General features: G+C 41.0%; 2 protein-coding genes across 2 annotated transcripts; one reads left to right on the top strand and one right to left on the bottom strand.

The window, feature by feature from the left end:
• Positions 1 to 49,159: 49,159 nt before the first annotated feature.
• On the top strand, positions 49,160 to 51,112 carry TMEM215 (transmembrane protein 215). The gene has a single exon (XM_058171620.1). The coding sequence runs from the start codon at positions 49,887 to 49,889 to the stop codon at positions 50,628 to 50,630; it is 744 nt and encodes a 247-aa protein (XP_058027603.1). The 5' UTR covers positions 49,160 to 49,886; the 3' UTR covers positions 50,631 to 51,112.
• A 6,982-nt stretch (positions 51,113 to 58,094) lies between these two features.
• Positions 58,095 to 143,132, bottom strand: LOC131190683 (atrial natriuretic peptide receptor 2-like). Its single transcript, XM_058168042.1, has 23 exons — positions 143,079 to 143,132; positions 141,066 to 141,162; positions 136,378 to 136,510; positions 134,042 to 134,165; positions 127,200 to 127,304; positions 125,858 to 125,960; positions 124,724 to 124,869; positions 121,367 to 121,439; positions 114,107 to 114,254; positions 113,279 to 113,365; positions 111,095 to 111,238; positions 107,860 to 107,981; positions 106,302 to 106,431; positions 102,146 to 102,194; positions 100,813 to 100,914; positions 98,269 to 98,388; positions 95,477 to 95,570; positions 94,196 to 94,283; positions 88,938 to 89,077; positions 80,776 to 80,928; positions 78,708 to 78,806; positions 62,001 to 62,092; positions 58,095 to 58,229 (listed from the first exon to the last, which is right to left on the bottom strand). Exons 1-23 carry the CDS (start codon positions 143,130 to 143,132, stop codon positions 58,095 to 58,097), a joined length of 2,538 nt encoding a protein of 845 aa, XP_058024025.1.
• Positions 143,133 to 144,179: the final 1,047 nt, after the last annotated feature.

The following is a 144,179-nucleotide window of genomic DNA, read 5'->3' as shown; positions in this document are numbered from 1 at the left end:
ATGGAGATTTTACAGTATCCTTCCCCAGCCATGCCCACCAAGCCAAGCCATGCCCACCAAGCCACACCCACAGAACCGGTAGTAAAAAAAAAGGAAACCCACCACTGCTCTGTACAGTGAGGTAATTCAACTAGGTTAGCTGTTGGATAAGATAGACCAGATCAGAACTAAACTTTATTGAGATATGGTATATTAATAGAATCTTGCAAATCTGTCTGTATTTTACCTTCCCTTCCTCTTAAACCACCATTTTGGAGCTAGCCAAAGTTTCTTCCTATTACCATCTCCCTTCCCAGGGCTTATGAAATGTTTCTATCCTTAACACAAGGTAGAAGTTGGAATGCAAAAGAATCAGGTTAGATGGACATGGAAAGAGATATTATTTTTAATATTGATATAGGAATGTAAGTATTAGAATGATAGATAAGTTGACATACTAGAATACGATGGTCAGAACCTATTGTACAACACTCGCACTGTTTAAAATAGTATATATGTTATTCTGTTTTTTACTTTTGTTTTATATTAAGTGGAATGCCAGGAAAATTACACTGTTTTCAATATATTCGTATGTAAACAATAAATATATATCTTTATTGTTATTTAAAGAAAAAGAAATGTTTCTATCTTTGTTTCAGTAATGTTTTTGGAATATTCCTTTCAAAACTATCTCCATGATTCTCTACAATGAGCAACCAATTATCACACTACACAGGGGAAGTAGAAAATGATTATGAAACTCACAAATATAGGGAAAGTGGCAAATAAGCAAGAAATGACCAACATTTCCTTATTCTCTGAGTAACACAATGAGAAAAAGCAGAGATATGGTATTTTAACAGTAAAGATCCATTTTAGGAGACTGCTTAAACCAGGGGTCTCCAACCTTGTCAACTTTAAGACTTGTGGACTTCAACTCCCAGAGTACCTCAGCCAGCTGAGGAATTCTGGGAGTTGAAGTCCACAAGTCTTAAAGTTGACAAGGTTGACAAGGTTGGAGACCCCTGGCTTAAACACGTAAGTGCAAACATTCCTCCCCTTCTTCTCTAGATAAAATAGACTTGACTCTGGAAACATAGAGAAAAATCTGTATCAAAAAAATAAGAGGGAAGGTGAAGATTTAAATGGAACTTAGGAAATAAAATACTAATGGAAGGAGCAAACATTGGGAGAGAAATGGCTTCAGTGGAGGCTGGCTATTGACTAAAAGAAGGTATGCTTGTTTCCAACTCTCAAAATACACGTGTGATCATACTCACATTTCCTCCAAAGTCATAGGTGACAAAGCATGCCAGATATTGTACAATGTGAGGTTGCATGGTGTCAGAATAAGGGAAGAATAAAATGCATTAGGTATGAAAGGAAGGTTAGGTTGGTTCTCAGATACTTCATGAGATGGCCATTCTAAACAAGGAGTAAATTGAAATTTATATATCTGTCTTCTGGATACATTTTCTTAACCTCATGCTGTGTGAATATTTTCATGATTGGTCCCAGGTGTATTTTTATGAGTCTGAGGTCACTTTCAAACAGGATTTTTACAGCAGTTTGGAATTAGCCCCAAATTCCTTATTCCAGCACTGGCAGAGTGGAAGAGCCAAATGAAATTACTACTAACCTGAGCATCATATATGGTAATATGTGCTGCAGGTAAGACCACATTTGGAATACTGCGTCCAGTTTTGGTTATCACAATGCAGAGAAAGAGTGCCGAGAAGAGCAACAAAGATGATTAGGGGACTGGAAGCTAAAGTATCTGCTGAACGGTTGGATATGTCTAATCTAATGAAGAGAAGGACTACTAGGACAGGGGTCTGAAACCTTAAGCACTCAAAGAGCCATTTGGACCTGTTTCCAACAGAAAACACCAGGAGCCACAAAACCTGGGTGAGTGTGGCTAAATCAACGTCACTCATTTCCACTAGTCACATGACTTCCTAGCCACACCTACCCAACCGGTCATTAGGGCAGAGAACCGGTTGTTAAAAAACATTGGGAACTACAAAACCCTTTTAACATCTCTCCCCCCTCCCTCCTTCCCATCTCTCTCTCCCCCCACCCCTCCGCTCTCTCTGTGTGTCTATGTCTCTCTCCCCCTCTCTCTGTATCTCTCTGTCTCTGCCCCGGCTGCTTCTCCATCCCACACTGTTGCCCTTACCTTCTCAGGCCAGTGAGGAGTGACTGGGAGGGGAGCGTGAGGGATGGGGCCAACAAGTGGTGGGATCACCTGACAGGAGCCATAGCAGAGGGCCCAAAGAGCCATATGCGGCTCCGGAGCCGCAGGTTGCTGATACCCATATTAGGGTCTTGATGACAGCAGTCTTCCAATATTTGAGGGGTTGTTACAGAGAGGAGGGGGTCAACCTATTTTCAAAAGCAACTGAGGGTAGGACAAGAAGTAACAGAAGGAAGCTTATGAAACAGAGATCCAACCTAGGATTAAGAAGGAATTTCCTGTCAATGAATGCCTCTCTGGCTTTCCTGTCTGGCTTTCCTCCAGAATTTATGGGTGCTTCAGAGATGAGATTGGACAACTATTTGTCTGGAATGGTGTAGATCAGGGCTGTCAAACTCGCAGTCTGCGGGCCGGATGTGTCACGCACTGGCCACGCCCACACCCAATTTAGCGAAGGGGAAAGAAGTCCTGATATGTCATGTGTCAGCACTGTGACGACTTGAGTTTGATACCTCTGGTGCAGATCGTCTGCTCAAGCACGGGGTTGGACTAGAAGACCTCAAAGATCCCTTCCAGCTCTGTTATTCTGTATGTGAAACTACATTACTATAACTAGTCTTTTCCTTTAAAATGCTGCAGCTCTGCCAAGCTTCCGCCCAGTCAGTTCCTCATGGGCATAAATTCTTGCCTCCCCCTGGTTTTCTTTTCCTTTCCAAGCTCAGTTCTGAACAGTTTTAAGATGAGGATTGTGATGGCAATCATTAGTGTTGCAGCTTTTTGGGGGGGAAATTAGGGAGTAAAAACTGTGATGGTGTGCATCTGCCCTAAAATACTTTGTTTGTGAATGTTGATAATTGAAACAGGAGGAACATGCTAGCTCAGAGTATTTGAAATATCATCTTATTTCTTCCAAACTTGTATCTGTAGTCTTCTTTAAAGGAGAATATTTGTAACTCAGGGTTGAAATGAGGGGTCCTTGGTGCTCTCTGAGCTTGCCTGAATTCTTGCAGATATTTCATTTCCCTAACTAGGTAACATTAGACTAACACTAATGATGTTACCTAGTTAGTGTAATGAAACATCTGCAACAAAACAAGCAAGCTCAGAGAGAACAAAGGACCCGCTCATAGTCTTCTTTGGATCACTTTCTCAATGTTAGTATATGTACTTGCCGAAGCAAGCACAACTTTTTCAAAAACACTATGTCCAATTGTGATTTAAAATGAATTGTAGGTAGTGAAAAAGACATTTTCTGTGATGCCCTCCAGTGTGCTAACTCTTTCCTTGGAAAAAGATTTATTCTTTTAGGTTTCAAATAGCATCTGAATCAAGGGTGAAATGCACTTACCTTCACTACTGGATCGCAAATGTGAGCACGCGCCTCCTCCATGCATGCGCAGAGCATGCACAGAGGGTAAAAAATGGGACGTAATGACCCTCGCGCCAGCCCTACCAGGTAGCATGAGCCGGATAGATCCGGCTGGATTTCACCATTGATCTGAATGCATTCCTACTCTCACTTTCAAAATACTATTCTAGCCATTAATAAACTGCCTTGTTTTAAATGTTTTTCTCTTTCTTTGCTTTTTACATGTATTGCATGTTTTAGGCTTTAACAATAAAATGGGAAAAGTCTTGATAGAAAACTGTAAAAAAAAACCACCAGTTTATATTTAGCTTAGAGTTTATATTTAGCTTAGAGTGCAAATGGCAACTTCAATATTGTTTGTAAATATAGGCAGATATGATTCCTTGGCAAGTTGTTAAAAGAGATGATGGAGTCCCAGAATACATATTAAAGATGACAAAAACCTGTCTAATATTATAATCCTTGGAAATCTGTCAGCACAAGGATCTGGGTTAGATGTTCAGCATCCCTTCCAAATCTCCACATTTTAAGCCCTAATCCAAATCACAAAGTGTTTTCTTCTTCTCATGGGAGGTTAAGTCCCTTTCATTCCAGCAGAGCAATTTCAGGATTTTTAATCATCATGAAGATAATGTTAAAAGACCAAAGATAAGTCTCTCCCTAAGCAAAGTGTAATTGACAAAGAGGTGACAGATATCTCAGGAGTTAAAACATGACAACACATAACTCTTGAAAGGACTCTGCTGTTTCCAAATAGGCAATTCAGTGACTCCAGAGGAAAATATGGTAAGCTTTGCATACTAATCACTTATACTGGCCTCTTAAAGTAATGGCAATGAAAAACATCAAGCTGTTCAAACATGGAATGTGTTTGGGTTTTAGATCTCAGTGAAATTTGGGAACAGCAGAAGCTCTAAGAATGGAATCTTCTGAGTCTGTCATCTGCACCTCTATAACTGTCTAGTTCGGTTCTGCAGCCCAACAAGAAAGACACAGACTTCAGAGGATAATTAGAACTGCAGAAAAAACAATGGCTACCATCATGCCTTCCATTGAGGACCTGTATACTGCAAGAGTCAAAAAGATGGCTGTGAAAATATTTAGACCCCTCACATCCTGGATAGAAACTGTTTCAACTCCTACCCTCAAAACGACGCTATAGAGCACTGCACACCAGAACAACTAGACACAGAACAGTTTTTTCCCCGAACGTCATCACTCTGCTAAACAAATGATTCTGTCGTGTCCCACCCCCCACTCCGACGAACGAGTCAAGGAAGTCCGTAACAAACTTGGCAACGAAGCCTCTGCAGCTTGCCAAGTTCCTTCGAGGTTTATCAGGGCAGGCAGGAGTCCAAGTTGTGACTTCAGCGATAGGGTCCGGTATCAGCAAACTCGATAAGACTTTGCTTGACTCAAGGTTGGAATGCCAAAAGCAGGTCCTTTATATAGGCTGTGGGGTGTGGCTCCATGACTCAGCATTTATCCAGGCCTGCCCCACCCCCCCTTCTGCTGGCGTCGCCTCTCAGATCTCCAGAAGTGAGGGTTCACCCACTCTCAATTGTCTTCAGCTGGATCTGCTGTCAGGGAAAGGGAGGGGTCAGAGGGAGTAGGGCCGAGTAATTCCAGCACCTGGCTGGCTTCCTGCTCTGACAGCTGAGCCAAAGGAACACACGCTGTATGAGTGAGGTTTATCGGGCTTGTCCATTCACTCCTGGAATCCTTTCCGGGCATGGGGCCAGGGCCGGGGGCTGGAGGCAGGACAGGCCGTTCATCTTTATTATCAGACTCGGAGTCTGATAAAAGGCCCGGTTGGAGACGGGAGGGGCCTGGCTGAGGAGAGGAGGGAGGATGAGTCACAACAGATTCCCTCAACACTGTCAAACTATTCACTAAGGCTGCATTACTATTACGATTAGTCTTCTCATCGTTCCTAACCGATCTCCTCCCACTTATGACTGCATGACTGTAACTTTGTTGCTTGTATCCTTATGATATTTATTGATATTGATTGTTTTCTAATTGCTTATTTGTACCCTATAACTATCATTAAGTGTTGTACCTTATGATTCTTGACGAATGTATCTTTTCTTTTTATCTACACTGAGAGCATATGTACCAAAGACAAATTCCTTGTGTGTCCAATCACACTTGGGCAATAAAGAATTCTATTCTATTCTATTCTATTCTATTCTATTCTATTCTATTCTATTCTATTCTATTCTATTCTATTCTATTCTATTCTATTCTATTCTGGAATACTGAAGTAGTTCCTGGACACCTTCCTAATGTTCCAACAAGCTTTAATTTGGCATAAAAATTGTTAGTAATGCTTGTGATACCACACAATGGACCATGAGTGAGCCCCTCTATTGGAAGCTGCTGCCACGCACCTTGTTCATCAAGTATTCATCCTGAACAAGCAACTCAATGACAGAACATATGTTTTATATGTGTGAAGGTTCCAGGCTCAATCTCTGATTTCTAAACAAGGCTAAAGAAATAAGAGTTGCTGACAATCAAAAACATAATAAATCTACAAATGTTCTACCTTCTATTAACTATGATTTTTGGCCATGTTAATAGGGACTCATATGAATTGCATGCAACTGCTGGAGGGCTATAGTTTAGCTACCTTTGGAGAAGATTAATACTGAATTAAGCACTTTGATTCAGAATGATACATGCATTCAGAAAGGAGAGCATACGATATGCTTAGAAGTAGTCTTTTCTGTAGTAATTATTTAGATCAGGTGTGTCCAATGCGCATCCCATGGGCTGCACAAGGCCCTCAACAGATAGTAATGTAACCCCACAAGATCATAAACTTTGGACATCATTATGTGATTTATACAGATTAACTATATTTTATATACAGCCCAAGATAATTCTTCTTCATTCAAAATGGCTCAGGCAAACCACAAAATTGGACACCCATGATTTAGGGTATAGTCACTACTTGCTTAACTTACTTGTATGCAAGTAAGTAAGTAAATAAACATCTACATGTATCTTGTGTAGAGAGGAAGCTTTTAGTTTAGTTTAGTTTTTTATTTGCATTTATATCCCGCCCTTCTCCGAAGACTCAGGGCGGCTTACACTATGTTAGCAATAGTCTTTATCCATTTGTATATTATATACAAAGTCAACTTATTGCCCCCAACAATCTGGGTCCTCATTTTACCTACCTTATAAAGGATGGAAGGCTGAGTCAACCTTGGGCCTGGTTGGGCTTGAACTTGCAGTAATTGCAAACAGCTGTGTTAATAACAGACTGTCTTAACAGTCTGAGCCACCAGAGGCCCTTATCCTTATGATTTTTATTGATATAGTGAAGAAATGTTCAATCCCAGCTATATCATAGCAAGTCTACAAGTAGTGACTATACCTGGCTGTTGCTGTGGGGAAAATAGGAAAAGGAAGCTGTGTTGTATATGTTCGTCACTTTAAGTTATTTATAAAGTAAAGTACATATACAACACAGCTTCCTTTTCCTATTTTCCCCACAGCTACAACTCTGTGAGTTGTGTTGGGCTGAGGAGTCACTGGCCCAAGGTCACCAGCCAGGTTTCATGCCTAAGGTAGGATTAGAACTCACGGTCTTCCCCTTTCTAGCCTGATGCCTTAATTACCAGACTGTATTCATTACTTACTGTCTGACTTAATTTATAATCAATCAATCTAGCCAAGCCCCCAACCTATGCAATATACAACAAAGCAATTAATAATATCATGCAAAGAAAAGAGAAATGTTCAATCCCAGCTATATCATAGCAAGTCTACAAGTAGTGACTATACCTGGCTGTTGCTGTGGAGAAAATAGGAAAAGGAAGCTGTGTTGTATATGTTCGTCACTTTAAGTTATTTATAAAGTAAAGTACATATACAACACAGCTTCCTTTTCCTATTTTCCCCACAGCTACAACTCTGTGTTGGGCTGAGGAGTCACTGGCCCAAGGTCACCAGCCAGGTTTCATGCCTAAGGTAGGATTAGAACTCACGGTCTCCCCCTTTCTAGCCTGATGCCTTAATTACCAGACTGTATTCATTACTTACTGTCTGACTTAATTTATAATCAATCAATCAATCTAGCCAAGCCCCCAACCTATGCAATATACAACAAAGCAATTAATAATATCATGCAAAGAAAAGAGAAATGTTCACATAAAATTTTTTCACACCGCAACAACATAACAAAGTGGAAATAAGAATGTGGCAATTTTATTACTGCATAATATTATCCGCCAGAAATTCAAGATATGAAATACTTAGTAATAGGCACATAGTTTAATTCTCCACACACTCAAAAAACTGTAACCCGCTGGTAGAATTTAAAGCACCTTTAGTATTAAGTTGTTAGAAACAGAAGCTGTCTTTCTCCCACACATACATGGTTGTGAGAAGGAGAAAGCAGAGCCATTAGCTCTATCATTGTCACATGTCCACACTGCCAGTGATATTCAATCACATGGGAAGCCAAATTCTGTAGAAAAAAAAATCCTATTACAGAAATTCAGACAGCCAGTTTGTGGGTAAATTCAGACAGCCAGGTAGTGGGTAAGACAGGGTTTCCCAGCAAGGGGTTGCTCGCACCCCCTGGGGGTGTCAGACGATATTCCAGGAGGTGCAAAAACTTGGGTTTAGAAGTTTCAAAATTATAGTGTATATGCATAATAACCCAGGAACCCCTGGGTTAAGGGATCAGGCTAGAAGACTGGGAGAGCGTGAATTCTAGTCCTGCCTTAGGGAGAAAGTAAAGTGAATGATCTTGGGCCAGTCCTCCGTGCTCTCTCAGACCTAGGAAGCAGGCAATGGCAAACCCCTTCTTAAATCTTGCCAAGAAAACTGGTGGTGGTGGGAGGGGGAGAGAATTAAACTACATGTGCCAAACGTGTTGAGTTGCACACCAGAATGACAACAGGGATATAGGAGGGGATAGTGTCAATATGATTCTATCTGAATCATATATAGGGGTTAATTTAGTCTGAAAGAAGGATATTAGCCAAATGTACTAAAATGTATTGGATATCAAGTTCAGGATAACCAGCACCCTATATTCCTGAGGAACAAGAGAAGCTACCTTATACTGCTGAAACTTTTTCTATTTTGACAGAGCTACATCTTCAGTAACTGGTATGTCAGTTTATTTGGATACTATTCATCTCTTTTCATTTTGTGATTGCACAAATATGAAATTAAATATTTGTAACAAAAGATATCCTTACATGCATTTTAGAAGCACTTGTGTTAAACTTGCCTAATTACTACAAACACACAGCTTATTTAACACAAAATGACAAAATCTGCAGTACCCCTTTAATCTAATGACTGGCCTTACACCGAGGCAAGGCTGTGAGAAATCACCAGCACATTAATGTCCAGCCATCATGGAACTTACATACATTTTCAATTCTCAAAGTCACCTTCAGCAGAAATCCAAATTCTTATTGTTCAGCTGCTTTATCCACTATCAATGGCACCATATGGGTCTTGGATGGAAGCAAGTGTTCTCCCTTGATATCCCCCTTCCCACCATACAGCACACTCTCAAACAATACCATTTGTTCTTTAATGACTCACAAATCTGAAATGACTATTCAGGCTCCTTTCTCAGTTTGTGCCACTAATTCTTCTAATTAATCCCCTATGAAACAAACTGTTAGAATAGCCATTGTTAATTTGTTCCAAAGCAAATGATTATCTAAAATTTACACAGTAGGGAAATTCTTAATTAGACTGTCATCAGCTAGGACTCTAAGTGCCTCTGGCAGTAGGAAGCTAATTAATTATTCCTACTGCCAATCTAGAGAATTTTTGGTTTAGCTCTAGCTACTTCATTTTCCAGGCCTAGTGTACCACAAGACAAACTGTTCGCCTCAGAGATTCTCAGAAGACCAGTCTTTCCATCACTATGAAACCTTGATATGTCAGAATCCCAAGATACATTTACTCTTATCAATTGTCTAAGTGATTTATTGCTGAAGCTTGCAGTCAGAAATACCATGGTAAAAAAATGTAAGAGGGATTCATAGGAAGGCTGGCCTGCAAATGGGGCTGGACAAAGTTAATGTAGAATAGGCAAAAATAAAGGATTTCTGGTAAGTTTATGGATAATTCCATATAGGGTTCTTGATAAAAGTGGTTTGCTATTGCCTTGTTCTAAGAGTTTTATTTTTAACTTCCACAGCTAGACTACAATTCTCAAATGGTTCCCAAGCAAATACTAATCAGGGCAAACCCTACAGTCTGACTAATATGTTATTTAATTGCATTAAATATTGCAAAAATATTAATTCTTAATAATATTAATTAATTAATATTAATTTCATGAAATTAAAAAAAATGTTTGTCAGTGATCCCAGTCAATAGACATAATGTGTGGAGGTAGGAATAAGTTGACGTTTTCTTGTAAGAATGTTTGCCTGCAAGTGTTCTTAATGGGCAGAAATATTATGCTTCGTTTAAATGAAGAACTGGGTCTTAAATCCACAAAAAGGTATTGCTATATTATCATTCGTAAGGTAACACAAAGCTCTTCATTGCTTTTATTTTCAGTTACCAACCTAGAATCAGAATATAGTGGATGCAAACAGAGGGCAACACAATTACAGTAACTAGCTACATGTATGCAACCATAGAAAATGCATTCTAAGAATATTTAGCAACTTCCAGTTCCAGATTCCCCCTTAAGAGTTTCTATTTCTTATTTGTACTGAAAGGAGAGAAGCAACCTAGAACTAAGAAGAAATTTCCTAATGGTGAGAATGATCAACCAATGCAATAGCTTACCTTCTGAAGTTGTGTGTGCTCCATCACTGAAGGCTTTCAAAGAGACTGGATAACCATTTGTCTGAAATGATTTAAGGCAGTGGTGGCTAACCTTTTTCTCTTCGGGTGCAAAAAGCGCATGCGTGTGCCAGAATCCATAATTCAATGCGCGCCCTGTGTATGCACGCACACACCCCGTGCATGCGCACGCAAGCCCCCATGCAAACCCCGCTCCCACACGTGTGCGAGGGGTGGGATTCAAACATTTTAGCAACCTGCACCATAGCGGGGGGTGGGCATTTTCACCTTCCCCAGGCTCCGGAGGCTTTTCTTGAGCCTCTGAGAGGGTGAAAACGACTTCCCCCAGGCTCCAGAGGCTCTCCAAAAGCCGAAAACAGCCCCTTTTCCGCACTTCCAGAACTTCCGGGAGGCCTGTTTTTTGCCCTTCCCAGGCTCTGGAGGTTTTTTTTGAGCCTCTGGGAGGGCAAAAATGGCCTCCCCTGGGCTCTGGAGGCTAGAAATGGGCCTGTTTCCATACTTCCAGAACACACACCCCTCCCCGTGCTCCTCCCATGCCCATGCATTTATGCGTGCTCCCCCCCGCACATATCTTCCACATGTTCCCTGCTCCTGCATATCCTGAAAATCAGGTGGCCGGTGGGAGGCATGCATGCATGCGCAGTGGACGTGAGGTGGGCGACGGCTCGCGTGCCCGCAGAGAGGTCTCTGCGTGCCAGCTGTGGCATGCATGCCATAGGTTCGCCATCACAGGTATAAGGCCTCCTGCTTGAAGAGGGGGGTGGATTAGAAGACCCCTGAGGTTCCTTCCAATTCTATTTTATGTTCTAGCCACAACTGGAAAATCAATTTCATCTCCTCACTCAAAAACACTCAGTAGTTAGAGACAGATGGTTATAAAAATTCACATCCAGTGACAATCTGTTTTATATATTTGCAATCACAACTTCATTTTTAACATAACCAAACTAGTGTTTTTAAGTGTAGTTTTATATGAAATCTCAGAATGCTTTATATTTTATCTTTTCAATAACATGTGTCCGGCTGTGCATGTGAATGCAGTTCTTCTTTGTAAATCAAATCAACTAGTGTTCCTTGAAAGAAGCGAAACTCAATATATTCACATCAATTCAATCAGATCTGTTGCACCATAAAAAACCTCACACACTCTATTAAGCCAAGTTTATTTTGAAAATGGTTAAGAGTGGTTATATTTTAACCATCATGCTGCATCAAAATGAAGTAAACACAATGTTTAAAGAAATATGAGGTCCCAGAAAAGATTCTTTCTATAGTATTTGGTGAAAATACAATGGGGAAAAAAGCCCAATACAAAACAGCTGCTATAATCTTTCCCAATAGAGTGGTAAGGCCCAGAAATTATTACACCAGCTGTTTTGTTTTTGGTGTACTGCTTAGAGCAGCTGTTTTGGTCTTTTGTGATTTTTATGGAAGGTAAATACCATAGTCTTCTATAGATTGTACAGAAGAAGACATACATTGATCTGTCTTATACTCATACACTCTCATGCAGTTTCCTCCGAACTTCTGGTAGAAAAGACATTTTTCAAATTAAATGGGAAATGCAAAACCTTTTCTGCTCCTTGGTATTACTTCACTGACTGATATTAACTACCATAGAAATAAAATGTGTTTCTATGTAACAATTTGCAAACATATCAGAATGGATGAAAATTAGGCTTCCAGGTAAAAGATCTATGGTGAAGAACTAGATGACCTTGAAGGAGTAGAGACAGCAGAGTGATGGAGATCAGCAGGCAGATGACAAATTCTGGCCAACACCAACTTTCCAGATAAAGGGGTGATCCCTCCAGACAGCTCCTCTTTATGAGTAGAATGCAGGAACTGCAACTTTTTGCAGTTGATTCATGAGTTGAGCTTTTGGGAATATGGGAATAGAGGTATTTCAACCAAGCTCATATCTGTAATTCAACCTATATGGACACAAGCTTTGTACAAGGCTCACTTTCTTAAACACTTTCAGATGTAATTAATTTGCAGCTAAAGAGATTTTCCGAGCAGCAGGATGAGAAATTCAACTTGGTGAATTGAAACATTAATGGGAATAGTAAAAGAATTTGGAACATCAGCAGGTTTTAAAATCAACAAACTGAAGGCAAAGATGTTAATGAAAATAGAAAATGAATAAAGTGGGCTTTAAAATAGAAAAGGAAGTAAAGTATGTGGGTACCACTATGATAAATATGCATTGTATGCTAGTTCAAAATAACTATCTTAAGACATGGAATGAAGTTTAAAAAGATATGTTAAGACATTAAGATGAGAGAAACTAAGATTGTCATTGATGTGGAGAATTTGTGTAATAAAAATGAATGTCCTTGCCTGGAAGGATGTTTTTGTTTCAGCAATATCTGTTTTGAGAATGGATGCATCATTTAAACAATGGCAAAATGGTATATACCGTATTTTTCAGAGTATAAGACATACCTTAGTTTTTGGGGAGGAAAATAAGAAAAAAGCTGATTGGCAGGTGGATTGGCCTCCCGGAATACCCCCAATCAGCTGTTCCCAGAGGTGAATTTTAGCAACAGGTTCCTTGGTTGTGAGCTCTGTGCCTTGCTTTTTTTGGCTTTTTTTTCTACCTCTGAAAGCTTCCGAAACAGAGCTTCCGAAAAAAAGCCCCGGGAGCTCTGTTTGGGGGCTTCATTTCTGAAGCTTCGTTTCTAATTCTTTTTTCAGTCTGAAACCTCCGTTTGAGAAGCTGGGCGGGGCTACATTCGAAGTATGCATCCAGATTTTCACCCTCTTTTGAGGGGGGGGAAGGTGCATCTTATACTCTGAAAAATACAGTGTATCTAAATCTGAATGGGTGGGGGGAACCCTACAAGTTAAATAGAAGGTGTTACAGGATACAAAGGTAAAGGAATATTTGGTTTACCAAATTTGAAATTGTATTTTGCAGTTTGCTGATTGATTTGGATGGAAGAATAGGTGCTGCTGACCATAGAAAACATGACCCGAGTATCTGTGGTACATCAAAGTGAAGGTTAAAGTGGATTTTAAAAATCATTAGATAATATATGCCACTCTGAGAATGTGGAATATATAAAAATCCAGATTGTGCCCAAAAACACAAGAAGCATTTTATAGATGAGAAACAGTAGGCTAACACAGGGATTCTCAACCTTTTCTTCAACATGGACCCCCTTTAAATACCTTTTGTGGTCACGTACCCACAAGACTTAAGTTTAAAATCATAACATTTCTTCAAGTCCTTGTGAACCCCCAATTATGACAACACAGCTCCCCAGGAGTCTGTGGACCACGCAAATGGGCCTAACACAAATGGCTGACTTATTGTAAGTCTCTAACTTTTGATCAGTGGTAGGAAAGTGCTAAAATGTTGTAAGACACTGCTCTAGAAAAGTAGCATATAAAAGGTTAAAAAAATACTAAGAGCTCTTTATTTACCTTATGAATACGATACATCGAAAACTTCTCTTTTCATTATCTCTCCAATATATTATAGCATAAACTACCATGTTTATCTTCTACAATTATACACCTGAATGGAAGTGACGGTGCCAGCCTCAGAACATGGGAGGTTGGAACAATATAGATTCTGGGGAATGAAGGACTTAGACAACAGAGTGACACACAGATTATTATATTCAATAGCAGAATAACTGAGTTGGAAGACACCTTGGAGGTCTTCTAATCCAACCACCTGCTCAAGCAGGAGACCCTATACCAGTGATGGCTAACCTTTTTGCCGTCGCATGCCAAAAGCGGGGGGGGGGAGGAGCGTGGGAGGATCATGCACACGTGCGCCCAAACCCATGGGGAGGGCAAAAACGGCCTTCTCCACCACCCCCCCAGAGGCCCTCCATTTCTCGACTTCCAGTAGGCCTGGAAGGCCCGAAAATCAGTGGAGCTGAGCTAGGGCAACGCTTGCGTGCCCACAGGTATGGCTCAGTGTGCCACCTGTGGCACACGTACCATAGATTCGCCATAACGGCCCTATACCATTTCAGACATTTCAAACCATTTCAGAATGGTCATCCAGTCTCTTTTTACAAACCTCCAGTTTTGGAGCAATAAAAATGTTTAGGGGCCTCTGCACTCTTTCTAGATAATTTCTCAACACTTTAGAAATATCCTAGTTAATTGTTTCACTAGTGATAATTTTTTAATCTGGAACTCCATTATAATATTATAATATATTATTAGAAGTACCGGTAATTTGAAAAATAAATTTATTATTTATATTATTATTAGAAGTAATAATATAATATTTTAATATTATAATATTAGAAGTAATTTGAAAACGGTGTAAATACTGTTGGGTCTTTGTTAGAAAAGCTTTCCCATTCTTGGATGTCTGAAAATTAGAATAATTCTCTTACTATGGTCACTTGTTACTGACATTTTTTTTTTCATTAGTCACATTATTTTTGTTCAGAAAAATATAGTAGCCATACACAAAGGGATAAATAAAAATGATATCCGTTTTAAAATCTAGACAACTGTATGAGCTGACTCAGTTCAGTTGCTATTTGGTTCTAAGTAGTTACACAGATGCTAAGAATTCATTAAAAGCTCCCCCCTGAATAGACTTTTAAAGAGTCTGCATCAGAAATCTTTTAACATGTATCTCACCCTTGGGACTATAATCGTCTCCATATTCATGCTAGAAAAATATACAGTAGTTTCCTCAAGCTAGTCATTTTTAAAACACCTTTCCTCAATAAATAGCCTTAGGAATTTATTGAGCAAATCACCTTCCTGTGATAATTCAGCCAATGGGGCATTTCTTCTGCTAAAGTCACTGTCACCAGATCTCATAGGACTCCCTAATCGGGTTGCAAATTCACTAGATGGTAGCTGATGATTGCAGATTCTGTACACCAAGTGTCTAGTTGTTACCCAGAGTTTTGCAGTCCCCAATACAGGCAGTCCTTGAGTCATCTGATCACCTTTTCCAACCTTCTGAAAAGCAAAGTCAATGAGGAAACCAGAGTCACTTAACACAGGGGTCTCCAACCTTGGCAACTTTAAGCCTGGTGGACTTCAACTCCCAGAATTCTGGGAATTGAAGTCCACCAGGCTTAAAGTTGCCAAGGTTGGAAACCCCTGACTTAACATACATTACTAACTGAACAACCACTGTGATTCATTTAACAACTGTGGCAAGAAAGATCATAACATGAGGCAAAACTGACTTAAAAATACTGTCTCGCTTATCAACAGAAATTTTGGGCTCAATTATGGTCATAAGTCGAGGACTACCTATACGGTAGTTTTAGATGGGGGAGTCATCTGGTGTGAGAGAAGTCAACTCAAAAGCATTTTGTGCTGAACTTCCCATCAATGAAAAAAAATTATATTTTGAAAAAGGATGTCTTTATTCCATTACTTATTGCACTTCATTCTGTTTGGCGAAGAATCAATGAGGTAAAGATATGAAGAAGCAGGCTCCTTCCAGATTGCTAACCTAAGATTGAAAGGACAAGGATAAAAATAATTACATCTATCGATAGTCATTGCTTTACTAATAAAAAAACAATTATAATATAATCAATATAAAATATTACTATAAAATATCACAAAATCTCTGCCATAGCAATATATATTATTGCCTCATTTGATTAACAGAAAATATTGTCTTTTCCAGAATAGACAGACCCCAACATTTCTAACAACCATTCCTTTACATTTGGAATAATATCACTTTTCCTTTTCTTCAATATGATTCTTTTATATTACTCTCTGCTTAAGCTCAGTGCAACCATAATTCCTGATAAAAAGTCAGATTCCAAAATTTTGATAGTTCAACATCACATCAACATCTTTAACACATATGTCCCATAAATCTATTTAAATATATTAACCCTCTGTTCCAAATAGGTATCAAATGATCACATGATCATATCATATCAAATTTGTTACATCTCTTATACAGAAAATCTGATGTCCATGTCTTCAAATTCATTCTTTAGACAGTCCAGGGGAGAAATGCTCCGGTTCGGACCAGATCTCCCGATTCGGTAGCAATGGCGGCGGGTGGTTCATAGAACCGGTAGCAAAACTCCCTGCCCACCCTCCAGCTGAGCCACGTGATCCTCAGTGTTTTTTTTTTCTTTTAAAAGCATTTTTTCTTCAGCCAAAAAAATGCAAAATGTCCACTTTAAAATATTCTGGAAGCTTTAATTTTGCCATGGAAACATGAAATTTTGCCAGTTTACTCTGGTTAAGACACCAGGCCAGAAGCCATAAATTGCATCATGTAAGAAAGCATCCCAGGTGCTTTGAACTGGTCAAAGCATCTCACTCAGATTAATCCATCAGAACTTCTCTCTTTTTCTGGACCTTCAATGTGGATAGAACCTTTACTCTGCTTCCTCATCAAGGCAGAATAGTGGTCTGAAGTACAGTCAGCATTTGTTTAAGCCAGCATAGATTTTTTGCCAGTTCTTGTACTGAGTAACAGCACTTCAGTGTTGCCCTGTAGAATATACCTGAATTAATTCTTGTCAAACCAATTTTGTGAAAGAGAATTATCAGCATTTTTGAAGAACACATTCAATCAAAAACTAAATCACTGTATTTTATGTTATATAAATCTATATTCCTAGGTCTAAATGGTTACAACAATAAACTTATTTTTTTACTATATCTTACCCTAACAAAGTGTCAGCTACACATGGCCTAGTTTTTCTTTCAAATACTCTCTCCCACCCCAAGAAAAAGTCACCTAGCTATCATATCTGCACTGCAAAATTCTAGTATATAGTTTTCTGTTATCTTGTGATCTTCTGGATTATTTTGGGATCTTCTGGATATTTGCACTCCATGTATCACAAATCTAATTAACTGGATACAGAGCTTCTTACCTTGCAAAACAGTTACATATGCCTATAAATGCCTCAAAGTTGTTAACAACTGAGAAACTCAACTAGTCACCATTTTGTTTTGTTCTCCTAGTGCTAAAATGAACAAGCGAGTAACTCGTATTATGGCATCTGGCTGTAAACATCTGGATGAACATAAGATGGCAGCAGAGAAAAAAGTTAACACATTGCTACTATCAAGTAGTTATCCGGTGCTCTATGTTGCAAATATGACATTAGCATCATGCCTTGCTACCTAGTTAAACTATCTACTGTATTTTTCGGACTATAAAACACACTTTTTTGTCTCCCAAAAGGGGATGACAATGTCTGTGTGTCTTATAGAACAAATATTGCCAAAGCCCCACCAGCCATTTTTTGGCCTCCACACACCCCATTTTTGGGCCTTTCCAGGGCTTTTTTCAGCTAGTTTTTGAGGCTTTTTGGCCCATTTTTGAGGCTTTTTTCAGTCCGTTTTCTAGGCTTTTTTGGCCCATTTTTTCAGAAAAACCAAGCCGAAAAAAGCCTCAAAAATGGCCCCAAAAATGCTGGAAAAGGGTCAGGAAAAGTCCCAAAAATGGGGTGTGCAGAGGCAAAAAAAATATTTTTTTCCTCTTCTAAATTTAGGTGCGTCTCATAGTCCCAAAAATACGGTAATGTCAAAGACTACCCAAAATATTTTGTTGTTGTAGCCAAAAATGTTACATACAGTATATGCATCTCTCTCTGGAAGCAACAGCATAACACAATAAAAAGATTAACTGAGTGCCTTTCTGCGTCATTCAAAATGAACTTCCTGTATCATCTCAAATTGCTGAGTGAGCTATCCTCATATTTGCTCTAATCCAGCAAAAGCACTTTCCCTTCAGACTCCTAAGCTGTATATTTTTGTTAGAATATGGCCACCATTTTTAAATAGGTTGTATTAATAAGTACTTCACTCTGCTTTTTAAAAATTATTTCTAAAGTTACAGTATTCGTTTTTCTAAAGCTCTACTGTTCCATCGCTATATGAATAACACAAGCTTCCACTTTATTTTTTACTGCACTAGCTTTAAGACTATCATAGGAAAAAATTAAATACTTTTATGTGTATTTAAATTTTTGTATTTTCAAAAATACAAAAATTATGTATTTACAAACATATTTTGAGTAAGTGGTCAATTTCAATAAATAAATAAATAATGATTTCGTTCCATTTCTCAAAATAATGTGACAACCAAACCATTCTTTCCTTTCTTTCACTATATTATAGAATAGAATAGAACAGAATAGAATAGAATAGAATAGAATAGAATAGAATTTTTTATTGGCCAAGTGTGATTGGACACACAAGGAATTTGTCTTGGTGCATATGCTCTCAGTGTACATACCTTCATGGTATGAAGATATGAAGATACCTTCATACCTTGACAAATGATGGTCAATATATCAATATAAATCATAAGGATACCAGCAATAAAGTTAGTCATACAGTCGTAAGTGGAAAGAGATGGGTGATGGGAACGATGAGAAGATTAATAGTAGTGCAGATTTAGTAAATAGTTTGACAGTGTTGAGGGAATTATTTGTTTAGCAGAGTGATGGCCTTCGGGAAAAAACTGTTCTTGTGTCTAGTTTTCTGGTGTGCAGTGCTCTATAGCGTCGTTTTGAGGGTAGGAGTTGAAACAGTTTATGTCCAGGATGTGAGGGATCTGTAAATATTTTCACGGCCCTCTTTTTGATTCGTGCAGTATACAGGTCCTCAATGGAAGGCAGGTTGGTAGCAATTATTTTTTCTGCAGTTCTAATTATCCTCTGAAGTCTGTGTTTTTCTTGTTGGGTTGCAGAACCGAACCAGACAGTTATAGAGGTACAAATGACAGACTCAATAATTCCTCTGTAGAACTAAATCAGCAGCTCCTTGGGCAGTTTGAGCTTACTGAGTTGGCGCAGAAAGAACATTCTTTGCTGTCCTTTTTTAATGATGTTTTTGATGTTAGCTATCCATTTTAGATCTTGCGATATGATAGAACCTAGAAATTTGAAGGTTTCTACTATTGATACTGTGTTGTCTAGTATTGTGAGAGGTGGAAGTATGGAAGGGTTTCTCCTAAAGTCTACCACCATTTCTACGGTTTTGAGTGTGTTCAGTTCCAGATTGTTTTGGTTGCACCACAAGGATAGTCGTTCGACCTCTCGTCTATATGCGGATTTGTCATTGTCTCAAATGAGACCAATCACTGTTGTGTCATCTGCGAACTTCAGTAGCTTAACAGATGGATCATTGGAGATGCAGTCATTGGTATACAGAGAGAAGTGGGGAGAGCACACAGCATTGGGGGGGCCCCTGTGCTAATTGTACAGGTATTTGATGTGATCTTGCTTAGCTTCACCTGCTGCTTCTTGTTTGTTAGGAAGCTTGTGATCCACTTACAAGTCTATTCCGGTACCTGTAGCTGGTTTAGCTTAGTTAGAGGAGTGTCTGGAATGATGGTATTGAATGCTGAACTAAAGTCTACAAAGAGGACCCTTGTATAGGTCTTTGGAGACTCAAGATGTTGTAGGATGTAGTGCAGAGCCATATTAACAGCATCATCTGTTGATCTATTTGCTCAGTATGCAAATTGCAAGGGGTCTAACAGCGGATCCATGATGGTTTTCAAGTAGGAAAGCACTAGCCTTTCAAAGGTTTTCATGACCACAGATGTTGGAGCAAATGGTCTGTAGTCATTCAATTCCATGATGGTTCCATGATGGTGGGCTTCTTCGGCACTGGGATGATGGTAGAGCGTTTGAAGCAAGAGGGAACATAGCACATCTCTAGTGATTTATTGAAAATATGGGTGAAGATGGGGGCCAATTGTTCAGCACAGACTTTTAAGCAAGGAGTTATCTTGTCTGGGCCTGGAGCTTTTTCTGGCTTTTGTCTGTGAAATAGGTCTTGCACTTCCTTTTCCGTGATCACTAGGGGTGGTGAACCCAATGGAATGGGCTCAGTTGTAGGAGGCTTGGCTGTTGTTGGTGTGTCTGAGATTGGGGTTGTGGAGATAGGTGGCTGTAGTTTCCTTTCAAACCTGCAGTAAAACTCAATTCAGGTCATCTGCCAGTTGTTGATTGCTTTCAGCCTGGGAAGGAGGTTTGCCATAGCCGGTGATATTTTTAAGGGTTTTCCACATGTTTGCTGGTTCATTTGCTGAAAACTGATTCTTTAGCTTTTCAGAGTAGCTTCTTTTGCTGCTCTGATCTCCCTTGTTAGTGCATTTCTGGCCTGATTGTACAGCATTTTATCACCTTTTCTGTAGGCTTCTGTAGGCTTCCTGTAGGCTTATTGGATGACATAATCACAAAAATGAAATCTAGTCATCAATGGAAGGAACCTATATGTATTTAGCACAGTTTACCACCAGCTGACCACTTCAGCCCTGGCTGTATTTATAGAGTTTATTAAATACCAAAATAACAGAGTTGGAAGGGACCTTGGAGGTCTTCTAGTCACACCCGCTGCTCAGGCTGGAAACCCTATACCATTTCAGACAAATGGTTTTCCAATCTCTTCTTAAAACCTTCCAGTGTCAGAGCATCCACAACTTCTGGAGGCAAGCTGTTCCACTGAATAATTGTCCTACCTGTCAGGAAATTTCTCCTTAATTCCAGGTTGCTTCTCTCCTTGATTAGTTTCCATTGCTTCTTGTCCTGCCTTCAGGTTCTTTGGAGAAAAGGTTGATTCCCACTTCTTTGTGGCAACCCCTCAGCTATTGGAGACTGCTATCATGTCACTCCTAGTCCTTCTTTTTATTAAACTAGACACACCCAATTCAAGCAACTGTTCTTTCTATGTTTTAGTCTCCAGTCCTCTAATCATCTTTGTTAGTCTTCTCTAGACTCTTTCTACAGTCTCAATCTCTTTTTTACATCATGGTGATTCAAACTGGATGCAGTAGTCCAAGTGTGGTCTTACCAAAGCATTATAAAATGGTATTAATACTTCACATGATCTTGATTCTATCCCTCTGTTAAGGCAGCCTAGGACTACGTTGGCTTTTTTTGGCAGCTGTAGCACATAACTTTGTGGATGGGGCAGAGAAGTCTAGCAGGTATGAAGTTTTGGCACAGTGTTTCTATGAGAGGCTGGCAGGGGAATTCTGGAAGTTGAAGTCCACAAGTCTTAAAGTTGCCAAGGTTGGACACCCCTGATCTAGAGTCTGCCACTAATATTCATCACTGTCTACTCCTATTCACACCCGAGCAGTCATTTGTTAAGTGAAAATAATTGGGCAGTATTTTGAGACTGAAACAGAACTCCCAATATAGTGGAGTCATAGGTGGGCAACTTTGATATCCATCATGGATGTTTCTAGAGGGAACTGGCTCATATAAGGGTAAATAAAAATATAATTTTGGGATTTTAAATTGTTTAATTAATAGTAATTTGTGAATATTTGGTAATGATTCTGAAGAAGTGCTTCAGGGATATTATATGAGCACAGCAGATCTGTTAGTCAATAAAGTAACCCAGTTTTTATTTTTAGTTTCTGCACAAGCTTGAAAAAAACCCGATACTGGTGCTTTTTCAGGCTTCTGTGGAAAAAAATGCAAGGGTAATTTCATGACCAGAGTACTTCCTTCCAAATAATTTTCAAAATGTCTAAATCCCTACAATTAATTTTTAAACACATTTCAATAATTTAGAATTGTTTTGAGAAGTCAGAAAAAAGATTTGAACTCCTCAAAAGCCTCCTACTCTTCTAGTTCAATGCTTTTGGTTTCAGTCTTAAGGAAACATTATTCCTAAAGGTTATTTGCTTTTCTGTCTTGATATTTTCAGGCAGTTTTGCATTTCGTCTATTTTGATAGATATGAGAATCTCACTTCAGAATTTAACACTGGCGATTATGAAACAGCTTCGTAAGTACAGTGAGCCAACTGCCAATTGTTAAAAATGAGTGCTATTTAAGGGACTTCAGCTCTTGCAGAGCCTTCTATAACAACTGAAGAATTAATCTATGTAGGCCACGGGTGTCAAACTTGATTGCATCATATGACATATTGCAATGTTTTTTGCCTTTGAGGAGCCAGGGTAGACATGGCTATGTGACACATCCGGCCCGCAAGCCGCCTGTTTGACAGGCCCGATTATGCCTTAGGTATCTAGATGGTAGTAGGGCACACTGAGTAATCAATGAAATGTATGTTGTGATCAGTGGTGGGTTTGAAAATTTTTTACTACTGGTTCTGTGGGTGTGGCTTGGTGGGCATGGCAGGGGAAGGATACTGTAAAATCTCCATTCCCATCCCACTCCTGGGGAAGGTTACTGCAAAAACCCCATTTCCTCCCGATCAGCTGGGATTCAGGAGGCAGAGATTAGATGGGGGCGGGGCCAGTCAGAGATGGTATTTACCGGTTCTCCGAACTACTCAAAATTTCCACTACTGGTTCTCCAGAACTGGTCAGAACCTGCTGAAACCACCTCTGGTTGTGATGCAAGCAGTGTAATCTTTCTAACTGGATCTGACATTGTGGTACAAGTACAAAAGGCTCATATCTGCATCACAATGCATTGCAAATTTTGCTAATTTTTGTTACTGAACTTTGTACCAGCCATCTATGATTGAAGCTATCTTTTAAACTGTTCTTAAATACTGTAGAACAAAAATGTAGTCTTTTCACTTTCTCTCATGTTTTATGTTACAAGAATCCCCAGTTAGCCAAATTGATTCAACAAAGGGAGATGTCTTGGTTGATAATAAGCAACCTGCTCACTTGGGATTTATATGCTTAAAATGGGCATAAAATTAACACATATGTTTATGACACTAAAAAAAACCCACACTTGATAGTTTGTAACTGCAAGCAGTTTGACCATATTATCAAACTGAGAAGATATTATACTGCAATACATCCCGGAATTCTCTGAAACATGCATGTTATGCATATATTGAATGCATACAAACTGATGCAGAAGGAATTTTCTGAAGATGGAAATGTATTTCTCTGGACTTTCCCATATTTTTTTGGCTCTATATAGCATACTCTTCATTTTTAATAATGCAATAGGCGTGTCTTGACAGCTGTTCATTGGGTGTAATTGGGGAGCTGCTTTATGATGAATAAACACACTGAAGGATGTGGGTGATACAGGATGTGAGTTGGTGAACAGAGAGAGCACAATGGAATTTAAGAGGACAATCAGACAAGAAAAAAAGAAGCAAGGTCAGAGAAGTTGTATGTTCTGAAGAATTGTCTTTCTGAAGCACAGAGTAATAGGATCATCTCCAGAACAATTGATCAGAAGTATAGACTTCAATCTTATGACCACAATTAAGCCCAAAATTTCCATTGCTAAGCAAGACAGTTGTTAAGTGAGCTTTATCCCGCTTTACAACCTTTCTGGTAACAGTTGTTAAGTGAATCACTGCCATTGTTAAATTAGTAACATGGTCGTTAAGTGAATCTGGCTTCCCCAGTGACTACACTTGTCAGAGGGTCGCAAAAGGTGATCACATGACCTCAGGATATTGCAACCGCTATAAATACATTCCTGTTGACAAGCGTCTCAATTTTGATCAGGGGGATACTGCAGAGGTCATAAGTGTTCAAAACAGTCATAAATCACTTTTTCCAGCCTTGTTGTAACTTTGAATGGTCACTAAATCAATGGATGTAAATTGAGATTTACCTGTACTAGAGTTACTGATCAGCCTCTAGAGTTACTGATCAGCCTCTACAGGAGGAATATAAAGTAGCCAAATTCCAGCACGTATGACCATTGAGAAAGCAAAAAGAGGCAGTGGAGTATGACTAGCAGAGGAAGTTCCGATAAAGATAAAAGTTCAGATAAAACAGCATTTTATCAAGGTAATCAGAGTACGTTGGGCTGTGTCAGGAGAAAGGAACTTAAAAAAAAATAAAAACCCTGTACTGGTGGCACCTTAAGAAACAGAAATAAAAATAAATGGACGGAACTCAGCAGTCGTGATGCACAGTGCTTACGGCAAAGCACTTTGTTGTTTCTGCCTAAGCAGTCTGACGTATTTTGCAACTCATGCAAACTTCAGCAGTATTGGAGGTGAAAGCCACAGGATGGGAGTGCTCACATCTTATCAAACTGAATGACAGTTTTAACAGATCCAAGAAAGATACAGAGCAGACAGAGAAAGCAACTCTCCATAATGAAGGCAAACAATGGAACAAGCCCAATGGAAAAGAGTGATAAGTGGAAGCAAGAGACTTATAAAATATTCTGCACTGCTGACAGTCAGAAAATGCTTTCAAGGCCATTTGCGGAGAAGAAGCAATTCTAAAACCTCATGGGAAGAAAAAGAAATGGTGTAGAACAGAAAATAGAAGAGGCAAGGGGGATGCAGCTATGCCTTGCAAAAGGACGAAAAGAATCATAGTAGATGATGACTCACTACTATAAGCAATCCAAATAAATGTGTGTCAACTGGGCCTTGCAGATTGTGATGTGTACTATCTGCCAGAAGCACAGATTAGAGATATGGCAGAATTTTTCAGGGTTATTGAATTTACTGACAATTATCCCTTTAACTGGAGACAAATGTTCTTGCAAAAAAACATGCAATGTTATGCATATATTGAATGCATACAAACTGATGCAGAAGGAATTTTCTGAAGATGGAAATGTGTTTCTCTGGACTTTCCCATATTTTTTTGGCTCTATATAGCATACTCTTCATTTTTAATAATGCAATAGGCGTGTCTTGACAGCTGTTCATTGGGTGTAATTGGGGAGCTGCTTTATGATGAATAAACACACTGAAGGATGTGGGTGATACAGGATGTGAGTTGGTGAACAGAGAGAGCACAATGGAATTTAAGAGGACAATCAGACAAGAAAAAAAGAAGCACGGTCAGAGAAGTTTTATGTTCTGAAGAATTGTCTTTCTGAAGCACAGAGTAATAGGATCATCTCCAGAACAATTTATCAGAAGTATAGACTTCAATCTTATGACCACAATTAAGCCCAAAATTTCCATTGCTAAGCAAGACAGTTGTTAAGTGAACCACTGCCATTGTTAAATTAGTAACATGGTCATTAAGTGAATCTGGCTTCCCCAGTGACTACACTTGTCAGAGGGTCGCAAAAGGTGATCACATGACCTCAGGATATTGCAACCGCTATAAATACATTCCTGTTGACAAGCGTCTCAATTTTGATCAGGGGGATACTGCAGAGGTCATAAGTGTTCAAAACAGTCATAAATCACTTTTTCCAGCCTTGTTGTAACTTTGAATGGTCACTAAATCAATGGATGTAAATTGAGATTTACCTGTACTAGAGTTACTGATCAGCCTCTAGAGTTACTGATCAGCCTCTAGAGTTACTGATCAGCCTCTACAGGAGGAATATAAAGTAGCCAAATTGATTCAAAAAAGGGAGATGTCTTGGTTGATAATAAGCAACCTGCTCACTTGGGATTTATATGCTTAAAATGGGCATAAAATTAACATATATGTTTATGACACTAAAAAACCCCCACACTTGGTAGTTTGTAACTGCAAGCAGTTTGACCATATTATCAAACTGAATGACAGTTTTAACAGATCCAAGAAAGATACAGAGCTGACAGAGAAAGCAACTCTCCATAATGAAGGCAAACAATGGAATTTAAGAGGACAATCAGACAAGAAAAAAAGAAGCACGGTCAGAGAAGTTTTATGTTCTGAAGAATTGTCTTTCTGAAGCACAGAGTAATAGGATCATCTCCAGAACAATTTATCAGAAGTATAGACTTCAATCTTATGACCACAATTAAGCCCAAAATTTCCATTGCTAAGCAAGACAGTTGTTAAGTGAGCTTTATCCCGCTTTACAACCTTTCTGGTAACAGTTGTTAAGTGAATCACTGCCATTGTTAAATTAGTAACATGGTCATTAAGTGAATCTGGCTTCCCCAGTGACTACACTTGTCAGAGGGTCGCAAAAGGTGATCACATGACCTCAGGATATTGCAACCGCTATAAATACATTCCTGTTGACAAGCGTCTCAATTTTGATCAGGGGGATACTGCAGAGGTCATAAGTGTTCAAAACAGTCATAAATCACTTTTTCCAGCCTTGTTGTAACTTTGAATGGTCACTAAATCAATGGATGTAAATTGAGATTTACCTGTACTAGAGTTACTGATCAGCCTCTACAGGAGGAATATAAAGTAGCCAAATTGATTCAAAAAAGGGAGATGTCTTGGTTGATAATAAGCAACCTGCTCACTTGGGATTTATATGCTTAAAATGGGCATAAAATTAACATATATGTTTATGACACTAAAAAACCCCCACACTTGATAGTTTGTAACTGCAAGCAGTTTGTCCATATTATCAAACTGAGAAGATCTTATACTGCAATACATCCCGGAATTCTCTGAAACATGCATGTTATGCATATATTGAATGCATACAAACTGATGCAGAAGGAATTTTCTGAAGATGGAAATGTATTTCTCTGGACTTTCCCATATTTTTTTGGCTCTATATAGCATACTCTTCATTTTTAATAATGCAATAGGCGTGTCTTGACAGCTGTTCATTGGGTGTAATTGGGGAGCTGCTTTATGATGAATAAACACACTGAAGGATGTGGGTGATACAGGATGTGAGTTGGTGAACAGAGAGAGCACAATGGAATTTAAGAGGACAATCAGACAAGAAAAAAAGAAGCAAGGTCAGAGAAGTTGTATGTTCTGAAGAATTGTCTTTCTGAAGCACAGAGTAATAGGATCATCTCCAGAACAATTGATCAGAAGTATAGACTTCAATCTTATGACCACAATTAAGCCCAAAATTTCCATTGCTAAGCAAGACAGTTGTTAAGTGAGCTTTATCCCGCTTTACAACCTTTCTGGTAACAGTTGTTAAGTGAATCACTGCCATTGTTAAATTAGTAACATGGTCGTTAAGTGAATCTGGCTTCCCCAGTGACTACACTTGTCAGAGGGTCGCAAAAGGTGATCACATGACCTCAGGATATTGCAACCGCTATAAATACATTCCTGTTGACAAGCGTCTCAATTTTGATCAGGGGGATACTGCAGAGGTCATAAGTGTTCAAAACAGTCATAAATCACTTTTTCCAGCCTTGTTGTAACTTTGAATGGTCACTAAATCAATGGATGTAAATTGAGATTTACCTGTACTAGAGTTACTGATCAGCCTCTACAGGAGGAATATAAAGTAGCCAAATTGATTCAACAAAGGGAGATGTCTTGGTTGATAATAAGCAACCTGCTCACTTGGGATTTATATGCTTAAAATGGGCATAATATTAACATATATGTTTATGACACTAAAAAACCCCCACACTTGATAGTTTGTAACTGCAAGCAGTTTGTCCATATTATCAAACTGAATGACAGTTTTAACAGATCCAAGAAAGATACAGAGCTGACAGAGAAAGCAACTCTCCATAATGAAGGCAAACAATGGAACAAGCCCAATGGAAAAGAGTGATAAGTGGAAGCAAGAGACTTATAAAATATTCTGCACTGCTGACAGTCAGAAAATGCTTTCAAGGCCATTTTGGAGAAGAAGCAATTCTAAAACCTCATGGGAAGAAAAAGAAGCAAGGTCAGAGAAGTTGTATGTTCTGAAGAATTGTCTTTCTGAAGCACAGAGTAATAGGATCATCTCCAGAACAATTGATCAGAAGTATAGACTTCAATCTTATGACCACAATTAAGCCCAAAATTTCCATTGCTAAGCAAGACAGTTGTTAAGTGAATCACTGCCATTGTTAAATTAGTAACATGGTCGTTAAGTGAATCACTGCCATTGTTAAATTAGTAACATGGTCGTTAAGTGAATCACTGCCATTGTTAAATTAGTAACATGGTCGTTAAGTGAATCACTGCCATTGTTAAATTAGTAACATGGTCGTTAAGTGAATCACTGCCATTGTTAAATTAGTAACATGGTCGTTAAGTGAATCACTGCCATTGTTAAATTAGTAACATGGTCGTTAAGTGAATCTGGCTTCCCCAGTGACTACACTTGTCAGAGGGTCGCAAAAGGTGATCACATGACCTCAGGATATTGCAACCGCTATAAATACATTCCTGTTGACAAGCGTCTCAATTTTGATCAGGGGGATACTGCAGAGGTCATAAGTGTTCAAAACAGTCATAAATCACTTTTTCCAGCCTTGTTGTAACTTTGAATGGTCACTAAATCAATGGATGTAAATTGAGATTTACCTGTACTAGAGTTACTGATCAGCCTCTAGAGTTACTGATCAGCCTCTACAGGAGGAATATAAAGTAGCCAAATTCCAGCACGTATGACCATTGAGAAAGCAAAAAGAGGCAGTGGAGTATGACTAGCAGAGGAAGTTCCGATAAAGATAAAAGTTCAGATAAAACAGCATTTTATCAAGGTAATCAGAGTACGTTGGGCTGTGTCAGGAGAAAGGAACTTAAAAAAAAATAAAAACCCTGTACTGGTGGCACCTTAAGAAACAGAAATAAAAATAAATGGACGGAACTCAGCAGTCGTGATGCACAGTGCTTACGGCAAAGCACTTTGTTGTTTCTGCCTAAGCAGTCTGACGTATTTTGCAACTCATGCAAACTTCAGCAGTATTGGAGGTGAAAGCCACAGGATGGGAGTGCTCACATCTTATCAAACTGAATGACAGTTTTAACAGATCCAAGAAAGATACAGAGCTGACAGAGAAAGCAACTCTCCATAATGAAGGCAAACAATGGAACAAGCCCAATGGAAAAGAGTGATAAGTGGAAGCAAGAGACTTATAAAATATTCTGCACTGCTGACAGTCAGAAAATGCTTTCAAGGCCATTTGCGGAGAAGAAGCAATTCTAAAACCTCATGGGAAGAAAAAGAAATGGTGTAGAACAGAAAATAGAAGAGGCAAGGGGGATGCAGCTATGCCTTGCAAAAGGACGAAAAGAATCATAGTAGATGATGACTCACTACTATAAGCAATCCAAATAAATGTGTGTCAACTGGGCCTTGCAGATTGTGATGTGTACTATCTGCCAGAAGCACAGATTAGAGATATGGCAGAATTTTTCAGGGTTATTGAATTTACTGACAATTATCCCTTTAAATGGAGACAAATGTTCTTGCAAAAAAAAACATGCGATGTTATTACCATGCCCTTTGAAGAGCTACCTAGGAAACTTAAACACCTAGGGAGTTTAGGCAGTCTCTTTTAACTTGGAAAATTGGCGGGGAGGGTAGGATTTCTAAACTGTGCAGATTCTATTAACTGGAGAATTTTCGTTTCTGTGGTCACTGTGTGAGTTATCTATCTATGATAATCTGTGACCTCAGGTGAGCTGCATCTCATAAGATCTCTATTTAAATTATTTAATTTAAAAGATCTTTTATTGAATCCCTCATTAAGGGTTTTTGTTTTCAATCAGTTAAAAGTTCTCCCAATGAAGCTTATGAATGCCACAACAAAACACCTTTATCGGTCCTTATGTGTTTAACTCTCTCTCCCTCTCCCTCCTTTTCCCTCTTTCCCTCCCTCTCCTGTGTTGGGCTGCAAAAATCAAAACGAACATTGACTACTAGACTGAAGAGTTAACATTTCTATATTTCTTTGCTACCAACTAATAGTTGCCTGATATTCGAAAGCAAATGGAAAAATGGACTAAAGGGAGCATATTGTTTGTCCAGAGCGATAGAAAGACAAGAGCATTTAAGCTCAGAATATGTTGAGATTGGCAAGGGTAAAAATGTCAATGGGGCTCAAAATAAAAAGAAAAGATTCTGTGTATCAGCTGTTCAGTGAAGGCAGGAAATTGATGCCAGTTAAGAAATAAAAAATAGGCTACTTAAATCCAATTTGGATTTAGTCTTCTCCAACACATGTTCGATCAGGCGACAGTAAAGAATAAGATTTGAAAGGACAAAATTGAAACTTGAGATTGATAAAACGTTGCAGGGGAAAAACTATTTACTTTGAATTAATTTAAATCTTTGAATTTAAATCTATGGGGCTAGATGAATTGCATAATTGAGTTCTAAAGTGCTTGTTCATGGTCTGGAATAATTTTAACGTATTATCTTCACAAAAGTTAAAAATTTGAAATACCAGATCCTGAAAAAGATTGTTGTCCCTATATTCAATATGGGGAAAAGATGGATCAGGAAACTCTGGGTTAGTTGGCCTAACAAATACTCATAGCTCAAAAGATGTCATGTTATATAGCAAACCATTTGAATTTCCCAAACACAAATTTTGTCTGATTTGATCTTATGTTTTCCACAGGGCAGCTTAATTGATTTAATGTTTAATCAGCAAGGTAATTAAAGGTGGACTGAACGGCATTATAATTAAGTAGATATATAACAGTATTTAACAATACCTAAGAATTTCCACCAGTTGTTTCTCACTGAACTAGAATCAAATATGGAGTCAGGTACATCAAGATTCAGTCTCAAATTTGCAGAATAATTTAGATGAGGAGGTAGAGGCTATGCTTATCAAATTTGCAGATAATTGGAATGGGAATGGATAAATACTATCCTAGATAGAAATGGATAACTAATATCCTAGATTACAACCCAGAGTGCAGAACAAGATAGATTTGATAGCTCACCTGGAGAATACTCATGTGCAAATGTTGTTTGTTGATTTTAGTTCAGCGTTTAATACAATCATTCCTCAGCATTTGGTGAACAAACTGGGTCTATTAAGTTTTAATATTCCTTTATGTAATTGGATACCTGATTTTCTAATTGATAGGCCCCAGTTTGTGTGAGTTGGAAGAAAAGTTTCCAACTCCATCTCCTTGAGTACCGGTTCCCCACAGGATTATGTCTTGAATCCGCTACTGTTCACCTTGATGACCCATGACTTCTGTGCCAAATTTGCTACGAATCATGTTGTGAAGTATGCAGATGACATGGCAGTGGTGGGTTTTATCCGGGATGACAATGAAAATGCTTATAGGGAAGAGGTGAAGGCTCTGGTGGACTGGTGCAATAAAAGTAACCTGGTTCTAAATGTTAATTAAACAAAGGAGATAATTGTAGGTTTTAGAAAGAGCCGGCATGGTCATACTCTACTCAGCATCAACGATAAAGCTGTAGAGATGGTCAACGGTATTAAGTATCTGGCAGTGCAGATAACTAATAATCTGAACTGATCTCTCCACACGTCATCCTTAGTGAAGCGTGCAAACCAGCATCTGCATTTCCTGCGTTGCATGAGAACACTTCTTTTTCCTTCTGTCTTGGACACTTTTTACAGAGGCACAATTAAGAGCATTTTAACAAACTGCATCACTATTTGGTTTGGGGGCAGCAGTGCCTCAGATAGAAAGTCCATATAGAGAGTGGTAAGGACAGCTGAGAAGATTATAGGAAGCTCGCTTCCCATTATTCAGGATACTGCTTATAAGCGCTATGTGCTTAGAGCTCAAACCATTGATAGAGACCCACACAGACACACTTTATGGTATGCTTCTGTGGCTCCCCTCTGGGAGGAGGTTTCAAAGTATTTCTAGCAGGACTACCAGATTCTCTAACAGCTTTGTTCCCTATGCCATCCATCTGATAAATCTGCAAGATTTGTTTTTCTGGCCATGTACATGTATACATCCGAACTAGACTGTGTTGTATCTCTGTGTCATATAATATATGTGGGTATATGCATAATTTTGTATTTATTTATTTAGTCATGTTTATGTAGTGCATAGCGGAGGTGGTGACCTTTAGAGAGCTGTATGCAATGAAATTTTATTTTAATATATGCCAATTAGTGAACATTAAAAGTGAAAAAGTTATTCTAAATTCTAAGTAAGTTCTATTTAAACTACAGGAAGGCAGATTCCAATTGGTTGTCGGGGAGCAAAATATTCTGACAGTGAAACCTACTAGGCAGAAAAGTAATGTTATTTGTTACATTAGTCAGAAAAGATTGCATCGCCTATTTGGGGATATGCTTCAGCCTGGATTCATGAACTGAGCGGGGAACTATACAAGATAGCCTAGATCAGTTCTCAAAGTGCAGGTCCCTCTTTCAGGGGGTCTGCAAAGTCAAATAAATGTATGTTTTTAAATTTCTCAATTTTAATTTCTAATACAACAGGGGTCTCTAAACCTGGCAACTTTAAGACTTGTGGATTTCAACTCTCAGAATTCCTTAGCCAGCCATGCCCACTGAGGGATTCTGGGAGTTGAAGTCTTAAAGTTGCCAAGTTTGAAGACCTCTGCAATACAGTAAATATCAATAGATATAATTCTATAAACCAAAGTTCTGTGAGGCCCTCAATCATTTTTAGGAATGTAAAAAGGTCCTGAGACCAAAACGTTTGAGAACTGCTAGTCTGGAGAGTCCCTTCCAACAGTCTGATTCAATTATTCAATAATGTATTCTACTGGTGTGTATAGTATAATTTCTCATAATATGCTCCATTTCTCTTCTCTTCTCATTTCAGTAATGGAAATTAATATTCACAATAGAAATTTATGTTAAATTTAGATACAGAAAATATGTCTAAAATATGGGGCTAATGTTTTTCTCCCTGAAACAAGTGGGAGAAAAAGGGAACGTTGTCTTACCTGAACGTCCCTTCTTAGAGAGGGGAAAACGGCCGTCAGGAATGGGTTAAATCTCCTCGTTGCTGATTGGACCGAGTCTTTAACTTGTTGCTTATAGCCCCCGCCTTCTCTTTCCTTCCAGCTTTTTCGGCGAGGATCGAAGTGTAGGCCGTCGTGTAGTACTGAAATGAGAAAGAATTAGTGCCCTCCCGCCCCTAAACCCGCTTAGACAGTCGCCTTGGGTGGGGCTGACGGCCGTTTTCCCCTCTCTAAGAAGGGACGTTCAGGTAAGACAACGTTCCCTTCTCTCAGTCGGGGAAAACGGCCGTCAGGAATGGGACATACCCAAGCTCAATGTCCTACCGGGAGGGATGATGGCGGCCTGTCATTGTTGTTGAGAGAGAACCGTCTGCAGGACTCGCCTGTTAAACGCCGTCGGCCGACGCAAAGGAGTCCACACGGTAGTGTCGAATGAACGAAGACGGAGTGGACCACGCCGCTGCTCTGCAGATCTCGTCAATTGACGCCTGGGCGCCCAAGCGTCAAGAGGCTGCACTCCTGGTCGAATGTGCCGTAATATTGCGCGGCACCGGAAGAGACAGATTTTCATATGCTGTGGCAATCGTCGCTCTGATCCACCTTGCCAGAACCGATTTGGTCACCTTCTGACCCATAGAAAGCGGTTGGAACGACACAAAGAGGGCCTCCGTCTTGCGGAACGTCGCTGTTCGATCAATGTAGATTTTCAACGCCCTCCTTACGTCTAGAGTGTGCCAAACTTTCTCTAAGTGATGCTTGGGATTGGGACAGAAATCCGGCAAAACTATTTCCTGAGCCCTATGGAATTGACTGTTAACCTTAGGAAGAAATGTAGAGTCTAGTCGTAACACTACTCTATCGTTGAAGAACTTGCAGAGGTCCTGACGGACAGACAGGGCTGACAGTTCTGATATCCTGCGGGCCGAGGTAATGGCTATAAGAAAAGCGACCTTAAGCGACATAAATCGAAGAGACGAGTCCCTAAGTGGTTCAAATGGCGTCTTGGTCAGAGCATTGAGTACTGCGTTCAATCGCCAGGTTGGAAAACGGTGGACCACCGGAGGGTTGATATTAGCAGCCCCCCGGAGGAACTGTTGAATGTGAGGCTCTTTTGATAGGGGAATAAGTGAACCGCATCTCAACACTGAGGAAAGAGCCGCCACTTGCCTTTTGAGTGTATTGGTCGCCAGCCCAGAATCGAGACCTCGCTGTAGAAAAGCCAGGATGTTCAAAACGGAAGCCGTAGATGCTACTATCCCCTGGGACGAGCACCACCCATCAAAGGTGCGCCACATGGCCTCGTAAATTCTCTTCGTAGAGTCACGGCACGAGGCCAGCATGGTCGGAATGACTTGACTTGGAACCTTCGCCTTAGTTAAGATGCCCCGCTCAATCTCCACACGGCTAGACGAAGCCATTGTGGGTCGGGGTGCCGCACTGGTCCCTGGTGAAGACACACTTGGTTGTCCGGGATCCTCCACGGGTCTTGGATTGAGAGAGTCATCAGGTCTGCAAACCAGGGTCTCCTGGGCCAGAAGGGGGCGACCAATATCAATTCTGCCTTCTCTGCGAGGAGCTTCCTTATCACTCTTGGAATCAGCGGAATTGGCGGAAAGGCATATAGGAGGCCCGGGGGCCACCTGCTGCGGAGGGCATCCACTGACTCCGCCCCCCGTGAACGGAACCTTGAAAAGAACCGAGGGACCTGATTGTTGTTCTGGGAGGCGAATAAGTCCACCAGGGGAAGCCCGAAGCGGGTTGATAACTCGTGGAAGTTCGCTGGGGACAATGACCATTCTGAATGATCGATAGTCTGACGACTGAGGGAGTCCGCCGTACAATTGTCCGTCCCCGCAATATGTTCCGCCTTCAATGACCGTAGGTGGGATTCGGTCCAATGACCGAGGGTGAGCGTTTCCGTCATCAGTCTGCGAGAATGAGTGCCACCCCACCTGTTTATATGCGCCTTCGCCGTCATGTTGTCCGTGAGGACAAGGACATCTCTGTCCCGGATGAGATCCTCGAAGGCTAGTAGAGCCAGACGGATGGCGCGCAGCTCCAGAAAGTTGATGCCGTGGCGGATTTCCGAGAGAGACCACCTGCCCTGTGCTAGGTGTTGATCGAGATGGGCTCCCCATCCCGAAAGACTGGCGTCGGTGGTGATGATGACCCTCGCTGGCTCCCTGAAGACTGAGCCTTTGGCTACCCTCTGTGGATTCCACCAAGCCAAAGAGTCGAGCACCTCTCGTGGAAGAGTCACCCGAAGCCTTGATGAGCTGCGCCGTTTCCTTTGATGTGGTAAGAGGAACCACTAAAGAGGCCGACTATGGAGGCGAGACCATGGAATAATATCGTATGACGATACCATTTTCCCTAGAAGCTTGGAAAGTTGGTCTAGGGGAACTGACCGTGACATCCTGGAAACACTAGCTAACTCAGCTAAACTAGTCTGCCGATCTGACGACAGAAAAACCATCGACTTACGTGAATCAATTTGTGCCCCCAAGTGGACAATGGAGGAGGAAGGGACAAGATGGCTCTTTTCCCAGTTAATCGAGAACCCGTGAGATTGTAATGTCTCTATGGTCAAGGAGATATCCCTATTTGCCCTATCCTGGGAGGTCGACAAAATGAGAATATCGTCTAGGTAGGCCTGAAGCCGGACAGGGATCCCCCGAATATGGGCCATTAGCACCGCCATAACCTTAGTGAAAACCCTGGGGGCCGAAGACAACCCAAAGGGTAAAGCTCTATACTGAAAATGAGAGCCTTTAAAACAAAACCTGAGAAACTTACGGTGATCTCGTCTAATTGGTATATGCAGATAAGCTTCCGTCAAATCAATGGAAGCCATGTAATCCCCCTGTCGTATGCACTCCAAGATGGAACGTAACGAGTGCATTTTGAAACGGTGGTAAACAATATATTTGTTCAGGGCTTTCAGGTCAAGAATAGCTCTCCAGCCCCCGGACGGTTTACTTACTACGAAAAGTCTAGAATAGAAACCCTGTTTAAGCTGATCAATAGGGACCTGTTGGATGGCCCGGATAGAAAGAAGATGTCTGACCGCAGACTCCACAAGGAGTGTACTGGAAGAGCGGTTAGAAACCGGGCACTGCAAGAAAACCGTCGGGGGGGTGGAGAGGAACTCTAAAGCTAGACCATGTCTGATGGTCTCTAGGACCCATCGATCTGAAGTGGAAGATTCCCATTGGGAATAGAAATAAGCTAATCTGCCTCCAATGGGTAGGTCTGGTAAGGGATTATTTGAAACGGTTGAACGGTTTACCTCGCCCCCCCCGGAATGGTTTACGGGAGGAGAATTTGGACCCTGTTCTAACCTGGTCGGCCCGTAGGGAGTTTCCTCTGTACGGTGAATATCTTTGTCGTCGTGATCCTCCGAATTCCTGGCTACGAAAGGAAGAAGAAGAGGCAGCCGAGGGACGAAAATAAGGTTGTTGTCGCAGTTCGCCTTTGCGCGACAAAGACGGTAACACCTTTTTCTTGTCTTTAGTTTCCACCAGGATTGGGTCCAGAGAGGCTCCGAACAACTTCGAACCTGCGTACGCGGAAGATGCCAGCCGCCACTTGTTTCTGGTGTCTGCCTTCCAGTGGCGCAACCATAAGAGTCGCCGGGATGTAACCGTAGACCCAATGGCTTTGGCTGAAAATTTAGCAGCGTTAAGCGTTGAATCAGCCGAAAATTCTAAAGCTGCAATAACTTTGTTAAGGTCTTGGTGAGCTCTCACGTCTGACGATGATAAACGGCCTTGAAGCTGCCTAAGCCACATAATGGAAGCTCTATTAAAAAATGAAGATGCTATTGAAGATCTGATGGCCCAGGCCGAGGCTTGGTGGGCCTTGACCAGGGATTGGTCCGCCCTTTTGTCTTCCGGACGAAGAGCCTCATTCTCGGGACCCGTCACATGAGAGGTTGTCGTGAGAGCTACTACTGGAGCATCCACTGTGGGCACCTGTAGAATGTTTTCTAGATCAGGAGCGCAGTTAAAAAACTTTTTGTCTGTGGCACTGGGAAGAGGGCCCGAACCCGGATAAGACCACTGCCGCTGGACCACGTCCACAAACATCTTTCGCGCCGGAATGGCTTCTGCCACCACCGTGGGTTCCACAAAGAGGCTAGTTGAAGTACTAGGTAAGGACTGGGAATCCGAAAAAGGAGTCTGAACTGAACCCAGCCCCGTGGTTGCCAATGCTTTAAACAGAAGGGAACGAAACAAATGTGGCTTAAAGAGTCCCACAAATGAGGGTTGTTCTGGCCCAAGGCCTTCGTCCTCTGACAAGGCTTCTCCAGTGTCTTCCTCTCCAGATATTGAGGCTTGACTGCCCTCCTCCGAGGATTCCTCCCTATGAGGCCTGAACATGATTGATGCAGAACTTGCAGACTTACTCTGCCTCTCCCTACTTCGGGACTTTGCTAACTCCTGGCGTACAGCCTGTTGGATCATCAACCCAATGGAGTCAGGGAGCTGAAACACTGGTGATCTGGGAAAACTAGTCTCTGGCTGTAGTGCAGATGCCCCCGTCCCTTGTGACACGAATACCGCCTGGCCTGGGATGGGGCCAGGATTATCCTGAAATTCAGTCTCCGACAGGATACGGAATAATGGGGCAGTACCCGCCGGAATTAAGGGCAATGGTGACCAGGCTCCAGATCCCTGCATGGCCTGAGCGATACGGTCGGGACTAGGGGGGGTAGGAGTGTCTGTCCTAATCTGTTTCCCCTTATCCTTGGGTGAAGGGGACCTGTGGGCCCTCTTGGAGGCCCTGGAAAAGACCCTTTCAAGAGCCTTGTGGCGCCTTTCTTCCGCCCGCACCCCCTTTTTTGTTTTGGCCTTGGCTACTCTCCGCCCTCTGGGAGGGGAAATTTGAGGAGCTGAAGATGGACCCTCCCCAGGATCCTCCTGACTTAAATGCTGTGGAGGTGAAACCGGTAAATCTGGCTGATTGATACTGGCGTCCGCCATTTTGCCACTTTCCCGCCAATTTACGGCCTCTGCGGCCTACTCACAATTTCTCAGAAGAATCACCGGCTCTTTGAGGAGGCTGCCGCACAATGCCCAGCTGGATTCTGATCGTTGGTAGTCAAGCGGCAAAATTTTAAAGTGACCTTTTTTTATTATTATTATTATTATTTATTTATTTATTTATTTATTTTGCCTCGCTTCCCTATCGCCGTTCGATCTCCGGGCCGATAGCTACTGATTACGTTCTCAAGCTTCCGTAGCCTCCGCAAAAAAAAAACCCTGTCGATAGGCGGGGTGGCCGCTCACCTCGTGGCTTCTGGCGCGGCTTAGTAGGGCTCCCTGAGGCAATCCAACGCTGCGATCTCGTAAGCGAAGCTGGGAGCGGAAAGAGCAAGCCGCCGATAGGGAGAGCTGCGGGGACTTGCCCGTGAGCTTCTCCGATAAATCCCTTTAAATTTGCTGCTGCGGCTTCAGCGCGTCGGGAACTAGCCCCTGAGCGCTTCCCAGCTGTTCAGCAAGCCGCTAAACCGCCGCGGCGGCCCTCCGCAGCTTGGAAGACCGTCTCCTCTGCCGGACTCACAAAAGTTAAACAAAATTCAGAAAAATAGAAAAAATGGAAAAATAGAAAAATAGAAAAAAATAAGCAACAAGTTTGGAAACCTCTAGCAAGCTAAGAAAAAAAACGCCTGAGGCAATTCCAAACACGACTGGTCCATAGCAAAACCGAGTCGAAAAAGCTGGAAGAAAAGAGAAGGCGGGGGCTATAAGCAACAAGTTAAAGACTCGGTCCAATCAGCAACGAGGAGATTTAACCCATTCCTGATGGCCGTTTTCCCCGACTGAGAGAATGTTCTGTTACAGTTATAACATGCAACAAATATTTGATGAAACACTTTGAATTTACTTGCCATTTTCTTCCTCCACATTTATCTTATGTATATTTTGGAAAGTTTTATAACTACTTTGTTTGTATTTAATTGTATTTATGCCATATAACCAAGAGTTTGCACCTCAGAAAAGATGTAATAGGTAAACTGAGATTCCAGAGGCTTATCTTGCTGTCCAAGTGGCACACAGTCCAAAAATGCTCCAGCTAACAATAATGAAAAGTCAAACACAACTATTGCAGGATTTTTTTTCTCATATGAAACATACATCTTCTTGATCGCATGTACTTTCAACCCCACTGTGTTTAATTGCCAGTAAATTTAAAAATTAAGCCTAAAAGAATTTAGGTTTAATTTTAACCAATCTATGCTAGCAAATAAATTTCCATGCTACAAAATAAAATAGCTGAAAAGAAAACGCCTGAGGCAATTCCAAACACGACTGGTCCGTAGCAAAACCGAGTCGAAAAAGCTGGAAGAAAAGAGAAGGCGGGGGCTATAAGCAACAAGTTAAAGACTCGGTCCAATCAGCAACGAGGAGATTTAACCCATTCCTGATGGCCGTTTTCCCCGACTGAGAGAATGTTCTGTTACAGTTATAACATGCAACAAATATTTGATGAAACACTTTGAATTTACTTGCCATTTTCTTCCTCCACATTTATCTTATGTATATTTTGGAAAGTTTTATAACTACTTTGTTTGTATTTAATTGTATTTATGCCATATAACCAAGAGTTTGCACCTCAGAAAAGATGTAATAGGTAAACTGAGATTCCAGAGACTTATCTTGCTGTCCAAGTGGCACACAGTCCAAAAATGCTCCAGCTAACAATAATGAAAAGTCAAACACAACTATTGCAGGATTTTTTTTCTCATATGAAACATACATCTTGATCGCATGTACTTTCAACCCCACTGAGTTTAATTGCCAGTAAATTTAAAACAAAAATGCACATGCACTTTCACGTAATAAATATAATTGTTTATATTTGTTTATATTTGTTTCATGTGAAATGTCTGACTTATTAGCATTGGTTAGTCTTCAACATACTGTACATGTACAGGCATGCACATTTAAAAATGAGTTCCATTGTTTTTGAGAAACATGCTTCCAAATAACTAATGGAACATTTTTTAAAGTGGAATCCTATAATCGTTGTTGCTACACCACCATCTCCTGTGGAGTCACTTTTCTGAACAGCCAAGAATTGATGATTTAGTTGTAAAAAGCTTTATACTGCCATCCATCAACAACAATTTGTAGAAGTTTAGCTCAGCTGGCATCATTTGATTCAATCCTGTTTTTAAAAGAGAAATGCATAATTCTAAACTGCTGACCCATACTGTTTTTCAAACTGCTATTCTTATCATTTACACACGCAAATGTTTATAACTGGTTTCACACAGTGGCACACAGTCCAAAATTTTCTTTAACTTCAAGCTGCTGAAATCTTGTTTTTGCCTTTCTGTATCACCGATATTTTAAAACACAACACATAATCCACATTCTCTCTGCTCAAATAACATATCCTTGTCACCTGAATCTTCAGGATCTGGGTGCATTTTATATTCAAGTACAAAATAAAATAGCTGAAAAGATAAGAAAACCATAACATATAAAACAGCCTAATAATACATATTTTATTAATAAAATATAAATAACCTAATGAAAATGTATTTAAATTTAAATTTAAAAATTAAACCTAAAAGGAATTTAGGTTTAATTTTTAACCAATCTATGCTAGCAAATAAATTTCCATGCTACAAAATAAATTAAAACATTGAAGGGACACTTGATCTTTTCAAGATAAATTGCCTCGATTATTTTGTGGTTATTTGTCACCATCGAAAGCGTATTTTAAAAATGAGTTTCTTTCTTTGTGCTGAAATGTACTATTCAAATTATTGCCTAAAGGGCAATGATGGAAGCACTGATCCAGAAAGCTATCTAGGCTCACATAAGCAACTATTGCTGGTACAGCATTTTTTTAAATTGTTGACCTGCATATCAAATAAACACATATACTTTTGCAAATGCAAGCACCCATTCCGACTTCAAAAACAATTTATTCTGCTATCATCAATCATCATCGTCATCATCCAAAACCCTTTAGGGTCTCATATTTAATTTTAGTATTCTTTGTTTCTTAGATTTAGAGTCAAAGAAAGGAGAATTAGGACTCCTTCTCATATAGAAAGGCTATATGTCTAATTTTGTAGACTATTCATTTATTTTAAACGATTATCAGAAGATGCTCCTCTCTCCTCTGTTTGAGAGCATTAGCCTTCCAAATTGAGTTTAGAAAACATGAATGGAATTTATCAATGATCTTGTTCGGTGGCTGCCTGTGAATGAGATGCATTTTTAATCTGTATTTGGTATTCAAATAAACTTCCTACCATGGACCACAACTGCCCACAAAATTTCCCAGCTCCATGGGAGTGAGTGGGAACATGAGTGTTGGTTTTTTCCAGCACTATCGAAAAATAACTGGCTCCTTCGTCATAACTTCTGTTTCCATTTAGATTTTTCTAACATTTAAGAGACTATTCCTTGCTATTCTGCAATATGAGAGCCAGTTTGGTGTACAGGTTAAGTGTAATGGAATGTATGAACGACCTTACAGAAAGAGTGGGAAGAGGCTACCTAGGTAACCCATAAGAGAAGAAGGGCAGGAGCCTGCAGTCATTTAATAGTCAGAAAAAGAAACTTAAGAAAGATCCACCCTAATGAATTAAGTCATTAAAAGTGGAGATGGAAGGTTTGTCCCTTCAGACTTGGAACATTCTGTTAATGTAGCCTTACAATAAAGTAGAATTAGTCCTGTTGTGTCTGGTTTATGTGGGAGGGTGGACATTAGGCATCAGGCTAGAAACTGTGAGTTTTAGTCCCATTTTAAGCACAAAGCCAGTTGGGTGTGTCCCTCTCTCAGCCCTAGGAAGAAGGCAATGGCAAACCACTTCCAAAATCATGCCAAGAAAACTGCAGACTGGTCCAGGAAGTCACCAGAAGCCACATTGAGTCAAAGGAACAAAAATTTTAAAAAATAATTTGTAATATAAATAATCTAATATACCATTACTTTTTTAATTACGATCCCATGTAAAAGCAATGTATATCCGTGTTTGTTGGATTTTCTACAAATTATTAGTATTTAGTATTAAATTAAATTATTAGTATTTAGTATCCCATTAGTATTAGTAGTGAGACATGAATGCCAACTGATTGGGCGGGAAATATCCATCATACCTCAAAAAACAGTCCAAATACCTATTGTTCAATATGGCTGTTTTAGAAAACTGATTTCTCCAACTCACATGACTATCAGAAATATCTTTTGGTTTTCATTAAATCAGTAATTTAGTTTTTTGCTAATGAACAGCACTAAAAACAACTAAAAGCAAAACTAACTACAATTTAACTAAAAATCTCAATTAAATTGTAATTAATTATTAAAATAATTTCATAAAACCCACATATTTGTACAGTATATATACAGATTCTATTGTATTTTTTTTTAAAAAAACTTAGCAATATTTAATAATAATAATAATACTTCTGAAACCTTCTGAATAATGGTGAAATGATGCAAATGTGTTTTGAAACAAAGAATACTTGTTCAGAAACAGGCCACCCCTATTAAACTTGAAGCAAATTGTAATCTTCATCCTTAAAATACAAACAAGCTACAGCATGATGATATCTAATTGGAGAGTATCATTATATTGTTCAAGAAATTCAGCACAGCATGTAGTCAATATTTCCATACATGAACTTTGCCCTGCACCATAGGTAACTCCACATTTCTGCAGACTTTGATGTTTTTATATTTGGCAGCTCAGCCACATCATATTCAGAATAGCAGGAAAAGCAATCTTTCCTTTGGCAGGAGTGAAACTTTGCGTAGCTTGTGGTTACGCCTTGTGCCCATTAGCAAAAACACATGGCCCTGACATAAGGACCCTCCCCCATTTTGTAAAGCTTCAGCCTATTGTTCTCCATGTACAGTCATTTTAAGCAATTCCTCTCCCCCTTTCTAGTTGCTGTAGTAGCATGTAACCACAATTAAAAATAGTGGGGGAAATGCTTGGTTCTGGAAGTGCCAACGTGCTGTTATTTTACCATCACAGATGCAAGGAGCAGCATCATATACACAAGATGTTTCCTTCATGGTACCAAGATTTTTTCCTCTCATCAGTCAAATATACATCACACGTACTGAAAAAATGAATAGAGGAACATTAGGAATTTGTTTTTTCTTAAAATGAAATTTTTAATGCTCCAGCTGCAGTAACTATACACGAGGTACATTCATACATACTGTAACTATGATCCCTTCTTTTGCACAGTTCTGTTAGTAACCTGGAAACAATCAATAATTCAATTTGTGGAATGTCACATTGTACCAATTATGTGAATTATATAATTTATATTAATCATATCACAACAAAAATGTACACCACAATACTCACAACATTTGTGGATTGATGCCCATTGCAGAAAGCAGGACTGTAAACCAATGGAAGTTCACCACAAACCATGTGGTTATGGAATAACACTTGAATAAGCAAAATGTAAACCTTGAAACTAACCTGCAGATCACTTATTTTACAAAAATCCTGATATAAAAATTTTAACCCTCTGTAAGCTACTGCTTCCCAACAAGCAACATGTTGGCACAGGATAAAATATGTCTCATGAAACAAGCAAATCTGAGAGTTCCCCTTATTATTTTTATTTACAATGAAATACAGGTAGTCCTCAAATTACGATAATATTTGAGCCCAAAATTTCTGTTTCTAAACAGGACAGTTAAATGAATTTTGCCCCATTTTACAACTTTTCTTGCCAGAGTTGTTAAATGAATCACTGCAGATGTTAAGTAAGCAACACAGTTATTAAGTAAATCTGGCTTCCTCATTGATTTTGCTTGACAGAAAGTTGCAAAAGGGGATTACATGACCATGGGACACTGCAACTGTCATAAATATGATCAGTTGCCAAGCAAATAAATTTTGATCATGTGACCAGGGGGATGCTGCAACGGTCATAAGTGTGAAAAACGGTCATAAGTCACTTTTTTTCAGTCACTAAACAAATAGTTGTAAGTAGAGACTACCTGTACATAAGAACATGTTTTCCTCTATGGTTATGATTAAAGAGAAGAAAAACATATAATTTTGCTCCAAAAAATAAAAAAATCAATGTTGTAATGAGATCTCCTAGCACACCTGCTAGGCTGTTCCTTGTGGCCTTTGCTTCTGATGGATCCCAGACAATTTAAAATTACATGCAAATTTTTTAAAAACAAATTTTTTGTAATGAATTATTGATATAATAGTTAAGACGCCTTGCACATACATTGTTTACCACTGGCATCCCAGTGAGTGAAAAAGCAAACACGTTGGAAGCGATGCTGCAAGATGGATGGAACAAAATTGGCAAAGTGACTGTAGAAGCTGTTAGAATTAATAGCTCCTGCAAACACACTGAAGCACTAGTCCTTGTGGAGGTTTTAATTTGAGCTGTACATCAACCAGGCCAATGAACTCTAGGCTCCACATCTGTCAAAAACGTGTCAGTTACTTTTAAGGGGCCAGTCAATAGTTTTTTCCCAATAGTTTTTCCCAATAGTTAATAGCTAGCTTGCACTTTTTCTTTTTTCTTTCTTTCTTTTCTCCTCTAACACTGGAGGATTTTAAGGAGAGATTGGACAGCCATTTGTCCCAAATAGTATAGGGTCTCCTGCCTGAGCAGGGGATTGGACTGTAAGACCTTCAAAATCCTTCCAATTCTGTTATTCTGTATTCTATTCTTTTCCCATCATTTCTTAGATGTATAATTCTCAGGTACATTGGGTAGCTAACAATATTAAAAATGATGCAAAATATAGAAAAAACATACTGCATCCAGGCAAAATTACAGATGCAATCATCAGCCACTCAAGAAATGTGCTTTATCAAATATCCAGGGGCCCAAGCTTGGCCCCAGAGCCAAGCCTTATTGGAGCCCAATAGAGACAGGGATGATATCATTTCTGGTGGGATGATATTCTAGATGGTAGGAACCACAACAAAAAAGGGCTTAGACTTAGAATAACTTTATTGTCACTTTGAATGTACAATAATCGGCATACATTAAAATGAAATTTCATTGCATATAGCTCTCAAAGGGTCTCCACCTCTAATATATACTACATAAACATGATGAAATAAATAAATAAAATTATGTATATACTCACATATATTATATGAAACAGAGAAAAAACACAATATAGTTTGGATGTATACGTGTACATGGCGAGAAAAACGAATCTTGCGAGTTTACCAGACGGATGGCATAGGGAATAAAGCTGTTACAGAATCTGGTAGTCCTGCTAGAGATATGAAACCTAGAGGGGAGCCACAGAAACAGATGGTAAAGTGTGTGTGTGTGTGGGGGGGTCTCTAACAATGCTTTGAGCTCTAAGCACATAGCGCTCATAAGCAGTATCCTCAATGACAGGAAATGAGCTTCCTGTTATCTTCTCAGCTATCCTTATCACTCTCTGGATAGACTTTCTCTCTGAGGCACTGCAGCACCAAACCAAACAGTGATGCAGTTTGTTAAAATGCTCTCAATCATGCTTCTGTAAAAAATGGCCAATCTGTTCATGGTTTGCAACCCTTCACAGATTATTCATTATTACAACCCTTCACACACATTCATTATATCAAATACAGGTAGTCAACTTACAGCCACAATTGGGACAAGAATTTCAAATGCTCAGAAAAGGCCATTGCTCAGTCAGCAAAGTTGTTGAGTTGTACCCAATTTTATTCTCATTTTTGCCATGGTTGCTAAGTGAATCACTGCAGTTGTTAAGTGAATCATATGGTTATTAAGCGAATCCCGCTTCCCCTATTGAGTATGCTTATCGGAAGCTGGCTGGAAATGTCAATCAGGTGATCCTAGGACACTGCAGCCATCATAAATACATGCTGGCTATCAAGCACCCTAATTTTGATCATATGAACTGCAGAAATGCTGCAACAGTTTAAGTGCCAGATGGTTGTAAGTCACTTTTTTCTATGCCACCATAACTTCAAGCCCATGCCAAATAAATGATAGTAAATTGAGGACTACTTTCTTAATTTCAGGTCAAATAAAAAGTAAACCTCTGGAAACATTAGAATTCAGTGGTACTGTTGGATTTTGAGATAAGGAATTCCAGTTGCATTCTACAGAATTATGGCATTCTGAAATGAGGAATATTTCACCTAAAGTCGAACAATATGAACTATTCCTTTAGTTATCTGGATCTTAATTTGGCAGTGATTAGTCTTGGGGAAAACATTTTGGGGGGAGGGGGAGGAGGAGAAGCCCAAAAATTTCAAGTGAAATGTGGCACTAAGGAAAAAACCAGGTACATTAGTTCTCCCCAGACGTTGGTTGCAACCAAATGATCCTTTCATTTACAGTCCCAATTTATTCACATTTAGAGCCCAATATCAATTCCCAGATTTCTTTTAACTTCATTGTAATTTGCATGATTGATCACAAGCAATAAAGGTTTCTCTAGAGAGCAGTTCCCCCTCAGGCTTTCCTTCGTAATTTATTGAGCCAGAAGCTAATGAAACAATGGCACAAGGAAGCACTCAAATCTTCAAACAATGTATGTATTAAACATTAGATTGCTGAGGTGAGTTCTACTGAAAACAAGATCTTCACATGTATTTATCTTTCTCTGTGAAAAAATGAGAATCCTCTAGTAGCTGACATTTGATTATACTAGCAAACACCTGGTTTGGGGGAGTGTTCTGAAGCAAACTGGCATAAAATGCTTGACGCAAATAATTCACTCTTTCCATCTGTCTTCTTGGCAGCATCACCTCACCACTTAGAACCTCAAAACCTAAGACATGATCCTATGTTAGACATGGTTCAATACACAGCACTGAAACATGTTTATGTACACCCACATCTACAAAAGATATATATATATAATGTGCAATATGATGATGATGATGATATTATCTATTCAATTATGTCCAACTCTAGGCAATTCTATGGGCCAAGCCCAGAGGTGGGATTCACTTACCTTCCCTACCGGTTTGCAAATGTGAGCGCACGCACACTCTCATTGCTCGCACATGCCTTGTCTGTGCATGGCCTTCCGCACACGCAGTGCTCACACATTACGTCCGGGTGGGTGGACGGAGTCTCCCGGAGTCGCCTGAACCAGACAGAACTGGCTGAATCCCATCTCTGGCCAAGTCTCTACACATCTTCTGATCTTGCACTACTTCTTTGAGTTGTCCCATGCTGTGGCTGGTATCAGCTTTGATGGTGTCCAGCCACTGTGTTCTTTTGATTTCTTTTTACTGCTAACTCTTCCAAATATAATTGCTTTCTCCAGTGAATTCCTCCACTTGACATGAGTGCAATATTAAAACTCTCACAACTGGTTTCCCTTTCTCTTTCACACATAAAAGAAATCTAGTAAAGCTACATAGGGATGAAGGGACCTAGGCAAGAAATTTGAAGGAAACAAGAACATATGTCTTAATCTGCAATTAGATAACAGTATTTTCTCTTTCACATACCCCATGGCTCAGTAGAGTTGGTGAACTTTTTTATTTGCTTGAAAGATAAGCAGGGCTGAGGCTAGTTAGTATTTTCATGTAGTCCATGAGTACTCCGGTTTAAAATGGAAAATTGAGGAAGCATCCTGGATCAAGGCAGTAACAAATCAAGAAAAAACCACTGATGGATCCATGAAGCCAACGAGAATACAGTTCAGCTTGAAGAATAATATTTTTTAAATAATCTCTTTCAAGTACCTTAACTACCACTAGTTTAGATTATCTCTCACGAAATATCCACTTATTCCATTAATGAATTCCATGAATTTTGAAATAATGTCTCTAAAAGAAGCCTACTAAAGACACCTCCATACTCAAACCTACAAATCAACCAATTAACTGGGTAAAAAAAATGAACCTTACACTAAGACCGCAGTTGTAATCCAGACATTTAATCAGAACTGAACTTCCTGGTGTGATATATTTAAGAATAAACAGGAATTTAGTCTTAAAATACATGTTTGTATAGAATAGATTCCAAATTCAATTCTTTTAATTCCAGTCAAATAAAACTTCTTTTAAAAAAAAGTATAAAATAGCAAGCAATGCGAAGGATGTCAACTTTGGCTCTTGCAGAACCATTATGAGGTAGAATAAATAGCACTGTGATAGAGACTTGATCTAAGAGGAATGATCTTACTAAAAAAGCTAATAATTCCATTAAGGCTTATAGTATCAAACAATGATATATTGGGAGACAGTATCAGACAGCTAGAAAGAAGATTAAATGTTGATAAAAAGGAAAACTTAATTTCTATTTAGTCTCCAAACTGAGATACTAGTTCCAAGGCAAAATGCTTTCTTCTGATATAGTTAATTCTGTATCCAGACACTTTCTTTTTCCTCTCAATCCCATTACAGCTCAGATTTTGTGCCTCCAGGCTCCTCTCTCTCTCTCACACACACAGATATCTAATAAAGGACTTTATCTACAAATATTTTCACAAGGAGGGTGCCAAACGCAAAACGGTCCATTTGTGGGGCTCATAAACTATGTTCTGTTGTAAACACTTCTCTTCATGTCATTCTCATATTTACCAGAAACTCAGTCCCTAAGTCTGTCAACACACTGGGTAAAAGACATCGTGCCAAGTATCACCCGAGACATCCCATCAGACCTAAACTGGCATATCGCATGGGTTAACAACAGTCTTCCACCTGCACGAATAGCAAATGTTACTAGTTAGATGTGATATGCCGCCACTTTTTTTAAAAAAAAATTCGGCCGCTCTCTTCCTAGATTCTTTTGAAACCAGACTAATGGCCACCGTCCAGCTCTCCTCTGTCGTATTAACGTTACAAGCTCCTCACGTGCTTCCCATTAGAACTGCAGCTCTCCGTAGGGAAGGAAGGGGCCAGATTTATTGTTTACCGTTTACTACTAGGCGCTTTTACTGCTTCCTTCTTATTCAGACTGAGACTTTGTTTGGCGCCCCAAATTCTAGGCGACGGCTGCTACCCGCCAAGAAACTTCCCGCCATTTCTTCCGTGCAGTGCAGACGCCTTGGAAGAGCGAACGAAGCGGGAGGGCCGAGCAGAGAGGTCGTAGTAGAAGAACTTCAAGCGCTGGTTGTTGCTGCGGGGCAGCGCGCGCTCTTCGCCCTGGGAAAAGCGCGCGGGTCGCGAACTGCGTTCGAGCCTACCTTGAGCACGCCGGAACGCTCTCTTTTATCTACACGTGGATGGGTTTGCGTAGGTGGCTTGAAAAGGACGTCTGTTGCCCCGGAAGACCCACGTCTGGCTTTGCCTTCTCACGGCTTGCCTCCTTCCAACTGTTCGGTCCAGAATCTGAACACCCAAGTGGTCATTTTTAAGCGATTTTGTCTTCTTTCTTGTTCTTAGCCAAGGATGTTGTTGGTTGGGGGCGGGGCGGGGGGGGAAGCGGGGCGGGAGATCCATTTTGTTTTCTTCCTCTTGATGGGGCAGAATGCAACTCTGAACCCCGACCATGAGGTTGTTTTTTGTTTTGTTTTTTGAGAACTCCCGTTAAATTCATTGGGTTCCACGGGCGGACTAGTTGAGGATCGCCGCTTTCACGTGCTGCCGCGTCTCCCCTCTTACCGCACGAGGCCGAACCCCCATCCCATTTGCAAGCTTTCGAGCTACGCATCCCAATCGTCTGTTACCTAATTCCTTCGCTCGCTCGTTGGGCATACTGGAACCTCTTGTTAGGGTGAAAGTCTTCGCAATTGCTTTTAATGCATCGCTGATCCCGCTGGCCCGGGCATCCAAACGGGAAGAGCCAAGAAGCCCTCGGGATTTCACGTGCCTTCAGGCTGCCGAGGTGGGGAAAAAGGCAGCTTCTCTGAGCGGCAGCAACCGCGCTAAAAGCAGCAAGCAGCGGCAGCAAAAGCATCGGGGAAAGGGGGAAGCCTGGCGGGAGACGCGGCCAGTCCTGGGGCCACGCGACGGCGCGCTCCGTTGAAAAGCCTGGCTGAGAGGGGAAGAAGGGGAGGTGAGATGAGGCGAGGCGTCCGGTAAACGTTGCGAGCGACTTTGGAGCCCGTCGTGGAGCCGCCGCACCTTGCCCCCCTTCTCCCTCCTCAAGGCTGCTCCGAGGAAACGGAGCTCGCTCCCCGCGTTTCTTCGTGGAGCGACGGGATCCAATGACCTAGAGCGCTCGTAAGCCATGCGACCCGACGACATCAACCCTCGGACTGGACTGGTGGTGGCTTTGGTCAGCGTCTTCTTGGTGTTTGGCTTCATGTTCACGGTTTCCGGGATCAAAGGCGAGACTTTGGGGGACATCCCACTTCTGGCCATCGGACCGGCCATCTGCTTACCCGGCATCGCCGCGATCGCCCTGACGAGGAAAACCGACGGCTGCACCAAATGGCCCAACGTCAGCTTTTGCCCCCCGTGCGGCTGCTGCCGCAAGAAACCCCAGGACAAGGAGGTCCTGGAGTTGCTGAGGACCCCTTCGGACCTGGAGTCCGGCAAAAGCAGCTGCGACGAGCTGGCCCTGAAAGCCCGAGACCCCCAGCCGGCTGAGGCGACCCACCAGGTGGCCTGCGGGGGGAAAGACTCACTCGCCGCCCCCGCCGCGCGGGATTGCGTCGGCTTGGACCCCAAAGTGGCTCAGGAGGAAATGTTGAGGTACTTGGAGAAGTGCTATCCGGAGATGCCCGGCGGGAACATTTTTGTGGCCGAGGCCTCTCCTTACAGTGCCTTAGACCAGCCGCAGGGGGAATCCCCTGGCCTCGAGGGGGTCGCCGCCGCTGCCTCCCCCTGGCCGGCGGAGGACGATTTGAACGTCGTCCCCAGCGACAGCATCATCGTTTGCTCCTACACGGAGAGCAGCCCTTACGACAGGTACTGTTGTTATATAAACCCCACCGAAGACCTCACTTCGGATCCCCAGGAGATCGTTTGAACGAACCGTCCCGTCTTTGCCAGCGCTCGGACTTTCCCTATTTCGACTTGGCCCCTCGTTCTTTCAAACGGGGGCAAAAGATACTGACGATCCATCCTTCCGACTCTTCCCCCCCCCCAAATAACCACAACGGTAATAATAACATAATGATAATACTATAATCATATATTAGCTGGTATTGCACTGCATGGGGCTAGCCTCCTAGCTCAGCTATTAACTTTAAAACCTGGTAGGGGACTGATAACGCGAACCTTTGGTGCCTAAAATACTTTTTTCCTTTTCGTTCCAATGCAAGTAATAATGGCTTGTTCAAGGAGAATCGATGTTTGGTTTGGTGAGTTCTGAGCAGCCAGCTATTTTCTTATACAGGGCTAAAGAAATGGGGTTAATTCCCAGCACTTGCCAAGTTCAAAAGTTCGGAAATGGACTGGGCGTTATTCATGTCTATGGAGATTCTCAGTCATCTAGGCCATGGTTATCCCAAAGGTGCTTTTTCAAAAGGCAAGTGGGCTTTGTTTTTCCATGAAGACGTTTCTCTTCTCATCCAGGAAGCTTCTTCAGTTCTCACTGAAGAACTGAAGAGCTTCTTGGATGACAAGCGAAATGTCTTAAAGAAAAAACAAATCTAGTTGCCTTTGGAAAACCAACCCTTTGGGTGTGGTTATTAACATTTGCAAGTTAATATCAAAGGAGCTTTGTTAAGATCCTTGAAGTTGTGTTCTCCCTGTCCCCTTTCCCCACTCCAACTTTTACCACATTAAGAAAATTCAGCATACTTCAAAGAGTGCGGTGTGCAGAAATCAAAGCCTGAAGACCATATCTGTGAAGGGAAATGAGTGAAATTACATTAATACCTGAGTTTTCAAACTTTATTAATATGCCATTAGTTTCTGACTTCTTTTCTCTCTCTCTAGTATGCTCAATATTGTATGTCATGCAATCTCCCTTCTTCCGCATAAGGTCTCCAATGAAATGGAAATAATGATGGAAGCTAAGAGTTCTAGTTTTGAATTTGCACTAGATTTTGACTTGAGGCATACTTGTGTATCCTACTGTGACTATTCTGAATGTACAGTTAAGTTAAAAATGTTATGTAACCAGCAATGCAATCTGACAAAATCAAGCCATTTGCATTCCATTAGTTTTGTGGGAAATTTTGAACATGTTGCTAAATCTCTCCAGCTGAAATATGTGGCATTCAAAAGGGCTTAAATTTGGGTGGGTTATCCTAGCTTTTTCTGCTCCCCTATTTTTTGATACAAGGTTAGAAGTTTTATTGGTCATGCTACAAACACCATGTAACTCCATAACTGTGAATTCGTATGATTCAGCATAGAATAAAATAAGCCTCACAGGAACTGCAGAATCAGCAAACTTCATATACATATTTCGGTACTCTAAATGTACATGCAACATCATGTCATATCTATGTTACATATTTAATCCATGCAGGATACCTTACAGGGATGAAATGTAAGGAACAACGTATTTAATAAATTTAGAACAATTTGCACTTGGTTTTAGCTTTTTAAGTTTGCCTAAATCAGAAATGTCTTCTAAAAGGTTTCCCAGTTTTAAAAGCCTGGTATCTTAGTCACACATATTTTATTTCTGATAGATTTGTTAAGCTTCCTGTGATCCATCTCAGTGGAAAGCAAGAGGTAATCATGCACAATCAACCTTCGGTTTTGTTGAGAGCAATTGAGCATTTAACCCTTGTGCACGTGGTCCATCTTAACAGATAAATGAAAAATACCTGCAAGCACTTTGTGGGAAATATGGGTTAAGCAACATTTATTTCAAAGCAGAATATTGTGTTTTCTGTTATGAACTTTTAGATTTCTATCCTGCCTCTATTCAGGGAAGAAAGGCAAGCACATCATGCTTCCTCCTCCCACTTTTCCCTACTATTAACATCCTTGTGAGGTAGGTAGGACTGACAGACTGGGTGTCCCAAAATCACCTAATGAATTTTTGTGACTGAGGATAGACTTCCCAAAGCCAGGCCAGCATCTTAACCATAATACTACACTGCCTGTTGTTAATATGCATGTGATATTTCTTACTTGTTATGTAAAATTGTTACTGGAGTAGGAAGGTAGAATGGGAACAAATCATTCTATTGGCCCCTTGCACATTTTCAGGGAACAGCTAGAAACACCAGATAAAAAATGAGTAAGCCTACATCATCATCAAAGCATAGGGCTGCAAAAAAACAAAAACAAAAACTGATTATAACAAGAAGGGAGCACGATTTATCCCAGGACCACAAGTGGCTTTCCAGCATTTCTTTTTCGGACACCAAAGTTCCCCAAACAGAGCAAGCCAAAGTTGGTTTCTTATAGGTTCAAGTTGATAGCAAATTTCAATGCACCAGCTTTACCCTTTCAAACTCCTGTTCTTCCTCCCTAAGGAACACCAATTAGTTAACACCCACTTCTGGAGTATGTCTTTGAAGATGCACAAAGTCTCCTGTGGCTTTTGGGCTAAAAAAAGTTGTGCATTCCTGACTGAGGGCAACATGCACTCTCAGGTTCCTTAGATTCCTTTAGATTCTCCAAATAGTTCAAAATTCAAAGGTAACCAGATTCCATTAACACTAGGGCAGGGGTCTCCAACCTTGGCAACTTTAAGACTTGTGGACTTCAATTCCCAGAGTTCCTCAGCCAGTTTTGCTAGCTGAGGAACTCTGGGAGTTGAAGTTCACAAGTCTTAAAGTTGCCAAGGTTGGAGACCCCTGCACTAGGGCATGCCACAAAGAAAATGGAGCAAAATTTCAGGTTTAATCAAGATGGAGATACAATAGAAGACGGTGGAATTCAGATTGATTAACTGCATATGGTAAAAGTTCATTCCCTAGAACAGTGGTAGTCAACCTGGTCACTACCGCCCATTAGTGGGCGTTCCAACTTTCATGGTGGGCGGTAGGAGTTTTGTCCGATACTGAAGCACTTTTCTTTTTTTTTTTAAATTTAATTGACTTTTTAAAAAAAATTCATAGCATTATTTAAAAACATTTTCATTAGGTTTTCATAAAATTCTCCATGAAAATTTAAATTTCTGAAAATATACTATTTGTATCGCCCACGCATAAGTTTAGTTCACGTTACGTAAGTGAAACTAAATGGCACTATAGTGCGACCGCAAAAAAAAGAGCCTTGTCTCAGAATCTCCCCCCACACCACCCAGCTGTAACAGACAAGCAGAGCTGATAGCCGGTGCCCCCCACCCCAAACCCAATCCACGATATGCAAGAGGCATGCGCAGACGATGATACAGTTTATAAGTCACCATTACTGTGGAACCGGTGGGCAGTTAGAAAATTTTACTACTTAAAGAGATACAAAAGTGGGCGGTGGGTATAAAAAGGTTGACTACCCCTGCCCTAGAACCAGATTATTCCCCCCACCCCCCAATTCTCTGTGGCATGTTCTGGACATTAAAAGTCAAGCCCTGTTTTCTTTAATGCCTTGAATGGTTTAGCACCACGTGAGCTGAAGGAGCACGTTGTCCTGTAAATACCCAATGAGATTTTAAGATCTAATAAGTCCCTCTTCTAAGTTCCCATCACAGCAAAGAATTTAACCGTGGGTCTCAACAAAGGGGGGGGGGTATATTTTTTTTTGCAGTGGCACCCCATTTGTGGAATTCTGTCCACAGAGAGACTTGAGGATCATTTTGACATCAGATAAAAATCTTTCTATTTTCCCTGGCCTTTTTACTGCACTTTAATTGTACTTTAATTTGTATTGTTGTAGCTTCATATGATTGCCTTGCTGCTGCCTAGCTTGCATTTTATTTGAATTTTTTTGGGTATATGTTTTTATTAAAATTGTATCTTTTAGTATGTTTTATTGTAAGTCACCCAAGAGTTTGGCTATTGAGCAATTTATTTTTTTTAATAAACAATAAATAACACTTTAACCCAATAACACCTATTCTCCCAAACTATTTATTCTTCAACAGAACCTTGTTTGGTGCCCATAATGTACCTCCTTGGGCAAATAGCTGGAAAAGGGGAAATTTATTAAGAAATTAATAATATGCTTTTAAGAAATCACAGAAAGCAATGTGTTCTTTGGGAGTGGGTCAGCCTTTCTATTTGCACTATAGGAGTAATTGTATTGATCTACTTTGGTGGCTTGTTTTAAAAATTACAGTACAAGTTTATTTAAATGAAACACTTTCAATGTTCAGAGTAGATTTATGCATGCTAACTTAACTCTGTGTGAGTTTACTGGTTAGTATGTATAATTTTAGTAAACTAGTTAATTTGGGGGGATGGATTATTTAGAGTGCCCTTAATAGTCTAATTGAAAAATTTGTATAAGTGCAGGACCTGTTGCTGAAAGCCAGTGAAAATCACAAAATTTTTCATTTAAATGAAAATGGTGAATTTTTAAAATGCATTGATTAAAATATCAAAAATTTCACAATATCAATTAAACACAAAAGAATATATGCTTCTTTCCCTTTTAAACAATTTAGTGTAAAACTCATAAATTTAACATTCATGAATTCTATTCTAAATTTAAAAAATATATTAATGGTACTAGAGAAATTTACAGTAAGAACGATCCAAATAGATGTAATACAAAATAGCTTATAAACTCTGAAAACAGGAAAGAAAAAGACAGCAACAATAACAAAAAAATCCAACAGAAGTATCAAGAAGTAGAAGCATAGTTTTAAGTCCTACCATGAGATTGTAGTCCTATGCTTATGGAAATCAGTGAAACTTTCAAGGTAGAAAGCAACAGAAAGAAAAGTATTGAAAATGTGAAATGTTAATGTATTCTTAAATAAAGAGAGTTATAATTGCTATTATAATAAAGAACAAATTTTTATCTCTTAACATCTGAAAGCAACCTTTTTTCTCGAACATCTAACATCCAATTAATGCAGATCACAAAAGAAAGCAAAACAGAATAGCAGTTTCATATATTGGCTATACATTGAAAAGAAATTTGGAAGAGAATAGAAGTTACAAGAAGCAAAAACATCCTGCAAAGAGAAATTACAGACAAAATGAATCTTTAGAAAGTACTGCAGATAAAGGAAACAATTACTGAAATATTACTGACTTACAATTTGGAGTCTTATGGGTAAAGCTCAACATTTTTTCTAATTAAAACAAATAGGCAAATAACTTTGGCCTAACTAATCTAACACAAAAATATTTAGTTACTGTATAAGATTGCAATATTTTTCTCAATTAAATTCAAGTGTATCAAGTTTTTCAACTCAACACAAATCAGCATAAAGAGAAAAAGAAGAGAAATAAAACGTAATAATTACTGGGTGCTCTAATAAATGAGAATTTTTTCAGAGGGCATTTTTCATAACATACAGAATCTCTTTAAGCAGAATTCATATTTTCTCCACCAGTCAAAGTAATATCAGTCTGGTTTGATCCAGCAGGACTTCTCTTAATCACTAGAGGACTTCAGTGTCTTTGAATGCATGTGCATTTAACTGATGCTACACAGTTCTGTAATGTGAGTGTCACTTATTTATGGCGGTAGTTATTTAGGAACAAAGAAATGTTTGCAGGAAGCAGCCAAGCTTTTGCTTCAGGAATCAGACTGCTTGGCCAACGTCCCAAATTCCAAGAAAAGCCAGAGTGATTTTTGAGGTCCTTGGTGAAAAAAGCACTGCATCCTCCAGTAGCAATTCAGTAGGAATCCAGCATCCCAAAAGTGGATTAAACAATGCCAACAAAGAATGCTTATCCTTATACAAAAAAAAAAAGAACACAACAGTATAGACAGCATCACGACTTTCTCCCGTTTGTTTTCTAAAGTGTTGGCTTTGCATTCAGACCTTGCATTTGTGCCTTTACTGGGTGTTTGTTGCCAACTTGGAACCCCTTCAGCCTCCAAAAAAAAGTTCTGAATATAATAGAGGTAAAGAATTATACCACCAAGTATGAGTTTTGATATAGTGCCTAGAAAAATAATAATAATAAAACTGCCTCGGATAGCACATCTTACACAAATTGCCATTTATTTCATTGTCGCCTATTTTTTCACATTTTAGATCATGAGTTCCCTATTTAATGTTCCCTATCAAATAAAAATGGGAAACTAATCAAGCTTGTTGGTTCCAAATTCTTGTGTCCTCTGACTTTTCCCAGTAATTGTGTTCTAAGGAAGAAGAGTCTAAAAGTCTAGAAGAGACTGATTAACTTTATGCAATACAAACTACTGTGAGTTTCTACATATAAACTATGGAGTATGTTTTCCCAAACAATCGTTCCCTGAATAGCTATTAACAGGGATGGTGTATAAGGGACATTACGAGGGGAAAGAATGAAATCTGTTGAGTGAAACGTTGGCAGCTATGTGCCTTTTTGTTTCAACTTGTCATTAGGGTAAGGGGGAAAGTGTTGATTACAAATGGGCTAGTTGGAGAAACGAAACTTCTACAGTTCCACTGAACCTTGTGAAAGTCTGGAAACTTTTCAAGGACATCTTAACAGGTGTGAAGAAGGAGGAAAATGGTTCCCATAACAAAGAGAACTTTTTTTACATGGTCTATGAGGAAGCCTGAGGGTTTGGCTGGGAAAATCATTGTTTAATACTGTGAACTGATGCCTGAGAATGTCAGGATTAGTTTTATCTTGCCATTACCATGCAATATAGTCAATAAACAATAAGCTTTTCAGAAATGAAATGATCCCAAACTTTTATTTGGATACTCAAGCTGGATGTTGACAGAAGCCTACTCTTGACTTTCACGATTGTATGATTCATGATAGCTCTGCCCATCACAGTGAGAGCTACTAACAGCTATATTTTAGTAATAATCACAGCAACCATGGGGTTGAATGTGAATTGGAATAAGATCAGTGGTGGTTTGCTACCGGTTCGCCCCAGATCAGGCGAACCAGTAGCGATGGGAGGGTCTGCCCACCCATCCGGACACTCCTGCGCATGTGCAGAAATGTTGCACGAGCACACGAGTGCCCACGAGCAAACCAGTAGCAACAAGTTTTGAAACCTGCCCCTGAATACGATTATACATTGTGCTAAACCATGGTTCATTTTAACCATGTTTGTTGAACAAGAACTAGTGGCCTAACACAAGCTACAAAGCATGGCCACAAATTACAAGGACTGCACTCACAATTCTTGCTAAGCCACAACCACTTGCAGAATAAAAATAATATGTATCCTTGGGTCTTCAGAAAAAATAACAGGCTAGCTATAAATAAACAGATGGTATCAAACTGTTAAAAACTGTTAAAAAAAAATAAACCATAGCTTGATATAACACTTGAATCTTCAAAGAGACTATTTGGATTAATCCATGAGCTGAAAATTGTATTGGTTATATGGTTTGTTTAAAAAAACGAAGAACCTTGAGATAACTCAGATTCTTCCTGCTTATAATTTTCTAAAAAGCTAGAGAGATCAGCCATCTGATAACATTCTTTTGGAATGGATTTGAAAATGGACCATTCTATACAACACCAGGAATGATACCCAAACCAGTCTGGTTTATAGCTTCAGAGGTTGCAGATGGGCTTAATCCCTTCTTCTGAATTATTCCAAACTTTCTCCCTTCCAGCCAATATGTTACCATGTCGCCTTTTCCCTAAAATTAAAAAAAACATAATAATGGACCATTTCAGTAGTGTCAATAGCCATACTTCGTTTCTGAGAACATTTACTTTACACATTATGACAACAGAGAAGCAGACTAACCTATTGCCTTTTTTAAAATTAAATTTGAATAGAGTTACAGGCGGCAAGGATTACTATGGACATTAATCAACTCAAACATGCATTTTAATTAACAGAGCTGCAAGTAAAGGTTACAAGGAGGGCATGAAGTAATTTTATTTTCTGTGAACCTAAAATTCAGTTGAGTCTTAAGTTAATTTGAAATGAAACATTATTTCCTATTCTTCTCCCCCTTTGAGGACTAAGGATTGAAATAGTTTTGAGAAGTGGCTTAGATGTGCTTGCGAAATAAGGGGAGAAAACAAATTCTGAAACTTCTGCTGAGTCTCTCTTAGCTTAATAAACCATCTGGGTGGCTTTGGACCAGTCATTCCCTCTCTCTCAGCCAATTCACCTCACAGGGCTGTTGTGGGAAAATAGGAGGAGGATGTAGTATTGTGTGTGTTTGCTGTCTTGAGTTGTATAATATTTATAAAAATAATAAAGGTAGGATATAAAAAAAATATGAAACAGCCTTTTTGTCCATGTCCAATGTAAATTCCTCCCTCCCCAGTTTGTGTTTAACAAAAAGTTAAGATAAAATAGATAAGATAAAATAAGATTTATTGTATAACTGTCTGGTTTGGTTCTGCAACCCAACAAGAAATACACAGACTTCAGAGGATAATTAGAACTGCAGAAAAAATAATTGCTACCAACCTGCCTTCCATTGAGGACCTGTATACTGCACGAATCAAGAAGTGGGCCGTGAAAATATTTACAGATCCCTCACATCCTGGACATAAACTGTTTCAATTCCTTCAATCAAAACGATGCTATAGAGCACTGCACACCAGAACAACTAGACACAAGAACAGTTTTTTTCCCGAAGGCCATCACTCTGCTAAACAAATAATTCCCTCAACATTGTCAAACTATTTACTAAATCTACATTACTATTAATCTTCTCATTGTTTCCATCACCAATCTCTTTCCACTTATGACTGTATGACTGTAACTTTTTGTTGCTATCATTAAGGGTTAAATTGTACCCTATGACCATCATTTGTGTTGTAAATGTTATACCTTGATGAAAGTATTTTTTTCTTGTTCTTTTATGTACACTGAGAGCATATGCACCAAAACAAATTCCTTGTGTGTCCAATCACACTTGGCCAATAAATTCTATTCTATTCTATTCTATTCTATTCTATTCTATTCTATTCTATTCTATTCTATTCTTTCATGAAATCCGGATGCCAGCTCTCTTAGAATAGCTAATTTCTTTTTATCCAAATTAGAAAACTAGTTTCAGAACTTTTCCAGGAATGTTAAATCAGATACACGGGGCTAAACAACCTGGGCTGTCTTGATTGATTTACTGAAGATGCTCTGATTTGTCAATCAAATCACTGGTCACCAACAAGTAGCAAATATTTGCTGTTCGTAATAACTGAGTTTTATTTTAGAATGAAACTGTACAGATTCATCAGAACTGTGCTGACACTGTAAGTGTCATGCCCCCATCGGAGACTGAATCTGCAGAGGAAGATGAGCCGGAACTGGAGCTGACGGAGATCAAGGGGGCAGCTTCATTGGCTTCGGAAGAATATGGGGAGGAGCAAGCCAAGTCAGGTCAGGGACTTTCAGGATTGGGATGGCTTGCAGGCAGGGAGGAACGGGGACGGGATGACCAAGAGAAGTTAAGCAGTGAACATGAGAGACAGGCAATGAGCAAGGACACCCCACCCCACCATGGAGAGTGGAGAGAAGGCGGGAAGAGCACAGGTTGACCCAACTACTCTGGAGGAGAGCACCCTGCTCCTTTCCACAAGGCACACCTGGGGACTGAAACTTAAGGAGGCGCTGTGGGGAGGGGCATTTGTTGGGAACAAACACTGAATTCACAGAGTGTTGTGTGCCGTTACCGATGTTGGACGTTTCCTGGACTTCTTGCTTTGTTCCTTTGCGTCCTGAATTAATTTACTTATTCCATTGCCCTGCTGGATTTCTTATTCGCAGCCGTTGTGCTCACAGCGTTGTGCTGGATTACTTGAAGCCAGAGGCTGCTGGAGGTGTGTATGTGTGTGTGTCATCATTTTGCTCTGGGACTTGCCAGAAACATGGGAGCGTTTGGGGAACATTTTGAGCAATAACGGGGGTGGGGAGTTTGAACTAGCAGCTGACTGTTGCCTCTATTCCGTGCTTGGGTCATCACAGAAATTTGTTCAAATCTATTCTTAATTCTAAATAACTTTCAAGGAAACCAACAACCCATATGCAGGCTTTGCATGGCACATATTCTTTAATGCTTCACTGGATCCAGTTAATGAATGCAGCACCTCTGATGTACAGCACATCTATCATTCTTAATGAACACCCTACCCCCTGACAAAAGGCAATGCCTGTAAGGGAGTTACGCCTTTGTTGGGGAGAAAATTGGAACAAAAGAAGGTATTAACCAAACAGGCAGGAGTAAGCAGGATTCTAGGCAATGAATATACTGAGGGGAAAAAAAACTCAAGGAATTGAATAGGGAGAAAAAAAGAGCCACCATCTAAACCCAGTCAATACACTCAGGAAATTAAAAGAGTCTGTTCCAGCTGTTTCTTTCTAGTTTCTATGATAGGGCTGTTGAAAGCTGGAAGGAAAAAGAGAAGTGCATAGACTAATTCTATGTAGTAATTTAAGGCATTAGATAAGAAATGGGGATCTAGTAGTTCTACCTTGGGCATGAAGCCAACTGGATGACTTTTGAGCCAGGCACTTTCTCTCAGCCCTAGGAAGCAGGCAATGGCAAACCACTTCGAAAAACCTTGCCAAGGAAACTGCAGAGGCTAGTGCAGGCACTCGCCAGGAGTCAAAACTGACTTGAAATCACATACAAACATACGGCAGGAAAGAAGCAATCTCAAGTGGGTGTGCCTTCAAGACAAGTCAAGGCCAAGGTAGAAGTACTATGGTAGGAGCCTTCTTAATCAAGAATCTGCAGGCTGAATATTTTTTTAAAAAATTGCTGCATATCTTTTTTTTACAATTATATCCCGCCCTTCTCCGAAGACTCAGGGCGGCTTACAGTGTATAAGGCAATAGTCTCATTCTATTTGTATATATATATATTTTTTTTTTACAAAGTCAACTTATTGCCCCCCCAACAATCTGGGTCCTCATTTTACCTACCTTATAAAGGATGGAAGGCTGAGTCAACCTTGGGCCGGGCTTGAACCTGCAGTAATTGCAGGCTACTGTGTTCTAATAACAGGCTTCTTAACAGCCTGAGCTATTCCGGCCCTTGAAATAAATTGGGTGGGTGAGAGGGATGCCTTTGTCTTTGGCACTTTTGTTACCTATAATGAAAGTTGATTGGTTGAAGCTCTCCTATTTTGGTGAGAGAGAAAACATTTCTCAATTTTCTTCAACCGTATTTTATAGCTACTTCTTCCAGGATTATAGCTAGAGGTTAAAAATAGCTTCTGGAGAACCTCAGCACAAATTAGGCTCTAGGGTGTTAATATCTCTCAATACTTTGACCAAACTGCAATTCCCAGGGTCCCTGGGGGTAGATTTTAAATGCAAATTGGCCTAAGGAGCGATTCAAACATAAATGCAATTCATATTTCAGATACGGACAGGAGGGTTAAAACAAAATCTGCTAAAGAATGACCATTCTTTTCCCATTTGAGGAAAGCTTGAACATATTTACCTTGATTTGCAAATTCCCCCGGCACACCAATACATACTCTCCAATCTGTTGCAGCAGCTGGTATGTGCTTGAACTGCACTGTATTTTGAGAGCTAAAGGGAAAATGAGAAGCAGTGTTGTCATTGTTTTCATAGTTGAAAAATCCATTTTCACAGATAACGAACAATAGATATCCTGACTCTTAAAACAGCTCATGCTTCTACTATTATGCTAACCTTGTTGATCACGTACCTGGCTTCTTGCTGCGTGACAACAGCCCTGCCTGAGCTGTTGCAGTTGCTGGCCGGGTTGGCAATTGAAACCCCTAGACTGTTGGTCATGGGGGATTTCAATTTGCCATCAACCAGCGTGGCATCCTCGGCGGCTCAGGAGTTCATGGCTTCCATGACGGCCATCGACCTGATTCAATTAATTGACAGCCCTACCCACGTCGGGGGAGGCACCCTAGACTTGATTTTTATCTCTGGACAGTGGTTGAATGATCTGGTTTTAAATGATTTAGTTGTCGAACCTTTGTCATGGTCAGATCATTTTCTCCTTCGTCTAGACTTTCTGACTGCTACCCACCACCGCAGGGAGATGGAAACAATGCGTGGTTCCGTCCCAGGCGCCTGATGGACCCGGAGAGGTTCCTGACGGAGCTTGGGCCGTTTCCCGAGCACCTGGCCCACGACACGACTGAAGAACTAGTTGCAGCCTGGGAACAAAGCTGGAGCTTTGGACCGTGTCGTGCCTTTGCGGCCTCTGACCGGGCGTCGGTCTCAACCAGCTCCTTGGTTCTCCGAGGAGCTGAGGGAGATGAAACGCCGGAGAAGACGCCTAGAGAGTGTCTGGAGATCCAGCCGTTCTGAGGCTGACCGGACACTAGTTAGGTCCTACAGCAGGACCTACCTAGTGGCACTGAGGGATGCGAAATGTTCCTACGTTTCCTCCCTCATTGCGTCGGCAGATAACCGCCCGGCCGCCCTGTTTCGGGTGACCCGCTCTCTCCTTCAACAAGAGGGGCGGGAGGACCCCCTACAAGGGTGTGCCGAGGAATTTAACGGTTATCTATACGATAAAATCGTTCAGCTTCGGGACGGATTGGATCAAAATTGGGTAGATCCAGGCGAGGGTTCCGAGACCCGTCTTGTTGAGGTGGTTTGGGATTATTTTGATCCTGTGACTCCCGAGGACATGGACAGGTTGCTGGGTAGGCTGAACGCCACCACATGTTTACTGGATCCGTGCCCCTCCTGGTTAGTACTGGCTACTCAGGAGGTGACACGAGGCTGGCTCCAGGGGATTACAAATGCTTTTTTGCAGGAGGGGGTTTTTCCCGCTGCCTTGAAAGAGGCGGTGGTGAGACCCCTCCTCAAGAAGCCTTCCCTGGACCCAGCTGTTTTAGGGAATTACCAGCCAGTCTCCAATCTTCGCTTCACGGCGAAGGTTGTAGAGAGTGCGGTGGCATGTCAGCTACCCCAGTACCTGGATGAAGCTGTCTATCTAGACCCGTTCCAGTCCGGCTTCCGGCCCGGATACAGTACAGAGACAGCTTTGGTCGCACTGGTGGATGATCTCTGGAGGGCCAGGGATAAGGGTTACTCCTCTGCCCTGGTCCTATTAAACCTCTCAGCGGCTTTTGATACCATCGACCATGGTATCCTGCTGCACCGGTTGGAGGGGTTGGGAGTGGGAGGCACTGTTTATCGGTGGTTCTCCTCCTACCTCTCTGACCGGTCGCAGACGGTGTTGACAGGGGGGCAGAGATCGACTCCAAGGTGCCTCAAGTGTGGGGTGCCGCAGGGGTCGATTCTCTCACCCCTCCTGTTCAACATCTATATGAAGCCGCTGGGTGAGATCATTAGTGGCTTCGGGGTGAGATACCAACTGTATGCTGATGACACTCAGCTGTACTTTTCCACCCCGGGACACCTCAGTGAAGCTGTCGAAGTGCTGTCCTGGTGTGTGGAAGCCGTACAGGTCTGGATGGGGAGGAACAGGCTCAAACTTAATCCCTCCAAGACGGAGTGGCTGTGGATGCCGGCACCTCGGTACAGTCAGCTGCAGATGCAGCTGTCTATCGGGGGTGAGTCATTGGCCCCGATGGAGAAGGTACACAACTTGGGCGTGCTCCTGGATGATCGGTTGTCCTTTGAAGATCATTTGGCGACCGTCTCCAGGAGAGCTTTCTATCAGGTTCGCCTGATCCGCCAGTTGCGTCCCTTCCTGGACCGGGATGCCTTATGCACGGTCACTCATGCTCTCGTTACCTCTCGCCTGGACTATTGCAATGCTCTCTACATGGGGCTCCCCTTGAAGAGCACCCGGAGACTTCAGCTAGTCCAGAACGCGGCTGCGCGGGTTATTGAGGGAGCGGTTCGGAGCTCCCACGTAACACCTATCCTGCGCAGACTGCACTGGCTACCTGTCGTTTTCCGGGTGCGCTTCAAGGTATTGGTTACCACCTTTAAAGCGCTCCATGGCTTAGGACCGGGCTATCTATGGGACAGTCTACTGCCGGCCTCTATCTCCCATCGTCCGGTGTGTTCCCACAGAGAGGGACTCCTCAGGGTGCCGTCAGCCAAACAGTGTCGACTGGCGGCCCCCAGGGGGAGGGCCTTCTCTGTGGGGGCTCCGACCCTGTGGAACGAACTTCCCCTCGGGTTTCAACAACTACCTGACCTTAGGACCTTTCGCCGCGAACTTAAAACCTATTTATTTCGGATGGCTGGACTAGCTTGATTTTTATCTGTAATTTTAATTGAATGTGATGGGTTTTTAAATTTTTGTAATTTTATGGGGGTGTTTATTATTTTAATTTTTGGGCTAATTGAAATCAGTTTTTTAAGGGTTGTTTTAATTATTGTGTATGTATTTTATCTGCCTGTTCACCGCCCTGAGTCCTTCGGAAGAAGGGCGGTATACAAATTAAAATATTATTATTATTATTATTATTATTATTATTATTATTATTATTATTATTATTATTATTATTATTATTATTAACCTTCAGTTTACTTTGAAAGCATCTTGGAATATACATGTGACTGTCAACAAAGTCAGTTAACCCTTTTATAAAAATTAAGAAATGGGAAAAGCTTAATAGCCTTCATTTCAAGACATGGGGTTGCTAAATAAGATTAAGAAGAAGTTCAGTAAAAGCACTAACAACTTAAATTTCATGGTCTAACTGAAGAAGAGAATGGTAACCCGTTCATTTGAAAGGGCATCTACAGGAAAACTCTGTGACATAATACATCTAGGAAAGCACTTGGTAAAATATCACGTAATTTTCTGATTAGCAACTAGACATGCCATTGATTGGATGGCATGTCTACAGTGTAGATCTACACCCAATTTAAAAAGCAAAATTAAAAATGTCCATCAGTGGTTGAAATGAAATCAAAGGAAGCAAATTGGGCATGTGGTGTTTGGTTCTGGCCACAACACTGTATTCTACATTTTTATTAATCACTTGGATGAAAAGGTAAAAAGGGAACACTTTTTAAATTTGCAGGCAACACAAATTACATGAGAAAGTCAACGTTCTAGGGACAGAAGCAACATTCAAAACGAACTTGCTAGATTAAACATGTGACTTGAAAATAATAAAATGAAATTTAGTAGAGAGTTTCTTGGTCAAAAAAAAGACATCAAAAGTACAAGTATAGAATGGAGGAGCCTAGTTTACTAATAGTGTGTCAGAAAAGATCTTAGAATAGCAGGTGATCAGAAACTGAATATCTTAGCAGTGTGAATTGTATTTAAATGGGATAAATGATGTTCTACATTTCATTAATAAAACTATGATTTCCAAATCATGGAAAGAACTTTGATCAGAACCCTTGAGTACTATGTCCAATTTAGGACACTGTATTTAAAAAAAGATGCATAGAAAAAGAACCAGATACAAGGCAAGAGAACAAGAAAGTTTAGAAACAAGATCATATAATGGAAAAAGAGGAGATATGTTGGCATTTTCCCAATATTTGAAGGAATATCACATGGAAGATTAATATTTGTTTTTTATTTTTCCAGAATCCGAGACACAGTAATAGATAGGAAAAAGATTTCAGTGAAATGGTAGGAAAAACTAATGATAAGAAGAATTTGACAGCAGAAGTAGATATAAAGGGAGGTAATAATCTTTTTTTCATTGGCTATCTTCAAGCAAAATCTGGACAGTCAACTTTCACAGATTTCGGGACTTCTTCCAGCTCTATGATTCTCTAGCAGAGCTTTCCCTAACTCTTATTGTTTTTAAATGCATTCCTCAACTTCAAGAATTCTTCAGAGGACACTATAATAGAAAAAATTAATCTAAAAGATAATGCCCAATGTTTGATATTTTTTACTGCCTCCCAGTAACGAGAGAAATTTGCTGCTTTAAATTTGTTAATTTAAGTCAAGGGTGGGGAACTATTGCCTTTTTATGACTTGTGGCTCAGGAATTCTGCGAGTTGAAGTCCACAAGTCATAAAAGCAGGGGTGAAATGCTCCCGGTTCGGACTGGATCGACTGATCCAGTAGCGATGGTGGTGGGTGGTTCGGAGAACCAGTAGCAAAAATTCCTTTCCCCCCCCCCGGCCCATGCCCACTCAATCGCCTGAATTCCCGCTTCCCCACTTCCCTGCTTGCCGCTTCTTTTTAAAAATGCTTTTAAAAGCTAAAAAAAGGGGCTCTGACGATCACAGCTGAGCCGCGCGATCGTCAGAGCCTTTTTTTTAACCTTTTAAAAGCATTTTTTACAACCTATTCAGCTGAATAGGTTATTTAACAAATGCTTTTAAAAGGTATAAGTTGCCTTATCAGCAGAGCCTTTTTTTTCTTTTAAAAGCATTTTTACAGCTGAATAGATTGTAAAAAAATGCTTTTAAAAGTAAAAAAAAAAGATTGCGTGCCACAGCTGATCACCCCCCCCCCATGCGTGTTGTTCTACTTACCCCATGCCTCCTTTTGGCATGCACTGTGTGCATATGCACCTTGCATTTGGTGCGTTTGTTTGTTTTTATTTGCATTTATATCCTGCCCTTCTCCGAAGACTCAGGGCGGCTTACACAATGTTAGCAATAGTCTTCATTCTATTTGTATATTTATATGCAAAGTCAACTTATTGCCCCCAACAATCTGGGTCCTCATTTTACCTACCGTATAAAGGATGGAAGGCTGAGTCAACCTTGGGCCTGGTGGGACTGGAGCCTGCAGTAATTGTAATTGCAGGCAGCTGTGTTAATAACAGACTGCATTAGCCTGTTGAGCCACAAGAGGCCACACACAAGTGTGTGGTGAGTACTGTGCATGCGCATGCTCAGTGCGCATGCGCAGCCAGCAAACCGGTAGTAAACCGGTTCAGATTTCACCGCTGCATAAAAGGGCTACAGTTCCTGTTATGTATTCATGTTTGTACCTTTAAATATTTGAGCGGGAAATCAGCACGTTGCTGATTGGACGAAGCCTCCAGCAGAACTGTATAAAAGGAGAGGTTTTTCCCCCAGCCTGTTGCTGGGTTCACCCTATATTAAAGAGCTGTTGTCACTACCCTGGTCTCCAGCCTCGTTATTTCCAGAACTTAACACTGGCGACGAAGGTGGGATCTCGAGGCTAAGGAGAACCAGAACCGAGCTGAAGCACGATAGACCCGAACCCAGCAAACACAGGGCAGAAAAGCGGAGATGGCCAGTTACACTCCGCCCGCACCGTTTGACCCGGCTAAAGAGAAATGGGGAACGTATATGACCCGTTTCGAAAGCTTTCTAGAAGCCAACGAACTGCAAGGAGTTCCAGATAACCGAAAAAGGGCTTATTTCTTAAGCCACTGTGGTCCTGAGGTTATTGACATCGCGGAAGCCCTGGCAGAGCCAACGCCGTTACAATCGGTGTCGTGGCCAACTCTACAGACTTTACTAAAAATCACTGCACCAACGCCGTCCAAATACGCGGCGGTTTGAATTGGAGAGCGAAGGCAGATGGAGGGCGAATCCATCGGTGACTACATGGCCGCCCTAAGGATAGCGACCAAGGACTGCGGATACCGCGACCTAGACGAGGTGCTCCTCGAGCAACTCATCCGAGGGGTCAGAGACATCCGTTTGCGGCGGCGGCTGCTAGCAAAGAGCAACCTAACGCTGGCCACCGCTCTGGACGAAGCCAGAGCACATGAAATGTCCACCCAAGTGGCGGAGACACTGCAAAAGCCTGTCCCACCAAAGGCGAGCGTGAAGCCAACCCCAGTGCACCAGGAGGAGGTTCAGACCGAATCCGACGGTGAAGATGAGGAAAGGGTCTGCCGAACCGAGAAACGCGACAAAGGGGACAGAGACGAATGCGGAAGCTGCGGTGGTCAACACCAGCGCCAACGCTGCAAGTTTAAGGACGCGACATGTCGGTGTGGGAAGAAAGGGCACCTAGCTCAAGTTTGTCGAGCGCCCAACCTTCCCGCCGAATTCAAATCGGCCAATCAGAGCGGAATCGGCAAGGCGACCCGCGATTGGCTCAAACAAAAAGGCGGATTCAACCAAACAACTGTGGTCATAGGCGCGCCTCGACCAGTGGAGAAGAAGATCTTCACCAAACCAAAATAGAGGGAGTACGGTGCCGGCTCGAAGTAGACACGGATCAGCGATCACCATCATGTCCTGGGACACTTTGGCGAAGTCACTGCCGTCAGTCGCAAGCGCCACCTGCAAGCACAACGGCCACGAGTCCACGACTACCAAGGAATCGCATCCCTGTTCGAGGGACCACCTCCGTCCGAGTCGAGTACGGTCCACACAAGAAGACCCTGCCCATCACGATCGCCGAAGGGACCCTGCCCAGTCTGTTGGGACTAGACTGGTTTCGTGCCCTGGGCATGGGAGTGACTGGCATCTACAGAAGCGACTGTAACCTGAAAGACATTCTCTTTAACGAGTTCGAACATGTCTTCAAGGACTGCCTGGGCAAGTACAAGGGGACCCCTATTTCCTTCAACTTAGACCCCCAGGTAGCGCCCACTAGGCTTAAGGCGAGGAGAGTCCTTTGCCCTAAAACCAAAATTGTCAAGGAGCTAGATAAGCTCATAAACCAGGGGATTTTGGTGCCAGCCGACCACGCAAAGTGGGAGACGCCAATCGCCACCCCAATAAAACCGGACGGGTCAATTAGAATTTGCGCTGACTACAAGGCAACGCTTAACAAAGCCTTACAGAAAAGCGCCACCCGGTTCCGTGGTGCAACACTTATTGCACTCTTTGGGGCAAGGGCAAGTCTTTGCAAAGTTAGACTTGGCTCAAGCCTACCAACAACTGCCCGTAGACGCCCGCACAGCAAGCCCAAACGATTGTAACGCACAGGGGGCTTCAAGTGCACCGATTGCAATTTGGGGTGAGTGTGGCACCAGGGCTGTTCCAAAACCTAATGGAACGACTTCTGCAAGGGCTCCCAGGGTAGTTCCCTACTGATGATGTCCTGATTTCAGGGAAAACGTAGAGGAATTGGGGAGCGTTAAGAAAGGTTCTGGGCATTTTCCGGACAGCCGGATTAAAAGTCAAGGTAAACAAATGCCAGATAGGGGTCGAATCTCGAATTCTTGGGCTACCGGATAGACAAGAAAGGAATTCACCCCACTGAGAGCAAGGTCAAGGCAATTAGAAAGGCTCCAGCGCCAAAAACAAAGCAGAGCTACAGGCATTCCTGGGGCTAGTGAATTTTTACGCGGTCTTTTAAAAAACAAAGCGACTGCTGCTGGAACCGCTGCATAGGCTCTTAGGAAAAATACTGTTTGGTCTTGGGGAAAGTCGGAAAATAGGGCTTTGAAGCAGTAAAAACCTGCTCTCAAGTGATAGCCTGCTCATCCAATATCATAACTCATTGCCCCTAGTGCTGGTTTATGGATGCCTCCCCTTACGGGTGGGGCTGTACTCAGCCATAGACTTCCAAACGGCACAGAAGCCCCTATAGCTTTTACTCTAGAACGATGTCCTCCCAGAGAGGAACTACAGCCAATTAGACAAAGAAGCACTAGCCATTGTGTCAGGGTAAAAAAATTCCACGAATATGTTTTTGGGCGGATTTTGAAATCGTGACTGACCACAGACCGCTACTAGGGATACTGGCTGGCGATCACCAACGCCTGTGGCACTTTCGCCACGCTTGACCCGATGGACTATTTTCTTAGCCGCTTATTCTTACAAGCTGCAGCATCGACCAGGAAAAGAAGTGGGGCATGCAGACGCTTACAGATGCCCACTACCAGGGGCCATCAAGACCCCACCCGGGACGCCCATCCTGCTTATTGACTCTTGACTCTGGCCCAGTCACATCTAAGGAAGTGGCTCGGCATCATACCGACATTATGTTAAGGACTGTACCGGTTGGGTACAAGAGGGTGGCCGCTGCGCTTAAAGGTTTAAGGAATTTGTTAAAAAACGGATGAGCTCTCGGCTCAAGGGGTGCCTGTTATGGGGTGATCGTGGTAATCCCTGATAAATTAAGGGAAAGGTATTGGACCTCTCCACGAGGGCCACCCAGGATCGTAAGGATGAAGGGGCTAGCAGAAGCTATGTGTGGTGGCCACTCATGGACTCAGAGATTGCTGAGAGGGTAGGGAAATGCCAGGCTTGCCAAGAGTCCAGACCCCTACCCCAACGGCCCCAGTCAGGAATGGGAAAACCCCAAGGGCCCTGGTCAAGAATCCACATTGATTTTGCTGGCCCTTTCCATGGCCAAACTTTCCTAGTGGTTGTCGATGCATTCTCAAATGGTTGGAGATCATACTCATGAAATCCACCACGGCCGAGGCAGTAATCGCAGCCCTGCGCCACCTATTCGCAACCCACGGGTTGCCTGACACTCTGGTGTCCGACAACGGGCCGCAATTCACGGCAGCCCAGTTTGAAGAATACTGGCAGAGGAGGGCATCCGACATGCCCTCTCTGCGCCTTTCCACCCTCGTCGAATGGCCTTGCAGAGCGCTCCGTCCGGAGCGCTAAGGAGGCATTGTCCAGGCTCAAGCCAGGTGACTGGCAAACAAAGATAGACTTCTTTCTGGCCGCTCAGCACAGAACCCCAAGCACTGCCACAGGCAGAAGCCCAGCCGAACTATTGATGGGACGGAAACCCGTGCCCACTTGACCGCTTGAGTCCCCATTACACACCAGAGGGTTACAAGGGGAAATAGACAAAACAAGGGAATTGGGCATAGGCGACCGGTGTGGGCCCGCAACTATGGGGACGGCCCAAGTTGGCTCGCAGGACAAATAATAAAAGCAACCGCCCAAAGTCATACTTGGTCGAATTACAAGACAACCGAGTATGGAGGCGCCACATAGATCAGATAAGGAAACGAATAACTGAACAAACCAAGCCACAGGAAACAATTATGACCCTCCTTATTTGAACCCACAGCTGACCATGACCCGGGAGGCGCAAGACTTAGCTGAGGTCCCGGAGGTCCAGCGACGCAGCAGTTCTACCTCGGGCCGCCATCGAGAAACAGGTGAGGAGGGTTCTGTCCTCGCCTTCCTCGGGTGGGAATAACGAAGGGAGGGGGCGGCAGCAAGCGAAAGAGGCTGCTGGCGTGCCCGGCCCAACAGCTCTGTCTCGCCTTCCTCGGTGGGAATAACGAAGGGAGGGGAGGCGGCAGCGCGAAGAGGCTGCTGGCCGTGCCCGGCCCAGCAGCTCTGCCTTCCTCGGTGGGAATAACGAAGGGAGGGGAGGCGGCAGCAAGCGCGAAGAGGCAGCAAGCAAAGCAATGGCGTCACCAAAAGGAGAGACCCGACAGTCTTTTAATCCGTGTAAAATTGGAGGCTTGGGTGGAATTTTAAATCAAAGGAATGCATTGATCAAACCAATATGCAATTCGGGGAAAAATCCTGCTGGGCGTGTTGCACGAACTGGACACATCAATCCACGCCTTGGTTGCACTGAAGTAAATTCACAAATCCCGAGTTAAAAGCTCGGAGGGTTAACAGCGCCTGCCGTCTAGACAGGGGAAAAGGAGCGCGCTCATTTCTAAGGTGGGTGGAAATGAGCGGACTGCTAGGCGGCGCAAGAAGAAATCTCAGGAATAAGAAATGCAAAACCCAAATCCGAGCCAAAGTCTTTCCAGGGTTTGAAAACCTGGGCAAGCGGATTTTCTGGCTTCTGCAGAAGCGGGAACCAGGAGTCTGCCGGGGAAGGATCCGCCGAGTATCTTCCGGGTTTTCTCCAGTTTCAAAGAAACCCTCTTTTCCCCCCGGCACGCTTCTTCCAATCTGCAGGGCTCGAATCGCCAGCCTGGGGGCTGATCGCGCCTTGCTGCTCTCTTCCGGCTGCCCCACCTGCTCTCCTCTGGCAGCAACCAAGGCCCGACTCCTCCGGCCCGGAGACTGCGGGCTCTGCCTCCCTTCCCGGCGCTTCCTCTTCTTCCTCCTCCTCTTGCTTTTACCGCACTCCAGGCTACCCCAGCCCTTGACGCAGCTTGACCGACGGCGGAGCGGATCCGCCAGTCTTGCCTCCTCCCTCCTTGTGTCCCGGGGAAGGAAGGATCCAGTTTGCTATGGCGCTGTGCGGTTTCTGGCTACCCTCCGATACTGGAGCCGCCGCCGCCGCCGCCTCTTGCCAAGACAAACCACTCGGCGGCGCCTGCAGCCACCACTTTTCACCCTAAATCCTCAGGCTGATCCTGCAGGAGCCATAAGCATCCTCTCCTGTACCTCTTCCTTCTCCCGGTCTGGAGAGAAAACAAAAGTATCCAGGTGGGCCTCGATGGGAGAATTGCAATTATCTTGAAAAGGAATAGCGGACTAGGGACACCCCGAGGGGTATCTTAATTTTGGATAAACTTCTTTCTTTTGGATGCTTCTGGGTGGAAATTCCTGGGGAGAACACCAGACCCCAAAGAGTGAAGCTCATACCCTGGGAGTCCGCAGGTTACTCGACAGATGCTCAGAGGTATTGGGTTTTTTCCCCCCTTTATACAGATTCTGTATAAAGTCAGCACCCCCCCCCCCCCCCCCCCACAGAAAGAAGGATTTTTGGGGGTATTAAAAACAAATAGAATTAGAATAGAATAGAATAGAATTGAATTGAATTGAATTGAATTCTTTATTGGCCAGGTGTGATTGGACACACAAACTCGGTAACTTTAAAGTAGGTGGACTTCAGCTCCCAGAATTCCCCAGCTATCAATGGTACTCATCAAGAAAATTGAATTGCATGTTGTTATGTTACTACAAACTGAATGTGACTCAGCCATATAACATGATGCCCAGAGTTGCATTATCACAGAGATGGAAGGCATATAAATTCAATAAATAATGGCTGCGATATAAATAATGCAAATGTATTTTATCTTGCATTATCAGAAATAGGTCTTTTTTCTGCATTAATCATTCTTTACTTTCAGTACAGGGTCCAATTTTGAGTACCACAAATATGGATTGAGACCAATTTAGATACATTTGAGAGAAGCAACAGGGATGATCGAGAGTCTAGAACAGGGTGTCCAAACTTGGTCTCTTTGAGACTTGTGGACTTCAGTTCCCAGAGTTCCTCAGCCAGCTTTGCTGGCTGAGGACTCTGGGAGTTGAAGTCCACAAGTCTTAAGGACAAGTTTGGGCACCCCTGGCCAAGATGAATGAATATGAAACATTTTCCCCCCTTAATTGAAGATGATATCCACATATTGTTGCTTTTTAGTAGACTGACTGTATCCATCTGTATTGTAATGTCCCAGGTTTTCAGGCCTCTGATATAGTCTATTTACCACGAGTCACCAGAAATGGCAGCACCAAGAAACGCAAGATAGCAAGTGAGTGTAGAAGATTTCAAACACGGTGGGAAAATGAATATTTCTTTAAAGAAATCAACGGAAAGTGTGTCTGTTTGATTTGCAATGAAGATGTTGCCGTGATGAAAGAGTATAATGTCCATCGGCACTATGAGACCAAGCATCAGAGCTACGCATCGTACACAGGTGCCAAACGAGCACAGAAATTCAAGCAAATGGCAGCTAGCCTGCAAGCTCAACAACAGTTTTATTTCGTGCTAACAAAATACAGGAAAACGCCACAGCAGCAAGCTATGAAGTCATAAAACTTATTGCCCAGCATGGCAAACCGTTCTCAGACGGTGATTTCATAAAGCAGTGCCTCATCAAAGTCACAGAAGTAATGTGCCGGAAAAAGTGCAGGATTTCAACAACGTGACCTTATCCAGAAATACAGTGGTGCGGAGAATCGAGGACTTGTCAGCTAACCTGAAACTTCAGCTGAGAGAAAGCTTGTGCTTTTGATTTTACTCGATAGCATGCGATGAGAGCACAGGCATACAGACACCGCACAGCTTTTAATTTTTTATGGGAGTCAATGATAATTTTTGCTGTACGGAGGAGCTGCTTGATATGATGAGCCTAAAAGGCACAACGACAGGTGGAAATATTTTTGACGCTGTGTCAGAGGCAATTGAAAAGATGGGGCTTAAATGGGACAAGCTCTGTGGAGTAACAACGGATGGAGCTCCGGCCATGACGGGTGAGCGCAAAGGAATGGCATCCATGGTGTGCGTCAAGGTAAAAGAGGGGAGGTGAGGCTGTTAGGATGCACTGTATAATCCACCAAGAAGCACTGTGTGCCAAGACTGTGCAGCTGGGCGATGTGATGAACACTGTTGTAAAAACTGTCAACATAATTCGAGCTAGAGGACTGTACCACAGGGAATTTCAAGCTTTCTTATCTGACATGGATGCTGAATACGGGGATGTACTCTACCACTCTGATGTGCGCTGGCTCAGCCGTGGCTCTGTTCTGCAGCGGTTTTATTCGCTGAGATCAGAAATCGACAATTTTTTGAAAGAGAAGGACCGACCTCTTCATGAACTGAGTGACCCTCTGTGGCTGGCAGACCTGGCATTTTAGTTGATCTTACTCATCATCTGAATACACTGAACAAGAACCTACAAGGCAAAGAACAGCTGGTATCACACCTGTATGCGCACATGAAAGCCTTCTGTGTAAAGCTCCGCCTGTTTGAGACACAACTACGAAGCTTTAATGCTGTACACTTCCCTCGCTGTCTGAAATCAAGTCTGCTTTTCCAAAGGCAGACCTTTCTGCTAAAAAGGAGAAATATGTTTCTATAATTACATCTCTCGTGACAGAATTCAACCAGCGTTTTCAAGATTTTTCTGTCATTGAAAACAAATCAAGCTGTTCTCGACCCCTTCCTGGTGGATGCAGAAGAAGTGGAGGAGAGTCTGCAGTTAGAACTGATTGAAATGCAATGTGATGATTCTCTGAAGAGTCAACATCAGCTTCTCTCCTCCTGACTTCTATCAGAATTTGGATCATGCCAAGTTTCCTCTGATGAGACGCCATGCAAAGAATGATGAGCCTGTTCGGCTCAACATACATATGTGAACAAACATTTTCTCTGTTAAATCAGAACAAAAGCAGACTGAGATCCAGAATGACTGATAGCCATCTCTGTGAAGTCCTTCGTGTCTCAACCACCAAACTTTCTCCTGACATCCCAGCCATCCTTCAATCCAAAGGACAGCATCACTGCTCCCACTGAGAGCAATGTTCTTCACATTATAGGCGAGTTAGAAATACACACAGTAATCATGTGTCAATATGTTATTTTCTTGTGTGGCCGGGCCACACATGAATTTACTAGGCTTATATACTGTTTGTTGTCCAGTTGTGAAGCAGTTGTGAAATGAGTGATATGGTTGTTAAAATGCCTACAATCGAAGAATGGACAAAACAAAACAACAAATGGACACTCAAAGTATCAAATCTGGCAGAGATGACAAAAATCTCCACTTACTTGAAAGACTATATACTAGAAAAATATATTTTAGAATGGAAAATGTGGATTGATTATATTTAAAATAAGTATCAGATAAAAAAATATCGAATAGCATATGAGTAAATTTAGGAAATATTTTGTATTAGATATATTTTTGAAGGAGAGGGAATTGAGAGTGTGACTAAGTGTGGTGTGACTAAAGATTATAATTTAGGAATTATTTTGGATTATGATTGTTAGTTTTGATACCCTGCATTTTGTTCTGGGAAGTCGGGTGGGGGTGGGGGGGAGGGAATTGGGGGGTTTGGTAGAGATGGAGTGATGGTTAATGTACAGGGATTATTGAAGAAATATAATTAATGTAGGGTCGGGTCTGCATAGTTACCATTTTAGAACGGTGGGGAGGAGAAAAGAGAGAGTAGGAGGTAGGAAAGAGGAGAAGAGGAAGGAAGAGGGATAGTAGAGGAGAAGGAAGGTGTAGGGTGGAGGAGGAGTGGATGTAGATAAGAGAAGGAGAGGAAGGTTTGGAAAGTAAAAGAAGGTAGAAGAGGGAAGAGTGTTAAAAAGGGTGGTGGTGACTGGGCAAGCCCGACTAATTGTATATAACTGTACATTGGATGAATTATTTGATATGATTGTAAAAATAAAACTTTTTATAAAAAAAAAAAAAAAATGCTGCAATGGGCATAAATGTGAGGATGGTCATAAGTGTGAGGACTGGTGAAAAATTACTTTTTTTAGCCCTCTGAGTAGTTTCTATGCCCATAGCCACATCCACTCAGTCACATGAGCAGTTAGCCACGCCCACCAGTCACATGACCACCAAGCCACACCCCAAAATAAGCCACGCCCATTCCCCCCCCCCCCCGTGGCCCGGGCCTTTGCTTATTTTTCTGTATTTGGCCCTCACTCAAAAAAGTTTGGACACCCCTGGCCTAGAGAAAGAGCTGGGAGGAGAAAATAGACCCTCCGAACAGCTCAAAACACCACCCAGAACTGAACCGCGCAGGTCTGAAAGAACTAGGAGACGCCCAGGTTATTTGCGTGACTACGTCGAAAAATAACATGTAAATAAAATGTAAATAGAGGCAAAGTGTTTTCTGGGAGGGGAGGAGTGTTATGTATTCATGTTTGTACCTTTAAATATTTGAGCGGGAAATCAGCACGTTGCTGATTGGACGAAGCCTCCAGCAGAACTGTATAAAAGGAGAGGTTTTTCCCCCAGCCTGTTGCTGGGTTCACCCTATATTAAAGAGCTGTTGTCACTACCCTGGTCTCCAGCCTCGTTACTTCCAGAACTTAACAGTTCCCCATCTCTGATCTAAGACAGGGATTTATGACTGGTTTCAATGGCTTTCTTAGCCATATTTGTAGTTTTCTTATGACACTTTAGGATGGCACAGCCTTGCAGGTAGCACTTGATTTATTACTAGTTGTTTAACAAGCATTCAAGTTATGGCAGCCTCAGAAAAGCTGTTTTACTGCTCATAAAGCATAAAGTCATTGTAAAATGTTGCACTGGGCCTCCCAGTTGCACGATTTTATTTGTGGGACTTAACATCCAGCTTGCATTTATGACCAGTTGCAGCATCCTGCAGCCATGTGATTGATTTATGACATAATTTGCAGGTTTCCAGCATTTTATTTTTTGCTCATTTCTTGCAAACAACCATGTGATTCAGTCTTATGACCACGTGATTCACTTAATGACTGCATGATTCAGTTTTTTGACCATATGATTCACTTAATGATTGCCATAAAAACAGTCAAAAAATCAGGTCCAATCACAAGAGTGCATTGACTTACAACCGCAATAATGTATAGCCGAAATTGTCCTAAATGTGGTTATAAATTGAGGACATCCTGTACTTTGTTAGAGAAAGGTACAACAATTTTTCAAACAATTCTATATCTCTCTATATAACTCTATATCTAAATTAATCAAACAATAATAATACTTTAATCACAAGATCACGCAGACTGCAAAGAGCACCATGGCAAACCAGCAACAATGGTGAATTGGAAGATCTGCAAAAAACACCATTTGACTGGAAGTAAGAACTGGTGGGACCATAAAATAGAGAAAGTCATAGAAAATGAAGAAGCTAAAGTGTTAGTTTGGGACTTTAGAATTCAAACTGACAGACACCTGTCACATAACAACCCAGATTTAACAATTGTAGATAAGAAAGACAAACAAGTCTTTTGTTTATCTTTGGCAGTACCTGGAGACAGACAAAAAGAAGAGAAAAAACTGGACAAAATATAAAATACAAAGACTTGCAAATAGAAATAGAACGACTGTGGCAAAAAAAAGCAGAGTTAGTACCAAAACAAATAGATGCCTTGGATGCAGTCCCAAAACAACTGGCGCACCACTTGAATACCAAAGGCATTGATAAATTCACCATCAGTCAATTGCAAAAGGAACAATTTATATCCTGCAATGATGCCTCTAAAACCATCGAACATCCACATCTGCCTATTCCAGGTCCTTGGGAATGCCTCAATAGGTGGACAAAAATGCCAAATCCAGTCTGAACATCTGGCTGACTGTGCAATGAATAAAAACCAACTTATATAGCCACCCATCTCGGCAGTGACTCAGGGAAGTAGACAATAATAAAATTTTAAAATGAAAAACACAGCAACCAAGATCATTAACTATCATCCACGTAGCCAGGAGAAAACACACAAAACCAGAACCAGGGCCAAGTCTCTAAGGCCATACTGAAGACCAGCAGGATTAGGGCCAACCTAAACTCTGAGGGATAATGTTCAAGGAGGCAGGCACCATATAGGAAAATCTCATCCTCTGTGCCCTGCCACCCACAATTCCTTAGCCAAAAAGACCTGAAAAATATCCACTCTGCCATACGAAATCAGGAAAGAAATTTGAAGTGGCACCAACTCATAGCTCACTGCTTGATTGTACTGTTAAATACTGCACTTCACCTTCACTGGTAGATTCCATCCTGGAGGCTGTATTGACTGTGTCCCCAAATAGACAATACCGTGGCATTTTGGTTCCAACAATTCCTGCCACAACTGGACCTAAAGAAGACAAGTAGAAAGATTCCTTTAGCTCTTGCGCCTCCATTATAGTTTATCACAATGGAAAAACTAGGCATGTAGGCTACCTATATGAGGAGTAATTGCATCAGAGAGAACTAAAGAACAGGGAGCAAGATGGTGAAGAGAGAAGGATAACAAGCGATGACCAGAATGACATCATTCTAAGAAGAAAGCAGATGCTTAGCTGATACAGCTGCACTTGGAAAGAAAAGATCGATGGTACCCCATTAGTGCAATAATTCGGAATGCAATCTGAGAAGTTGCTTGTAGTCATATAAATTGGTTGGTTACAAGTAGTCTAAATTTAAGCACCAGAGTTACTGAAACTATTCATCAGTGCGAGCCAAGTGAGGGCAATTCAATGACCAGGTCAAATGCTAGACTAAAACATTTTAAGAATGTGAAACATGATCATTTACTTCCTATTAATGACTTTGTGCCAATTCCAAGGATTATACTACTAGTTCCCATTACCACTTCTTCCCTATTATGAATGAATGAAACCAATCTGCTGCCATTTTGTCACTAGATAAGTGACATGGCTAGTACTTCCAGTACCCCTATTTCCCTAATCCAACATTCATTACCAGCATTGGTCATGAAGGTGAACAGCCTAATGCGCTGGTCTACAAATTTTGGGAAATGATTAATCTCTGTGATAAAATGTGTTAATTTTACATGTTTTGATTAGATGAATTAGAAAACAGGTGATCAAGGTGCTGGTTGGCTAAAGTTTTCAAGATAATTCACAATAAGGATTTATACACAGGCGAGTATATTTGCCTACAAGGGAGGGAGGGTGTCTAATGATCAAGATGCCTCGTAACTTCTCGACAAAGTACGGTAGAACAGTGAAAACGGTACCACATGGAAGTGTATAAATTTATCTTCACTTTGAGAACAGCAAGGCAGATAACTATGGAAAACACGTGGAAAATTTGCTTGGGTCCTATAAAGCACTTGGTTCAGAATGTCACTGAAAATTCACTTCTTACACTAGCATTTAGACTATTTCCCTTTGAACTGTGAGGCAGTGAGTGATGAGTATGGGGAGAAATTCCACCAGGATATCGCAGCATGGAAAAAAAGATACTAAAGGAAAAGGAGTCCGTTGATGATTGCTGATTACTGCTCGACTCTCCCCAGGGATGATCCTACTGCAGTTTACAAGAGAAAAGCCAAAAAGTGCCTTTAGATACCGAATAAAGATGGAACCTTGTTGTTTAATCTGATAAAGATAAAGGTTCCCTTTGCACATATGTGCTAGTTGTTCCCGACTCTAGGGGGCGGTGCTCATCTTCGTTTCAAAGCCGAAGAGCCAGCGCTGTCCGAAGACATCTCCATGTTCATGTGGCCAGCATGACTAAACGCCAAAGGCTCACGGAACACTTTTACCTTCCCACCAAAGGTTGTCCCCATTTTTCTACTTGCATTTTTTTATGTGCTTTCGAACTGCTAGGTTGGCAGAAGCTGGGACAAGTAACAGGAGCTCAACCCATTATGCGGCACTAGGGATTTGAACCGCTGAACTGCTGACCTTTTGATTGACAAGTTCAGCATCTTAGCCACTGAGCCACCGCATCCCTTCAATCTGATGTTAGAGTTTATCAGTTTTTCATGCAAAAAGGATGAAAAATGTTACATGAAAAACCAATAAATGAATGAAAAGTTAGGTTATTGGTATCAATAAAAAGATAAATGTATGATGATTGGTGTGGCACCATTTTCATTGCTATATCGCATTTTGCAGAAAAGTTACGGAGCGTAATCGCACATCCCTCTTGTAATTTTGGAATTATTTTGATGGAATTTTGACCTGAAGCTGTATCTTGGAAAGTGGAGCCAATTAATACTCAGGACTTAATTTTCCTTTATTAGTGACCCAATTTTAGTGGTAAAATTAAGCTATTTTCATTTCTGAGGCTTTCTCCTTGTAGATCAGTGATACCTGAGTGGATTCCTGCTCGAATTTTAAGCTGGGTCTCAGGCTTGTGTGGAATCTTAAACGTTTTGCACACCAAAACGAGCTCCAGAGCCATGCTTGCAATTTCACTGGCATGATGAATGCCATTCTCTCTTGGCACTCCCGATACTACCATATCTGAAAATGACAGTAAGTACATAAAAGGGGTAAATTATAATTAACATTCATATCACAATTGCAATTTCACACATACATATAAATAAAACTCAATGCGTACAACAGTCTGGAGCATCAGGCGGCGCTAAATGGCATTCTCATAGTCTCTATCCAAAATCAAGAGCAAAACTAAAGCATTTATTTATAAAAACTATTTCTGAAAGTTTTATACAATAGGAAGTAATTATTTGTTTGAGAAGAGCTTTGCATTTAAGAGAAAGAGTTCCTGGGGAATCTATATTAATTCATAAATATAAAATATAACAAATTTTGGCATGATCAAACATTCATTATAGTAGGCAAATCATGAATGGAAACGGACAGATTTTTAAGTATTTAAAGTTTGAAAAATAATCCTAAAATACTGCCCTATAAAACCTCCAGAAAAACATATCAGATTTGCACATGCTTATACACAAAACACTGCGCACACCAGGAAATCAAAATCTTCAGATTACTGAATTACAGCAGCCATTTTTAAGAGGTTTTCACCTCCTATAGAATTAGCCAAACACAAAGATTCTTTAACCAAAGCACTAGCATCGCTAGATGTATCTATCTCATCTTGCGCTGTATTAATATTTTAAATAGTTACATCTCAAATCTGCCAATCTCTCATTACATTAAAATGATTTATTAAAATACAGATATCAAGCTGTTTTATGACCCAAATAATTCTGAAATATCTAAAAATAGACAAAAGGGCTCCATAAGCTGTGTAAAAGGCAAAGCCAGTTTTGATGTGTATTTTCATTATCTGAACCCGAATGATGGCACCGTTTGTGAAATGCATTGTAAACATTCGAAGTACTTTCTTTGCATTCATTAGTTGGATCCAGTTTATAATAATGGTAATTAAGTTAGTCTTTATTAGCATAATCCCAGCAATTTCACTGAGTCAATTTGAAATATAACTATGCCTAACTCCATAGTTATACTTCAAGTTGATTCAGTTAAATTGCTGGGATTTATGTTAATTCATAACATAATAACATTCATAACATAAATGAGTATTGCAATTCATCGTAACAGAAAGACATTAGCTGCATGACATACACCAATGTCCTGCTCCTAGTGACTTGTATTATTCTGCATGTCACTCTTAATCTATTCTCGCATGCCTAGCATTGATTGACCCATTCATTTTAATGGCTGTAAACCATCCATATGACAGCTGTCTTAATCCTAAAATCCTCTGGCTTTTAGTTAAGCCTAGAGGCAAAATAATCTGAAGAAATCCCTGAATTCTCTGCAGGAGCAACCCATCCTGAGAATGCTCTATTGGAAAATGTAACTTCCACATGGCTGTGAGAACAACTGAAAACCGCAACTCATTCACCTTACCATTGTTCATATAATAACTATTAATCCACATTCCTTCAATCATCATCTTTTTTTTAATCTAAATGGATCATCATTTGCATTTTATTGTATCATGAGTTAATAATATTAATACAGTATGTTGCAATTTCCTGTCCTTTAATTTCACTGCCTGAGGTTATTGGCTTCTGTTACCTAATAGTAAGGTTTAGCATTAAAGACAGTTTGAGAAACAGGGCTATTTATATATATATATATATATTTAACTCACAGGCATCTCCTATAGTTTCAACTTTGTAAACATCATAATTATCTATGATTTCGTCAAAAGTGGTGTAGAGTTTGTTTAAAAAGTCCACAACCTGGTAAGGTGTACTGGTGCTGGAGAGCTGCGTGAAGCCAACAATGTCACTGGAAAGAAGAAAGAAGCAAGTAAGTTGTGATGTGTCCCATTAGGATTTCAGAATGTTTTGAAATTGACATGAGATTGTCATGACACATTGCAAATTCTGATCACGGAGCACTGTTTCCTCCCCTACCACCATTAATCACCACTTTTCTCTTGTGCACCTTCAAATTAGGCCTGGAGACTAAAACATATGAAGAAACGGCTGCAGGATTTGGGTTTGGCTAGTCTAAAGAAAGGAAGAATTAGGTGTGACGTGATAGCAGTATTCCAGTATTTGAGGGGCTGCCACAAAGAAGAGGGGGTCAAATTATTCTCCAAAGCACCAGAGGGCAGGGCAAGAAATAATGGTTGGAAACTGATCAGAGAAGCAACCTGGAATTAAGGAGAAACTTCCTAACAGTAAGGACAATTAACCAGTGGAACAGCTTGCCTCCAGAAATCGTGGGCACTCCATCACTGGATGTGTTTAAGAAGAGTCTAGAGCAGGGGTAGTCAACCTTTTTATACCTACCACCCACTTTTGTATCTCTGTAAGTAGTAAAATTTTCTAACCGCCCACCGGTTCCACAGTAATGTGCCGTGTATCGTCATCTGCGCATGCCTCTCACGCATCGTGGATTGGGTTTGAGGGGGGGGGGGCCGCCGGCTACCAGCTCTGCTTGTCTGTCACAGCTGGGTGGTGTGGGGGGAGATGCGCGAGCTATTCTGGGACGACGCTCTTTTGTTTGCGGTTGCACTATAGCGCCAGTTATTTTTACTTACGTAACGTGAATTAAACTTATGCGCGGGTGATACAAATAGTATATTTTCAGAAATTTAAATTGTCATGGGGAATTTTATGAAAACCTAATGAAAATGTTTTTAAATAATGCTATGATTTTTTTTTAAAAAGCCAATTAAATTAAAAAAAAGGAAAGTGCTTCAGTATCGGACAAAACCCCTACCGCCCACCATGAAAGCTGGAATGCTCACTAGTGGGCGGTAGGGACCACGTTGACTACCACTGGTCTAGAGACAGTCATTTATCTAAAATGGTATAGGTTTTCCTGCTTGAGCAAGGAGCTGGACTAGAAGATCTCCAAGGTAAGCTCCGATTCTATGCTATGCTATGCTATGCTATGCTATGCTATGCTATGCTATGCTATGCTATGCTATGCTATGCTATGCTATGCTATGCTACCCTACCCTACCCTACCCTACTCTACAGGTCCGCGGTTAATAAAGCCCCCCTGATTTCAGATCTTATTCAGGAAGGGACCGCGGACATTTTGGGCATTACGGAGACCTGGTTGGGCACCGAAGGGGGGGTCCCCCTAGTGGAGATGTGCCCACCAGGCTTCCGAGCATTCCATCAGCCGAGGGCCCAGGGTAGGGGTGGAGGGGTGGCGGTTATTATTAAGGAGAGTCTCGAGCCGTGGGAAACCACTGTGCCTCAGATAGCTGGGTGTGAATCCTCTTCGTGAAGTGGGGTCGAGAACTCAGGTGGGCTTGTTGATCACGCACCTGGCTCCTTGCTGCGTGACTACAGCCCTGCCTGAGCTGTTGGAGTTGCTGGCCGGGTTGGCAGTTGAAACCCCAGACTGTTGGTCATGGGGATTTCAATTTGCCATCAGCCGCGTAGCATCCTCGGCAGCTCAGGAGTTCATGGCTTCCATGACGGCCATGGACCTGATTCAGTTAATTGACGGCCCTACCCACGTCGGGGGAGTTACCCTAGACCTGATTTTTATCTCTGGCCAGTGGTCTAATGATCTGGTTTTAAATGATTTAGTTGTTGAACCTTTGTCATGGTCAGATCATTTTCTCCTTCGCCTAGACTTTCTGACCGCTACCCACCACGCAGGGAGACGGAACCAATGCGCTGGTTCCGCCCCAGGCGCCTGATGGACCCGGAGAGGTTCCTGACGGAGCTTGGGCCGCTTCCAACACCTGGCCCACGACTCGACTGAAGAGCTAGTTGCGGCCTGGGAACGGGCCGCGGCTGGAGCTTTGGACCATGTCGTGCCTTTGCGGCCTCTGACCCGGCGTTGGTCTCAACCAGCTCCTTGGTTCTCCGAGGAGCTGAGGGAGATGAAGCGCCGGAGAAGACGCCAGAGAGTGCCTGGAGATCCAGCCGCCTGAGGTTGACTGACACTAGTTAGGTCCTATAGTAGGACCCACCTAGTGGCAATGAGGGCTGCGGTTGCCCACGCTTCTCCTCATTGCGCCGGCAGATAACCGCCGCCGCCCTGTTTGGGTGACCCGCCTCCTTCAACAGGAGGGGCGGAGGACCCCTACAAGGGCGTGCCGAGGAGTTTAACGGTTATCTATACGACAAAATCGCTCAGCTTCGGGACGGATTGGATCAAAATTGGGTAGATCCAGGCGAGGGTTCTGAGGCCCGCCTTGTTGAGGTGGTTTGGGATGACTTTGATCCTGTGACTGAGGACATGGACAGGTTGCTGGGTAGGCTGAACGCCACCACATGTTTACTGGATCCGTGCCTCCTGGTTAGTACTGGCTACTCAGGAGGTGACACGAGGCTGGCTCCAGGGATTACAAATGCTTCTCTGAGGAGGGGTCTTTCCCGCTGCCTTGAAAGAGGCGGTGGTGAGACCCTCCTCAAGAAGCCTTCCTGGACCCAGCTGTTTTAGGGAACTATCGCCAGTCTCCAATCTTCGCCACGGCGAAGGTTGTAGAGAGTGTGGTGGCATGTCAGCTACCCCAGTACCTGGATGAAGCTGTCTATCTAGACCTGCTCCAGTCCGGCTTCCGCCCGGATACAGCACTGAGACAGCTTTGGTCGCACTGGTGGATGATCTCTGGAGGGCCAGGATAGGGGTTACCTCTGCCCTGGTCCTATTAGACCTCTCAGCGGCTTTTGATACCATCGACCATGGTATCCTGCTGCGCCGGTTGGAGGGGTTGGGAGTGGAGGCACCGCTTATCGGTGGTTCTCCTCCTACCTCTGATCGGACGAGACGGTGTTGACAGGGGGCAGAGATCGACTCAAGGTGCCTCATGTGGGGTGCCGCGGGGTCGATTCTCTCACCCTCCTGTTCAACATCTATATGAAGCCGCTGGGTGAGATCATCAGTGGCTTTGGGGTGAGATACCAACTGTACGCTGATGATACTCAGCTGTACTTTTCCACCCCGGCCACCCCAGTGAAGCTGTCAAGTGCTGTCCCGGTGTCTGGAAGCCGACGGGTCTGGATGGGGAGGAACAGGCTCAAACTTAATCCTCCAAGACGGAGTGGCTGTGGATGCCGGCACTCGGTACAGTCAGCTGCAGATGCGGCTGTCTGTCGGGGGTGAATCATTGGCCCCGATGGAGAAGGTACGCAACTTGGGCGTGCTCCTGGATGGTCGGTTGTCCTTGAAGACCATTTGGCGACCGTCTCCAGGAGAGCATTTTATCAGGTTCGCCTGATCCGCCAGTTGCGCCCTTCCTGGACCGGGATGCCTTATGCACAGTCACTCATGCTCGCTACCTCTCGCCTGGACTACTGCAATGCTCTCTACATGGGGCTCCCTTGAAGAGCACCCGGAGACTTCAGCTAGTTCAGAACGCGGCTGCGCGGGTTATTGAGGAGCGGTTCGAGCTCCCACATAACACCTATCCTGCGCAGACTGCACTGGCTACCTGTTGTTTTCCGGTGCGCTCAAGGTATTGGTTACCACCTTTAAAGCGCCCATGGCTTAGGACCGGCTATCTACGGGACCGCCTACTGCCGGCTTCTATCTCCCATCGTCCGCACGCCCCACAGAGAGGACTCTCAGGGTGCCGCCAGCCAAACAGTGTCGACTGGTGGCCCCCAGGGGAGGGCCTTCTCTGTGGGGCTCCACCCTGTGGAACGAACTTCCCTCGGACTTCGACAATTACCTGACCTTAGGACCTTTCGCCGCGAACTTAAAACTTATTTATTTCGTATGGCTGGACTAGCCTGATTTTTATTTTTATTGATGGGTTTTTAAAGTTTTGTGATATTATGGGGGAGTATGTTATTTTAACATTTGGGCATTTAAATTAGTTTTTTAAGGGATGTTTTTAATTATTGTGTGTATTTGTATTTTATCTGCCTGTTCACCGCCCTGAGTCCTTCGGGAGAAGGGCAGTATACAAATTAAAATATTATTATTATTATTATTATTATTATTATTATTATTATTAGTATTACTCTACTCTACTCTACTCTACTCTATTCTATCTTAGTGTTGATTTCCTGGTGATTTTCTAGATTAGTCCCTGCCGTATTCTTGGTAACATCAGCGCTAATGATGTTATTTAGTTAGGATAATGTCTGCAAGGGAGCAAGCAATCTCAGAGAGCATCAAGGACCGCTCAGCAACATTTCAGAAGTAGTTTGCCATTGCCTGCTTCATAGGGCTGAGAGGCTGGCGCAAGGTACCCAGCTAGCTTCACGCCTAAACTAGGACTAGAAATCTCAGTCTCCCAATTTCTAACCTCCTCAACCATTATATCAAACTGCCTCTCACCACCACTGCTAAATACTCTGTAATAATTGGTTGACATTTTTCAGTCAAATAAATGGCAAATTAAATTGTAAAAAAAAGCATGACCATCATATACCAACTGTTACGCTTTTAGTAGGTATTAATAATGTCAGGGCATCTGCAGGAAGAGAAAGAATAAAGGATTATGGAATTAAATTTAAGAAATATTATATCCAGTATATGTACTCAGTGTATGTACTTTTGGAGGCTGTTGTTGTTTCAAAGCACTTTTGTAGCAGAAAATAAGAAACAGATTATTTCTGGGTTGTGCTTTAGTGTTTCTCAGAAGCCTCAATCTCTTTCTTAATAACTTCTAACATTATTACTTTGGACTGTAGTTTGAAGAAGGGCATGTGTCACAACTGGCAGAAGCCCGGCAGAGCTATTAATGGGTCGGAAGCTCAGGTGCCCACTAGACCGTTTAAACCCAAACTACACACCAGACGGTTACAAAGGGGTCCAGGGAAAAACAAGAGGGATGGCAGTAGGCGACCTAGTGTGGGCACACAACTACAGCGAGGGTCCGACCTGGGTAACAGGAAAAATCCTAGAGATAACAGGACCAAAATCATACCTAGTAGAGATAGAGGATGGCCGGGTATGGAAGTGCCACATAGACCAGATAAGGAAACGAATAACCGGTAACTTAGAAACAGACGAAACAGGCCCTGACTACCCAACGAATGAATCCTCATCTGACTCAAACCCGGGGCAAACGCGGGACTTATCTGAGTTCCAGGAGATCCAGCGACGCCAACCGGTTCCTTCTGAAAACAGCAGGCACGAGTCTGCAAATAATCCAGGGCCGGATGGCCTAGAGGAGGAGCTGAGAGGAACAAACAGTCCCTCTGGTCAGCTCGACTCACTCCCAGAGAATGAATTGCGCAGGTCTGAAAGAGTCAGGAGACGCCCAGTCTACTTGCGTGATTACGTTGAGAAATAAGATGTAAATTTTATGTAGATAATGGTAAAGTGTTTTCTGGGAGGGAAGGAGTGTAATGTATCTTTAAAAGTTTTGGCGGGAAAAAAGCACGTTGCTGATTGGTTGAAGCCTCTGGCTAAACTGTATATAAAGAGAGGTTTTTCCAGCACTGGCTGCTGGGTTCACCATATAGTAAAGAGCTGTTGTCACTATCCTGGTCTCCTGCCTCGTTATTGCCCGAATCTAACAAGGCTTGCCTCTGCAGCTCTGCCCAAAGTCCTAGCAAAGTCCTCAGAGCAGGCAGGAGACCAGTAAGTGACTTCAGCAAGATAAGTTCGACTTTGCCTGACTCAGAGACTGCCAGAAAGCAGATCCTTTATATAGGCCATGGGGTGTGGCTCCATGACTCAGCACTCATTAAGGCCTGCCTCTCCCTTCCTTCTGTTGCCTCCGCCTATCCAATCTTCTGATGCGAGGGTCACTCCAATCAGCTGTTGGAAGTAAACTTTCCTCAGGCTCACATGCTGTGGAGGAGGGGGAGGGGTCTAGCTGCTCCGTTTGCCTGGGCATGGAGCCAGGGCTGGGGCCGGGGGATGCTCCCTCCTCTGCAGCCTGCTTGGGCATGGAGCCAGGGCTGGGACCGGGAGGCATACATTCCTCCGTGTTCGGGAGCAGATAAGCAGACCCCGGCTGCGGTGAGAGCGGACAAGACACAACACACTGCCTGAGGTTATTGGCTTCTGTTACCTAATAGTAAGGTTTAGCACTAAAGACAGTTTGAAAAACAGGGCTATTTATATATATATATATATATTTAACTCACAGGCATCTCCTATAGTTTCAACTTTGTAAACATCATAATTATCTATGATTTCGTCAAAAGTGGTGTAGAGTTTGTTTAAAAAGTCCACAACCTGGTAAGGTGTACTGGTGCTGGAGAGCTGCGTGAAGCCAACAATGTCACTGGAAAGAAGAAAGAAGCAAGTAAGTTGTGGTGTGTCCCATTAGGATTTCAGAATGTTTTGAAATTGACATGAGATTGTCATGACACATTGCAAATTCTGATCACGGAGCACTGTTTCCTCCCCTACCACCATTAATCACCACTTTTCTCTTGTGCACCTTCAAGTTAGGCTTGGAGACTAAAACATATGAAAAAACAGCTGCAGGATTTGGGTTTGGCTAGTCTAAAGAAAGGAAGAATTAGGTGTGACGTGATAGCAGTATTCCAGTATTTGAGGGGCTGCCACAAAGAAGAGGGGGTCAAATTATTCTCCAAAGCACCAGAGGGCAGGGCAAGAAATATTGGTTGGAAACTGATCACAGAAGCAACTTGGAATTAAGGAGAAACTTCCTAACAGTAAGCACAATTAACCAGTGGAACAGCTTGCCTCCAGAAGTCGTGGGCACTCCATCACTGGATGTGTTTAAGAAGAGTCTAGAGCAGGGGATGTCAACCTTTTTATACCTACCGCCTACTTTTGTATCTCTGTAAATAGTAAAATTTTCTAACCGCCCACCAGTTCCACAGTAATGCGCCGTGTATCGTCATCTGCGCATGCCTCTCACGTATCGTGGATTGGGGTTGGGGGGGGGGCCCAGCTACCAGCTCTGCTTGTCTGTTACAGCTGGGTGGTGTGGGGGGAGATGCGCGAGCTATTCTGGGACGACGCTCTTTTGTTTGCGGTTGCACTATAGCGCCAGTTATTTTCATTTATGTAATGTGAACTAAACTTATGCGCGGGTGATACAAATAGTATATTTTCAGAAATTTAAATTGTCACAGGGAATTTTATGAAAACCTAATGAAAATGTTTTTAAATAATGCTATGAATTTTTTTTAAAAAGCCAATTAAATTAAAAAAAAGGAGAGTGCTTCAGTATCGGACAAAACCCCTACCACCCACCATGAAAGCTGGAACGCCCACTAGTGGGCGGTAGGGACCAGGTTGACTACCACTGGTCTAGAGACAGTCATTTATCTAAAATGGTATAGATTTTCCTGCTTGAGCAGGGAGCTGGACTAGAAGATCTCCAAAGTCCCTTCCAGGTCTGATCCTATGCTATGCTATGCTATGCTACATTATGTTATGCTATGCTACCCTACCCTACCCTACCCTACTCTACTCTACTCTATTCTATCTTAGTGTTGATTTCCTGGTGATTTTCTAGATTAGTCCCTGCCGTATTCTTGGTAAAATCAGCACTAATGATGTTATTTAGTTAGGATAATGTCTGCAAGAAAACAAGCAATCTCAGAGAGCACCAAGGACCTCTAGGCAACATTTCAGAAGTAGTTTGCCATTGCCTGCTTCATAGGGCTGAGAGGCTGGTGCAAGGAACCCAGCTAGCTTCACGCCTAAGCTAAGACTAGAAATCTCAGTCTCCCAGTTTCTAACCTCCTCAACCACTATATCAAACTGCCTCTCACCGCCACTGCTGAATACTCTGTAATAATTGGTTGCCATTTTTCAGGCAAATTAAATTGTAAAGAAAAGCATGACCAGCATATACCAACTGTTAGGCCTTTAGTAGGTATTAATAATGTCAGGGCATCTGCAGGAAGAGAAAGTATAAAGGATTATGGAATTAAATTTAAGAAATATTATATCCAGTATATGTACTCAGTGTATGTACTTTTGGAGGCTGTTGTTGTTTCAAAGCACTTTTGTAGCAGAAAATAAGAAACAGATTATTTCTGGGTTGTGCTTTAGTGTTTCTCAGAAGCCTCAATCTCTTTCTTAATAACTTCTAACATTATTACTTTGGACTGTAGTTTGAAGAAGGGCATGTAAGTCAGAAGCCTGCTGGATTGCAGCAGCATGTAACATAAATAAAATAAAATACCGCTCTTCCATTGAAAAAAACCATCATTTTTTAATTTTTGTTATTTTATAAATTCACTTAGTCTTACGGACTCTTAGTCTGCAAAATGACATTTCTACAGAGATATGCTAATATACACTATAAAGACTTAATTAGTTGATGAAAGGCAGATAAATTAAATGAAATTTTAATTGGTGGACAATTTCATTCCCCAGTAAGTAACAGTCTAGTCAATTGAGACTTTTAGCATTTCTGCCATTGCAATTGCTTTGTCGCTACCCAGGGACACATGTGTTCAGATTTCATCAGCACCAATTATGTGCACTGTATGAATATTCATTTGTACTCCATACATGTAATTCTGCTTCTACTCTTAATGAGTATATATAGAATTCGAAAACTCATGGGGGCAAGCCTGTATCATTATCTAATTTTATTTCTGGTTAGTCTAATTAAACTGAGTTCTGCTATATAGGCAAAGTTAATTCCTGAAATCCATTCTTGGCCTATCAGACTTTGCTTTGGCTTTACTTTTGATTTCCCAGGTATAGTATCGCACTAGTTCTGCCTACTCTAAGCAGTTACACCGAGAAGATCAATAGTTTTGAGTTTTGGTTTCATTACTCAAATGTTGCTTGAGTTAATTCCATCCATATTAATTTAAATTAATATTTAAATTAGCATTTTTTAAAATTAGCAGTTGAGAATTGAAATTAAAATGAGAAGATGCATGTGATTTTAAAGCCATACTTTGCATAGCACAATTAGGTTTAAACTATATTGTCCTAATCCTATAATGTAGCTGCTGAGATTCCAGCAGGTCCCCTAATGTCATAGGATGTTGTGAATGTTCCATTTTTTTAAGGACAAAAAAGCCAAAGAGTGGGGTAAAGGGGAGGCTGTGCTGAATCATTTAAATTTAATTTACAAGAAGATTAGATAACCTCTTATCTATATATTAGGTTTACATCTGTTGGGTATATAAATCTCTCAGAGTTGTTTTCCCAGTTAGGTATAAATCATGCCCATCTGCAGACAAGCAGATGTAAGCATAAATCAGCAGACATTAATCTGCAGAATTTTAATGGACTTGCTTGCTGAACACAGAGATCTACAAGTCAGGCCAGTTTTAAAAACAGAGGTTTCTCTCAACAAGAAAAGGAGGGAAGATCAAATAACCATTACATAAAACACCATGCAGATTATTTCTCTATAATAATTAGAACAACTTTCTTTCTTTCTGCTATCTCATTCCAACATCAATAGCTTTAGGATCATACAATTAAAATAGCAAAGAGAAGAGTTGCTAGAGAATACCCATATCCACCCTCATTCGTTCTATTCAGCCTGTTACTAATCAGTCCCATCAAACTACTGTGTACTTTTAATACACAGCTAATGAGCATTTTTCCTCTTTTTCAAAACACAATCAAGAAAAACAGGGTGGTTTAACTCTTTGGATTGCCCACAATAAGGTTTCTAGGATTCCTTCAGTAGTGGGTTGCTCCCGGTTCAGAACGGTTCTATAGAACCAGTAATAAAACTGGCGGGAGGCTCCGCCCACTGATCCAAACGTCATCAAAACTCTTCTGCGCATGTGCAGAAGAGCGCGCGGGCACAATGCAAACTGGTAGTAAAGGTAAGTAGAACCCACCCCTGGATTCCATGATAACTTGATAGTGTTCAATGAGAGAGGGGAGGACAGGGAGGGGAGAGGGAGATGAAGATGTGAATGTGATCCATTTTCTCACTAGAGTTTTGCCTCTTGATGAGGAGTTCTGGGGTTGTTTGTTTTTTTAAACTAAGAGGTTTCATGGCCTGAAAAAAAAATGTGCATACGCCAGGCATGAAGGATTTCTTTGGAGTAATGAGACTGGTGCCAGCTAGTCAGCTCTTTCTCGGAGTTCGGAGGGTTTGAAGGTGCCTTGTGGGAGCCTATGGGATATCCAAACCAACATATCCTACATATGTACATACTGCATTATACTCGGGGTGAAATCCAGCAGGTTCTGACAGGTTCTGGAGAACCAGTAGTGGAAATTCTGAGCAGTTTGGAGAACAAGTAGCAGAAATTCTGAGCAGTTTGGAGAACCGGTAGCAGAATTTTGAGCAGTTTGGGGAATCGGAAAATACCACCTCTGGCTGGCCCCAAAGTGGGGTGGAAATGGAGATTTTTCAGTATCCTTCCCCTGGAGTGGGGTGGGAACGGAGATTTTGCAATATCCTTCCCCTGCCATGCCCACCAGGTCACGTTTACCAAGTCACACCATGCCCACCAGGTCACGCCCACAGAACTGGAAGTTTTAAAAAAATGGATTTCACCACTGATTGCACCCCTCACCCAAAGGATCTTACCCTACTTTTATCTTTCAAAGTCCAATGTGGAATGACTATGCGGATCATAGCATAGATAAATAACATGCACACAACAACTGCTTCTTTTAATATAGATAATTAAGTATACTCAAGATGGTAGAAGAATATTTTACTCATTATAAGGACAAAAAATAGGTGTGTTCCAATTTGTGTTTTTTTTTAAAAAAAAAGATAGGCATTCTGTTCTTGTATAATAGTGTTATGTCTGTGCCCCCCAAGCCAGGCCTCCTGCCAGAAAGTGACTTGGAAAGTGAGGGGGAAGGGCCATCAGGACTTGCCTCGGGAGCACTGGCTTCCCTGGCTCAGCTCCAGGAGCCAGAGGCAGGCCAGGTGGAAGAGATAACGAGGCCTCTGTCCCCTGACTCTTTCCCCCCCAGGCCACGCCTCCAGACCCAGCTGATGGCAATCAGGCCTGGCTGGATCCTAGGTTTCATAGGCAGGAGAGGCGGGAACAACAGAAGCAGGGGTGGGGCAGGCCTAGGAAGTGCTGAGTCATGGAGCCACACCCCACAGGATATAAAAGCAGCAAGGGCTGCTGTGCCTCTTCGTAGCAGGCAAATTAACTGCTTAAACTAAGAGCTGTTTGTTCCTGGGTGATTCATCGGCATCGTGGGAGATAACAGAGACACTTGGCAGATGCTCGCTAGTTTGCTGCCAGAGCTGATAATGCTGGCTAATTAAGCCATCACTCGGATGGAGGCGAGGGGGGACAGAACAAATAGCTTTTCTAAAGTTCAGCATAGTATGCAGTGCTGTAACTATAATGCCAATTGTGAGTAGATGTAAATGTATGCCTATAATGTAATTTACAGAACCTCTCATTTCGAAATTATGCACACACTCCAATTAACTAGCAATCTAAAAGCAATTCTTACTTACCTGAAAAATATGGTGGAATTTGCATAACTTTGGGCCTGTGATGGTTTCCCCTGCCTTAAATCATCTGCAACCTGTTTTGGCAACATACCTGTTTTATATAATTAATGCAGTTACTACTGCTATCATAACATGGCAATTGAAACGTAGAAATAAGTTCACAGTGGGAAGTCTATAGCTGAAATATGCAACTATCTCATTACAGCAAATAAATTACATTTCAATTTACATCAAGAACCTTGAACTAGTTCCTTTATTTAAGCATTATCAAATGGATATGAACTTGGTTTTTCATTTCGCAGATTTCTAGCTATTAAAAAAACCAAAACATCCTAAAATGTGCATACTCCATTTTATTTATTTTTACGACCTGTCTCCAGGATTAAAAACTTACTTATGTATAGTATTTCTCTTTGTTTCTAAGTAACTATAGCATACTTCGCTTTCCATTCATGTCTGCTGGGTGTCGGGCTTTTGGCAGCTGACTCAATTCAAAATAATTCTTTCCATGCAGAGTTTTCTTTGCAAGATTTATTTATTGAGATGAAAGGGGGAAGAGTTACAAAAATGTCAGCAACTGAAAATTTCCAGTTGAGAACACCAGCGCTTAGGGCAGAGACATTCTTACTTTTGGCTTCTTTTTGTGAACTGGTGAGAATATATTTCTTTTCATAGATAATGGAGGAACCATTAGATGGTTATTACAAATATTTCTTCTGAAACATTTTTCCAACTATGAACCAATCATTATGCTGGGGTTTATTGAACATTAATCATTAGTGAGCAATAATGATTGGTTTATATAGTGGGATCTCCAGGATACTTTGAAAACAATATATTGAAGCATTAGAGTTTTTGATGTTTTCCATACAGGCTGAATTCACAACATATTTACCAATTTAACTGAAGTAATTGTACACCTTTTAAGCAATGCAAGTAGCAAAAACGAAGTGAAAATAAATGGCAAGGAACTCTTCCTGGTACATAATTTTGGTGAATCTGAATGAAGATGCTCAAAGAACAAACAAATTTAAGAACGTTTCCAATGGAAGCTTAATAATGCATTTACCTATCCTTATTTGTCAGCTTTCAACACGTCAACTTTCATTTTTTTTTCCATGTCTTTTCCCTACTTTTACTAACTCACCCTATCTTATGAAATTGTAAAAAGGGGAAGTCAAAATACTTGAATCAGTGAGGAAATCAAAAACCTGTTTTAACAGCATATACGTTAGTCACTATTTCTCAAAATAAATTGTATTCCTGTTGATGCTGATCACTTACTATACAGCAAACGGTCTGTCTTCTGTTTTTCATATGTTAAATCCTGTGTTCTTTCCGCTACTAACACTTCCAGGTGCTTGCTGTATTTCTCCATCTAGCCAAAATAAAAATGCATTCAGCTCAAGCAACTGCGGAGCATATTCAGTGAGAAATAATCAGCAATCTATTCACTGAATTTGCTTCACATTGCCAACAGACTCCTGAGAAAATTTTGCACAGCTTTGCCCACGCATCTTCTGCAACAAAACAGAGGTGTGCGTCTGAAATCATTTCGATGCCACATGGCAATGATTAAAATGCTTAAAGGGGGCCCACTTATACAGGCAGTCAAGAAATAGTGCTTCAAAGAATACTTAAGCCTTGGCATCCAGCACTAGAGCACTGCACACCAGAACAACTAGACAGAGGAACACCATCACTCTGCTAAGCAAATATTTCCCTCAACACTGTCAAGCTAGTTACTAAGTCTGCATTACTATTAATCATTTGTTAAGGGCTCTATGAGAACACAAAAAGGCAACTTGAAACGTAACTTCATAACACACTCACTTTCTAGAATAGAACAGAACAGAACAGAATAGAATTCTTTATTGGCCAAGTGTGATTGGACACACAAGGAATTTGTCTTGGTGCATATGCTCTCAGTGTACATAAAAGAAAAGATATATTCGTCAAGAATCATAAGGTACAATACTTAATGATAGTCATAAGGAAACAGTCAACATAAATTTTAAGGATACCAGCAACAAGGTTACAGTCACACAGTCATAAGTGGGAGGAGATGGGTGATAGGAACAATGAGATGATTTGACATTTTATAGTATTGGAAACATTGTGGAGAAGAAGGAGAAAATGAACAACTTCCTCCTCACTTTAGCCATTATCATTTTTTAGCACTGGGCAGCTGCTTTGAACAAATAAAATGTCTTGTTGGGCTACAAAAATTTGGATGACCATTAGGAAGCTGAAAAGAACTCAGGAAACTCTCTTTGGCGCCATCTACAGGTCACCAGATTTGTTGCAGCTTGGATCTGATAGCCCTAGTCTTTTTTTTCTCTTGTAGCTCATTCTTAGAAGGAGCTTCCCAAACTCTATCCTTTCCCCACAAATGTGATACAGTCCTGCAAGAAAGCCAAATATGCTACTTCTGATGCAGTCCTTTTCTTGGACAACAGCCTCTAGGGAATCAGGCTTTTTTATTTAGTTATAAATGTCTCTGAAAATAAAATCTTATTCTCTAGAAATTACGAAAGATGGATAATAGAAGGCAATGACTGAGCAATGGGATCCATCAAGAATATCAACAGCTTAAAATGGATACTTAAATACTTAGCATAATGTAAGCAGAAAGTAGTATCACTCTTTACAAAACAAAATGCTTACTGATTTATAGATTGTGACAATTATAGCTGTGATTATTTATTATTTTGTTAAATTTAGCAATTTAACAAAACAATCTAACTCTAAATTATAATGGATTGTAAGAATAACCTTGAGGAGGAAGAGAATGAGCCACAACCAAGAGTTAGATAAAAGAAATTTCATTCCAAAACAAAAGTGTAATTTGAAAAAAGCATCTTAGACTTGACTTGCTAGATCAGGGGTCTCCAACCTTGGCAACTTTAAGACTTGTGAACTTCAACTCCCAGAATTCCTTAGCCAGCCATGCTAGGGAATTATGGGTCTTGAAGTCCACAAGTCTTAGAGTTGCCAAGTTTGGAGACCCTTGCTCTAAGTGAAGAGAGGAAAGAGGGAATGACTATGTCACATAAGCCTATTGAGGTGTGCCTGTCACTCTCTCTGCCTCCATGAGCTGGACAAGCTGAAGTTTCTCAGTGGTATTTAAGAGTAGTTTCTTGTAGAGTGTGCTGAAGTAATGAGATAACTAAGGCATGAATGATTGACCCAAGGTCATCCTAGTTTAGGAAAAATGCAATTGGCACCCCAATTAAAACCAAAGGCCCTCCTGGTCACAGCCACCATCTGCTCCTCAAGTAGGACCCGAGTCCAGGACTAACAGATTGCATACTACTTTTTAATGGGGAAATCAAACATTGCTCAAATGATCCTAAATGATATTCATAAGAGCAGTATTTTATTTATAACTTTAGTATGCATGATAACTGCATATTCCTCACTACATATTAGCCATAGTAGGAAGACCAGACCAGGAAATTAAGTCTACCGGAAGGTTAATTTTATTGGCGAATATAATATAAAAACAAAATTTTCCAAGTCTGCTTGTGCTGTGTCTCGTCCTCCTATTCCTTACAGTTCAATGTATTAGGGAGGTGTCTGCCTCAGCTTCTTTCAAAAAGTTATCCTGTAGTTTTGGACTTAAAAAATGCTCCAGTCTATTTTGCCTATGTAATGGTTCTTGCATATCTCCATCAAGTAATCTGAAGTGATGGCAATAGGGGAAAGGCAGTAAGAGAACTGAGAAAACAGAATGAATAGGAATGACAGATCTCAATTGGGCTTACTTCCAGATGCGGAGTCCAGCTAGTATGAGAGAACTGTTAAAGTGGCATAGATGACATTTTGTTGGAAAATATCAATATGTTGGTAAAAGTTTGAGCGCATGCTTCTTGTTATTGCCTTTTGGTGCATAATATTGGTTATCTCAATATTAGCAACGTTTAGCTGAATATGATAGCAATAACACATCTGGAAAGGACCATTTTAGGAAAGGTCACTTTAGAGCATTGTAATGACGTTCAAATGTATTGAAGGGTTGGAGACTTGGAAGAAAGAAAATCTAATATAATTGCAGTAATAACCATGATTCTTACCAAAGTCATCATCATGTCAACTGGACTAACTTTATTTGGGTTCATCTTACATATCAATTTCTTGACTTGCTCAAAAGTAAGTCTTTGTGATGGATTGCCTTTTCTACATTTTCTGATGAGCTGTCAAAAAATGAAAAAATATAGTATAGTAATTCAGTCATTCCAGTTCAAGATACCTGCCTCTTGATCTTTTCTTTCTAGCTATCATTCATCAGATGTCATTCAATTAAGAATGTTGACAAATCGCAGTTTAATTCAACTTCAGATATAATCTGTGTGCAATTCAGGCATACTTTCCCTCAGTTTTAAACACTTCCTGGATTCTTAACCTGCTTATAGCTTCCTATACATAAAGCTGAATTTATCTCTCTCTTTTTATAAGAAAAATGTTATGCAGCCCAATCAATCAACTCTGAGTTGCTAACGATCAAATTATAAAACAAATTATAAAGAAAAGCGAACCCTCACAAATCTGAATAACAATAACTGAAATATCTAAACCCCATCTACTTAAATCAAATACCCACTGAGATAGGAGAGTCTTCATAGCTAAAGCCAAGAGTCCAGCTTTAGATCTCTTCAAACAAACTAGACATCTGAAAATAAATTGGAACTTCCATTTAGCTCATCAAGGTGATTTTCCCTCCCACTTAAATAAAATTTGGACAAATCGGGATTGTGATTAGATTGCAGAGAGGGGAGGGGGATTTAACCTTTCTCCTAGCAACAGACTCCTCAAAATCTTTTATGAGTCCTGGATTTGACGCTACGACTGGCCAATGCTAGGAGGATATGTGAAGACCAATAGTGGTGGTTGGCTTTAACCTCTTCCCTGGACAATCCATTTTGATTGGTTGCATCAAAATTATTGTTCATTGAATACAGACACCTTAAATTAAATTAAAGTTGCCAAGGTTGGAGACCCCTGCTCCAAAGCATACTTTTTGGAAACACATTCAAGCCACTGCACAGTCCTCTTATATACACAAGTCGCACGGGTGTCCGTGATTGGTGGGCTAATTATAAAATATGCATGATCGTACAACAACCCTGACCTGCATACTGGCATCAGGCAGGGGAAATTCGAATGTAAAAGAATGGGATTCGCATCATAGCATCATAATTCTCCACCCAGAGTCAAGTGCTGAGATGACCGGCCATAAAAATTGAACAAATAAATTCAAATGCTGCAATTATTTTGACAAACACTCCCTTTGATGGGAATGCCTATGCTTGGTCTTGTTTCCCATTCCTTTTTATATATCACAGAATTCACTTGAATTATTTTAAACTTCAGTTTTGAAAACGAGACAAATCAGAAATAAACCAGATTGTATGTTATTGCTAATGTTATAGTATGTATTGAAAATAGTCTGAGAATTTGGGTTACTTTCTTCAGCACAATCTAATCAGGAATTAGCCTATGGTTACATTAGTAAATTATTTTCGGGCAAGAAATAACCCTATACAAATGCCTATTTTTTAATTCATTTGGCTTTTCAAATAGCATCTTCTAATATGAATGAAAATAAGACTTTTGACTACTGTTTTTGCTAGCTACTCTGAGTGAAATGAATGAGGTGACAAGGAACTTCTGCTACTATCTTTTTAAAAATACTTAATATTCTCAGTTATTGAATGCTTTGAAAATTGGAGAAATGATTCTGGGAACAAAATATTTAACTCTTCCATGCTATTTCTTTGATCTATATAGTGTATATATCTTTGTATGTGTGTGTGTGTGTGTCCACAAACACACATATGCACATGCACACATTATAGGAGATACTCTTAATTCTTTTGGGGAAAAAAATACATTCTGTAGATACATTACTGTATGGCTGAAATATCAGAGCAGTTGCTTCTAGGGTAATTAAACAAGAAAAAAAGAATGAAATTAAAGCATGGCACAGTGATTCTTCAATGATGAGCAAACATTTTATTTCTTTTTTTTTAAAATAGATCCATCCTACAGACATATTTTTTGGCTCGCTGACAGCTATCTTTTAAATGGAGAAGCCAAAGCTCCGTAATTATTAAATATGATTGCAGGACTGACAGATTATACCCAACAGAAGTCTTAAACCTCCAAGGACTGCAAATTAACTGCATCATTTGCTGCCTTCTGTTTCTGTGAGACAAGCTGAAATATCAGTTTGTGACAATAATACAATTTTTTTTTAAAAAAAAGTATTAATGCCAATCACTGTTCCATGGCATTTAAATGAGAAATTGCAAGGGCAACATTCGTTGGTTTGTGTTTTTAATAAAACTAAAACATTTCATTTCTTCAAAAGGAAATATGCACTGGAACCATTAAAGTTGCCAGTTTTTATAGATTAAACCGTGTGCTTCGTTTTGTGCTTAACAGCAACTTGTCTTGCAGATACTGTTAAAAATACGGAGGAGTATCGATATCATGAAATAATAATACTCATACTAAGGCATAAATAGCAGGCCCACACAGTGATTTTTAGGGATATAAATTACAAAGATACAGTAATTTACTCATAACAAAAAAGATTCCAAATGTTTTAAATTTACCTCTATATATTCTGTGGTACATGGACAAGCATTTTCAGATTTTTCAGATATTAGTTCTGCCAAAGGGAGGCACAAGGAATATTTTTCTGAGTGTGTATCATCCTTCTGCAAAACACAAACAGTGCTGGTGTTTTTTCACACATAGCTATACACATATAGAAATAGAGAGATTGGGAACATAAGACTATTGCAGTCTGTGTTGTGCTGTGGTGGCACAGTGGTTAGAATGCAGTACTGCAGGCTAACTCTGCTCACGTTGTCAAGAGCTTGATTCCCTCAATCCTGAACAGCTCAAGGTTGACTCAGCCTTCCATCCTTCCAAGGTCTAAACGACCAAATTATTGGCGGCAATATGCTGACTCTGTAAACCGCTTAGAGAGGGCTGTAAAGCACAGTGTGGTACATAAGTCTACACTGTGGTATATAAGTCTAAGTGCTATTGCTACTAGATGTTATGTGGGTCAGGCCTCACTTTTGGGAACTGAATTCTTCGGCCATCATTCTTTGCACAGTGAATTTAGCTTTATGGTCCAGCTTGTCAAAGTTTATAGAAAGGTAGATGTATGGACTCACAAACTGGGTTTGTTATAGTTGTTATTGCAGCTCTAGACTGGAAATGATATAGCCTTTTTAAGAGGCGGACTTTGCACATTTGAACTATTATTGTACATTTCAGCCAATTATGTAAACATTCTATAGGAAGGTCCCTTGCCCATCACTGGTGATCCCAGATGAAATTACAAATTGGGGCAATTTGTATTAATGAGTCATGGTGGCGCAGTGGTTAGAGTGCAGTACTGCAGGCTACTTCTGCTGACTGCTGGCTGCAGTTCGGCAGTTCGATTCTCACCAGCTCAAGGTTGACTCAGCCTTCCATCCTTCTGAGGTCGATAAAATGAGAACCCAAATTGTTGAGGGCAATATGCTGACTCGGTAAACCACTTAGAGAGGGCTGTAAAGCACTGTGAAGCGGTATATAAGTCTAAGTGCTATTGCTAGCGCTATTGCATAACTAGAAATCTTCTTAAATAATAAAGGATTTTGCTCTAATTTCTTTGGTTTATGTTTACTTCCTGAGTTGTATAAAAAGCTTTCTGGGAATCCACTTTTTCTTTAAATGCAGTCCATTAGTTTCATGCAGAACGGTGAGTTGTATTCATGTGGAATGAATTACCTCCTCAGTTTATACTGAACTGCCACAGCTAAAGAGAATGCAGGTATCCGAAATCCAGTGGATATACACATTTACCCCAAAGACCAGCAGTACTTTCAAGGACACCAGTACCAGCAAGATTAACTTTAATGAAGAACCATATTTTATGGCATTTCTTACCAGTGATGGATCAGTTCTTGTTGCAATTTCTAAAAGAATGATAGCGTAGCTGTAAGATTGAAGCCAAAACATTATAAGATAAGCAGAAGTCATTAAAAAATTGAAAAAATTCAAACAGACTCCAGTCTAGCTCAGACTAATCACAACCAAGTCCTCTGAAAACAATAAAACTTGAGCTTCCTTGTTTTCCAAGAGACAGTGCCATACAAATAAGATGAGCTGAATGCAGTTGCCTTGTCTCTACAATAGATCTCATTAATGAAGCCTCTTCATCACAACGGACTGCTGCTTTGTCTCCTTTAAATATTTAGTCATCTTCCCTCACATAATCATTTCAGCCTTAGTAACTATAAACATATTGCAAATTTTTATGGCATGTAACTAAATACACCAATATTCTTTCATAGGATCAATGTAGGAAGTTGTGCAGAATAGATTAGAAATAGACCACGAGTCTGTAGTATCTCCGGTTAGCCAGCAGGAAAATTCAAGTTCTCTGCATAATTTTTCTTTATAGATATACCTAAATGCATTTAAGTTTTGTGCACTACTAAAAAAAGGACCAAATAATGCAGGCTTCAGTAAATTAATAATCACATCCAGATGTCTAAATGAGTATTTAAAACATGCCAGAGACTCCTACAAACTGTATTCTTTTCAGATAAGGATCAGATCTGGATATGGAATGGAAATGGCACTAGTGGGCTGTCTTTTGAATGAAGTCTAGCGTTGGTGGGATGGTGGCTGTGTATCTATCCTTGCTTTACTTGACCTCTCAGTAGCTTTTGATATCATCAGCCATGGTATCTTTCTAAATTGACTCACAGGATTGGGGGTGGGGGCCACTGTGTTGTGCTAGCTTTCCTCTTTTCTTCGAGGTTGATTCCAATCAGTGGCGATTGGGGAGAAGAGATTCCACACCCAACCCTACTCTGTGGGGTGCTGCAGGGATTTGTATTCTCCGCTCTTCCATTTAACATTTACATGAGATCACTGGATAAGCTCATACATCATCATGGGATGAGGGTCAGTATGCTGATAACACCCAATTGTACATCTCTGCCTCTGGAGAATTAAGCAATGCTGAGGACATCTTTTCCTATATCTGAACGTTGTGAAGATCTGGGTGGGAAACAACAGGCTTCAACAGGCAAGACTTAAAGGCTTTGGGTTTTGAGGCCCTCTGATCCTAGGACTATACTATCTTTGCTACTGAATGGGGTTGCATTGCCCCAAACAGACCTTGTGTACAAGGTGGGGGTCCTCCTGGACTCATGACTCCTCCTTGATGAGGTGGCAGTTGTGACTAGAAGAACCTTTGCTGCAATTTCATATTGTGTACCCATTCTTAGATCAAGGAGATCTATTCACAGTCACTCAGGTCCTGATCACCACCTGGTTGGAGTACTGCAATGAGTTCCTCATGGAGCTGCAAGCAGTTATGTGAGTCTCTTGCAGAACATGCTTCTTAAGCTGCACTGCTCACCAGTTTATTTTCATGTTCAATTTCAATGTGCTGGTGTTGACCTCTAAAGTTCTTCATGGTATGGGACCAGGTAATTTGAGAGACTGCCTCACCCCAGTTTCACCTGCTCATCCCACCAGATGCAGCATAGAGGGTATGCTCAGGTTTCATTATCTAGGGAGCTACATTTAGTGGGCCCTTCATGGTAGGCCTTCTCTGCAGTGGCACCCACATTATGGAATTTTCTCCCCACTGAAATGAGGTTGGTTTCATGTCTTCTGAGCTTCCCAACATCCTCAAGGTCAGGTGATGGGCGAGTTAATAAGCTGGCTCCATTATTGTTAACATTCTTTCATCTACTTTTTACTTTAGCTTATTTTATAGCTTTTGATGATTTAGTTAATAATTATGATTTTTGGCTATTTATTGTTTTAACTTGTAAGCCACCCAGTGATATTATTTTTGTGTAAATTTGATAAAAAAATAAAGATACAGAGTACAGAAGGGACATCATCCAAAAACACAAATACGTTTTCTTGTGTTTAAGCATATCATAAGTTATCTTCTCTAAACTAAACTGTTCATAGCATCTGCTATTATAAGGAATTATTGATGTCAGGTAGCTGGGAAAAAGTATCCCTAGACTATAGCATTGCACTCTTGATATTTGAAAATGTTATGTGTTCCACTCAGTGTTGCAGGTATTCAAAAACTAAACCACCTGTCTAGAAGTGTATCCTCATCTGTGCCGCTGTCTCTCAATCTCAGCAGCTTTAAGGCAGTGGTGAAATTCAATTTTTTTTTACTACTGGTTCTATGGGTGTGGCTTGGTGGGCGTGGCTTGGTGGGCATGACAGGGGACGGTTACTGCAAAATCTCCATTCCCACCCCGCTCCTGGGGGAAGGATATTGCAAAATCTCCATTCCCACCCCACTCTGGGGCCAGCCAGAGGTGGTATTTGCCAGTTCTCCAAACATACCTAAAATTTCTGCTGCCGATTGTCCAGAACCTGCAGAAATGCACCCCTGCTTTAAGATCTTAAAACTGCACAGATGTTAATATTGCTGAGGTCTTAAAGCTGCTGAAGTGGAGAACCAATGATCTACGGTATTAAAAGTGTAGCCTACTACAGTAAGCACTTCATTCCCTCTATTCTAGAATCTGACTGTATGCTTACTAATTTTTTTAAAATTTTCCATATTCACTGAATCAGTTAAAAACACACATAAATGGTACGTATACATCCAAATTCTCTAAAAGATTTACCTTGCAGCAAGTAGAGGCTGTATCTGCTTCTTTTAGGAATTCACTGAAACATAGTTTGACCAAGAGTTCCTAAACATTTGCGTACAACATACCTGGTTAAGCACTCCTTGCGCTCCGTAGAGGGAATAATTTCACAATCATTTCCTTCATGGTAATCAGGATTATTCCCTCTGGCAAACATACTTCCACAGCTGCCCTGCTGATTCATCATCTCGGTTATAAAATGGGATCAGGCAAGGCTTAGACACTGTGGAGCCTTATTTGCAGTATATCGGGTCTTAAGAAATTCACCAGCATCTTCAAACATTTAGCAAATGCGTGAGGTGACTAACAGCTTAGATGGAGCTCAGAATGTTTGAGAATGGCTTATTGATTGGTCAGCTAATGAAATGGTAAAGGTAATTTTACGATTATTCTTCCACACTAAAACATTCTAAAAATATTGACAATCTGACTTTCAGAGCTCTGCACTCCTCTGCAAAAATCACCCGATATTTGTGGAAGGCGATACAAATAGTAGCACAGCAGCAAAATGAGCGCATTTCCTTTGCATATTTCATGCATTGTTTGCAACTGAAGGGGTCTTTAGTTTCCTAAAACATCACATATGGTATATTCAGTATATTATACATTGAAAAGAAAGGAAAAAACCCCTAAAGATAATATTTTGAACTTCTTACCTATCTACAAAACAAGTAGCCACTACAGAAATGTAAAATTGTGTATGTGATGTGGTCTGCCAGCAGCCTGTGGAGATGGCAGCGGAGTCGGACAGTGAGGAGGCTGGGGAGGACAATGGGCCAGTCCTGGAGTCAGGGAAAGGCCCAGATGAGGGCTCTGCATCGGAGACAGAGATGGGGCCAGGGCCATCTAGGAGTGATGCGCGGATTCTGGAGCCTCCAGAGGCGGAAAACAGAGAGGCAAAGGAACAGGAGGAGCCTGTTCCTAGTGCACGCATGCCAAGAGCTGCCAGAAGGCAAGAGCAGCTAAAGCAAAAAGGATGACTCAGGAGTAACGCCAGGAGATGTTTAGCCCCTCCCAGAAGGCTTAAAAGAGCAGCAATGGCTCTTGAGATCTTTGTAGGAAAGCAACATTGCTACATTTTATTTCTTGTCAGCATCTCTTGCTTCTGAACTTTGTGGGGTTTTGCTAAGAAAAGCCTTTGGCAGGGTGCCAAAGAAGACAAAGGTTGATGATAAAGCCGAAGGACTGTTTATGGAGAATTTGTTTTGGAATAAATTGGGACTAAGCTGAGAATGAAGTAATTCTCAGGTGTTCTAATAAAATATGTTTGTTTAAGACTGATTGTATCTGGTAATTACTTGGGCCTAGGTCACAACAGTATGTTCATTCAATAAAAAGAATAAAGCAATCCATATTTATAGATACTGGAAGGTAATCATAAGTGAATTTATTGCCCTCACCTATATACATCTGCAGCAGGGGTTGGTTCAAAGTTTGGCATGGAGTGAGCTTCAGGAGCCAAATATACTTGATGAGCAACACTGGAATTCATCTCCGAATCCTCTTTTCTGTAGGATTGTAAACCATAGTCTGCCACAAAGAAATGGAACAAAGAGATTATCTTTCCCTTGAGGTTTGGTAATCTATTTTAATCTGAAACCATCTAAACATGCAAATCAGTGCATTTCCAATTTTAGAATACACATGAATTTCTCTGCAAATTTCTCAGCACTATGAAGCGGTACATAAGTCTAAGTGACCCGATCAGGGGTGGGTTCTACTTACCTTTACTACCGTTTCGCATCATGCCCGTGTGCTTCTGTGCATGCGCAGATCACTTCTGAAGATGTTCGGGTCAATGAGTAGAGCCTCCTGCTGGTTTTACTACCAGTTCTATAGAACTGGTCCAAATTGGGGGCAACCAACCACTGGACCTGGTGGCCTAGAGGTGGAGCGCTTGGCTCCCAATTAGGAGATTGAGAGTTCAATCCTAGGTAGAGGCAGATGTAGATGTATTGCTTGGGCAGGGGGGTGGACTAGATGACTAGATGACTTGTAAGGTCCCTTCCAACTCTGTTAATCTGTTTGCAGGGGTGAAATCCAGCAGGTTCTGACAGATTCTAGAGAACCGGTAGTGGAAATTTTGAGCAGTTCAGAGAACTGGTAGCGAACATTTTGAGTAGTTTGGAGAACCGGCAAATACTACCTCTGGCTGGCCCCAGAGTGGGCTGGGAATGGATATTTTGCAATATCCTTCCCCCATGAGTGGGGAAGGAATGGGGATCGTGCAGTATCCTCCCCCTGGAGTGGGGTGGGAATGGAGGTTTCACAATATCTTTCCCCTGCCTTGTCCACCAAGCCACGCCCACCAAGCCACACCACGCCCACCAAGCCACGCCCACAGAATCGGTAGTAAAAAAATTTGGATTTCACCACTGAGCTATTGCTATTGCTATTCCCAATAACCACAGCAGTATGAAGAGCCAAGGAGTAGATCATCTTTTCGTAATTCCTCTCTGAACAAGGAGAGGACTTGAGAACACCCACAAGCGCTCCAGAGAGTTGCTCCTCAAAGAGCTTATTTGTTGCATTTGGAGAGAAGATGATACATTACTAAAATGGTTTATACCTGTTGCAACAGTCCAACAGTCAGTTTTAAAATATTTTTTCTTACTTTACTATATTCTTACTTTCTTTTCTATTTTTCTTTCAGTATTTTTACCTTTCCTACACCTTCATTTTTCATTGTATTTTTTTAGTTTGTATTAGTTTTTATTGCAGCAATTGTAATTTTAGTAAAACTGCTTAAAAATCCTTTTTTCAAACAATGTTAATCCCACAATTACCAAGTAGACTCCATGATCAAGTGAAGTTTTGAATCTAAGTCTCTCTAGTCATCAAAATTCCTCTCTGGAAACCCTACGACTGTCATTTGATGTAAAATTGTTTGTCCTGTAGTATCTAATTTAGTCTCCTAATACTTAACTAAAGGTACTTTTCATCTTCTTCTCTTCTTACCTGAAATCTTACAGACCCAGCGATCATCGATAACACAGTTCCTGGATTTTAGCTGTCCATGATAAATTCGATGATGGTGAAGATATGCCATTCCTTGGGCAATATCAGTGGCAAAAGAAAGTCTAAACAGAGGATGCAGCAATAGTTAGCATTAATATACATTAAAGGAGAAGGAGAGGAGGTAGAGGAGAAGGAGATAATAAGATTTAAAAGAACTCAATAGAACAAACGGGAAAGTGTTTGATGATATTTGATTTACACCCTACAATATCCTCTCCTATACTAGCAATAATGAGCCATAAGGGAAACATTCATTCATATTGTTCATTACACACACACACACACACACACATACACACACACACAAACACATCTTCTCTTTCTAATGATAGCATTTTACAGAACCACTATATTGCCCCCAACAATCTGGGTCCTCATTTTACCAACCTCAAAAGGATGGAAGGTTGAGTCAACCTTGAACCCATCAGGATACCCATCTCTTGGCTGTGAGCAAATTTAGCTTGCAAAACTGCATTCTAACCACTATGCCACGACAACTCGTATGTCACACCCAATTATTCCAGCATAAAAAAGTAACTTGAAAGACATTATAATGCGAGGAGAAGGATGACAGGAAGAAAATATGTCCCCATATCCAAAACCATTTATGCTAAGTTCGAATCCTCCCTTTTCTTGGACTGTAGATTTTATTCTAGACTGACATAAGTGTTCATCTATCTGGAGATAAACCTGCAGGCTATTGCATTTTCTTAAATATAGTAACCTTAGCTAAATTTGATCATTTTGTATATAAAAAGTTAAGTAATTTTTGAGTGGGGAATAATTATCTCCATACTTCATTAAGGTAACTAAAAAAGTCAATACTGTGGTTGCATGAAAAGGAATGAGTTTCTGGAATGTGCATGTATGGCAATTCTATAGACATTTGCTTAATGATAACCTTGTGCCCATTTTCTCCAACATTTGTTTGTTTGTGTTCCACCTTTATTATTTTATTATTTTTACAAATAATTCAAGGCAATGAATATATCCAACAAACATTCCTCCTCTTACTTTCTTCACCAAAACAACCCTGTGAGGTGATTTTGGGCTGGTGCCTTAACCACTACTCTAAACTGAACATTCCCATAGACAGAGTAGTATGGGGTTGGAACCTAATGAATAAAATGCCTAGCATGAAATCACAGTGTTCAATGCTATATAATATTTCTAAAAAATGCAACTCATGGTATTATTATTGTATTATTTAGCATGATACAAGCTAGGTATGAAGTCTGATATCTGTCAGCAAAGATAGCTTTCTGTATCTTTTTAGAGATTTGGTAGCCCTACAAAATCAAAGATGTATAAAGAGGTAAAAATGTTTTATGAATGTCTAAAATAGAGTGCTTAGATTCTGAGTAAAATCTTGGCCATTGTGCAACCTTATTTTAGACCAGCTAAGGTGAAAACAAATGTCTTGGGTTTCTAGATAATACACTGTAGTTCTAAAGAAACAGTTAAAGAAAACTGGGTATGAGGTCAGAACAAGAAGTTATTTTTATAAGAGCAAGCTTTCCTAACCTGATTTTCGTGTGGAAGTAATTTGCAGTCCAATGCATGTAGTAGAAAACCAGATTAAATAAGACTGTACTAGACATGACTGAGAGCTAATAATGAAATATTTATCTTCTGAATTGGTTGCTTAGAATCTTAGGTATTAGTGTTTTCTAACTTAGGCAACAGCCAGTTTTGACAATAACATGCCATGATGTGAGTGCTTCAAAATGATATTGAAATATCTATAAATTAGGATGCAATTTTTCAATGCATTCTTTTTAAAAAGCTGTATTTTATTCAGAAATCAACAAGTCACAGCCTAAATTCGTAACCATTTTATATAGATTAATGTTTCTCATTATTTCGATATACTCAAATTCAGGCATCTGCCCCCAAACAATGCAATGTAACTCGAGAAAAGCAGCTATTTGAGGGTACGACACAAAAGGTTTCCAACAAAACAATTCCTTTTGAGCTGGACTGCATTTCACATTCATAGTAATAAAAGATTAGAAAATTTGTCCTTGTTACTTTATTCAAGAGCTGAAGACAAGAAATCAGGGGTGAAATCCAGCAGATTCTGATAGGTTCTGGAGAACTGGTAGTGGAAATTTTGAGCAGTTTGGAGAATCAGTAGAGGAAATTTTGAGTAGTTCAGAGAACCAGCAAATACCACCTCTGGCCAAGCCCCAGAGTGGGGTGGGAATGGAGATTTTGCAATATCCTTCCCCCAGGAGTGGGGTGGGGATGGAGATTTCACAGTATCCTTCCCCTGCCACACCCATCAAGCCACTCCACACCCACCAAGCCACACCCACAGAACTGGTAGTAAAAGAATCTGGATTTCACCACTGCAAGAAATGACATAGCCTGATATTCTTCTTGGGTGTGGATGATGAAATTAGAAATGATCAGAGGTAGTTTTTTCCCCTCACATTTTTTAGCATTTCTTATACAGCACACAGTTAACTAATTAAAGTAGGTTTAAGTTAAGAGGCATCTTAAACTCACTGGCTACTGTTCTCCTTACAACTAGGTTTATATAATTCAGTGTCTAGAGTCTTACTTAATAGATATATGCAAATATAAAAAATTGAAAAAACTTTTCATCCATAATCTATGATCATGCATAGTAAGTTCTGTCAGGGAATCAGTAGAATTAATTTTCATTACATGTTTAAGTCCTAATATTTTTCAATACAATTGGAAGATATAAATTCATTTTTCCCTCACCCACCCACCCACCTTGCTTGGACAAGCTACTGTGTCTTCAAACTCAGAGCACAATCCTATCTGCATGAAAAGCTTGATCTTTGTCAGTCAAACTTTCCTTCAGAGCAGGATTAGAGTAAGTTTCTGGTTTAGCTATGATGGATGTAACAAATTAACAATGTGTTCTCACATAGCAGACCAAACCAATATGTAATACTCATGGTTTTAGGTTTCTAAGTAATGCAGTTAATAGTAATAATACACAGAATATAATATTCTAAAGCCCAGTTGCAATCTTACCATCCCCAAGATCCCATCAGTATTTGAGTACATATTTATGTTCAATCTATTATTTATTCTTAAAGGTAACACTAAGTTTGCACTGTGCTGTTATTTTATTTATCTAATGAAGTTTCAGTCTAATAAAAATACAGTATTCTATCTGCTATGTTGATTCTCTTACCTGAAGCCCCAGTTTAAAGGAATGTTTTCGTTAAGCAGCACATCATTCAAACTTCCTTTAGGGCAATATTCTGTTATTATGGCAATATTTGGTACCTCAATGCAGCCTCCAATAAATTTGCAAATGTTTGGATGATCTAATTGTCTGTAGAGGGGGGAAAAACCCCAAACTCAGCATACTTATCAGAATTATCAGTTAGAGAATATCCACATTGTGTTATGTTGCTCCTGAGAAATGCATTTTCATTACAATATATTGGGAGTTGGGATCAAATCCCAGAATTCACTTGAACATTAATTACTGAAGTAGGGAATTGTAGATTATTTGGGTTGACTAACTGGTCCAAGTTGCTGGGACTGGAGGTAAATCTAATGTAGCCTTTCCCAGCTTTTATTGGGACTTTGAAGATTGGGTATTCTGAATGTTGCTATGCTGCTTCCGGATAGTGGAGTATTCAAAAACCAAAACTCAAAACCAGCAGAGTGGATATCATTTACAAAATGTCCGGTAGATAAAAACATGGTCAAGATCCAATCCAGAGTTCAGTTCTGGAAAAACCTGCTATTAGCAGAATATTCAGAGCATCAATGCATTCAGTTCTGTCGGAAATTATGTACTCTTTCTATTCACAGAAAGCACAGAGTGTGCTACATACCTGAAAAAGGCATATCTGCTTCACAAGGTTGCAGACAAGAGGTACACTTACAACTCCTTGACACATCTGTTTGGAATTGAACCCAAAACATCGCACAGCCTTATTTGGCAGGCACTTCACGCAATGGAAAGTAAAGCCCACCAAACATACTCAGAGCTGGCTGGAGGAACAAAAACTCTCTCCAGGTGGAAAAGGGAGTATGGCAATGTCATTTGCAATATATCTGCTCGTGTTTTGAAAACGCTTTAGGCCTCAGACCTCAAGAAAGCACCTCTCTGCAATAAAATAAGCAGCTTTTCTTTTTTTAAGGCTTCCAAAGAAATCTGGAAGAAAATGTGGCACTGCCTGGAAAGTTATATTAAGTTAAAAACATCTGTCTCTTAAAGGGGTTCAATCTCCTTTTTTTTTCCTCCTGCGATTTCACAGGGAATCTGCTGCTTTAATGAATAGCAGAGATGTTGCGCTTGTGGAACATTTTACTTAATCATTTTGGAAGCACGCATAGGCATAATACCCAGTACATCTGGTGGATGCTTGGCTGGAGAAAGCTGATAAAATCTATTTGATTAGAAGAGGCATCAGATCATGTAAGCCACAGAATGAGGGAATCTGAGGAGAAGTGAAGGTCCAGTGAATTTAGAGTAAGAAAACCCAATTTTATTTTATTTTCCTGCCTTCATTCCTGATAGGGAATCCTTTACTGCCCACATAAATATTTAGTTCTTGGGAAATATTTTTGGCTTTTTATTAAAGTTTATTTATTTATTTAAGAAAATGTATATGGCTGCCCAACTCACTCCAGGCAGCTTACAAAGATAAAGCTATTATAACATAAAATACAAATAGAAACAAAAATTGAGGAAGTTAAAGGAGAAGTGGAGAAAGAAGTAGGGGAAAAAAGTGGGGGGAGTAATGATTTTCTTCACTACAATTGAATATAAAAATAATTACAACTTCAGCCTTTTGCTTTATATTTTCAACTTTTTCAAGCCATTAGTATACAAAACCAAAGTCATTCTAATGAAAACCTAAAATTAGTTTCATTTTTTTTTTCAGTTTCAAGTACAAAATCCAGAAATGGTCTCCAAATGAAAACAAAATAGATAAATTCTTCTGTTGAATTAAAACAGTCAATTTTACCATCTCTGCCAACCCCATCGCCTTTACCATTCATTCTTCCATGATGGAAAGTTCTTGTGATTTTTTCCCCTTTTTTTTAGAATTCTAGAATCTACTTTATATTTTAAAGAAATCACATTTCTAGTTCTCTTGTTTAGGTGCAGAACTTTAGTTTATAATGCTAATATTTGAGTGGAGAGGGAATTTCTTTTAGAAAAAAGAAAAATTTCTCTGTGTCCTTTTTGAATTCTGACTGATGTAGAAAAATACCAGCTATGATCAGTTATTTAATAAATGAAATATACAGCACATTTCAAGCAAGAAGAAAATTAATGTAAAGTCACATGGGATGCTTATTACTTCATGCATCTCGACATACTGTATATAGAGAATATATGTGTATAGCTTACCTTACTTGCTTGACTTCTTTACGTATGGTCTTGGTAAGGGTAAATGTCTTTTTCATTATTTTTTTGATGGCAACTGTTCTGCCATCACTGAAAAAAATACAGAGATGCTTGTCTTAACTGCCAACAATCATAAAATTCAAGTACATTGAAATCACTTTGATTTTCTTCTTCATTCTATGAAACAAGCTAGGTTTAAAAGTAATAGCTAACTATTGGTTATACAGTAAGTTTCACCCATGGGGCTATTCTACATTAAATCTCTTCATATCTCAACTATGACTTGAGGGATACTCAAGATGAATATAATGTTAGGCTAGATTTACACAATAAGATTTTATCCCCTCCCCTTCTGCAGTCTTCCATGTGTCCTCAGAATCTAAATCCTCAAGGCTGAGGAAATATAACCAGTGTTCAAAAGCATTGCTCATCAATTTCGGTACAGAGAAATGGGGGAAGGAAGGCAACAGACAACAAATGATCTTATCATGCTTATTGTGTGTGTGCATCTGCATACACGTGTTAGGAATAGCACCAGTAGTGGGTTTCAATTTAGTTTGCTACCAGTTCACTCGCACATGCGTACTCGCACGTGAGTGCTTCTGCGCAGAAGCGTCCGGGCGGGTGGGTGGAGCCTCTTGCCACCACCGCTACCGGTTCTCCCAATCCGGAGCGAACTGGTAGCAACCCACCACTGAGTAGCGTCCAAGAAAAAGAACTGATGAACATGCTTTCAGGTGTAAACAAATGAAAAAGATCTTCTTTGAGGGAACATAGCATTTTGACTAATGAAAGCTCCAAAAATCACATGAATGATTGAAAAATTCTTACTAGATTCCAGAGGGTGAGAAGTACTTCATCTTGGAAGCATTGGCAGGTGCTGTAGAGGAGCTCAACCCCGTGAGACAGCTGGTGTTGGAGATGCTGGGTGCACGTGGGATACTCAAGGTACTGCCCATGGCAGTTCTTGGAAAATGGACTAAGGAGGGGGAAAAAGAAATTCAGTAGTTTATAGACCCATTGGCATGAATACTCACAAATTACTATAATGTGCTATCCATATCCCTGCACATACATAAATTTGTTGTATTGGTAATCTGCCAAGTATTCTACAGGTTGTCCTTGACTGACAGCCATTCATTTAGTGACCATTTGAACTTACAAGATCACTGAAGAAAGTGACTTAAAACCAGTCCTCACACTTAGGACCATTTACAGCAGCCCTGCAGGCATGGGAGCAAAATTTTGTCTCACGCCAATCACCTTGTATTTATGATCATCATTTACAACTTTCCCAGCCAGCTTTCAACAAGCAAAGTCAACGGGGGAAGCCATATCACTTAAGAATCACAGGATTCACTTAACAACTGCAGTGATTTGCTTTAACAACAGTGGCAAAAAAAGTTGCAAAATTGGGTGTGACTTACTTAACAACAGAAATTCTGGTCCCAATTGTGGTCGTAAGTCAAGGAGTACATGTATTTGAAGTAGACTGCAGTGCATTAATAAAAGGGCCATCCATAGGCCATTCCATTTTTGAAATGGAACTTTGGTGCAGGTTTTCAACAAATCTTAATACCCCTCCCCCATCTTTTTAGTATATAGCTCTCTTCTTGGTTATTTCTCTTATAGTTGCACGTTTATATTTATTTTTCAATATTTCTTAGTGATTGAAAAAATAATCTATTTTGCTTACCATTCTTTTGCATGCCTAATTTATGCTTTTCAGTTTGGAATATTTATTAAATCCAGGCTAATTGCAACATTAATATTTATTGATCTTGCTAGCATTAGATAGAAGGCATTTATTAGCCAACTTTGCTTTGTACAGGGCCCGCATTCAAACAAATACTTGCTTCATCATAAGCCGATAAATCCACACTGAACTAATAAGACAGAAAATAAAGCAAGTGGTGCTGGTATATTATGATAATAGGACCTCTTTGATGAGACGGTCATATGGAAAAAAGATATACAGTGCTTAAAACTGATGTATCTTCTCTGTTACCTTATGGAGTCATGATGGTAGCTTACTCATATTTGGCTTAGTCATGCTCCATCTGCTAAAATTCCCCAAGCTGCACAACTTTGCAGAAAGAGGTGATCCTCCCAAGCCATCAAATGCACAAGAGACTCCGTTAAAGTGGGCACAATAGTTTGTTATAACAAAAATGTTACTTCAAATGATGTGACAAATTATTTCCTGATATAGCATGAAATATGACATTGACTGTTGTGTTGAATATATGAATCTAAGACACTGACTTTTCAGTACCTTGACTCCCTCTTTTTTGTGGCAACCCCATGAAATATTGGAACACTGCTATCATGTCACCCCCTAGTCCTTCTTTTCATTAAATTGCACATACCCAATTTCAACAGTCGTCTTTGCTGCTCTTCTCTGCATGCTTTCTAGAGTCTCAACATCCTTTTTGTTAAATTCGGGAAGTAACGAGGCTGGAGACCAGGGTAGTGACAACAGCTCTTTAATATATGGTGAACCCAGCAACCAGGCTGGGGAAAAACCTCTCCTTATATACAGTTCTACCGGCGGCTTTAACCAATCAGCAACGTGCTTGTTTCCCGCCAAAACCATTTAAAGATACATTACACTCCTTCCCCCCAGAAAACACTTTACCCATATTTACATGATATTTACATATTATTTTTCAACGTAATCACGCAAATAGACTGGGCGTCTCCTGACTCTTTCGGACCTGCGCAGTACATTCCCTGGGAGTGGGTCGAGCTGACCGGAGGGGCTGTTTGCTCCTCTCAGCTCTTTCTCTAGGCCATCCGGCCCTGGATTATTAGCAGAGTCGTCCCTGCTGTTTTCTACTGGAACCTGTGGGCGTCGCTGGACCTCCGGAATTTCAGCTAAGTCCTGCGAGTTCTCCGGGTTTGAGTCAGCTGTGGGATCAAACATTGGGTAGGCAGGGCCTGCTTTCTATTGATTCAGATTGTTCAGCTATGCGTTTTCGTATTTGGTCTATGTGGCGCCTCCATACTCGGCCGTCCCTTAATTCTACTAAGTATGATTTGGGACCTGTTCTGTTTAGGATTTGTCCTGCTATCCAGGTTGGGCCTTCACCATAGTTGTGTGCCCACACTCGGTCGCCTATGTCCATTTCTCTTGTTTTTCCTATTTCCCCCTTGTAACCCTCCGGCGTATAGTTTGGGTGTAGACGGTCTAGGGGGCACCTGAGCTTTCGGCCCATTAACAATTCGGCTGGGCTTTTGCCGGTTGTGACACAGGGGGTTCTGTGTTGGACTGCCAGGAAAATATCTATTTTTGTTTGCCAGTCGCCTGGCTTAAGTCTGGACAATGCCTCTTTAGCGCTCCGGATGGAACGCTCTGCAAGGCCATTCGTCGCAGGGTGGAAAGGCGCCGAGAGGGCATGTCGGATGCCCTCCTCTGCCAAGTATTCTTCAAATTGGGTTGCCGTGAATTGTGGACCGTTATCGGACACTAGCGTGTCGGGCAACCCATGGGTTACAAATAGGTGCCTTAGGACTGAGATCATGGCTTCGGCTGTCATGGATCTCATGAGAATGATTTCCAGCCATTTGAAATAGGCGTCTACTACGACCAGGAAGGTTTGGCCGTGGAAGGGGCCGGCAAAATCAATGTGTATTCTAGACCAGGGGCCCTGAGGTTTCTCCCATTCCCGAACCGGGGCCGTTGGGGGTAGCGGTCTGGACTCCTGGCAGGCCTGGCATTTCCCTACCCTTTCAGCAATTTCTGAGTCCATTAAGGGCCACCACACATAGCTTCTCGCTAAACCCTTCATCCTAACGATCCCTGGGTGACCCTCGTGGAGGAGGTCCAACACCCTTTTCCTCAATTTTTCTGGGATCACCACTCTATCCCCCCATAGCAGGCACCCCCCTTGAGCCGACAGTTCCCCACGTTTTTTTACAAATTCCTTAAAACGCTCGCCCGGCGCAGCGGGCCACCCTCTTTGTACCCAACCGAGTACAGTTCTCAAAGTAATGTCCCGGTATGATGCCCGAGCCACCTCCTTAGATGTGACTGGGCCAGAGTCCAGAGAGTCAATTAACAGTATGGGTGTCCCCGGAGTGGGGTCTTCGATCGCTCCTGGTAGTGGGCATCTACTTAATGCGTCCGCATGCCCCACCTCTTTTCCCGGCCGATGCTGCAGTTTGTAGGAATAGGCGGCTAAGAAGATAGTCCATCGGGTCAGCCGTGGCGACAGTGCCACAGGCGTTGGGCGGTCGCCAGCCAGTATCCTAACAGTGGTCTATGGTCTGTCACAATTTCAAAGTCTCTACCAAAACGTATTCGTGAAACTTTTTAACCCTGACACAATAGCTAGCGCTTCCTTATCCAACTGGCTATAGTTCCTCTGTCGAGGACATCGTTCTGGAGTAGAAGGCTATTGGGGCTTCTGTGCCATTTGGAAGCCTGTGGCTGAGCACAGCCCCACCCGTAAGGGAAGCATCGCAGACTAATACCAATGGCAATGAGCTATGATACTGAACCAGTAAGCTATCGCCGAGAGTAGGTTTTTACTGCTTGAAAGCCCTAGCTTCCGACTTTCCCCAAGACCAAGCAGTATTCTTTCCCAGTAACTTATGTAGCGGCTCGCAACGGTTGCCTTATTTTTAAAAAGACCGCGTAAAAATTCACTAGACCCAGGAATGCCTGTAGCTCTGTTTTGTTTTGGGCGCTGGAGCCTTCGTATTGCCCTGACCTTGCTTTCAGTGGGGTGAATTCTCCTTGTCTATTCTGTAGCCCAAGAAATCTACGGATTCTACCCCTATCTGGCATTTGTTCACTTTAACCTTTAGACCGCTGACCGGAAAATGCCCAGAACTTTTCTCAAACGCTCCCCAATTCTTCTAAATTTTCGCTGATACCAATACATCATCGAAATAGGGACTACCCCGGAGCCCTTGCAGAAGTCGCCCATTAAATTTTGGAATAGACCGGTGCCACACTCACCCCAAACTGTAACCGGGTACACTTGAAAGCACCTCTGTGAGTCACAATCGTCTGGGCTTCGCTGTGTTGGCGTCTGGTAGTTGTTGATAGGCTTGAGCCAAATCTAACTTGGCAAAGACGTGTCCTTGCCCCAGCGAGTGCAGCAAGTGTTGTACCACGGGGACCGGGTAAGCGCTTTTCTGCAAGGCTTTGTTTAACGTCGCCTTGTAGTCAGCGCAGATTCTAACTGACCCATCTGGTTTTACTGGGGTGACGATTGGCGTCTCCCACTTTGCGTGATCGACTGGCACCAGAATCCCCTGACTGATGAGCTTGTCTATCTCCTTGTCAATCTTAGGTTTAAGGGCAAAAGGGACTCTCCTTGCCTTTAACCTAATGGGGGCTACCTGGGGGTCTAAATTGAAGGAAATAGGGGTCCCCTTGTACTTGCCCAGGCAGTCCTTGAAGACATCTTCGAACTCGTTCATGAGTGTGTCTTTTAGGTTAAAGTCACTTCTGTAGATGCCAGTCACTCCCATGCCCAATGCACGGAACCAGTCTAGTCCCAACAGACTTGGCAGTGTCCCTTCGACTATCGTGATGGGCAGGGTCTTCTTGTGTGGTCCGGACTCGACGCGGACAGAGGTGGTCCCTCGAACAGGGATGCGATTCCCTTGGTAGTCGTGCACTCGTAGCCACTGTGTTTGCAGTTTGCGTTTGGCGATTCTCGGCAAAGCTTTTGCAAAAGTGTCCCAGGACATGATTGTGATCACTGACCCGGTGTCCACTTCTAGTCGGCACGGCACTCCTTTGATTTTTGGATTAGTGAAAATTTTCTTCTCGACGCGGGTTGCTGCACAGCCTATGATCACGGTCGTTCGATTTGAGTTCGCGCCCTTTTTGTTTTGACCAATCGCGGGTCGCCTTGCCGATCCCGCGCTCTGATTGGTTGGTTTGAATTTTCGGCGGGAAGGTTGGGGTGCTCGACAGACTTGAGCCAGGTGCCCCTTCTTCTCGCACCGCCGACATGTAGCATCCTTGAACTTGCATCGTTGACGCTGGTGTTGCCCTCCGCAACTTCCGCATTCATCCCGGTCTTCTTTTCCCCTTCTCTCGGTGAGGCAAACTCCTTCCTCATCCTCGCCGTCTGACTCGGGCTGGATTTCTTCACTATGGACCGGGGTTGATTTCGCGCTTGTGCTCGCCGTTGGCGAGAGTGGCTTTTGCAGGGTTTCCGCCGCTTGGGTGGACATCTCATGAGCTCTGGCTTCGTCCAGAGCGTTTGCCAGCGTTAGATTGCTTTTTGATAGCAGCCGCCTCCGCAAACGCATGTCTCTGACCCCACGGATGAGTTGCTCTAACAGCTCCTCATCCAAGTCTCGGTACCCACAGTCCTTGGAGGCTTTTCGCAGGGCGGCCATGTAATCGCTGATGGATTCGCCCTCTTGCTGTCTGCGCTCCCCAAATTCAAAACGGCGTATGTATTTGGACGGTGTTGGCGCGAAATGGTTCTTCAATAGATTTTTGCAGAGTTTGCCACGGTACCGATTGTACCGGCGTTGGCTCTGCCAGGGCTTCCGCAATGTCGATGACCTCAGGACCGCAGTGGCTCAGGAAATATGCCCTTTTGCGGTTGTCTGGAACTCCTTGCAGTTCGTTTGCTTCTAGGAAGCTTTCGAAACGGGTCATGTACGTTCCCCATTTCTCCCTGGCTGGGTCAAACGGTGCGGGCGGAGTGTAGCTGGCCATCTCCGCGTTTCTGCCCTGAGTTTGCTGGGTTCGGTTCTTCCGTGCGTTCAGCTCGTTCCTGGTGCTCTTTAGCCTCGAGATCCCATCCTCGTCGCCAGTGTTAAGTTCGGGAAGTAACGAGGCTGGAGACCAGGGTAGTGACAACAGCTCTTTAATATATGGTGAACCCAGCAACCAGGCTGGGGAAAAACCTCTCCTTATATACAGTTCTACCGGCGGCTTTAACCAATCAGCAACATGCTTGTTTCCCGCCAAAACCATTTAAAGATACATTACACTTTTTACAATGTGGCAACCAAAACTGGATGCAGTATTCCAAGTGGGGTCTTACAAGACATTATAAAGTGGTATTAACACTTCACATGATCTTGATTCTATCCCTCTGTTAATGCAGCCTAGAACTATGTTAGCTATTTGGCAGCTCAGCACACTACTGGCTCATATTTAAATGATTGTCCACTAGGACTCCAAGATCCCACTCACAGTTACTATTATTGAGCCAGCTACCACCTATACCCGTAATGGCGAACCTATGGCATGTGTGCCAGAAGTGGCATGCAGAGCCATCTCTACAGGCCCACCAGCTGTTACCCATTGTTCTTCCTGGTTCCGGCCAACTGGTCTTCGCGTCTGTGGGAACACTGGAAACTGGAACAGCAGCTCTCTGGTGCACATGTGCGCTCTGGCGCACACTTGCATGCCGGCCAGCTGGTCTTTGTGCATTCATGTGCAACAAAAACCAGAAGACCAGGTGACCAGCGCACATGTGCACACTGGAAACCAGAAGCTCAGCTACTCAACTGCTCTTCCAATTTCTGTCGCTCCCCTGCGTGCGCTCCCATGCTCCCGTTTCAGCACTCAGTGCCTAAAAGGTTCGCCAACACTGACCTATACTATACCTGTGCATTTGGTTTTTCTTAATAATAATAACCTAATAACTCCAAAGGGGCATCAGGGTGTAAATAAAGAGTTAAAGATTGTTCTATGTTTCCTCTTGTCTATAACTCTCCCTGCACTTTTTCTAAGAAATTACAAATTTCAGGTCACTTCATTCCACTTGAGTAGTTAGCTAGTACTAAACACTTATTATTTCTATAATGTATTTCTGATAAAACATTCTCTTTCTTGTTATAGTTATGAAACTTACTTCATTAATTATTGCTCTGGCTGGGTTCTCTGCTCTTAAAAATGCTCACATGCACACCCAGGAGCATTCAAGTACCCAACATTTTGAAACAATGGTTGAAGAATTTGCAATAGACTGATAAAATATTTTTCTCCCTTCTCTTTAGGATAAATAACAGGGACTTTAGTAAAATGTTTCCTTGGATAATTACCAAACTGGTCCATTCCCAATTTGTGAGTTTCTTGATTCATGAAGCAGAACACTTACATACCTTGCTTGATACAGCTGTAATCTATAATCCAGCTTTCATCCCAAAACATTTTTTGTTTTTGGTACTGAAACCACTAAAGGAAAGAGCAGAACAAATTAATTCCTAGGAATTGCTCCTTTGAGTCCAGCAATATTGCAGCAAGGGAAAGGATACCTCACACATTGTCAAATGTAAGCAGTTTTGAACAATTTAAGAAATGGTATTGTACAAACACTTCCACTCTTTTTAACCAAAGCTCATGCCTAATACCTAATAACATAACTCCTTGAAGAGTTACAGTTAGGGCAGGAAGCAAAAAAAGAATCCTATTATATAGAATTAGCAATGATTAATCTGAATCTTGTAGTAATTGAATTATTACTTATCATATCAGTATATTTATATACTTATTTATGGACCACCAATTTCTCAAGAGACTTAAGGCAGTTTACCATATGAGGAAAAATAGAACTAAAACCATTAACAATTATCCAACAATAGGCATCACTGTCTATTTATCCAAAAGAAAGTATTAAATAATAATTAAGACTTCTTTGAGAGCTAGTTTAGTGTAGTGATTAAAACATCAGGCTAGAAACTGGGAGACGGTGAATTCTAGTCCTGCCTTAAGTACAAAGCCTAAGTGATGACCTTGGGCTAGTTTCTGTTATCCCCAGGATAGAGGTTATGGTAAACCACTTCTAAAAAAAACCTTACCAAGAAAACTGCAGGGACTTATTTAGATAGATACGAGTATGAAAGAAAGAAAAACCTCTTCATGTTATCCCTGGAGACAGTTTTAACACTGGAAATAACATGACTGCTATAATATATAATGCACTTTTCACACTACATTATAAACCAGCTTCTGCTACATGCATCAGCCTAGCAGAAATATATTCAGAAAATTGAGTGGAAAGTAGTTTTCCATCCCATCTCCTTTAAGAAGCTATATATATGACTATATACTTTTGCTTAGGCACACACAGACACACTGACACACACTGAGGGAGGGAAGGAGAGAGAAAAACTGTTTTGGAATTTTGTCAGAATTTCAGTGAAGTGGAGGAAGAGAGAATAGACAATACAATATTCTAAGTATTGTAAGACTTGTAAGTGGATCACAAGCTTCCTAACAAATAGGAAGCAGCAGGTGAAGCTAATACAGAATCACATCAGATATCTGTACAATTAGCACAGGGCACTCCCAAGGCTGTGTGCTCTCCCCACTTCTCTTCTCACTGTATACCAATGACTGAATCTCCAACGATCCATCTGTTAAACTACTGAAGTTCACAGATGACACAACAGTGATCGGTCTCATTCGAGACAATGATGAATACAGACGGGAGGTTGAACAACTAGCCTTGTGGTGCAACCAGAACAATCTGGAACTGAACACACTCAAAACCGTAGAAATGGTGATAGACTTTAGACTTCCATACTTCCACCTCTCACATTACTAGACAACACAGTATCAAGAGTAGAAACCTTCAAATTTCTAGGTTCTACCATATCGCAAGATCTAAAATGGACAGCTAACATCAAAAATGTCATCAAAAAAGGACAACAAAGAATGTTCTTTCTGCACCAATTCAGAAAGCTGAAACTGCCCAAGGAGCTGCTGATCCAGTTCTACAGAGGAATTATTGAGTCTGTCATCTGCATTTCTATAACTGTCTGTTTTGGTTCTGCAACTCAACAAGACAGACACAGACTTCAGAGGATAATTATAACTGCTGTTCTGTCCCCTCCCAGCCTCAGCCACGCGAGCTGGCTAAATGAGCCACTAATTGAGTTCACAACTGCTATCAGTCCTGGCAGGGAATTTGCAGCTGCCTGCCAAAGTCTCCCTTATCTTGAGGTTGCCGGGCAACCAAATAGTCAGCAATCCAGGCCAAATGTTCAGCTCACTTCTCCACGAGTCAAAGAGTTCAGCTCAGGGGGCGCAGACATAACAACTGCAGAAAAAACAATCACTACCAACCTGCCTTCCATTGAGGACCTGTATACTGCATGAATCAAAAAGAGGGCTGTGAAAGTATTTACAGATCCCTCACATCCTGGACATAAACTGTTTCAACTCCTACTCTCAAAACAACACTATAGAGCACTGCACCCCAGAACAACAAGACACAAGAACAGTTTTTCCCCCGAACGCCATCATTCAGCTAAACAAATAATTCCCTCAACACTGTCAAAATATTTACTAAATCTGCACTACTATTAATCTTCTCATTGTTCCCATCACCCATCTCCTTCCACTTATGACTGTAACTTTGTTGCTGGTATCCTTACGATTTATACTGATATTGATTGTTTCCTGATTGCTTATTTGTAGCCTATGGCTATCATTAAGTGTTGTATCATTAAGTATTAAATTTCTACCCTATGACTATCATTAAGTATTGTAAGTGTTGTACCTTGATAAAGGTATCTTTTCTTTTATGTACACTGAAAGCATATGCACCAAGACAAATTCCTTGTGTGTCCAGTCAGACTTGGCCAATAAAATTCTATTCTATTCTATTCTATATAAAGATATTCAAAGCAGTGGTGGGTTGCTTGCTACTGGTTCACCCCGGATTGGGCAAACCGGTATCGGCGGCAGCAGGAGGCTCCACTCACCCGCCCTGATGTTTCTGCACATGCACATGCGTGCGCCCATGAGCAAACTGGTAGTGGCTGAAATTGAAAACCACTACTGATGCAAAGTCTATAGGAAAGAGCAGGAGATAATGAAAGAGAAAATGATAGAAGAAACTACATGGAGTGGTGAAGAGCTGAAACCTTATTTCATTATCTAAAAACACGGGGTACATTTATTCTGGTTGCAATTATAATCCTGACCCAATTTGACAAGGCTGATCATCGCTCCAGAGCAAAGAACCTGAGGTGTCTTTTAACATTTTCATCATATTGGTTTTAAATGGTTGAATGAATTCAACTTTAATTCCTTTCCATCCCACAACGTTTCCTTGAAAAGCTGAAAAGACAGAGATTTCAGCCTTTTTTTTTTTTGAACCCCATAACCTAACGCACGTGTAATCATTCATTATGCTGAGTCTCTGTCTACCGATCAGCAGTGGAAAGACAATTTATAGTGAACAAAATGGCAAAGGAATGTACCCATCTGCCAGGTTCTCTAGGGAGGATCTCTGTAACTATCGGTTCCAAAAATATATCTCTGAGTATAAGGCCGCCACAGTTGCATTTCACCCAGGTATATCCATGAGGCCAGCAAAGAAATAGAACAAAACATCCTAGTTTGTAATATTAAAGAGGGTTAAAAACTAGGAAATATAGAAGAATGAGGAAAATGGGAAGGAGATCAGGTGAACGAAGAACGTGAGAGATAACATCTTACTTGATACGTACCAAGATTGTCAAAATGGAACCAGTGCAGACTAAACATATTGGAAGAGCAATGGCTATCTTGATTTCAGTTGTCAAGGGACATTCCCCACAATCAGCTGGGCATATGGAACAGCTCTCATCATCTTCACAAATGTCATCGCCACAGACTTAGCACAAAGAGAAAGAATCAACATCAACAATGGAAGAAAGAGAAGCACAATAAGCCTTAATGGTAATTATGTAATTTAAAAGAAAGGCGTTCCAAAAGGCATCCAATGCCATCAAATGTAGGGCAAGATTGGGTCAGCAGATGTTAGTGTGAACTTGATAACTGGCCAGCTAGGTGTAAGTGAGACTCAAAAGGCAATTTTTTTCCCCTCAGGTTATCCAGTGAAATGTGCAGGTGAAGTAAGATTTGAACAGCACATTTTCAGATTACTGCCCATACTCTAAATTGTTACAATTTTTTTTTAAAAAAACCTGTCCAGTACAAGAGAAGTCTTTAAGTGTTTGAAACCTCTTCTTCAATTCTGACTTTCTAAACATATTAGACTATATATCAATATCACCCATCTTGGAACCCTGTAGCTGTGATGTAGAGATGTAATCTAATCTATATGGGAAGGCAAGGTTGAGAAAAACTGAACTACCGTAGTGCAAAAAGCAACTACCATCTTATTCTTGTTCTAGTCTTCATTTGCATTTCACAAAAAGAAACAAAAGGAAGACTGTTGGGTTTACTATGGCTTTTTTTTAAAAGCGTAGGATTATGAATGTTAGAAAGGGAAGACCTTAGAAAGGGAAATTCGGTCTATATACTTTAATTGTAGTCTCTCAGCTAAGTATTTCCCTTCAGGTAAAAGAGGTATCCATGTCTGTCTGTCTGGAAGTCGTAATGGATCATATACTCCTCCCTCCTCCTCCCATTTCACTCTAATGAACATTCAAGACTTTCTGGCAATTTGAGCATGCCTATTTCCATATATAACGTATCATAATGACACCAAAAGGATGAAAGGTGTGTCATGAGGCCTCCATCCTTTCATAAGAAGCAGACACTTATATCACCACCCTTGTTTCACCCTTTGCCTGCCTTAGCCGAATTCCGCAGATACTTAGGTCTCTGTAGCAACTTTGGCTAAATTTGGTACATACCTACTGCAGGGAGCACTATTGTTTGGGCCTCTAAAGCAGCCTGCATTTTCCCCACTCTGACATGGGCAATGAGAGACGTCACACCCACATGTACCAGGACTACCTACAAAACAAAGAAGAAATATAAACAGTCAGCCTTTTGCATCAGAAAGACCAATCTAATCTAGAATGCTGTGCTTCCTCTAGACCAGGGTTGGGGAACAATGGTCCTTTTATGACTTGTGGACTTCAACTCCCAAAATTGGACAAGAAACAATGGATGGAAACTAATCAAGGATAGAAGCAACCTAGAACTAAGGAGAAAATGCCTGACAGTTGGAACAATTAAACAACTTGCCTCCAGAAGTTATGAATGCTCTAAAACTGGATGTTTTTAAGAAGAGATTCGACCATGGGCCGGAGGAGTCACACACAGGCCACGCCCACCACAGCTCCGCAAATGGGAAAACATCGAGAAACGTCATGTGATGGCAATGTGACGCTGCAAGTTTGACACCTGTGGTATAGGGTTTCCTCTCTAGTCCTGGGTTGGACTAGAAGATCTCCAAGGTTCCTTACAACTCTGTTATTCTGTTAATTCAGGAATTCTGGGAGTTGAAGTCCACAAGTCATAAAGGAGTCATCTTCCCGCCGCCTCTGCTCTAGCTGCTCTGGAATGTCGGAAGCAGGCCTCATAATATCTTTTCCCTGTTTCTTCCAGCATCTGTAATTTAGAGTTATATTGCTTTATTATTCACACATTGATTCATAGGAATCTTGTCAGGTATTTTTTGTTTTGTTTTGTTTTGAAGACATGGATGAACAGATGCCAAATGCAAGTCAGGCCCAAAGAGAAGCAGAGTGTTATCCATGTGAATGAATGAGATTAAGGAAAGAAGCTCATGTTTGTACAAGATGGATGAAAAAGCCTATTATGAACAGCTGGGAAATTGAGAGTACAGGTAGTCCTCAACTTACAACAGTTCATTTACTAACTGAAGTTACAACGGCAATGAAAAAAGTGACTTATGGCCGTTTTTCACCCTTCCAAGTACTGCAGCTTCCCCATGGTCACGTGATCAGAATTCAGGCGCTTGGCAACCAACTCATATTTATGATGGTGGCAGTGTCCTGTGGTCACGCGATCACCTTTTGCAAAGTCAATGGGGAAGCCAGATTCACGTAACAACTGTGTTACTAACTTAACAACTGCAGTAATTCATTTACGCACTGTGGCAAAAAAAAAGGTCATAAAATGGAGCAAAACTCACTTGAATGCCTCACTTAGCAACATAAATTTTGGGCTCAACTGTGATCATAAACTGAGGACTATCTCTATAGTGAAGATCAAATCTTCTCTTACCTTAGCAGTCCAGTTTGTCTGTGTCATTTTGCCTGCAGTAGACACGGTATGTGTAAATATTTGACCATCATCTGGGATCCATGGTCCGCATATGCCACCATTTGCCTTTTTTCAAATAGATTAGAATTAACCTACCTTAAAGGTTTTCTATGGAGAACCCAACAACAGACAAGTATTCTATATTGTATGCCACAATTTAAAAAATGAGAATATATAACTCAGCCTTTTGTGAAACTTTGGCTAACTTCCCAGGAACATAAAATGAGTTACACAATTACAGTAACCATTTATTCTGCATTTTTCTTTGTATACCAGAATATTACTGATGTAACTCTTACATTCAACATCATTAATTTCATTAATCTGTACAGTTTTAGGTCATTGCAAAGGAAATGGTAAGAAAGAACAGCGGGCATCGGAACTTAGAGGCTAAATTAGTGTAACAAACAGCAAAAAAGTAGAGACATTAAATTTAAGACTTCATGAATAAGAATGAATTTAAACTATGAATTATTTTTAGACAAATGAATGACCTCCAATTAATTCAGGAAAAAAAGAGATATATACTGTTTTTGTAGCATCTAAAGCCCTCTGGCAAATCATTGTCAAAGCATCACAGAGGGAGAAAATAAGGAGTGGCAGTAGAACAGAATACAAACTTGAGATGGCTTGCACAGTTTGTAACATTCACTCTTCTGAACCATTAGACACAAAGCAGTATTCCAATTAAAATGATTTAATGCAGTGTACAAGCAATTCTGCACTTGAACGTTCTTTTTTAACTCTTACTGGTAGTTCCTGCTGTATAAGATATGTGGGATGGATCTATATGATAACACAAGCTGAATCTTTAGAAGACTCAAGATGTAAGGAACATTCATAGGTGTCCCATTTTCTATACACTGAAATAACTAATGTACTTCTAGAAAGTTCCTTCACATTGAATGATATCTGGCTAATCAAGGGGAAACACATGTGTACATAAAGACTCTTTTCCTATGCCAGCCAATATGCTAACAACAGGGAAGTGTGCCAGTGGTGATCTGCAGTGAAGACATGATCCAAACATAGGTCAATGCTAGAAGATAGGAGTAATGTGTCCAATGTCCCAACCTCCTGTATATATTCTTTCAGTGGACTGAAATTTCCTAACAGTGAGAACAATTAACCAGTGGAATGGCTTGCCTTCAAAAGTGCTGGGTGCTCTATTACTGGAGGTTTTTAAGAAGAGGCTGGACATCCATTTGTCTGGAATGGTATAGCCTAGAGTTTCTTACTTGGGGGCGGGGGGGGGGTGGACTAGAAGACCTCCAAGATCTCTTCCAACTCTGTTGTTCTGTTGTTCTGTTCTGTTCTGATCTGAAGGGAAGTCATTTATTGTGCTTGTGCTTTTGCCAAAATTGTCTGCTGAGCTTCCCAGCTAAACAAGAAGTTGAATCTACTTTGCCTACATGCAAATCAATACTTTTCCCACAACAGGCCAATCTAGCTTTCTGTATGATTATTATACACGTTCTTCCTTATGAAAAATGTATCAGTCGTATTAAGAAGAGAAGAAGCTAGAAAAATCAGGGTCAGTATCATACCCAAGGAATAAAAAGACAGGCTGAATTCTATAAAATCTGAGGCCCTCTATATGTATGAAGTCTCTCTGGCCACCATTCCACAATTTTGCTGTTGAGCCAGTTCATTTCTAACTTAAGCGTAACAAGGAAGAGAGAGCTGATTTTTTCCCCAATTAATAGAATCTCATCTGTTACAGTAACATTTCAGCACCATTTGACGATACATTTGACGATACGATTTGTCTTAGGATCGCATCAAAAATATAAAACCAAAAATAAAATTCAGGGTATAAATCCAGGGTATAACAGATATGCTTTTAAAAACTGCATTACTCCCTCCATTTTCTATGAATCTGAGTGAGAGAAGAAAACGGTAAGTACAATGGGGAGAGGGGGTGCTAGATGGATGCCAATTGTTATGCCCTACTCCTAGGTATTAAAGAAACAGCAGCAGGGTGAATATACTCACGTGGAGACACATGTGAATATTGTCACTGCCGCTGTTTCTGAATATGGTTTTGTGGGTTTAGGATAGGGATCTCCAACCTTGGCAACTTTAAGACTTGTGGACTTCAACTCCCAGAATTCCTCAGTCAGCTTTGCTGGCTGAGGAATTCTGGAAGTTGAAGTCCACAAGTCTTAAAGTTACTAAGGTTGGAGACCCCTGGTTTAGGAGATGAAAATGATGGATGTGTGGAAATTCCACTTGTGTAAAATAATGGATCAAGTTGTCCTTATTTTGTGAAAGAAGAAAGATCTGCTCTCTTTTAAGACTTCTCTCAGATATCAGTCTGAACTTCCCTTCCCTTATCACTGCAAACTGACACAGCCAATAGAATGGTATTTGATAAGGCACATTACAAAGAGCAGCATAATTGTTTGAAATAATCCTTTGGTTCAGTCACCCTCACCAGTAATGCTCATCTGTACATGACTGCCTAATCAGAGGTTATTTTCCCCACTCATTTTAATGGAGCTGCCTGTTCAGTGACTTTTTAGGAGACTGTAGCATAAGGAGATTTTGCTTATAGACTTCCTACACAGAGAATTCCTTCATGCTTTTCCTTTGATGTTCAACTCATTCTGACAGCTGCTGTATAGACTTTCTTTAATTTGATAAATGCTGTTTTGAATCAGTATTTTTCAAAGCTTCTCATTTCCCAGGAAAAATAATTAATGCTCACTATGTTGTAATCCTTGTGCAGGACGAAGGTTTTAAGGTATTAATTCTAAAAACGTCTAATTTCTCCTTGCTAATTTCAGGGGTTTGCCTGGATACAGTATCTGTATATATGATATATCAAAAATGTGAATACCTCCTGCAAGCTATGATTTTAAAAAAAAATACCAAGTATAAATAGCTCCTACTTAACTAAGACAAGTTCTTGAAATATAAATGCATTTTATATAACAAAGGCATGGTCTTTTTAGCCTTCATACTTCATTCCATCTGACCAAGATAATATAAAATATAGAAAATCTGACCTTGAATGCAACTTTAATAACCTAATGGCTAAGCTCACAGACATCCTTTGGATCAGCACACAAGTCTTATTACCACACAATAAAATCAGAAAACTCTTTTTTTTTTTAAAAAAAAGGAAGAAACATTTTTTAAAAGCATCTCAAAATTGGAAATGAACAATGGATGCCAGCACTATGATTCCCATAAAAGTGTTATTATTTCTAAAATAGGTATATGTCATAAATTAAAAGAATACAGTTTCCCAGGGCAGCTGTTAACATCACTGGTTGAGAAGAGATTTGGACTTCTGTGACACCAAAGCAAAATTTAATGGAGAAAAAGTGCTATTTAGAAGTGCTACTGGTCAAGCGTTGATTTACTATTTCTCTACTTATGGATTGCCTCTGTCATAGATAATAACAGGCTGTATCTCCAAAGCTCTCATTCCCTATTATTATGTATTGGTAAAAGGTATTTAAGTTTGTGGATCAGGAGAAGGTCCATTGTCCCATTTGCTGCACAAAGTCTTAGCTTAGTCCAAATCAATGTGTTCAAAAATAAACCTGGAGTTATTCTTAAAAGTAGTGCTGTAACAATAAGGTCTACCTTAGGAAGGCCAGACTTCGCTATCACTAGCACAATCTGGTCGTCAATCACGGTAAGCAATCAGATATTCTGACTGTTATATAATCACTTCCTATATGCATATATGCTTTCATAAAAAGGGCTGCTTTTTTGCACATCTGATGTTATTTTCTGGCTAGAATAAAGAATGGTTGCTATGATCAGGGGTGGGATTCAAAAATTTCAGCAACGGGTTCTCTGCCTGGTTGCTGGGTGGGTGTGACCATGGTGGGAGTGGCCTAGTTGGCCTCCTGCACCATGGCGGGGGGGGGGGCGTTTTCGCCTCCCCCAGGCTCTGGTGGCTTTCGTTGAGCCTCTGGGTGGGCGAAAACTGCCTCCCCTGGGCTCCAGAGGCCCTCAAGAGCTTCCGGGAGGCCCGTTTTTTCCCCATCTCCAAGCCTGCATGCAGGCCCTGCAGTTACCTCCCATCCAAAATGGGCCGGGTGAAGACTTCTGGGAGGGGCGGGGTGGGGTGGGAGAGGCGGGGCAGAGTGGGCAGGGCCAGCTAGGGGTGGGATTTGGAGGTTCTCTGAACTGGCCATAACGTTAGCTACGGGTCCTCCCGAACCCGGGAGAACCCGTAGCAGCCCACCCCTGGCTATGATCCTTGTCTCACAACATGGCTAAGACTCCAAAAAGCCTCACACTGGGTAAGATCAACATAGAAGACATTTCCCCTCCATTGGAAAGAGATTTTAAGAACAATAGCCCATATGTGATGGAATACAATGGTTCCCTTCTTTGAATAATAATACCTTTAACAAATAGAAAGGCAAAAGCATCCATAAATATATACAGTCCGTTTAATACAGAAAACATAAAAATAGTAACAGGGCAATGGAGGGAACAACTGACAAAAAGAAACAATATGCAAAGGAAAGCTAGAATCTGAGATCAAAGTAAGATTCCACTAAGGTGTAAATAGAAGGGACAACTTATAGTATATGTTGTTTGCCCTAGGAATGTAAAAGTGAACCAATAGAGGTGTAATTGAAAGGACAGGGAAAGACCTAAATCTTAGTGATTGGATTAAAATTTTACAGTAAGTCATAACATGGGCTTTCCCCCCCCCTCCCAGTTTTGGCTGAGTGTTATGTGTAAACACAGTCAGTTGGGTTGTAAGTCATGGTTTACATTTCAATATAACAGTGAATTCAGTCACAAACTGGTCATCATGGCAAGAAGTAAAATCTGGTATAACTGGATAATGCTTTCTGAAATAAAAATATATAGTTGATGAATATTGAAAACTTTTTCTTCCACTACTGACCCTGGGAACCTATTGCATGCATCAATACCTGGTCACAATCATGCCCAAATTTAAAAAATGTGACATCACAACAGAAGCTTTGTCCTTTTGTGCTTGTTATATATCTATGCAAGTATAGAAAAAACCGAGTTGTATGTCACAATGTCACTTGCTTTCCTTAACTCTCTCAAGATGCTTATGGAATCTGTCTTTTTGGAGGAAATTCCTTTAAGATGAAATATAATCTAATTTGAGCTTCTAGATTAATATAGCAATGGCACTTAGACTTACATTTCATTCCATAGTGCTTTACAGCACTCTCTGTGTGGTTTACAGAGTCAACATATTGCCCCCTAAAATCTGGGTCCTCGTTTTTCTGAGCTCAGAAGGCTGGAAGGCTGAGTCAACTTTGAGTCGGTCAGGATCGAACTCCTGGCAGTGGGCAGAGTTTGCTTGCAATACTGCATTCTAACTACTGTGTCATCAGGGCTATAAGCTTTCTACTATACACATAATACAACTGATTTTTTTTCTGAACTACCGTATTTTTTGCTCCATAAGTCGCTCCTGATCATAAGACACAGCTAAGTTTAGAGGAGGAAAACAAGAAAAAAAAATCTGCCTCCCAGCGTCCTTCCGGTATTCATCTGGCGAGCGTCCTTGCAGCAAACAGCAAACAACCTGCCTCCTCTGTGTCTGCTGCCTCCTCCGGAGAACTCTGGAGCCTTCACCTCCGAGCAGCTGACTGGCGATTGGATCGGCTTCCCGGAATACCACCAATCAGCTCTTCCAGGCAGCCGCTGTTCGCCATTACTGCCTGTCACCCATATTTGCTCCATAAGATGCACAGACATTTCCACCCACTTTTGGGAGGAAAAGAATTGTGTCTTATGGAGCAAAAAATCTGGTATATTTTAACAATTTTATTATTGTCACAATCTAATCAAAATTCTGAATTCAGGAACTGATTTTTTCCTCCCTTGACTGTAACTATTAAAAAGTGGCACTTCTACAGTATTTTCTTATTTATTTGTGTTTAATTTAATTTAACATTTCCCAGCAATATTCTTCTTTTATTTTTGATACATTTAATGAACAGGAAGATGGTTCAATAAGCAAAAGGGATGCCTGCAAAGAATGATTATTCAATTATTCATCACATTTGGCCAGGGCACTTCATCCTACTATTAGATATAGTGGGATGATTCCCTCAAGTAGCAGGCACTGAGGGCTACATACCTTGCTCTGCAGATGTTAAGGTCATGTGTTCACCTACTGTATACCAGTGGTATCAAACTCAATTTTATTGAGGGCCACATCAGGGTTGTGTTTGAACTCAGAGGGCCGGGGTGGGCATGGCCAGCTTGATGTCACTCATGTCAGTGGCACCTGTGGTGGCCCAAGCGTTCTACCAGTGAAAACAGATTCACAAGCCCTGTTTTCGGCTGCAACAGTCTCCTGCAACCCTCTTCCAGGGAAAACAGAGCTTGGGAGGGTCATGGGCGGCCCTCGTGAATTCTGTTTTTGGCTGTGATGGCCTCCTGCAATCCTCTGCCAGTGAAAACAGAGCTCAGGAGGGCCATGGGTAGCCGGTTCTTCTTTGTAACCAGGATGCCCCCGCGGGCCAGATCTAAGCACCTTGTGGATCAAATCTGGCCTGCGGGCCCTGAGTTTGACACCTCTGACCTATACAAAGGGTAATCCTCTCTTGTTCAACAGTGTTATTTAAAATTTAATCGGCAGTATTAATGGGCCCAATGAATGTGGAATGAGGAAGGACCATGTTGTTCTACACCTCAGGTGGAATCTTCTTGATTCAGTCCTTGATTCAGCTTTTATTAACCTTTTCGAAACGGCTACTGCATTTGAGATCGGGGGGAAAAAGTTTATCAACTATGCAACACAAATACATTAAATAAAATTGTCATGAAATACTAACCATGAAAGCCAATGGACAGGAATGAATGTTCGCATGATGGACACAACAGTTTTCTCCGTTAGCATCTTTCCAGTTAGAAGGACATTCCTGTTCCTCACAAAACTTCTTAGCATCCTTTGCATCACTTCAAAAATAACATTATTACATGGGCAAAGATTACATTGAAATTTATCATGCCATTCCATTAACTTGTTTTAAGCAACACACACACAACTTCATATTAGTACAACAAAGAATGAATGTAGAAACAAATTCTTTGAAAATATTCGTGTGCTCCCTGAAGTTGGACTCTTTTTTTTTTACGTTGTTTTTTTTTTTGCATTTATATCCCGCCCTTCTCCGAAGACTCAGGGCAGCTTACAATATGTTAGCAATAGTCTTCATCCTATTTGTATATTTATATACAAAGTCAACTTATTGCCCCCAACAATCTGGGCCTCATTTTACCTACCTTATAAAGGATGGAAGGCTGAGTCAACCTTGGGCCTGGTGGGACTAGAACCTGCAGTAATTGCAGGCAGCTGTGTTTAATAACAGACTGTTTTAACAGTCTGAGCCACAAGAGGCCCATATATGCAAAAATCTGCAATGTTTTTTAAAAAACCCGTGAACATTCAAACATAATCCTGTATTTAAAAGTGTCTTAACATTTTTTCACTTTTTTACAATTTGCATTATGTTTTATTTTCCCTAAAATTATTTTCATGCAAAATGTGCACAACTAAGTATGCTTATTTCTCAAATTATACATTTCTATACTTCTGCATATATTTTTTACTGGGATATTTACTGGGATATATATTTCAATGTTTGAGAAGTACAGGTAGTTCTTGTTAAACATCCACTAATTCAGTGCTCAAAATTACGATAGCAATAAATGAGTAGTACTTGCAGCCATCCAGCATCTTCATGGTTGCACGATTCAGATGCTTGGCAACCGGCTCACAATTGCAATGTTGCAGCATCCTGCAGTCATGTGATCACCATTTCTACCCTTCCTTGACAGCTTCTTACAAGCAAAGACAATGGAAAAGCCAGTACGAGTTTGAAAATGGTGATCAGGTGACCAGGGGAGGGTAGATGTGTGGAAATTGCCTAACGATTGCAACTAGGATGGCTGGAACTGCCATCATAAGTTAATATGGTCACATGATGCTGTGCCTTGTGACTGCATCGCTTTGTGATGGAGTCTCTGGTCCCAATTTTCATCAGAAAGGAAAAACTACCTGTAGATGAAAGACTGTTGCTAAATAAATTTGTAAATTTGTAAATTTGTCATGAGTTTCACCTTAGGCCTATCTGTATCTCTATGACCACATATTGATTTCCTGAAGCATCACTTCCATTCTCAGTTCTTTATTCTAGTCAGCCTATACCAGGGATGTCAAACTCAAGGCCTGTGGGCCGGATCCAGCTTGCGGGGTGCTTAGATCTGGCCCACAGAGCTGGCCTGGAAATAGCAAAAGACCACCCCACAGTACCTCTGCTAGCAAAAATGGAGAGTGGGGGGCTGCATGGCCCCCTCGCATCCTGGTTTGGCCAGCAGTGTTGCAGGAAGCAATCTAGGCAAAAAATGGGGTATGGGGGGCTGCTTGCAGGCTCCTCATGCCCCATTTTGGCCAGCAGTGCTGCAGGAGATGTCCATTGCATCTGCTGTCTGTCCCGTCTCCCCCACCCCACTGGCTGGTCCATGGAGGACAACTACAATGCTGATCTGGCCCTCAAAGAAATCCAGTTTGACACCCCTGGCCTATACACAGTCATGCTACACACTCTTTAAATATTATTTGGAAATCCTTTACATCACATGCAAAACAATGTCATGTCTGCCCCACTATTCATTAATACAATCCAATTTCATTATGGCTTCTTTGTAAGGATAAAAAGAAAGATGACAGTATCTGTGTCATCTGAAAAAGAATCAGACTACTTTAAAGAATAGTAAATGCAACTTTTGCTTACAGGAGCTCTGAAGAATTTCTAAATAATTTTCAAGATATGTAGAGCCCTAACCTAGCGACAAATGCTGATCAAAGCCAAACATTACTTCTTTTTGTCAGAAAAGAGACGTTTTTATGTCAGAAGACTAAATTTACAATTGTTTGGAGGAAATCTGTCTATAATTGAAAAAATAATTGGCATTGTTTGTTTGTAATAATGAGGATTGTTTCAATTCTAAACAAATAGTTGGAAAATTCTGTCTAATGAACACACATTATTATTATATTGCCTCAACTATTCATTAAAACAGTAACATATACATTTCCACTACCTTATATATTTCCTGAAGCAGAAGCATACAGTAAATTACTTCAACTTTATCTATAAATGCTAACCTGTGGGAGAAGATCCCGTTTTCCACAGCATAATGGTAAAAGAAATCAGAAGCAAAGACAGAGTAGATAACATCAAAGGATTCTCCACTTATTATCTTTTCTGGAGGCCTATGGACCCAAGCCATCTCTAGACCTAGAAATAAAGGGTTCATCTAGGCATCATAGTTCAAAACTCAATTAACATTTCAGTGTCTTTAACCCCGAGACTAAGATAACTAATCCAAACAACAATATTGCCCATGAGTGATAATGCCTATTCTTTTGGATAGCATGTGAACACCAAGTTAATATATTTGTGTCACTAAAATGGTTTTCATTTCTGCTTTTGGCTTCTTGCATTTGAGATGATATAAACGGATGGGGGGAAAAAATCTGTACAGACTAATAGGTCTAGCTTTTGATATAACTTAGATATTGTTTTGAGAGTGGCAGTTGTCTTTGTGGTTTCCATTGTGGTTTGTATTGCCCTGTTTTGTTAAAATTATAATGGACATTAGCTGCAATAAAACTGAGACAAATGGATGATTTATAGGTAGGACTTCATAATAATCTGCATTTTTTTTAAAAAAAAATGGATTCTTCAAGAAGGTCAACAGTGTTCCAGCCAAGAAAAGCTGATCTCTCAGAAACAATATTATTATTATTATTATTGTTATTATTATTATTATTATTAATAATAATAATAATAATAATAATAATAATAATAATAATAATAATAATAATTAATAGTGTGATAACTTGACATGGGCATGGCTTAAGAGAGGAACCATCAAGAAAGAAATGGAAGGTTTAATACTTGCTGTTCAAGAACAAGCACTACAAACTAATGCCATGAAAGCGAAGATACAAAAATCCACCGACAATCCAAACTGCCAACTTTGCAATGACAAAGTTGAAACTGTTTCACACATAATATGTGAGTGCAGCAAAATCACGCAAACTGATTACAAAACTAGACATGATCAAGTTGCTAAATTAGTCCACTGGTCATTATGTAAAAAATACCTATACCTGTATCCAAACAGTCATGGAAGCACAAAGTGGAAAAAGTTACCGAAAATGAGACAGTGAAGATCTTGTGGGACTTTCAAATACAGATGGATCGTCATTTGGAACATAACTCACCAGCTATCACGATTGTTGAGGGCCGAAGCATATAAATTATTGATATCACTATACCAGGAGATGCCAGAGTCGAAGAAAAAGAACTGGAAAAAATCATGAAATATCGCGACCTGGCCATCGAAACTACACGGCTATGTATGAAACATGTAACGGTGATACCCACTGTCATCGGGGCATTTGGTACCATGTCCAAGAATTTTACAAAACACATCGATTTGCAACTTCCTGCAATAACACCAGCAGAACTGCAAAAAACTATTCAGAACATCATATATTTTAAGAAGATACTTGGTTGATACCTAGGATGCTGGCAGAAACCTGTATCAACCATTAGCACCAGTCAATCATATTTGTGACACATTTTTAAATGTTCAGTTGACTGAGTTTCATGTTTAATGAATGAAAGAGATAATAATAATCTGAACTGGATACACATGCAGCATTCAAGGAAGTTGAATTTGGGTTTTTGCCACAGCCCTGCCACTATAAAAGAATATATCAACTCAATAAAGGTGTTGTTTCTAATTTGTAGAAGACCAGAGGGAATATAATTGATTTTTAAAAAATTCCCTCAAGTCAGTCTTGACTCCTGGGGACTGCTTGGCTAGAGCCTGCAGTTTTCTTGGCAAGATCTCAGAAGAAGTTTGCTGTTGCCTATTTCCTAGGCCTGAGAGAGAGTAACTAGCTCAAGGTTACTCAGATGGCTTTGTGCCTAAAGTAGGACTGGAACTCATAATATCTAGCCTGATACCACTACACCAAACTGTCTCTCTAATTAATAATAATCCAAGGGAAGGACTTGATAGGTGGATAAAAATGCCAAATCTAGTCTGGACATCTGGCTGTCTGTGCAATGAACCCTAATAACAATAAATGACTGAATGATAACAATCTGAATTGTCTGAAACTCATTTTGCAAGAGGTTTACAGTTAAAACAGGTTTTGCAACATTTAACTGTCTTGCTAGACCTTCCTGTATCTAAAAGGCTCCATATTTTTCCATAGTCCTCATGAAAAACATTGCTAATGTTTCTCAAATAGCATCTCAGCTATTTGATGTGGATACAAGTTTACTTTGTATATAATATACAAATGAATGAGACTATTGCCTTACACAATGTAAGCCGCCCTGAGTCTTCGGAGAAGGGCGGGATATAAATTCAAATTTAAAAAAAAATATTTTGCCATAGAAAGGAACACAAAACTGAGGACAAACTGCTAAAATCTATTCAACAATGCCTGTTTTCCAAGAAAGAGGAACCTCGAACAACAGCAATGCAGAGATCCTTCTATATTTTGGGGTTGAGAAGCAGGAAATACAAGAGATCTGATTTGCAGGAAAGTTTTTGAGGAAGTGAGATAAGGGGAAAAGTGTATTTCTATTATAAAACGAATGTCACAACTTTATGACAAGTGGAACTTTGAGACAGCCTGGTGCCCTTGATTATGAGGGGCTCCAAAATCTACACGTACAAGTAGGAGAAGCAGGAAATGGCAAAGGGAAAAATGGGGAAAAGAGGCAGGAGGAGAGGGGAATAGAAAGGAGAGGCAGAGGGGAGAAAAGGGTAGTTTGTAGTTTTAGTTCATTATTTTTCCATCACAATTCTAAGACCGGGAAAATTGAAGAAAGAGACAGAGGAACTAACTGTGGCTGCACGAGACTAAGCCTTAAAACCAGATCAGTCAATTGCAAAAGGCAACTTTGCTTTGCTGGCTGAGGGACTCTGGGAGTTGAAGTCCACAAATCTTAAAGGGACCAAGGTTGGAGACCCTGATCTAGTACATTCCTGGTATGAATACTAGAAGAAATATTAATGAACTTAGAGTTGAAATACTTTGGACAGATCATGGAAAAGAAGAATTATTAGAGAAATTCCTAATATTTTGAGAAAACAGCCTGAAAGAAGACAGGTTACCTACTGATACATGTTTACACTTCTAAGAATTCAAAAAGGCACTCACTGTCAGACGGTTTTGTGAAATGATGTCCATTGGTTCAGAAAGAGTTGGGAATGACTGAATGACAATGTCTGCCTTCTGTGGGCAAGACTTCTCTATGATCTTCATGCACTTTTCCTTATATTAGCATTTTCCTCTATCAAGAGTGATGCACTAAATAATTCTTATCAATTGCCATGGTTACATATTTCTGAATTCCCTTAAATTTCCTCAAGAGAAGAAACAATTGCTCATGGTTTGCAGCAGTGGTGGGTTGCTACCAGTTCGCCCCGGTTCGGCCGAACCAGTAGCGATGGCGATGGGAGGCTCCGCCCACCCGCCTGGATACTTCTGCGCATGTGCAGAAGCATCGTGTGCGCGAGCACACGCATACCCACAAGCAAACCGGTAGCGACAGAATTTGAAACCCACTACTGGTTTGTAGTTTTGATATTGTGAAATTGGGATGGGTAGATGGATGGATGAGTGGATGGCTAGGCATTTGAAAGGAGTATTTTGCGAAATATAGTAGCAGAAACTAAGCACCCCTCCTCCTCCAGGCTTAAACACACCATATTTTGCAAAAGCTTGGGACAGCACCTCACAGGCTTTCGCTGACTATCTGTACATATACACAGATGCTTTAACCCTCTTTAATAGAAGCATTCTCTATATTTCTATTGTTCTAAAGGTGTGCTTCACATTCTCCATTATCTCATTTAGTTGAGAGGAGTAGTAAATTTATTTTTTCCCTTAAAAAAATCTGATAACATTTCAATGTCAGATGTGTCCTTTGAAATAGGAAAGAACCTTCAGAAGGAATCTCTCAAAGCCAAAATGGCTCCCAGATGCATCCACATATAGTTTTTGAGAAAGGAATGTATCAGTGGTGAAATTCAATTTTTTTAACCTACTGGTTCTGTGGGCGTGGCTTAGTGGGCGTGGTGTGGCTTGGTGGGCGTGGCTTGGTGGGCGTGGCAGGGGAAGGATACTGCAAAATCCCCATTCCCACCCCACTCCAGGGGAAGGATACTGCAAAATCTCCATTCCCACCCCACTCTGGGACCAGCCAGAGGTGGTATTTGCCGGTTCTCCGAACTGCTCAAAATATCTGCTACCAGTTCTCCAGAACCTGTCAGAACTTGCTGGATTTCACCCCTGGAATGTATATTATTCCTACATAGTGTGTTAGTAGCACACTACATAGTGTGTTAGTAGCAGACAATCATGGATGTAAGACATCTATAGGAAAGGTGGACACAGTGTAAAGTTCCTCTGATTTTGACTAATGATTGCAAGGCGACAGGTATTTCTCTAATGCAGTATTTCTTGGAATGACTGTGTCTGCTACTAGTATGGGTGGCTCCTATCTCTTTTTAATGGTACACAGAACAAGCTTCAGATAGATCCCTTTGTTTCTTCAGTTTTTCTTAATATATCCGAGTGTCGAGAAAGTATGTAATTCTCTAGTGTGATGTTATTTACTGCACTAAATATATTTTACCTAGAATTAGTTTTTCTTGCTGATGCCTGTAATCTGCAGCCAGATAAAGATAGAATTGAGCTATTTCCTTAATTGTATTTGCTTGCTTGCTTGCTTCATCCTATAAAAACAAGAACAGTACCTCCACAGTCCAGCATGTTATACTCATCCGGTTTCTCCAAGGGCCAGCAGTCATAATCCGTGTTATCCAAATCATGCCATCCTTCTGCTATAAGAGCCTGCCATAAGAAACATCGAAAGGTTCTTAGATAGAGTACGATTTCATTCTTCAGTAAAACATTTTCTTTCAGAGAAGCAAGAATTACTATTTTATTTATTTATTTTATCTGATTTTGAGCCTGCTTGACTCCTTGACAGCTCTGGGTGACTTAGAGACAAAAGAAAAACAGTATATATAAAAAGTAATCTTGGTCAATCAGAGGAACAAGCGCCCAAAGTAAACCAAGCAAAACTGAACTGGAAAGACCTCTACAACCACCAACCAAAGGCTTGGGAAAACAACTAGGTTTTTAATCGTTTCCAAAAGTTTATGCTCTCATATTTATCAATCTAGAAAGTGACGTAGATTCCAGACTAAGAAGAAGGCTCAGTAAGCAAAAATTGGTTAAAAAGAATATTTTTAATCTGCTGATTTAGCTCAATTTCCATCAAGCGCAAACCACACTTATAAACCCTATTTATATATTAGTATTCATATACTAGCATTCAGTTAATGAAGGGACTCCTTCATTAATCGCCATGCTCCTTTTTCAAAATACAGGTAGTCCTCAATTTACCACCACAATGGAGCCCAAAATTTCTGCTGCTAAGCGAGACAGTTGTTAACTGAATTTTGTCCCATTTTACAACCTTTCTTGCCACAGTTGTTAAATGAATCATAGAGGTTGTTAAGTTGGTACCACAGCTGTTAAGTGAATCTGGCTTCCTTATTGACTTCACTTGTCAGAAGGTCACAAAAGGTGATCATGTGACCCTGGGACACTGCCACTGTCACAAATTTGAATCAATTGATAAGTGTCTGAATTTTGATCACATGACCATTGGGATGCTGCAATGGTCATAAGTGTGAAAAACAGTCAGTTAATGAATTCAGTTTGATGAAGGTGAAAGATGAACTAATTGTAGGTTATTCTTCCCTCCCTCCCTCCTTTCCTTTAAAAAGTTTTTAGTTTTTCCATGAAACAGAATCTCAAATATTACAGCATTTCATCCAAGGCAAATTATTTACATGAAAACGAATCTTTTTAGTTGGATTGCTGTTTTTCAAATAATCTTTTGTTCATTCTTGCCATTCAACAACAATATGCCTGTAAAGTCATTACAGATGTCTGGAAATACCATGGTTCATTTTAGACATTATAGTTTTGATCACCATCATTTTACATCAGTGTCAAGTAAAGGACATCTACTAGCAGGTTAAGAGCAGTTAAATTTCTATAATTTGGTCTGTTCCTGATGTGGAAACATCATATACAAGAGAGGAGCGTTCAGCTTAGTTCTTTGATTTCATGGGATGAAAAAAAAACATATTAAAATGCATGAAAAAAGGATGGCGGTATTTATATTATAACAAATAATATCAAAGACTGAACAGATATATGAATTATGATTACTGTATTCACAGTTACTATTGATTTTACTATCATGATGCCCGTAGACCATGTTGTACTCCATTATCTTTACTAGTTTGCTAAACGTTAAGTATATTCCTTGCTTATTGTTTCATTTTAGAATGTAGGTTTGTTGGCTATGTATGTTTCACTGTTTCCATCACTGCCATTATAATCGTTTTTGAAATGTTCCAAAAGTCTCAAGCATTTTTAGACCTTGTTTATTCACAAGGAGGATTTGTGGGAATGTGTGAATAAATCCAATTCTTATTTACTACCATTATTAGCACTGTTGTTTAGTTTCCATAAATGCTTCTTTTATGACAATTTTGTAAAAGAGTTTACAATGCTGATAACGTTTGTAATTTTCTCTTTGTATAAATAAGTATTACCTCAACTGATTCAATGATGTGATTCAATGATGTATTATTATAAAACATTCCTGCCAAATTGTTATTGTCAGAATTATTACTAATAAGAATGAGCTATTATCAAGTCTAATAACATGAAGGAAGATTGCCTACCAGTAAACTAAAGAAGATCTGCAGCTCAGGGTGGAGTGTTCCGATAGCTCTCATACTCCTTGACATCCAGAGAAGGAGATGCCTGTTGCTGAACGAACCCAACTTCTCCTTAGAGCTTATGTTGCAGCTCAATATTCCCCTACTCTTATTATGCCGCTTTGCATACAACACAATAGTTATGGAAAGTATCCCAAGCACAGGACTTAAAGGAACAAAGCCTTGCCTCATGGTCTCCCCCTGGTGGCTATAAAATTCTCACTTTCCGCTCATGAGTTCAAACTCCTGTAATCTTGAGCTGGTAAATTCAAATTCAGCTCTTCTTGCTCCCAGTCCTCCAGTTTTGGAGTTGGTTTTTGTGGTATGAGCAGCTGCATAAATATGCTTAATTAACAATTAATAAAATTGCCATTATACATTTTTCTAAGGTTGGAAATAGGTGGGAAAATTAAATGACCACTCCATGCTACCAAGATTTCTTATATCAAATAACTTTTGAAGTTATTCACCAAATAACATTTGAAGACTGCTATTTATTAGCAAAGAGGGGTATATACCCACATAAATCCCAAGAAGTAATGATGGACTTGGCTATAAAACATCAAGTTTATGCTGTGCAGTTTCACGAGATGCCATTAGACTAATTCAGAATTTCTTTCAAAATACAAATAATCCAGACCACAAGCATAATAACAGCTTTAGATACATGTGTCACTTCTCTTTCATAGCAAGACTTTCCTTCAATATTATGTCAACCTAATTTGGAATGGAAAAAAATTACCAACTATTTGTATAGCTTTTAAATAAATGTGGAATTTAATTGTGAAATGTGGAATTCCCCAGAGGTGGGTTTCAGCAGGTTCTGACCAGTTCTGGAGAACTGGTAGCAGAGATTTTGAGTAGTTCGGAGAACCGGTCTGATAGTAAAAATTCTGACTGGCCCCGCCCCCATCTATTCTCTGCCTCCCGAGTCCCAGCTGATCAGGAAGAAATGGGGATTTTGCGGTAACCTTCCCCTGGAGTAGGGTGGGAATGGAGATTTTACAGTATCCTTCCCCTGGAGTGGGGTAGGAATGGAGTTTTTACAGTATCCTTCCCCTGCCA

This window comes from Ahaetulla prasina, chromosome 2 (assembly GCF_028640845.1).
Source record: "Ahaetulla prasina isolate Xishuangbanna chromosome 2, ASM2864084v1, whole genome shotgun sequence".
Taxonomy (NCBI): domain Eukaryota; kingdom Metazoa; phylum Chordata; class Lepidosauria; order Squamata; family Colubridae; genus Ahaetulla; species Ahaetulla prasina.
Note: the sequence above shows the minus strand (reverse complement) of the source record. Positions and strands in the feature narration are given on the sequence as shown.

Coding starts and splice junctions, on each gene's coding strand:
- LOC131190683 (XM_058168042.1), bottom strand. CDS start 143,132: ATGAGAGCTATCGGAACACTCCACCCTGAGCTGCAGATCTTCTTTAGT. Junction 134,166..136,377: donor AACGGGATCTTCTCCCACAG/GTTAGCATTTAT, acceptor TTATTTTTGAAG/TGATGCAAAGGATGCTAAGA. Junction 121,440..124,723: donor GTTCCATTTTGACAATCTTG/GTACGTATCAAG, acceptor TCTTTCCTTTAG/TGGTTTCAGTACCAAAAACA.
- TMEM215 (XM_058171620.1), top strand. CDS start 49,887: ATGCGACCCGACGACATCAACCCTCGGACTGGACTGGTGGTGGCTTTG.